This window comes from Adiantum capillus-veneris, chromosome 4 (assembly GCF_014529385.1).
Source record: "Adiantum capillus-veneris isolate H3 chromosome 4, ASM1452938v2, whole genome shotgun sequence".
Classification (NCBI taxonomy): domain Eukaryota; kingdom Viridiplantae; phylum Streptophyta; class Polypodiopsida; order Polypodiales; family Pteridaceae; genus Adiantum; species Adiantum capillus-veneris.
This window is the reverse complement of record NC_140934.1, coordinates 111,583,870-111,728,048: the sequence shown is the minus strand read 5'-3', so window position 1 is coordinate 111,728,048 and position 144,179 is coordinate 111,583,870. Positions and strand designations below refer to the sequence as shown.

The 144,179-nt window shown below is 43.5% G+C and overlaps 2 protein-coding genes across 2 annotated transcripts in view; one reads left to right on the top strand and one right to left on the bottom strand.

Annotated features, from left to right (window-relative positions):
* The first annotated feature begins 55,562 nt into the window (after window positions 1-55,562).
* LOC147459807 (uncharacterized) lies at window positions 55,563-93,870 on the top strand. The gene is made up of 5 exons (XM_086511634.1): window positions 55,563-55,567; window positions 55,662-55,851; window positions 92,563-92,694; window positions 93,348-93,417; window positions 93,551-93,870. The coding sequence occupies exons 1-5, from the start codon at window positions 55,563-55,565 to the stop codon at window positions 93,772-93,774; spliced, it is 621 nt and encodes a 206-aa protein (XP_086367760.1). The 3' UTR covers window positions 93,775-93,870.
* Window positions 93,871-142,386: 48,516 nt separating this feature from the next.
* The window catches only part of LOC147459806 (obscurin-like protein), a 9,436-nt gene continuing 7,643 nt past the window's right edge, over window positions 142,387-144,179 (bottom strand). Inside the window, exons 2-5 of the mRNA XM_086511009.1 lie at window positions 143,645-143,786; window positions 143,421-143,562; window positions 143,106-143,333; window positions 142,387-143,016 (exon numbers count right to left, since the gene is read on the bottom strand). Of these exons, the coding sequence (XP_086367135.1) occupies window positions 142,672-143,016; window positions 143,106-143,333; window positions 143,421-143,562; window positions 143,645-143,786 (857 nt within the window). The 3' untranslated portion in view covers window positions 142,387-142,671. The remainder of the gene's footprint in view (window positions 143,017-143,105; window positions 143,334-143,420; window positions 143,563-143,644; window positions 143,787-144,179) is intronic.

The following is a 144,179-nucleotide window of genomic DNA, read 5'->3' as shown; positions in this document are numbered from 1 at the left end:
GGAGGCACTAGACTCTGATGTTGCTGCTAGAGAAATGGTTGACCTGCAAATATGCCTCCATGACGATGCCATGCACGACATATTTGTAAATAACAAGTGGAACCCCAGTCATCTTTGCGAGCATCTCAATCTAAGATATACATTGTCGAAGTAATACCTGTTTGTAATCAATGACGAGGTTGTTCGGTCTAGAAAAGAGAAGAGCTTTCTTTGTGAGGACACTGCATTTTCATGATATATTTTTCTGAAAGTTTATAACTAATGCAAATTTTGCTCCCATGAATAAAAATGGTGTTTTGAATCTCATTTTGGAGAATATTTGTTAATTTTCAAGTTGTTTGGGAGCCATTTTTTGCCAAGATTTTGATCAGAACATCCAACTTCATTGATTTGGAACACCGATGCCTTCAATCTTGGTGTCTTTTGATGCTTTGCCACGTGATTTTTAAAAAAACTATAATTTTAAGTTAATTTAAGGTCAATTTTAAGTGTTTTTAGAAAGTGACCTTGGGTATATAAGTCACTTTCTAGGTTTTTAAACTTCATTTTTCATATTTACAAAACTCTAGCTCTAAGCTCCCATTTTCTTTGCGAAAGAACCCATGGCAGCAAAGGATGCACTTCTTGCACAACTGGAAAAGGTTGGAATCCTTTGACACACTTCTCACACGATTAGTCATCAGTGTGTTTGAGAAGACGATCGACATGCAATCCACTACGAACTTGCATGCAAAGGCGTTCCAAAGCTTTCTTCATTACATGGAGCACCACATGGAAGGATATGCCATAATTTTTTAGGGATCTGACGTGACGTGGTTGCTAGTGGATTTCCTTAAACACCTTTATATGACCAACAAAAACTTTGATTTTTCTTGTTAAGGTTTTTCAAGGGGCTCACAAAACAAGACTACAAGATAGAGGATGAGGATGACCTCGTAGACTTGGGCATGTGATGCAGAGGCACCCAATTCATTGCTTGGGACATGATTTTGATTTTACTTGTGCTTGAGTGCATAGAGAAGGGAACAAGAAATCCCTTGTGACCATTATGGATGAGTCAAATGAAGTTGTCAAAGAGGTTGATGAACAGAATGAAGCATATATGGCCCTCTTCCTCTTGTAAGAGCCCAACTCCACTGAGGAGAGGAATATCGGATGATAGAGGGAGATGAGGTGTTGGAGAAAGTCCTTGACCTCAAAATTCTCACTTTAAGTTGTTGAAGAGGGTGATGAACAGATTGAAGCATATATGGCCCTCATCCTCTTGTAAGAGCTCAACTCCAGTGAGGAGGAATAGTGGATGATAGAGCGAGATGAGGTGTTGGAGAAAGTCATTGACCTCCAAATTCTCACTTTACATTAAGTTTTGTTCCTTAATAACATTGCTAAAACACTAGGACTCAAAGAAAATGAGTCGGTCTCAAAGCTTGCTATCTATGTGGACATGAAGAATCCAAGTGGAAAGGCAGAGTTGGCAAAATTTCAAATTGACTTTGAAGACCAAAGTTTCTTGGCAAGCCTCTCCTTCTTATGTAATGAAAATAAGTTGGTGCAAATGGTGGCAAGTACCCTAGTGGAGATAAAATCATGTGCCTCCTTTTATAAGAGCATCCCCAAAAGCGCTTTCTATCCACAACCGATTCCTATGGATGGATATATCACTCTAGAATCAACCTTACTAGGAAATCTCTTGAAGAAATGGATGAGGAAATTGAGATAAACATTTTTAAACCTAAATGATTATCCATGTTTTCTTACAACAAGTGTTAAAGTCCTTAAAAATGTTTTGCAGGCCGCATACCATGTTGATAAGTTTGCAATGCAAACTGGAGGTTCTCGCAACCTGCCCACGGTTAGGGATAGCTTAGTTCAATGCTCCTGCTAGCCAATATGTCTCATATCACATTATAGCAGACTTCTACATGTTTTTACTTGGAGTGAAACTACGGGGTTCTTTGCCAATGCAATTGCACTTTGCCTATCACAATGGAGCACTAGAGTTTGAGTAATGTCAATATCTCCTACTAGGCAAGCTAGACACACAACTTAGTTTCTAGCATACAAAACTACCATATACTCTTCGTCTGTGGTGGAAGATGGATACAATTTTGGAGACATGCTTTTCATGATATGACTGCTCCAACAAATAGGCAAATATAGCTAGACATGGATCTTCAACTATCCACAGAACCCATATAATCCACATTCGTGTAACCCACAATGGATGTATCACTATTTCAAAAGTGCAAGCACTTATGCAAAAGAAATATCTGGTATCGTGGCTACCATGGCTTTACATAAGATTACCAATTGTTGAAAAATATGGCACCTTGGCCATTTTCACTTTCTCAGCATGAAACTTGGGAGCATCATTCTTGCTAATTTTTGCATATGTTTGCATTGGAGTACTCAATGTAGCCTTCCCTCCTGCATATTAAAATGTTGCAAGAACTTGTGGATATATGTTTCTTGAGGTAACTCCGATATCCCATGTTTTCTATCCCTCTTGATATGCATACAAAAAAATAACTTGCATCTCCCAAATCCTTCATAGAAAACTGTGTGCTAGATGAATTATTCATGACGGCAACCTCATCTTTAGATTTTCGACCAATGAGAATGTCATCGTCTCATAAAGTATCAATATGATAAGTAAACCATTGTTCAACTTTTTTATATATAAGCATTGATCATCTGGATCCTTTCATACTCCATGTATTTGTCAAATTTATGTACCAGTGCCTTGAGCCTTGTTTTATGCCACATAATGCCTTACGTAATCTACACCCTAGTTTTTTCCTTGTAGGCTTCTCATGTTTGAATTCAAAACCCTCTGATTGTTTCATCTAGACATCCTCATCAATATCCCTATGAAGTAAAGCCGTCTTCCATCCATCTAGACAAGCTCCATGTCCTTAGTGGTTACTAATCCAAGCACAAAACATAATGTGGTCATCTTGACTATTGGAGAGAAAATCTCATCACTTCTGCTTAAATCCCTTAGCAACCAATCTAGCCTTATTCTTAGGCTCGAGATCTTCTGCCATGTACTTCTTCTTATATAGCCATTTGCAAGGCAAGGCTTGTTTGGACTTTGGCAACTCTGTCAACAATCAAGTTGTACTCAACTTGCATTGCCTACTCCCACTTCATGCTATATACCATCTCAATAGACTCTTGGTAGCAAGTATGCTCTTTGTAGTCAATGAACAACAAATATTCTAATCGTGGCAAAAAATGCTCGGGGGCACAAGATACAAGTGTAGATCTCCTCACTGCTTGACTGCTAGACTCTTCTCTCTCTCTCTCTCTCTCTCTCTCTCTCTCTCTCTCTCTCTCTCTCTCTCTCGTTCTCTCGTTGTATTATTACTAGCGGTAGGTACATCACTAGTAGATTGAGCTATTTTCATAACTGGACTTGAGGCTACGTCCTCAAATCTCAATTTGTGATACTTAGCCTCTTTCACAAGCTGTCTATGTATCTTTGATTCATTACAGATCACTTGTGATCTGTAAATAAGTCTTCAAGATTCTGGGTGTTAGAGAGGATTTATAGGGACATGTGAGAATTCTTGACACCCAAAAACTTGTAATCTCTCATAATTAGGTTGATTTCCTATCCACATTTCTTACAAAATCTTGTAGTTCAATGGTGTACTAGGTGAGTTATTGATTATATGCATCGTTGTCATGACATCCTCTCCCCAAAAATCTTGATGTAAATTTTTGTTAGATAGCATGGATGTGACCCTCTCTTGAATAGTCCTATTCATCTACTCAACAACTCCATTCTGAGCAGTTGTGTACGGTATAGTGAACTACCTCCTAATGCTTTGTTTTCTACAACAGTTCTTAAACTTAGTGAAGATGTACTCTGCCTCATTTTTAGTGCACAAAGCCTTGAATTTTTACTTGATTGGTTCTCGGCCATAGCTAGAAACTTTTGGAAGACACTAAAGACTATTGGGGTATAGGCGTCTGTGCCTTGCCCGGCCGCCCAGAGTCTGGGCGCCCACTGACTTGTATACCTTATACATAGCATAAGTGTATAGGGGGCTGCTCACTCTTTTGAGTCTCCCCACCCACATCGTTTGTGTGTCTCCTTCTCTCTCTCTCACTCTCCGTCTGTGGTGCTCCCCGATCCCCTTCAATTGGTATCAGAGCGTAGGTGCGGAGGGAGCGCGTGTGTGCATAGTCACGACGACAGCGGAGAGACAGTTTCATTCCCGAAATCGCTTCCGCGCGCGCGCACTTTCAAGAGTGCAAACAGAGTTTCGACTTCGGCATCGGCAAATTCAGCTTTCCGATAGCGTTTCCATCAGGTGATCTGGCGTTTTACCCCCCTTTTGAAGCCATTCGAGCCATCAAAAACTTCCTTCGAGCTACGGTTAAGGAGCTGCATTTTTCAACCCTCTTTTGGCAGTTTATGCTGCGTTTTTGGGTCGAAACGGAGGTTTTTGGCATAGCTTTCACACCCGGACGCGGATACATGTGATCCAGAAGTCTACCTTAGGGTTTTGGCATGCTCCGGACGCGCTCGTCATATCAGAATTTTAAAATTCTAAACGCTAAATGTTCTGCAGCAGCAATTGTTTATTGTGTGTCGAGGATTCCACACATGGTTTGCTCTCAAATGTGAGAGTGATATTTGCTACAAGTTTCCTCACAGGTGGGAGGATACGATGTATGCTTTATGTGGTTTGATGCTCAGGGAGACTAATGTGATTGCATTTTGAGCTCGTCAATATACGCCTCGAGCATGTTTTTTGGCAGTCACACAGGTAGAGCAGATATTTGTGTACTAGATTTGCATGTGTTTGCAATGATGTATGCAAAGTGTGGAGATTGGTGCATGCATTTGGAGTGCGGTTTGATGCGCTTTGGTTGCTCATGGTTTTGAGCGTGCAGTCAGTTTGGTTACTGGTTTTGTGGCCATTTTACTGACAAAACTCTGGCGAAATTTTCCCAGGAGTTTTATGCGTATCATTTATGCGATCTAGGTAGAGATTGCGGGTTGCACTCAGCATTTGCGTGCGGTGTTCTCTGCAGGTGGGAGATTTGTGCATGTGTATGCATCGATACCGCACAGTGTGGGCTTGGTGATTAGCTCACGGGTTTGACAGGCGTACAATTATCTTGGCACACTCACAGGAGTGAGTATTGTGATGTATGCTTGTCTGGCTACGAGCTAGGTAGCCGGATTCGAGCACTTATGGCTTGAGGTTTTTTCAGCAGGTTTCAGCTACAGGTTTACAAGTTTACAGGCAGGTTTGAGGGTTTATTTGGGCGCTGAATTTTCAGCCATTGTTTCCTCTTTGCAGGTGTCCATGTATGACTCGGTTGTAGGCTGATCTGAGACACGTTTGTGACTTGTTTATGCAGTTGTTTAAGAGCTGAATTTTGGGGCTGTTTTGGGGCTGATTTGCAACCATATCTTACAGCCATATTTGCAGACTTTTGTTGATGGGATTCGAGCTAGTTTAGGGCTGATTTGGTTGACATTTGCTACTCATTGTTGGTTGCTCTTTTGTGAGCATTATGGCTGATTTTTCATTTGACTTCCAGCGTTATGGTCTGACACAGTTTGATGGTGCAGATTTTGTTGCTTGGAAGGAGCATATGCTTGTTGCATTGGCGGATTTGGGGCAAGATAAACCCTTGCGTGGTTTATCGGCGAAGCCCAAGTCTATGCGTGATGATGATTGGCAGGATCTTGATGAGTTGGCAATGTCTACGATTCGTTTGCATCTAGTTGAGTCTGTTGGCTGGCAGGTCTCGAGGGAGACTACAACTAATGCTTTATGGCAGAGTTTACATGCTATGTACGCGACATCCATGTCTACAGGGGAGTCTAGTCCCACTTCTATGTCCATGGGAGAGATTGATCCCACACGCAAGTCTCGACGGCATAGAGACTTGACATGTTGGCATTGTGGACATAGAGGGCACATTAGGCGTCGATGTTTCAGACGTTTGAGACAACGGAGGCGACAGATGCGTGATGCAGATTTGGGCACGACAGATGCTAGTGAGATCAGTACGGTGGTTACTGAGTATGCTTGTGACGGCGATGTCACATTTACATCTAGCTTGTCTTCAGACGATCTTATGTCTACGGAGTGCATATCGGATTGCACATTGTCTTCACATTGGTTACTAGATTCAGATGCTACTTTCCATGTCACGTCGCATCGTGAGTGGTTTAGCACATTTTCTAGTGGGAGACTTGGTTGTGTGCACATGGCTGATGGTGCTGTGTATGACATTGAGGCTACATGAGACGTATGTTTGTCCTTGCCTAGTGGTATGAGATTTACCCTGCGTCATGTGCATTATGTGCCAGATCTGAGACGGGATTTGATCTCAGTCAGACAGTTACGGGATAGTGGATGTCAGATTTCGCTACGAGAACGAGATTTTGTGATGCATTTGGGTTCTCTAGTGATTGCGAGAGGTGCCAGGAGTGGTACAGGTTACCCATTGCATGTGGATCACGAGAGAGACGGTGTTGTCTCTGTGATCATGCAGCCAGGTAGAGAGCTAGAGAGCAGGCGAGTCTCTTTTGCTCATGGGTTGCAGGATGCTTTGCATGGAGTGCAGAGTAGTGAGCACGTTGTGCACACAGTTGGGGCACGACTTGAGCAGTCACACAGAGAGGTGACAGAGTCAGACATGCATGCTTTGCTAGTGACTGAGCAAAGCAGAGAGTCAGTTGTGCAAGATACTTCTATGCAGGATAGACAGGTAGAGCGGTCTTGCTCCAGTGAGTCACGACAGGAGGACGTTGTGCAAGAGTCTATGCATACGGAGTTAGAGCATGAGAGCTCTCGTGAGTCACAGCAGATTGAGTGGTCATGTTTGCAGTGGATGATTACAGATGAGGCTGAGATGTCAGCGATTATGCAGTCATTCCTTTCTATGCTTGACAGTGAGCATGGGGATATAGTTGTGCAGGATATGTCTTCCAGCAGACACCTAGAGCAGCTGGTTTGCTCTGAGGTTGCACGACAGGTTGATGCGTCTTTTGTGGACATCAGGAGATGCATGTGGCTGACACGCCTTGTCAGTCAGAGATGCCTATTTCCAGGGATATATATGTTGATGCATGCTCTGTAGAGCTAGCATGGCCCGCTTGCATTGCATCGGCATTCGATGGTCTCATGTATGAGATGTTGATCTTGAGACCAGATATCGTAGCTGCAGTGGGAGCATTTGCAGTTGGGGTTGTCAGTCGTTTGTTGACTGATGATGGCATAGTGCACGAGGGAGATATGCAGGTATTGCGTACATACTTGCAGTACGTGTGTGGTACGTCTGGTGGTGTATGGACTTACACGAGAGCAGGACAACCGGATGCACACGATCACAGCCAGCCAGTGCGCATCGATTGAGAGCGGTTTTCTCTTGACTTTTGTAGTCTTTAGACTAGGTTCTCTTGCTTAAAGGCACAGTCGCCTTTAAGTGGGAGGTTGTTGGGGTATAGGCGTCTGTGCCTTGCCCCGGCCACCCAGAGTCTGGGCGCCCACTGACTTGTATACCTTATACATAGCATAAGTGTATAGGGGGCTGCTCACTCTTTTGAGTCTCCCCACCCACATCGTGTGTGTGTCTCCTTCTCTCTCTCTCACTCTCCGTCTGTGGTGCTCCCCGATCCCCTTCAAAGACTTTGTCTTTCCTCTTCAAGAGGTAGACCTACACCTTTGTGTAAGGTTCCAGTTTCTGAAACCTTAAAGATTGTATAAAGCTTAATCAAACTGATACGATTATTGCAAAAGCAATATAGAATTGTTCGACCATGGCAAATATTGGAATTTTTGGAATCTTAAGCACAACAAACCCCGGGCTAGAAATTTTCGGAACAAAATTCCAATAAAATCTGGAAAAGTTACGGGCTCTGAAAGACTACACTAGGAATTTAATTAGTTAGTAAAATTGGATGGTTTCAGTAATTATTATCAATAAAGACTTTTTTATCCTAAGATTCTAGAAATTACTGATATTTCCAAATTTCATCATTAAAAATCAGAGAAATTAGTAAAAATCGATTCTGTGTATCTAGGGGACTGTGTGCGGTAATGATGAACTTTCCCGGACTAGATTTAGCAGCAAGGGACGTTTTTTGACTTGCAGGGCTGCTTGAGATGCAAGTTACTGCCATTTTCCAACCTCTGAGTGCGTAGAAACCTATAAATATGACCGTTGCTTCACAATTTCGGACAGACTCGGAGCCTTGACACACTCTCTCTCATCTAGAGAGACCGCTACGCAGAAATCACTAGAGAGTAAGCTCTAGTTGATTAACTTAAACGGCTGCCGACATGGCTCCAAAGAGAACCGGGGGAAATCCTCTTACCGAGGAAGAGGATGTTAGCAACAAAAGAAATAAAATCACTAATGACCATGAGGCTGGACCTAGCCATAGGCCGACGGAGGAAATTCTACGGGCTTCCGCCCAACAGCACATGGACGAGCAGTCCCGGGTGGATTTCTATTTTGTTCACTTAAAATCTTTTAAAGTTCAATTTTAAGTTAGCATTGCATACGTAAGGTTAGGAAGGATAAACTGGCTGAAAACTGAAGGTAACTTTCAACGTGCATTTGTTTATAATGTAGGAAAGAATTGTTTGGGTTAAAACTGGTTGAATTAGGAAACATATGATTGATCATCCTTAAGACAGCTTGTCTCAACACTCGTTGCTGTTGCACGCCCCCCCCCTGCGCCATCGTTGCCCCTCACCCCCCCTCTCTCTCTCGCCCTCGCGCTGCCTCCAGCCCCCCCCCCCCCCCCCGCGCTGCCCCCCCTTGCCCTCGCGCTGCCTCCCTTGCCCCCCCCTCTCGCCCTCGCACTATCTCGTTCGCCCAGCCCAGCCGCCATTGCTGCCCGCCGCTCTCGCCCCTAGCTGCCCTTTAACCCGCCCACTGCCCCCCCATTCCCTGGCTGTTTTCTCCCCCCCCCCCGCAGCCTTTTGTTCCTTCGCTCGCCACTGTATCCTTCCCTCCATCCCCCCCCCCTGTCCGCATTGCCCTCGAAGGTTTTCTGCACCTGGCTCTGCATCGCTTTTTCTTCGGACTAGTGTTCGGCATACTCGGTTGCAGTTCTTCTTCACCATCCGCTTCTTCGACTCAGCAGTAGACACAGATGGAGGCTCCAGCTCCGCCACAGAGGGACTCGTCGCCTGAAGCCCCCTCGCCCGACCCTGCTGAGCCCACCATTCGACCTCCTCTTTCGCCGACAGAGAAAGCGAGCCTTGCCGCAGAGGTAGAGCGCTTACAGGCGACTTCTATCATCTGCAAGGTTCTCGGCACCCGTCCTAGCAGAGGAGAGCTGCAAGACCTTCTCCAGGCCCGCCTTCTCGCAGAGGTGGGCAAGATTTTGGATGTCCAGATCCTCGGACGCGGGTACTACCAAATCGAGTTCGAGACTTCCGAGATGGCCTCCAAGGTCATAGCTATGAGTCCAGTGGCCATCCGAGCATCACGCGCCCACTTTCGACAGTGGGGACATGGTTTTGACCCGACTTCGGATGTGCTAGTAGAGGAGGCAGACATCCCCATCTCAGTCTGCTTTCCGGGTTTACAGAGGGAGTACCTTCCACTTCTCTCCAGGATTGGCTCCGCCATCGGGACTGTCCTGGAGACACCTCGTACGGCAACATCAGTAGCTGCCAAGGCGGCTGGCATCCCTTCAGTTCGAGTTTTGGTCAGAGATACCCACACGCTCCCGAAGGTCATCCTTCTGCCTCGGGTGAGTGGGGGTTGGTTTAGACAGAGTGTGGAGTACTCGGGTCTCCCGAACCAGTGCTTCATTTGCAGACAAATGGGCCATCTAGCGAAGGCCTGTCCACGGAGGAGGCCAAGACCTGCACCTCAGCCTCAGCCTCAGCCTCAGCCTCAGCCTCAGCCCCAGCCCCAGCCTGCCAAGGCTGGGCCGCAGCCACAGCCAGTGGCACAGCGCACAGATTCTGAGCCACCCTCCGAGCCTGGGGCTCCAGCGGAGGAGGGATAGCAGCAGGCCCGTGGCCGTCGACGCTAGGGGCCACACCGGCAGCCTGGCACTCAGAGTGGCCCTCAGGTGCCTACTCAACAGCAGTGGGTTCCCACGGGGAACCGCTTTGGTCCTCTTGAGTAGGAGGAGCCCCCTACGCCAGCCTCCACTTCTGCTTCACCCTCGCCAGCCACCCCACCTTGAGATTTCCCCTCTTCCTCCTCATCCCCTCCCGCGCCCTCTACTCCCGCCCACTCCCCACCTCGCCCCCCTGTCTTTGTCGCCCCACGCCGCTTCTCTTCTCCTCCACCCCCCCCCCCCCCAGCGCCTTCTCCCCCTCCTCCTGCTTCAGTACCATAGTCGACTCAGGAGACTGGTCTCTCGCCGGCGGCTAGGAGATCTCTTGGCAGTGCCTTTGCCACGAGTCGCCTAGCGAGAGAGGGTCAGCCCTTCTTGCGGCCCCCTCTGCAGATTCAGACATCTTCCCTTGCAGCTATCCCTCGCGGTCTGACGAGCATTGACCTCCGACGCCGCTGGGATTTCTTTGATTACGGATTCACTTGCTTTCTCGGCGATTCTGCAGCAGACCACGAGGCAGCCTGCTTCGGGGTCCACGCTCTGTTCCTCGCCGCTAGGGGGACAGAGGCCTTGAACTCATCAGTTGGTTTCTCCTTTCCCCTCTGTGGTCGGACCGAGACAGAGTGGTCCCTAGACTCAGTGGTGGGATTGTTGCATACACAGGTTCTCGAGTTCTCTCACCAAATGGGAGAACTTGGAGTTACAGATTTGCTGCAAACTTTGTGACCACTGGCCAAGTTTGCGGTGACACCCCCAGACTCAGTAGGATGTACGCACATTGTGGTGTACTTTTTTGTTGATACGCAGTGTTTGTCTTGCTATGTATACATTCATGAGGACTCCTGGACAGAGGAGGTTGCTTTGCGCACGGCTCGCTCTGCTTGGGCTTGGGCCAGGCACTCACTACATGCTCGCCTATCTAGAGGACGCTCGGATGCGGATTACAACCCATCCAAGCCTGCCTCGAAGATGGCCCGTCTTGCTGCTGCGGCAGCATCTGTTCTCTCTCGCTCCCATGAGGATCATCTCGTGGAACGTGCAAGGATTAGGTGGGCCCCAGTTTCAGCGACAGCAGGGCCGATTGCGTCAGGAACTTCAGCGTTGCCTTGTGGGGGGAGAGATTGATCTCCTTATGCTTCAGGAGCACCATTTATCTGAGAGCCGCATTCGGCGATGTGGTCAGATTTTGCGGGGACGTTATGATACCTTTTGGTCAGCTGCTTTTGGACCTGGAGGCATCCAGGGTGGGGTATGTATGACTATTGCGAACTCATTGCAGCAGGCCATTGTGGGCAGAGGGATTATTGTGCTAGGCAGGGCTCAGTGGATTACTTTGCAGGTTCAGGGTGGCCTTGTGGGATTCCTAAACATCTCTGCGCCCAATGTGGCGAGTGCTCGTGTAGAGTTTTGGTCACAGATTGTTGAGTCTTTTCCACAGGTTCACCATTGGTGTGTAGGAGGGGACTTCAACATGTTGGAGGGACCCTCTGATAGGATCGGAAGCAACCATGCTACTGTACATGGAGTCGAGTTAGCAGCTTGGGAGAGGTTGTGTATGACTTTGAGGGTCTCGGATACATGGCAGCATTCTGGCTTTGTGAGGCCTCCAGAGAGTCTTGCCTTCTCTAGATCGGACCGCAGAGTGGGAGGAGTGAATCTATCGTGGATAGATCGCTTCTACACTAGTGACCACTTCAGTGACTTGGGGGGATCAGTGGGCATCCTGGCAGGGAAATCCTTCTCAAACCATGCTCCAGTGATCCTCACAGTGGCAGACATGCAGAGGAGTGGGAGCACGATGCTTCGCATCCCAGAGCGGGTCTTGTTGGACTCAGCACTCAGAGAGAGGGTAGAGGTTCTCTGGACAGAGGGCATGGACAGCCAGGCTCTACCTACAGATAGAGTGGCCTTAGGCCTAGCTCAGCTTAGCCACTTTTTTCTCCAGGAGTCCTTGGCTCGACGGGCTGCAGCAAGAGAGGAGGAGAAGCGTCTCAGACGAGGCATTGCTTCACTACAGAGGATGCAGGAGCAGCATCCAGACAGTCCATGGTTGGAGGAGCAGTTATAGTAGGCTCGACAGGAGCTTGCTTGCACAGAGGAGAGGCGCCATGAGTTTGCCTTTCACCGACAGGCATCTCAGTGGACTCAGGTGGGTGACAGAGTGACAGGTGCTTGTTTTGAGACAGTGGGACCTCGGCACTCGCATGCCAAGGTCAATCAACTGAGGAGACCCGATGGGTCAGTTGTTTGTGATCCTGAGGATATGCGTGCAGTTGCTACTGACTTTTACCATGAGCTATTGTCGGTTGAGCCCCAGTCAGAGAGACATGATGCATGCAGGGAGCAGGTTTGGGCGCAGATGCCTTGTCTTGTGACGGAGGAGATGCACCAGAGGCTAGAGATACCTCTTCAGCTTGAGGAGCTGCACACGGCTCTTAGGGCCCTCCCTCGTGGTAGCTGTCCAGGTGAGGATGGGCTGACTGCCAGCTTCTTCTTGGAGTACTGGGACCTGCTTGGCACAGATCTTTGTAGTGCCTTTCAGTACATTCTACACACAGGAGTGATGCCGGATAGCATGAGTGAGGGCCTGAGATACCTCATTCCGAAGGAGGGCGGCTCCTTGGATGAGATTCGACAGTGGCGCCCCATCACCATCCTCAACTCAGCCTACAAAATTCTTGCCAAGGCTCTGAGTTTGAGGATTCAGCCACTTTTGGAGAGCCTTATACATGGGACTCAGACAGGTTTTGTCAAGGAACGCAGTATCCTTGACAACATCTTCACTTTCTGGGAGGCTTCTGCCCTGGCACGTCTCCATGGGGAGGACCTTGTGATTCTTCTTCTCGATTTTGAGAAGGCATACGATAGAGTTGACTGGGACTTTCTAGAGGGCACGCTTTGCAGGATGGGCTTCTCAGATGCTTGGATCAGAGGGGTGTCAGCTTTATACAGACAGGCTCACAGTCAGGTGCTCTTGGCAGGAGGTAGAGGTGAGCGCTTCATGCTCACACGATTGGTCAGACAGGGTTGTCCTCTTGCCCCCTTTCTCTTTCTGTTCTATGCGGAGGCGATGAGCAGATTTTTGGTGTCACAGCAGGTTGGTTTGAGGGGCTTAGCACTCCCTATGCGGGGAGATGAGCTTCTGGACGCTGAGTTTGCAGACGACTCAGCCTTGTACTTAGAGGGCCAGGAGGCCAATTTACATAGATGTGGGCAGGCTTTGGAGACCTTCTGCTGTGCATTGGGCGCACCGATCAACTGGAGAAAGACAGTGGCTTTCTCGGTTGGTAGTGCTCCTGTGCCAGATTGGATGCCAGGAGAGGGTTTCAGGTGGATTCCTCCAAGGACTGCAGTTCGGTACTTGGGTTGTCAGGTTGGTTTGGACTTGTCCCTCGAGCAGTAGATTGCTCCTCTTCTCCTGTCCATCATGAGAAAGTTGTTACATTGGAGCTCAGCACGACTTCGCTGGCTGGTAGAGTAGTAGTTGCCAACCAGGTGTTGTTGGCGACTATGTGGTACATCACTTCTTGCTGGATCTTCTCGAGTTCTTGAAACAGCCAGGTAGAGAGGCTGATCAGGAACTTCCTTTGGTCAGGTCGCGACACTCAGATTGCCCGAGCCAAGGTGGCTTGGTCGGTCATCACACTTCCTTGTTCGCACGAAGGGCTTGGGATCATTGATCCAGCACAGCACAGCAGAGCCCTTCTTGGGAAGTTCGTAGTCAGAGGACTTCTTCCAGGCGAGGAGGCTTGGAAGGAGTTCTTGCTGCAGAGGCTTCGTGCCAGGGTGCCTCGGTCAGGAGGCCCTTGGCAACCTTCGACCAGTTGGATCTTTACAGAGTTGCGCCGAGTTGGTTTGAGCAGGATACTGGAGGACCGATTCGCTGTGAGTTTGCTGCGTTCTTGGGAGCGTTTACAACGTGGCCTAGAGCAGAGACAGCCGACGTGCACGGAGGAGCGCCTACGGCAGCCCCTCGTCTGGAACCCCATGGTTAGCACTCAGAGAGGCCACTTGGTTGGGAGTAGGCCTCATGTTTCTTGGGGTCCCATGGCAACAGGTCCAGCGCGCTCTCTAGGTGACTGGCTAGAGTTCACAGGTTTGTCAGAGGAAGTGCACGTTGTCCAGCAACAGGGCATGAGAGGGATTCAGAGCATGTGTCAAGACATCTCAGAGTCAGTTCCAGCTGAGTGGCTCACACCTCTCGAGCCAGTAGCACCCCAGTGGATGGGAGCCTTCACACGACTGGAGGTTCTCATTTCAGTCAGGGCTTGCTCAGAGACTGTCCCAGCCCTGTTCTTCGAGCTTCAGGGTGGGGGACGATTACAGCGAATTGCAGTAGAGGCCCCACAGGTAGCAGAGTGCTGTTTCCAAAGGATCCGAGTTGTGGGCATCTGTGGGAGGACTTGCGTCATAGACCCTGACCCAGCAGCTCTTGAGACAGGACATTGGAGGCTATGGGCTTGGGAGTGCTGTCCACTGGCACGAGTACAGTGGGATCCTGGTGAGTGGCTTTGGAGGGACCCCTTCTCTTCTGCAGACCACCCAGGAGTCCCTTTCTTTCAGTACACTGTTCGGCTTGGACGTCATATACTTGCAGCACAGAGAGAGGCCCGCCCCGCTGCAACACGTCATTGGCAGGAGGAGGGCCTCACAGTTGAGTTCTTGGCAGCTTTTTGGCAGAGGCTATGGGACTCCAGACAGCCGAGGCGCGTCACTTTGTTCCAGTGGTTGGTTGCACATAGAGCCACAACAGTAGGGAGCTGGCTTGTGCATAGTGGTCTCTCGGCCGCATGTACAGCATGTGACCAGTTGGTGGAAAGTCAGCGACACTGTCTTTGGGACTGCCCCTCGGCCCAGCAGGTGTGGCTACGAGTTCTTCAGCTGATGCCTGCCCTCTCCACGGCTCGACAGTACACTTGGGGGGCAGCGGCTTGGTCCACCCTCATGGGCCTGGCACTTCAGTTTGAGCTATCTTCCACCAGTAGGATGATAGTGATACAGGGGGGGCGACCTACACTCCAGCCTGCTACAGACCTTACTCCACAGGAGTGGTGCAGTGAGAGAGAGGAGTGTTGGGAGCTCATCAGCGGCCTAGCTCTCTGGTTCATCTGGCGGGCCCGTTGTTTCCGCATCTTTGAGGCTCGCCCTGTGCCACCAGCAGAGACTGTTCGTGACTTTTGGCTAGAGCTGATCCATACTCTCAGAGGACAGCTTGAGGGACTACAGGGCAGCTCCGACCACATGCGGGAGCACCGCGAGGCTTTCCTTCGACTCTGGCGCCCTGGGCCTTTCTACACCATGGTCCAGGGGGTGCTGAGATGGCACTACTGTCCACCTGTGTGGCTCTTCCCTCCTCCCATCTCTTGATTTAGCCCCATTGTATATATGCTATTTTTTCATTGGGAGAGTCTCCCCATCATGCTTGTTGTAGCCCTCTCTTGCAGAGGTGGATGTAGTCCTATGGGCAATTTTCATTAACTAATAGAAGGATCTTTTTCTCGAAAAAAAAAAAAGACAGCTTGTCTCAAGACACCTCCGACTCCTTAGTATAAATTGATGATAATGATTGGCTTTCTAGCCACGTATAAGTCGGTTACCCCCATGAACGTTGAGTTTCTACTCCGTGTCATGTCTTGATGTTTCTACATAAGTTAGGATACCGTTTTTTTATCCTAGGGGAGCCGCCCGGTTGTATGGGCAATTGGTTTGGTGTATGGGCACCCGGAACCTTGGGTGGGGGTTTATCCACTCCGGATTATGAATAAGGAATGGGTGCCAATTTTTCACCCTTAGGTGGTCTTGAGACAAGACGAGTACTGGTCATGGTTATTATGAACAATGTTTTGATTGACAATACCCTGTCTTAAGTTTAAAGATGTCTGTTTGATAAAAGAACGTTTTCAATACTGTTTTCAAGGGCTGTTTTAATAAAATCATGTTATGAAAGATAAAAGGAATCATTATTTTAATTGTGATAAGAACGTGGTAGTAATTAAATAACAAAAGAATCATGTGTGAGTGCGGGGTGGTAAGTGGGGATTGACTAAGGTTGTCAATCATGGACGGGTGGACCTGATTAGTTAAGTAACTATCCATCCCTGCGCACTAAAACGTTTAAAAAAATTCTTCACTTGGAAGAGGAGTCCACCAGCGGCGGCTGTGCCCTCACATCTGTTAGGGGGAAAAAAGCGTTGGTTGAGGATACGTTAGCCCAATTGTGGCAGTTATAGGGCCGAAATAGTTTTTTGGACTTTTATTACGTTGTCCCGTTTCCGCTGTGAGACAGGACTAGGTCTTCTTCTAAGGCTATAGACCCAAGCCATTGTCAATGGTAAAGGTCTATTCCTTGAATTTTTCTTGTTTAGAGACTCTGATTTTTATCACACCTAGAGACCTGTCAAGGATCCCATCCCGATCTTGGTATTGGTGGATTGGGGACCTTACAAGTGGTACCGGAGCCTGTGTTCATTAAAGTCTTGGACCTAGGAAAAAATTTAAGGCGTTAGGTTGAAATAAGTGATCTTTGAGAAATTCAATTAAAGATGTATTTAATTAAAGAGCGGGAGTGAAAGGAAGAGAGAGAATTATCCCCATCCTTGCAGGAAAATTTCCATCAGGCCTACTTCAAATTCATGGATTTCAACATTAGGTTCATGAGGGCTTGCCTATCCCGACACTATTCAATGCAAAAAAGCGTTATGAAATGGCTAGATAAGAGATTTTCTCCTTCCACTTGGAGGATCAGTTGGTCAGGATCCGGTGGAATTTTCTTCATCGATGCGAGAGAGTTAGAAGGTTTAGAACTAAATATAAAGAGACTCAAATGGGCCGGAGATCTTCAAGTGATTGAAGTATAACTTTTTCATTGGAACGGAGAGTCCAGAGGAAACCCTTGCAATAGGTGATGTCCAAGTATCACAAAATCAGTGGGTGTTTGATCAAGTGTCTAAAATAATCTACCCAAGTAGAATTAGATCCATAGGTGTAGGCCCTAGTTTTAATGGACCAAAAGATGCTGTATATTTTGATCCTATATCTGATCCACCCAAAGTCCGCAAGATTCTAGTATAAAATTGTCGTCACCCTTGTACATAGTAGGACCTTCATGGATGGTATTAACTCTTGTACATATTATGGTTCTCACGGGTATTCTATAATCAGTTTTGTTTATGGCTTGGTGATTGTCTTCATCCTGTGTGCAAAAGTTTTGAGTATGAGATAGGTTAAAAGCATAAGTAAGAGAGACTTCATCAAGTACTAAATTCCACTAATTCAATCTCAGAGAAATACTCGTGTAAATAGCCTTTATACAGTTTCTCAAGAGAAAAAATTACTACTAAAGCAAGTTCAACTCCCACTTTCAAAGGCGAGGGACCCAATTTAGAGCGAGATGTCGAAGCATGGTTAGATGCTATGGACGACTATTTTTGAAAACTGCAGGAACTGCTTAGGAAAACCAAACAATGTTAGGTATGTTCCGTCTCACGGCAGAGATGCCAAACTTTGGTGGAAGCAACACTGTAGAGATAATCCCACGAGTAGTCCATCTTGGGAGAATCAACCTTACGGAACGAGGAAGATGAAAGAGCCTCTTGCTTGGCTACAGTTAGTAATCCTAGAGCTCAACAACAATAGGCAGTTTTGTAAACCACTATAAGTCGATAATGTAAAACTTTGAGTTACTTATATAAGGGTATACATTATTTTCTTTCCAAATTACTTATGGAATCTAAAGTTAAGTTAGTATTCAATCAAGAAATCAAGGGTTGATCTAGCAAATGAGACAGAGGTTCCCGATGGTATGAAAAGAATTGGAAAATGACCTAGATATGAAAGTATTAAGGTACGACACTAATATGAAGCCGAAAAGAACTCTTGGTATGATACTTCATAAAACCCTTTACATATTGTTGGTCAACCAAGTTAGAGCACAGAGGGGGTACCTCTGGTGCAATGGTGGAAGCTTGTGCTGAACGCAGACTGCTCGGAATGGAAAGAACACGCCGAGCGCGTTCAGATTGGCAAAGCTGAAATACATGATACTTGTCGAACGCTGATTGCTTTGAATGGTCAATTAGACCGAGCGCGTTCATATAGACAAGGTGGATATATGGATCTTTTATGGAATTGATTTAACCTGGTTTTTGAGATGATACAAATGGGTTGTAAAGGTTTTTAAGATGGGCTCGACACTAAGAGTTTCTTGAGGAAAAATTGGCTAGCAAGTAACTCCAACCAGAAACTAGAAAGAACTCTTAGAGTAATCACTAACATTTGGTAAAGTGGAAAGGTTATCCCTTCGAAGATGCTATTTGGAAAGATGAATTTCTCTTCTCAAAGATTTTCCCAATTTCGGTTGAGATGAGGGCATCTCAAATTCTTAAGTTGGGGTGATTGTAAGGTTTCCAGTTTCTGAAACCTTAAAGATTGTATAAAGCTTAATCAAATTGATATGATTATTGAAAAAACAATGTAGAATTGTCCGACTGTGGCAAATATTGGTATTTTTGGAATCTTAAACACAGCAAACCCCGGGCTAGAAATTTTTAGAACAAAATTTTGATAAAATCTAGAAAAGTTACGGGCTTTGAAAGATTACACTAGGAATTTAACTAGTTAAGTAAAATTGGATGGTTTCAGTAATTATTATCAATAAAGACTTTCTTATCCTAAGGTTCTAGAAATTACTGATATTTCCAATTTTCATCATTAAAAATCAGAGAAATTAGTAAAAATCGATTCTGTGTATCTAGGGGACTATGTGGGGTAATGATGAACTTTCCCGGACTAGATTTAGCAGCAGGGGACGTTTTTTGACTTGCAGGGCTGCTTGAGATGCAAGTTACGCCATTTTCCAGCCTGTGAGTGCTTAGAAATCTATAAATATGACCGTTGCTTCACAATTTCGGACAGACTCGGAGCCTTGACACACTCTCTCTCATCTAGAGAGACCGCTACGCAAAAATCACTAGAGAGTAAGCTCTAGTTGATTAACTTAAACGGCTGCCGACATGGCTCCAAAGAGAACCGGGGGAAATCCTCTTACCGAGGAAGAGGATGTTAGCAACAAAAGAAATAAAATCACTAATGAACATGAGGCTGGACCTAGCCAAAGGCCGACGGAGGAAATTCTACGGGCTTCCGTCCAACAGCACATGGACGAGCAGTCCCGGGTGGATTTCTATTTTGTTCACTTAAAATCTTTTAAAGTTCATTTTTAAGTTAGCATTGCATATGTAAAGTTAGGAAGGATAAATTGGCTGAAAACTGAAGGTAACTTCCAACGTGCATTTGTTTATAATGTAGGAAAGAATTGTTTGGGTTAAAACTGGTTGAATTAGGAAAGATATGATTGATCATCCTTAAGACAGCTTGTCTCAAGACACCTCCGACTCCTTAGTATAAATTGATGATAATGATTGGCTTTCTAGCCACGTATAAGTCGGTTACCCCCATGAACGTTGAGTTTCTACTCCGTGTCATGTCTTGATGTTTCTACATAAGTTAGGATACCGTTTTTTTATCCTAGGGGAGCCGCCCGGTTGTATGGGCAATTGGTTTGGTGTATGGGCACCCGGAACCTTGGGTGGGGGTTTATCCACTCCGGATTATGAATAAGGAATGGGTGCCAGTTTTTCACCCTTAGGTGGTCTTGAGACAAGACGAGTACTGGTCATGGTTATTATGAACAATGTTTTGATTGACAATACCCTGTCTTAAGTTTAAAGATGTCTGTTTGCTAAAAGAACGTTTTCAATACTAATTTCAAGGGCTGTTTTAATAGAATCATGTTATGAAAGATAAAAGGAATCATTATTTTAATTGTGATAAGAACGTGGTAGTAATTAAATAACAAAAGAATCATGTGTGAGTGCGGGGTGGTAAGTGGGGATTGACTAAGGTTGTCAATCATGTACGGGTGGACCTGATTAGTTAAGTAACTATCCATCCCTGCGCACTAAAACGTTTAGAAAACTTCTTCACTTGGAAGAGGAGTCCACCAGCGGCGGCTGTGCCCTCACATCTGTTAGGGGGGAAAAAGCGTTGGTTGGGGATACCTTAGCCCAATTGTGGCAGTTAGAGGGCCGAAATAGTTTTTTGGACTTTTAATATGTTCTCCCGTTTTCGCTGCGAGACAGGACTAGGTCTTCTTCTAAGGCTATAGACCCAAACCATTGTCAATGGTAAAGGTCTATTCCTTGGATTTTTCTTGTTTAGAGACTATGATTTTTATCAGATCTAGAGACCTGTCAAGGATCCCATCCCGATCTTGGTATTGGCGGGTTGGGGACCTCACATTTTGAGTCGAGTCGGCCCACAGGGATCACTATGAACCAAATTTAGAGGATTCCCTAACTTTCAACCTAATGGAAATTAGTAAGCTTAGTCTATTTCTCGCATATATAATTCTCACAAACTAAAATCAAAATCATTTGACATAGGGTTATAACCAACATGTTGTAACTCCCTCATTTCCTGTTGACTCATATGACCAAGATGGCCATGCCACAACTTAGTAGAAGGCAGCAAGAAGTGAGCTCGGCTACATAGATAGAGTTGTGTTTCACAAAAGAGACATACAAGGAATATAATAAGCCTGACTTTTGGCCTCATCATGACTAAGTTACATTTCATGATAATCGAGGAAACATTACCAAACATTGTAGTGTATACATGATCATCAACTTGTTCTGTTGAAACCAAACTCTAAGTTAGCTTTGGCACATGTGTAACACCTCGTATCATGAACTTAATACCATTTCACATACAAAACTTCACTTCTCCAATGCCACATATCTCAAGTTGATGAGAATCACCGAGCTTAACTGAACCATGTGCATAATCATAACTAAAGAACCACTCTTTATGAGCAATAACATGAAAACTAGCACCTAAGTCATTTAATCCAATTTTGCACATAGCAATTGTCAAGAGCTAACAATGCCTCCTCCTGACTCAAATCAAAAGTGAATACTAGTACGTCTGACGGCTGTAGCAAATCGAGAAGGACATCAACATGTGGAGACTCAATGACATTGAGCTCCTCTATCTTCCCACTACTCTTAGAAGGTGCAAAACTTACGACAATGGCTTTATCCTTCTCTCTTTGCAACCATACAACAATCCTTTTTAATGTGTCCTTTCTTGTGACAATGGTAGCATTCAATGTTCCTCATCATGTCACATCCGTGGATTTTTCTACGTACATTCTTTTGATCCTAAGAGCGACCACGACTGTGGATCCAATAGGAGTTTTAAGGCTTTGTCAGCTAGTAGAAATCAATGTGGATGTTGTTTGTAGTCTCTAGTGGATGTTTTTCATGATTTTTGCATGTTTCTCAGGGTCATGAAAATGTTAAGTATGGAGCTTGATTTACCCTTGTAATTTTCTGTGGTGGTAAAAGCGCACATTTGTAAGGCCCCCATTATGAGGAGAAGCCATCGTGCGTGAAGGTAAATCACTCACCGAAAACCAAAATTTTCACAATAAAAAACCAAGGGCAACTTTAGGGGTCTCAGGGGCGGAAGCCCCCGAGACTTTTTTTTTTTCCCTCGCCGGAATATTATGGCCGGACGGCTGCCGGAAAGTGGTCGGAAAACAACCGTCGGTTGGCCGGTGGCCGGTGGTTGGAAGTCAATGGCCGGTGGCCGAATTCAAAAGCGGACTTGTCTTCTCAAGGGCGGCCACACATGGGCGGATTGGAGGGTCCAATTTGGACTTATTCACACAAGGGCGGCTACACATGGCTGCATCACATAAGAGAGGGCAGCCCTTTTGGCCTATAAAAGGAGGCCATTTCTACACACATTTCATAGTGTGAAGTTGATGCAACAAGGTGAGTGTGATGTGGTGAGAGTGAAGCAAGACGGGAGCTCCATTAAGGGTATAATCCCTTTGTAAACTACTTCTTGTTTTGAAGTACTAAAGCCATTGAGTGGCTGCTTTCCCGTGGACGTAGTCCACATTGGGTGAACCACGTATATCGTGTGTACTCTCTCTCTCTCTCTCTCTCTCTCTCTCTCTCTCTCTCTCTCTCTCTCTCTCTGTACTCTATAATCTCGTGTATGTAAATCTGTCTCTCTCCATTAAGTAATCTACTCAATTATCTATTTAGCTACGTCTTATTTCCTAACAATTGGTATCAGAGCAAGGTTTGCTCGTAGCTAAATTATCTCAAGGAAAGGATTCCTTGAATTGAGTGGGAGTTATGGCGAAGGAAGGGAAGCTCAAGATTGAGAAGTTCAACGGGAAAAACTACCAACATTGGAAGATGCAGATTGAAGACTATCTCTACCAGAAGGACCTCTATTTGCCACTAGGCGGTCTTGCGAAGAAGCCCGCAACAATGGCAGATGAAGCATGGATTGTCCTTGATCGAAAGGCACTGGGAACAATCCGGTTAAGCTTGGCGTCAACGGTGGCCTTCAATGTTTCGGAGATAAAGACCATGGAGGACTTGATGAAGTCACTTGATGACTTCTACGAGAAACCATCGGCATCCAATAAGGTATTTCTTATGAAGCGCTTGTTCAATCTAAAGATGGCAGAGAATGGTTCAGTTGCAGAACACCTAAATGACTTTAACACAAACATAAGTCAACTTCGATCGGTGAAAATCAATTTCGATGACGAAGTGCGAGCTCTCCTTATACTATCATCTCTACCGGATAGTTGGGACATCCTTGTGATGGCTGTAAGTAATTCTATCTCTGGTACAAATACTCTTAAGTTTGATGATGTTGTGGGTGTTCTCCTAAGCAAGGAAATACGAAGGAGAAGCACAGGAGAATCATCAAGTGCTGCATTGTCAGTGGAAACAAGAGGAAGGCCTAAGGAGAGGTTCAAAAACCAAAAGGGTCGTGATCGCTCAAGACGGAGCAAGTCACGCACAAAGTCAGTTCTTGAATGCTGGAACTGCGGCAAGAAGGGCCACGTCAAGAAGGATTGCTGGTCCAAGAAGAAGAAGGAGGCAGAGTCTCAAGACAACAAGCCAACATCGGAGGCCAATGTGGCAGGTAAAGTAGAGCAAGATGCTCTAATTCTCTCATTAGACAATGTGTCTAATTCCTGGATAGTAGATTCCGGGGCTTCATTCCATGCGACACCACACAAGCAACATTTCCAAGACTACACCAAAGGTAATTTTGGGTATGTATACTTGGGAGATGATGAAGCTTGTGAGATTGTCGGCAAAGGTACAGTTTCTGTCAAAACTGCTAACGGAAATGAATGGAAGCTTAAAGATATTAGGCATGTTCCTTTTCTTCGCAAAAATTTGATCTCTACAGGACAATTGGACGATGAAGGTCACAACATTGCATTCGGAAATAAACGGTGGAAGATCTCAAAGGGATCTTTGGTGGTTGCCAAGGGAGAAAAAATCGGTACACTTTACTTGTGTACTGTTAGCACGCAACCTTCAGCTTGTGCAGCAACTGAAGAAGTTGACAGTGAGGTGTGGCACTACCGACTTGGGCATATGAGTGCCAAAGGAATGCAAATCCTTCAAACAAAGAAGCTTCTACCAGGTTTGAAAGAAGTGGACTTAGAGTTCTGTGAAGATTGTGTTTATGTTAAACAAAAGAGGGTAAAATTTCAAAAATCAGGAAATGAAAGAAAAATTAAAAAACTTGAGTTGGTTCATTCTGATGTTTGGGGTCCTGCAAGTACACCATCACTTGGTGACTCATTGTACTATGTAACATTCATAGATGATGCGACTAGAAAAACATGGGTTTATGTCATGAAGAATAAGTCCGATGTATTTTTCATATATCAAAGGTGGAAAGCCTTTGTGGAGAATGAAACAGGTACCAAGGTTAAATGCCTCAGATCCGACAATGGAGGCGAATATTGAAGCCAAGCTTTTGAAAGCTTTTGTGCTAGCAATGGCATTCGGAGGCAAAGGACAACCCCAAGGACACCTCAACAAAATGGGATTTCAGAAAGGATGAACAGGACAAACATGGAGTGAGCACGAAGCATGCGGCTACATGTAGGCCTACCCCTTGAGCTTTGGGCGGAAGCTGTAAGTTCGTCTGTGTACTTAATCAACCGATCACCCTCAACGGCATTGGATGGGGGAGTTCCAGAAGAGGCATGGACAGGTAAACCGGTGAATTATGCATTTCTCAAAGTGTTTGGGTGTGAGGCTTTCATGCACATAGATAGAAGCCTAAGATCAAAGCTAGATGCAAAGTCCAAAAAGTGTTTCTTCATTGGCTATGGAGAAGGTGACTTTGGGTATCGCCTATGGAATCCTGAAGATGGTAAAATCTTAAGGAGTATGGGTGTAATTTTTAACGAACAAAATATGTACAAAGATTACTTGGAAAGAAAACAAACAAAAGAAACAGGTGATGAGTACATGGAGCTTGAGGACGGTGAAGAATCAAGGACTGCAAACGGTGACAATGTGAAACAACGTCAACCAAATGAGGAGCCTCAACCTATTCCCCGAAGATCTACAAGAGCAAGTAGACCTCCAGAAAGGTTTGTTCCTTCCTTCAACCATCTCTTGATCTCAGATTCTGGAGAGCCGGAATCATACAAAGAAGTTATGCAACATGAATCCAAAGAAGAATGGACGAAGAGCATGCAAGTGGAGATGGACTCACTACATCGCAACCAAACATGGGAGTTGGTTGAGTTGCCTAAAGGTAAGCAGGCACTTCAAAACAAATGGGTGTACAAGGTGAAGGAAGAAGAAGGTGGGAAGAAAAGGTACAAGTCTAAGCTTGTGGTAAAAGGGTTTTCTCAAAAGAAAGGTATTGACTTCAATGAAATATTTTCTCATGTTGTAAAAATGAACTCAATTAGGCTTGTCTTAAGCCTTGTGGGTGCTCATGATCTAAATCTCGAGCAAATGGATGTAAATACGGCATTCCCTCATGGTGACTTAGAGGAGGAAATCTACATGCTTCAACCAAAGGGGTATGAAGTAAAAGATAACGAGAAAATGGTTTGCAGATTAAAGAAGAGCTTGTATGGTTTAAAACAAGCATCAAGACAATGGTACTTGAAGTTTGATCGATGGATGTTGGATCATGGATTCACAAGATGCAACTTGGATCACTGCGTCTACACGAAGAATTTGGGAGATGGGAAATTCATCATCCTAATGTTGTATGTTGATGACATGTTGATTGCAAGTGCTAACATGCAGGACATCAAAGACCTAAAAGAGGAGCTGTCTAAATCTTTTTCAATGAAAGATTTAGGTGCTGCAAAGAGGATACTTGGTATGAAAATATCAAGGGACGGGACGAAGAAGACAATAAAGCTATCTCAAGCAAATTACATCAAGAAGGGACTAGAAAGGTTTGCAATGCAAAATGCAAAACCAGTTTCTACACCTTTGGCTGGTCATTTTAAACTAACGAAGGATATGTGTCCAAAGACACAAGAGGAGATAGCCTATATGTCTAAAGTTCCATATGCTGCAGCGGTCGGTTCTCTAATGTATGCTATGGTCTGGACAAGGCCAGACATTGCACATGCAATGGGAGTTGTGAGTAGGTTCATGGACAACCCAGGTAAAGAGCATTGGCAAGCTGTGAAGTGGATACTTAGGTATCTAAAAGGGACAACAACAAATGCTTTGTATTTTGGAGGAATTGATATTTTTCTAGAAGGGTATGCTGATGCAGATATGGCAGGTGACAAAGATACTCGAAGGAGCACTATTGGCTATGTGTTCATGGTTGGAGGCATAGCAGTAAGCTGGGCTTCAAAGCTGCAGAAAGTGGTTTCACTTTCTACCACGGAAGCAGAGTATGTAGCAATGATAGAGGCAAGCAAAGAAATTCTGTGGCTTCACAGATTCTTAGAAGAGCTTGGATTCAAACAAGACAATTGTGTCTTGTACAGTGATAGCCAAAGAGCTATCCATCTTGCGAAGAACTCAGCCTTTCATTTAAGGACAAAGCACATTGAGGTGAGATATCACTTCATACGCACTCTTTTGGAAGAGGGACAGCTAAAGCTAGGAAAGGTGCATACAAGTGAAAATCCTGCAGACATGTTTACAAAGGTGGTCAACAAGGAGAAGTTGAGCTTTTGCTCATCTTCAATCGGCATTCAAGGATAAGAAGCCAGGATGGAAAGCAGCCACAGGTTTGGTTTGGAGATCAGTCTCCAAGTGGGAGATTGTTAAGTATGGAGCCTGATTTACCCTTGTAATTTTCTGTGGTGGTAAAAGCGCACATTTGTAAGGCCCCCATTATGAGGAGAAGCCATCGTGCGCGAAGGTAAATCACTCACCGAAAACCAAAATTTTCACAGTAAAAAACCAGGGGCAACTTTAGGGGCCTCGGGGGCGGAAGACCCCGAGACTTTTTTTTTCCCCTCGTCGAAATATTTCTTTTCGCCGAACGGCGGCCGGAAAGTGGTCGGAAAACAACCGTCGCTTGGCCGGTGGCCGGTAGTCAATGGCCGGTGGCTGGTGGTTGGAAGTCAATGGCCGGTGGTCGGTGGCCGAATTTAATGGCCGGTGGCCGAATTCAAAAGCGGACTTGTCTTCTCAAGGGCGGCCACACATGGGCGGATTGGAGGGTCCGATTTGGACTTATTCACACAAGGGCGGCTACACATGGCTGCCTCTCATAAGAGAGGGCAGCCCTTTTGGCCTATAAAAGTAGGCCATTTCTACACACATTTCATAGTGTGAAGTTGATGCAACAAGGTGAGTGTGATGTGGTGAGAGTGAAGCAAGACGGGAGCTCCATTAAGGGTATAATCCCTTTGTAAACTACTTCTTGTTTTGAAGTACTAAAGCCATTGAGTGGCTGCTTTCCCGTGGACGTAGCCCACATTGGGTGAACCACGTATATCGTGTGTACTCTCTCTCTCTCTCTACTCTATAATCTCGTGTATGTAAATCTGTCTCTCTCCATTAAGTAATCTACTCAATTATCTATTTAGCTACGTCTTATTTTCTAACACAAAACTGAATAGAAGCAACCTATTTTTGGGGTGCAAAAAATAACTCATCTACTAGGTGAAAGTATGACCAGGGTAGTAGATAGAAATACTTCACACGAATACAGGTAAGTAGAAGCAAACTATTTTTGGGGTCCAAAAAATAACTCATCTACTAGGGGAAAGTATGTCTAGTACTTCACACGAATACAATAGAAGCAACCTATTTTTGGGGTCCAAAAATAACTCATCTACTAGGGGAAAGTATGACCAATACATTAGATAGAAATACTTCACACAAATACAAAGTCACAAAGTATAGTAGACAAGTAAAATAAAGCGGTCGCATACGAGTCAAGTCTATCGACTATCATGATTGTGTATTAGATCCCCTCCTATTACAAACTAGAAACACTATAGCTACGGGCTCATACTAGGCAAGTATTGGAGAGTGGTTTGAGGCTAAGTAACTTAATCCACCACTCGTGCTAAGTGTGTGTGTTCAAGCTACCTATATAAACAATATCACAAATGAACATTACATGTTCAAAGACCAAAAAACACTAGTAAAGTGCATGGGTCATGTATAAATATCACTTGTTTTTTAAATAATATTGTACAACAAATCTTAGTCAAAGTAGGTTTTAGTGACCCACCCTTTGACAAACAATGCTGACCTTGCAACAAATCATTTGAACAATAACAATCCATTTAAACAGGTTATAGTGACCTGCCCTTTGACAACCAATGGCAAACCACCCTTTGACAACCAATGACAACCTTGCATCAAACCATTTGAACAACAACAATCCATTTCAACATACATCAAGGAAGGTAGCCCTCACCTACACCCATAGCCACAAGAAAACAATTTGTTAGCAAGTGACTATATGAAGGTGATGCTGGGCATCCCAGTTGCTTGCTATCCATATCACATAAATGCATCAAAAAATGAATTGAGTACAGTTATTGTTATAGTTGTTTACAAAGCCACCCACAAATGTGATAGGATGTCTTCCAATCATTACATCATCATGACCTAAGTAAGTCAAAGTATAAATTTTCAAGCATACGAGGATTCAAAATTTAACCCCTGCAACCAATACTAATCCATATCATAAATCATCTTGCAAACCTCTTTTGTACCCTCTGCAGTTTACTTACTCAAGCGATGATTTTTTAGCCCGACCAGTAGAGCATAAGTCAAAGCTAAATCCTCTATTGTTAGCAAAGTAAATACTTGAATAACCAATATATATGTTAAGGATTTAAGGCCATGAGGAGTCACCTACATCAAACAATGGTAGATCCACATCTAAGAATAGTGAATCTTTAGCCATGAATAACCCATGTAGACATCATTCTCCATGCAAATCAAGTAGGTATAGGGCCATATATTATATCCTCAAGCAGTACCAATCCCATAATATACTCAAATATTGAAAAATCTCAGAGTCACCACTTGGACCGGTATAGATTCATTGAGCAGTTAAGCACACATACCCTATTACAGGTTAGTCCATGCAATCTTAAGAGAACATTCAAGTGCACAAAAATCATACATATCAAATGAGCAGTTAAGCACACACAACTAGTGAGGGGATAGGACATGTAATCTCAAGAGAACTTGAAAGTGTGCAGAAGTCATACATATGTGAGTGTACCCTTCACTCACAATCACCTCATGTTGTGTGTGAGCAATGAAGCCTTAATATCATCAGCCCTCCTAGCCCGGCAATCAGCCCTTAATCTGTTAGGTAAACCTCATCTGTTTGGAACTTAACAAAGCCAAAAAATATATGTATATCATATGCTTTGCACCAACAGTAGGAAAATTTTCATCCCCAGAATGACAAAAACACCTCATTTATCAAACCCTCATATTCTAGACAGATAAATGTTAATCGACATCACCACAATTGGTGTACATGTTTCTCACACTCATATACCTGTTGAGAAGTCATAGAAGCATGTTCTACCACAACCAACTAGTCCTTTCCTTTTGACATAGCCCCTACTCAAATAAAACCAATACGCATGACACACATGAAGTGAAAAGTACAACAGTAACAGGCTAAGTGAGTCTCTTCAAGAGGACTCAGAGTGTCTTCAAGAGGACTCACTTGTTTAAATGGATTTCATTGGACATTTATATTTGTTATCCAAATTTGTTGCATGTGGTCCCATCTCATAGCCTGGTCCAATGACTCCCCCAATTAGTTACGGTGACAAAGAACACAAAAACTCACTCCCCTTGAACTTCACAATATGAGAAGTATCACACCTAAGTTGGGACGCAATAACCCACCACCATATTCACAATCACATAACCCCCTTGCACACAATTTCATGTGCCATGTTCAATGCATAGCGTGTGCATCTCCAACGTAAACATGCAAGTCCAATTTAATTCAATCGGATGAAATTTTCCAATCCCTATTAGTTTTGAACTTGCCGTGAACAAAACCAAGAAATTTACACAAGTATTAGTTTGAATATCGGCAAAATATTCACATTTTGTCCAACAATTGAGAGCATTTTTAAGTTTAGAGAAATGTTATATTAACGTCTTCAAAAGGCCAAAATGACCTATGAGACCAAAAAGTTACTCTTTGATGAATTTGATACAATGTCTAAGTACCCAAAAAATATTAAAAAGTATTGAAAAAAGATACTATAGAATCCTAAACTACTAAGCAGCTAGCTGGAACTGTGTAGGAAATGAGTAGGGCTTTGAAAGTAGTGAATGAGTGCCAATACAACACAATGTGGGTGTTTGTGTGGGGGGAGATAATGACAAAGAAGAGAGAGCAACCTAGTTCAACTACTATCATGTTAAGTCACCCTTTAGGCCTACCTATCTCCAATTAGGGTCGGCCTAGTAGCCAGTCCCTCAAACTCTAGTTGTTATCTCAATTGCCAAAGGAACCATTTGAAAGTCCCTCATGGGTCCGCATAGTGCTCAGTTATCTATATGCATGCATTCATAGATGTATCATGAGGTTAGAATCTGACATTGTGTGTGTGTGTGTGTGTGTGTGTGTGTGTGTGTGTGTGTGTGTGTGTGTGTGTGTGTGTGTGTGTGTGTGTGTGTGTGTGTGTGTGTGTGTGTGAGGATATTGACGTAGTGCATATTGTTGCAAAAAATGTGATCAAAATTGGGTCAAATGGACACCATTATTGTGTGCAAACGTGCAAAAACCCCCAAAATGACTCTTGGAGGATTGTGCAAATCTGAGTCCGTATGAGAAAATTATAGCCAAAAATACATTATAGATTTGTTTATGCTAATCTGCCACATTGTGGGTTGAATAATCACAAAAAAATGGTCCCAAATCTCAGCAAAATCAACTCCTAAATGAGCTAAACAAAATTGAAGATCTCAATTCCACAATCCCATACATGGATGCAAATTTCTTGCTCCAAATCATGTTGTAAGAACACATCAATGTACTCCAATGTGTGTGCAATTAAAGGACAACACTCTAGCTGAATACTCTCTTCTATAAGCACTCAAGAATGGCTACAAATCAGCTTTGAATAATGCACAACAATGAAGCTCTCTTTCCAAAAACCAATCGGCTCTCATACCACTTGTGACGAGTGCGTTACCATATGCATGCATGCTTGACATGTTGTGCAAGGAAGGAGAACGTAGAGATTTTTGGGTGCATCTCTCCGTGAGAATTCAAATGCCTCACTACTCCTTATTGATCTATATTACCAATTAATAAAGACAAGGTTTGTACGATCAGGAAGATGTGTGTCTAGCTATTTGGCCCAAACCCTAACATGTACAAATAAAATGAACAATAGTCATATGAAAAGTGAGAGCAAAATTTTCTCCATAATCAATGTCCTTTTGATGAGCATAACCTTTTGTAGCAATCATTACCTTGTAGCAATCAATACTGCCATCCACCTTACGTTGCAACTTATAAACCCACTTTGTACTGATGGCCTTGCCAAGAGGAAAATCACACAAATACCAAGTGTTGTTCTTCACTAGTGCATCATATTCATCTTGCATAGCAACCATCCAATTTTTTGCATTTTGTGCTTCATCAAATTAAGGGATGGTTCATCCTTGTCACACATACTTGACACAACCAAAGCATTATAGTTTGATGCACAAAAAGCATGATGAGAATTTGAAAAATTATAAATAGACAAAGGTGCATCCAATTTATTATGATGCAAAGTATGCACCAACCATTTTGGCATACCTCTAGCTTCCTTAGTTTTTAGTCCATATCCGCATTAAGTGCATCATTTATGTTGGCATAAAAATAGAATGATATGTGGCATCACATGAAACCTACGTAGGCCAAATATTTGCCCCACATAGACTTTTTTTACATTTATACTGCCACCATTGCAAAGAGGCAATAAGGTATCAAAAATGTCAAGAGAGATTACACCTATTAAGTATGTAGGTAGCACACATGATAGCCTCTAGCCAAAAATCATGTGGCAAAGGTTGAATTTTGACCATACATCATGCCATCTTTGTACGTGACATGTTTTCATTTTAGTAACACCATTTTGGTCCGGTATATAGGCATTGTACATTGGTGTTTAATTCCATGATGAGCCAGAGATGCATCAAAAATCTTATGACATATACTCCCTACCAGAACAAAGCGTACCCACAACACAACTAGATACATTTTCAATTAGCAACAAGAACTATTTGAAGCACATAAACACTTTGTACTTTGCCTTAAGTGGATAGCTGCATGTATGATGTGAGTAATTGTCAATGAATTTCACGGGCAACAAAAATCACTAAGAACAAGCTGCAACCTGCATATATGATGTGAGCAATCATCAACGGAAGTCACAGGCCACAAACATCACTATTTGAAGCACATAAAAACTTTTGACTTAGACTTAAGTGGATATATGCATGTATGATGTGAGTAATCATCAATGAAAGTCACGGGCCACAAGCATAACTGAGAGCAAGCTATAGCATGCAGCAAGTAGCCCGCACTAAACCATATTTTGAAAACCTAGAATGCTACATTTTCTCTTAATGCATCCTTCACAAACATGCTTAGATGGTGCTTTCAAAGGGTGAAATGGGGCAACAATATCAATTTTTTGTAAATGCATCAAGCTAGCAAGATTTAGATACCCAAAACGTGCATGCCATAGTTTAGCATTTGAAGCAACTTTAGGATCTATAATTACATTTGCAAATTTTTCCACACCCTTGTCATAATATTGAGCTTGTACAACCTCTAAGACAAAATCCTTGATGCCACAATAGTATTCCTTGAAGTAAGATTGTAAACATTGTATTTGTCATCCATAAAGTCTACAAGATCAAGTCTTGCCAACACAAATATACTATAGATTATCCTTGATCCTAGGCACAAAAAGTGCATCAAAAAGTGTGAATGAACTACCACTAGCTATAGTGAGTACAATGTTTCCAACTCCTTGAACTGGATAAGAGGCATTGTTGGCACAAGTGATAGTATTTCTATTGGGGACAACATCAAGAGAAGTGAGCACGTCACAATCAAATGTAAAGTGGTTTGTAGCACCACTATCAAAATACCACACATGTCAATCTAAAGTGATTCAATCATGCATGCATCATGGACAGAAGGGTCATACTGACACTGCACACTAAAGCCCATTGTGTATCAACGATGGAATTTGCAAATTCTACAATGGCTACATTCAAAGAAGATTCACTTTCTTTCTTAAGTCTCTCTTTAGCCTTTAGCTTAGAACATTGCTTTATTAGATGATTAGCAGCTCTACAATAGCTGCAACACAACTTTTTATTTCTCTTTCAACAAATTTACTTGATGCATTGCTATTATGGGAGGCATTTATCACAAAATCTTTGCTACTTGAAGAAGCAACGTTGGAAGTAGCCTCGTTTTATTATTGCTACCTTTTCTTTGTGCAATAATAAAAACATGATAAAAAACATGTTGCTTAGTCCTATTTTTTATTGACATAGCCTCTTGTAACAACAAAGTGGGCATACATATCTGGTAATGTGGTCTTCTTACATGCACTTATGGGTGATTCACTGCATGGGACATGTATGGGAGGAATGCTTCTTGAGCGTTTCAAGCAAAAGCAAAAGATTGGTAAGGGTGACTCTTTCCCTCAAGAGTATGTTGTAATGTATCAAGCAAAAGCAAGAGATTGGTAAGGGTGACTCTTTCCCTCAAGAGTATGTTGGAATGTTGACTTTTATAGAGCTCATAATTTTCCATTTTGACAATCATCTTAGCTGATTCTGGGCGTTTTAGCCATTCTAGATTGATCAAGCAACGTACAACCAAATTGGCAATGGAAAAAGCAATTTTTGAAAGATTTGAGGCTAATCTCAACTCTCTTCAAGTGATAGAGGAAGGCAATCTACTGCTCAAAGTCCTTAACATGTCTTTTGCTTTAGAGTGATATCATGTGAGCTTGCAATCAAACTACAACAATTGTGCCGATTGGGGATCATAATGCAACTATGGAGCTCACCTCATAGTTGAAAAGCACTTTCCTCGTCTTCAAGTAGTTTTTCGTGTCCTATATAGCATTCAAGCTTTGTATCATGTTGACCAAGAGACTAGGATACAAAGTGTGGGTATGAAACTATACATGTAGCTGAGGAAGTTCTCAGCAACATAGATGATCAGATTGATAGCTGCATTTATGGCATGAGAGGATTTTACAAAGTCTTGAGAAGAAGCTAGGGCAATGTGATATCAAGCTAAAGCCAAACATATTGACACAAATAACTCTTCACGAGATGGTCTTTTTCCTTTGGTTATCCCAAAGGAGATCCAACTACTAGGAAAGGGCTCAATCAAACAAGTCCAAGCTCATGTTACATTGACCCAACTTGGTCATGGTTTGTCTATTGAAGTGATCAGCTCCACCAAGGAGCATAATGTAGTGTTTGACCTTTTGCCCCCACCAAAAGCTCCATATACAAGTGTTTTATGATGCAAGCTTCAACATGGAGGGAATCCAGTCCGCTTTCAAAGGAAGATCAAATTCATTGTCTGCATTGTTGCAAAAAAACTCTCCTACTTGATCCAATGGAGAGAGTTTCATGCCATGCTTGCTGCCCAAACATGTCCCAAAATAGAGCAGAATCAAGCTTGCTTAATTATTGTGTCACCCTCTTCAATGAGAGCATCCAAATAGGGGTGCTTGTCTGGTGCAAAAACTACAACCTTCAAACACAAGAGAGAAGATTTATTGTTAATTTATTGGATGGAATAGTACTTGAGGATGTCCTTGTGTCCCAACAACGAACGGTTCTCTCTTAATGAGAGCTCTATAGCTTTTTTTATGCTTATGTGGAAAGATCTGAGAGTATGCCCAGATGAGATGAGATACTATTGAATACTTCTAAAATTGTAAGCAAGCATGTTCAAATTTCTAATGATCAGTGTATTTGCATTCTTCTATTATTTGTGTTGCCACACATAACCATTATTTTAGAATCTTGCTTGTTGGGTTTGTAGCCGATAGATCAACCCTAATTAATGACATGGAAGTCAAAATCTAAATAGGCTAGCCAAAACCCTAATTTCTAGTAAACCCTAACTGGAATTTCACACATGTCAAACCATACTTGACCATAACATTGTTGTGTAAGGACCATTAGATGAGGAATCATACATGACCATAACCTAAGTTGTATGACAATAACTAGCATCATACGATGGAGGCTCATAGCAAACAAGGAAAACCATAAGAGGACAACGAGTAAGTGAGATAAGATGATGATGAACCATAAGGCAACAAAAAAATATGGCCAGTAAATTGAACACACTTGATCCAAACCATGACCCAAATTGACCATAACCATAGGTTGATAAACCTCAAGCAAGAATTAATAAGACCATGACAATGAACCGTACTTGACCATAATCCATGTCATACCGCAATGACCAACATGCAACGGATGCACCACAGATAAGACAAACGATAAGAGGACAATGGAAAACCATTGAGAGGATGATGACGAACCATAAGAGAAACGTGTCAACTTGAGTATACTTGATCCAACCAACGAGTCAAATTGATTGTAACCATAGGTCAATTAAACCCCAAGCTAGGCTTAAGACCACAAGACAACGAACCTACTTGACCATATGGAACCATTGTTGTGAACGGGCCACGAGGGTCAACCATCCTTGACCATAATCCAATTCCTAATGCAATAACCAACATGCAACATATCCACCACAAATGAGACAAATGATACCAAGAAAATGACAAGCCATTGAGTAGACAATGGCAAACCATAAGAGGATGAAAATAGCTATCAAAATTGAGTATCCTTGATCCAACTAACGATTCAAATTGACTATGACCATAGATCAATTAAACACCAAGAAAGGCTCAATAAGAACACAAGACAATGAGACTACTTGACCATATGGAACCATTGTTGTGAATGGGACATGGGATGGCAAACCATACTTCACCATTACCCAAGTCATACCGCAATAACCATCATGCAACGGATGCACCACAAATGAGACAAACGATAAGAGGAAAATGACAAACCATTGAGTGGATGATTACAAACCATAAAACAAATACAAACAATGGCCAACACATTGGTTTACTTGATCCAAACCACGACTCAAATTGACCATAACCATAGATCAACAAAACTCTACTATGATAAACAATGGCATGTTTAAGTAGATAGTGAAAATCATATTTTAAGAGTCAATGATGATAATATTAACCTTAAATTCAGTGGATGTGGATGGCTTTAATGTAGACTCAAGTTTTGTGTGGGTAGAGACAAGGACAGGATGCAATAGGCTTTAATGTAGACTTAAGTTTTGTGTGGGTAGACACTAGGACATGATGCAATAGGCTTTAATGTAGACACAGGAAAGGACAGGCTGTAATAGGCATGAATGTAGACTCAAGTTTTGTGGGTAGACACGAGCGAGGACTGGCTGCAATAGGCGAAGACAACCAACTTCGAGTAAACAATGCATAACCTTGGGCTCAGTGTGAATGGGCATGAGTTTTAGTAAACTCAAGTTATATACGGGTAGACATGGATGAGGATAGTATGCAATAGAAGAAGGCTACTAAATTTGAGTGAACAATAGAATAATATTACAAGTAGACAAGCGAAACCACCAAATCATGGGTCAGGAATCATGTGTTTGGCAACCTCAAGAAGTAAATAGATCATTATGCCAAATAAAGAACAAGGACCTTGTGAAACTTGGGATCAGGAAATGTAAGCAAAGCAATCAATGATGGACTTTACACCCCACTATTTAAGTAAATAGATCTTTATCCCAAACAAAAAACAAGGACCTTGTGAAACTTGGAATCTGGAAACGTAAGCAAAGCAATCAATGATGGACTTTACACCCCACTCATTAAATAAAAGTAAACAATGACTACTTCACAACAACTCTTTAAGTAAAAGCAAACATTGACTACTTCATAGCTTTACTTTAAGTAACTACATCATATAGAAGGGGTTGTGCTACATTGCACTCAATATAACTAGGGTGTGTAGTAGGCAAAATGGAGTCATATATGACACAAGCCGTCCAAAATGTGTAGTAGGCAAGTGGAGTCATATAAATTCACGCAAATATATGTTGCATACATAATACACCGAGAATGAGAAGACATTGTGCTCACATGTCCAATAGTCTAAAAACCACAAAATTTGATTGCACTGTTATACCCAAAGCCAAAGAAGCCAAAATCTTATATCATTGTGTCGAGTCTAATACACTAGCATGTAGACTATGTAGTAGATGCGACTGACCTTCAAGCTTTATCCAAAAAACATGGCACAACATACATCGACCAAACCAACCAAGATGGATCTCTACACCTTTGTCAGACTGCATGCACCAATCATGCAAAACTGCCTCTTGATATCGAAAACATCATCGTGCTTGAACTAATTTCTGCTTTGTAGCCCTATGAGACCTCCTAAAATCAGCTCACTACAAAAAAAGAAGTTTTAATTAGATTGTACCGCGTGAAGTCAAATGACAAGAAGGCCCGGATCTAGCATGCACGATGTTTGAATGTATTGACAAACTTCATCACCCGTTGAGTTTCCCGAAAGAGCACATGTATATGTACATTCATTACAAAAAAAAATTCTCACCTTTTCACTTGCATATTCAAGTGAAACACAATGTTAATATCCATCACGCCTGGACTATGGGTGTTTCAATGCTTGAGCTCAAGGTTGTCGATGCTTGACAATAATAGAATGGCACCAATTGCCTTGGACTCTTGTTTATGTGGAGGGCAAACAAGGACCAATGAAGCCTACAACAAGCTAGAATGGTTGGTTGCACTATTTTACAATTGGAAAAATATGTAGAAAGCACATGCTAGAGCACACACATACATGCACATAACTGGCCAAAAGCAGAAGACCAAGTCACTCATGTCAAAACCCATAAGCTGTCGCGAGAAAAATTGACTGAGAACATTAGTGTCCATGGCATATCATAGTGAATCAATGATATGGACCTTGTTTAGGATGTGTGATGGTAATCTATGCTCAACCCACCTGCAAGCAAGCATGCATACACACACCAAGTTAACACCACAATATTTGCAATTAGACTCAACACTTTCACGCAAGACATTGTCCATATTGTGCAAACTTTTAGGTTTCAGGCCCCATGGCTGGGCGCCCGTCCACTTACTCTATTCTTTGGTTATAATGACAATAAGGAGACAGAGATTTTTTTCTCTCTAATGCTCCACCAAAACTTTTTGTGTCTTCCTCATCTGCTTCCCCTTCTCTCCTTCCCTCTCTTGCACCCACACGGTAGTTCCATCAAGTGGTGAGCTCAGGTAGCCCCGGTATCTCCGCTCCCCTACCCGTGTGCACAACGACCCAAAATTGAGCAAGGGAGTGAGGTCGAAAGCTCTGCACAGAGTCGAAGTAGGTGCAGTAATTGAGAATCGGGCTTGCAACAAGGGTGAGAACCCGAGTGTGTACAAGGCTTGGGAGCAAGGGAAATTTAAGTTAGAAGCATTCAGGGAATTGAACTCATGGGCAAAAGAGTGAGAGCAAAACCATACAATGGGTAGCGAGCAAGAAAATTGAAGCCTTAAGAGCTTGTAAGCATCTTTAGCATGCATTTGAGAAAGTTGGACTGTAGCCACTGGTGAAATTGAGCAGGTCGGCTGGGCAAAGTTGAAAGCAAGGCTTGGTTGCAAGCAAGAGCCAATTGAGGGGAATTGGATGCAAGCAAACTCATGAGCAAGCAATAGGCAAATCGCGCAACAGTGCTGGCACATTTGGGGGCATAATCTAACTCGTAAGCAAGACATGAACTCGTTGAGCAAGCTTGGGGAGCAGTAGGGGCACTGCAGGAGGGCAAACCAAACACCCACACACACTCATGGTTCCGTTGCCGGTCAAATTGGTATGACTATTTGACATTGCAGCAAAGAAGTGATTAAAAAGAAAAAAAAGACTTTGCCTACACACCTCATGTGTACAAGGGTTCACTCACATGAGCAATCTTGACACCCCGTTTACTAGCCCTGCTCACACACACCCAAAGAGGTAGTGAGAGAGATGTGTGAGAGAGATATTGAGAGATAGAGTAAGAGATCTTGAAAGAGAGAGAGAGAGAGAGAGAGAGAGAGAGAGAAGAGAGAAAGAGAGAGCAAGGATTTACGATTTTGACTTCGGCGATTCATCACCGACATTGGCGAGTGATTCCGTCCGACGGCGGAAGGCGACATTGGTTTCACTTTCTGGCATCGACTTAGATTCTCAGCGAGCTCGACATATCGGCGCCTCTCATTACATGATGGATTTCCAGCATCCAACCTTGACGTCGTTTTTTCCACCGATGATAGTTTTTCATGGACGACAGTGCTTGCCACGCGCATGGGTGAGGTGCCTCTACCATAGAGGAGTGACACCTGACATCGGTACCAAGCGCATCGATTTTGTTGTTTTTGGCTACGACTCTCTTGGCAGCTACTTGACTAGTGCATTCCATCCAACGATGAAAATTGGCACCGACATTCCCATACCAACATCGACACGCAGGTTATAGGGGGCTTTTGATCCCGTTTACACATAGATTCTCCTAGTTTCTAGACACATACAGACACAACGCTTTTTAGGAAATTCTGGCAATCATTTTGACAGTAATTTCTCTGTAGACAGATGCGTTGACAGATGCATGTTTGCTTTAACACACCATAGTTCCATTGAGCTCTTTTGAGAGCAGATATCCTCACAGGGATCACTTTTACTACATGTAGCAGTTCTTGGCGCCTATTTGAACGCAGTCACCCATGTATGTTGAGTTGCAGACACTACCTATTGTACTATGTTTGGATCCGTTTTTTGACAATTTAGCAGTTTTTCCAACCGTTTCTAAAACTCGGATTGGAAGAGCCCTTTCTGAGACTGTGGCTAGTCGTTTTGTGTCTGCTTTAGCCTTTGGAGATTCATTGCCTGAGGTTTTCTTTGAGCTGGGGTATTCTTGAATGTTGAGATACCTTTGGTGTTACATATAGCTAGAGTTCCCCTCTTACGGGACCCTTGCCATAGGATATGTATCTGGGCGGGTTCTTGTGCTTTTGACGCCAAGTTGGCGATCACACAAGAGTGGTTTTGAGCAGTTTATGCGCTTACTTTTGGTATGTCAAGTTTGAGAGTTTTCTCCTCGTACAGACTTTGTCGTATTTTTCTTGCGAGTCCATCTTATGCGTTGTTGGCACTTCTAGTTGTTCTTACACAATGATTTTACTACTTTTGATTTGAGTCTTCACTCTTGATCTAGGGGAAACTCTGCCAATATTATCCCAAACAATTCGCCATAAAGTTTTTGGCTACATTCTCTTGAGTCATGGCTATGAGTAGTGCTTCCAAAAGAGAAGAGTACTACATCAAAAAGTTTGATGGCACAAACTTTGCTATTTGGCGGCAACGTATGCAAGATGTTTTGATCAACAAAGGCTTGATAGCATCCTTGCATGAAAGAAGAGAGAATGCGTACACAGATGCGAGTAGTGCTTCTGAAAGAGAAGAGTACTACATCAAAAAGTTTGATGGCACAAACTTTGCTATTTGGCAACAACGTATGCAAGATGTTTTGATCAACAAAGGCTTGATAGCACCCTTGCGTGAAAGAAGAGAGAATGCGTACAACTGATGGACAATGGGAAGAATTTAATGAGCATGCTATGGCGACCATTTTCCTACACCTTGGTGAATCCATTTAGTTTACCATAATGGATAAGACCAATGCCAAAGATTTATGAGATGCTCTATGTGTAGCATGGGATGGCAACAATCCTTGAACGAGGTTTTCTTGATGAAGAAGCTTATGTGCATGAATATGAAAGAGGGCATAAATGTTAATTCTCACTTGAATTTTTTTCGATGTTGTTGAACGAGTTCAACAACATCTTTTCACATATTACTTCCAAAGGCCTCAATTTTGGTAATGAAATGAAGGCTATTTTCTTGCTATGTTTTCTATCATCGTAATGGGATACCTTCAACACAGCCACCATAAGCAATTCTACACCTAATGGCAAGCTAGCTTTCAACGATGTTGCTAATGCGTTTCTCATTGAGGAGATTTGATGTCAATCTCTTGATGCAAGTGAGTATGGTGATGCGTATGTGGCTAGGGGCAATCGTGACAAGCAAAGGTAGTGTGGTCGTAGCCACGGTTGTTCTCAAGATTGTAGGCAAGGTCATAGCAAGAGTCACGGCAAAGACATGAGAAATGTTGAGTGTTACTACTTCCATAAAAAGGGATACTTGAAGAAATACTTTTGCACAATGGAGTGTGATAAGGGCAAAGAGAAAGCGAAGTTCGACAAACCTAAAAGCAGCGTGAAAATTGAAGAGATTAATGTGGTTGAATATCCAACCATTGAGACAATTTTTGATGTGCCAAATGATGTGTTTATTTTCACATCAAACGAGTGTTATGCATAGAATTGGAATGTGGACTCAGGTGCTAGCTTTCACGTGACTCCTCACAAGGAGTGATTTTCTACATACACTATGACACATTGCACGGTGAAGCTAAGCAATTATTATGAGCTTGATATATGCGGTGTGGGAAGCATCAAGTTTTCTATGCGTAATGGCACTGAGTTTATGTTGCACAATGTCACACATGTACCCATATTGACAAAGAGTTTGATGTCAGTTGGACAGTGGGATAATTTGGGTTACACTACCATATTTGCTCATGGTTCTTGGATTATCAAGAAGGAAAATATGTTCATGCTTAAAAGCCAAAAATCTGGCTCATTGTACTCACTTTATGTCTCTTATGTGAAAGAGAATCCTATTTGTGTAGGCGAGCTCTGCCATCTACATAGTTGTGGCATATCCGGCTGAGACATATGAGTCAAAAGGGAATGAAAGTCTCGCAGCGTTTTGGTTATATCCTTGTGTTAGACTACTCTAACTTCTCTTTATGTGAGCATTGTATCTATGGCAAACAGACTAGGTTGACATCAGTGCTTCTGGACAAGGAGTTAGGGAGTCCTCTAGATCTCGTTCATAGCGACTTGTGCAGACCTATGCCAGTCAAGTATCTAGGGGGAGCGTTTTACTTCCTGACATTCATAGATAACTCTACTAGAAAGGTGTGGGTTTATCTCTTGAAGCAGAACAGCGACGTCTTTAGTGTCTTTCAGAATTTCTTAGCATTGGTAGAGAACTAATCGGGTAGAAAGCTTAAAGCTTTGTGCAGTGACAATGGAGGCGAGTACATCTCCTTTGAGTTCAAGGACTTTTGCAATAAAAGAAGCATTAGAAGATAGTTTACCACGTCTTACACACCCGCCCAAAATGGTGTGGCTGAGAGAATGAATAGAACCATTCAAGAACGGATCATTTCTATGTTGTCTACGACCAACTTACCTCAAGAATTTTGGCAAGAAGTTGTTACGATGGTTGCTTACTTGATCAATCAATCACCTAGTACACCACTAAAGTACAAGGTTTTGTAGGATATGTGGACGGACAAGGAGCCCAATTAAGATAGATTATGTGTATTTGGGTGTGAGACATTCTCACATGTGTCCAAAGAGTTTAGACAAAAGCTAGACCCCAAATCACACAAGTGCATCTTCATTGGATATGGTGTGGACGGAGAGATGGGATATCGTCTCTAGCACCCGGAATTTAAGAAGGTTATACGCAGCTCAAAGGTGATATTTAACGAGTCTAAGATGCATAGAAAGCCAGTGAAAGACATTGAGTATCGCAAAGTACGGTTTGAGGATGTTGCCTCACCACCAGTTACACAGAATGTTGGACGTGCTAGTGATGCACCTTCCACTAGTACACACACACATGTTGCTCTAGAGAGAGAAAAATCTAGCAGTCAAGCACTTCAGAGATCTACTCGTACATCTCGTGCACCTGAGTGTTTTGAGCCAGGTTTGGACTATTTGCTAGTCACTGACTGCAGTGAACCCACTTGCTACAAAGAGGCCATTCAAATGGACAATAGCATAAAGTGGGAAGAGGCTATGTAATCTAAGTATAACTCAATCTTAGCAAATGAAACTTGGGAATTGACAAAGTTACCAGGGGGTAAACAGGCATTGCCATGCAAATGGGTGTACAAGAAGAAGTATATCACAGATGATCCCAAGCCTAAGTATAAGGTTAGATTGGTTGCTAAAGGGTTCAAGCAAACGAAAGGCGTGGATTTTGATGAAATCTTTTCTCTAGTGGTCAAGATGACTACATTGTGTCTTGTGCTTGGTCTAGTATCCATCGAGAACATGGATCTGGTCAAAATGGATGTGAAGATAACGTTTCTTCATGGGGATATTGAAGAGGATGTCTACATGAAACAACCAAAAGGTTTTGCGATAAATCCTGAGAAGCCAACACGGGTAGAACTGGTGTGTAGACTCAAGAAAGATTTGTATGGGTTAAAGCAAAGCTCAAGGCAATGGTACATTAAGTTCATTAAGTACATTCAGTCCGAGGGTTATGTATGGAGCCAAGAAGATCACTGATTGTACACAAAGAGGTTGAACATCATCATTCGGATTTTGTATGTGGATGATATGCTCATAGCCGGGAAGTCAAAAGATGAGATTGCACTTCTCAAGGATGCCTTAAGCAACCAGTTTGCTATGAAAGTTTGGGCGATGCACATCACTTTCTTGGTATGCATATCAAGATAGATCGCAAATGTGGTATACTTGAACTTTCACAGGAAGAGTATGTTCACAAGGTCTTGCAACGTTTTAATATGCAAGGGGGGAAAGCATTGAGTACCCCAATGGATGCATACAAAATACTTAGCAAGCATGATTATCCCAAATTTGATGTTGAAAAGGCAGAGATCGAAAAGGTGCCGTATTCCTTGGCAGTTTGCAGTCTAATATTTTCCATGGTTAGCACATGACCAGAAATTGAATATGTAGTGGGAGTGGTCAGCACCTTTATGGAAAATCCAAGCAGAAAGCATTGGGAAGCAGTGAAGCACATCTTGAGATACATCAAGGACTCAACTAGCAAGTGCTTATGCTTTGGGAACAGTGATGCATCCATAGTTGGAAACATTGATTCGGATTATGTGGGTTGTGTGGATACTATGATATTCACATATGGCTACGTTTTCTTGTTTGCTAGAGCGGAAGTTTATTGGAGATCATGTCTCCAAAATTGCACTTTGTCTTCCACCACTGAGGTAGAGTATGTTGCAGTTTCTAGTTCCAGTAAGGAAGCTGTGTGGTTATCTCGTCTAGTGGGAGACCTTGGTATACACCAGACTCTAGTGCTACATTGCGATAGTCAGAGTGCGATTGCATTAGCAAAGAACCCTTGTGTTTCACTCTAAGTGAAAACACATAGAGGTCAAAGTATCATGTGGTACGGGATATTTTGTCCAGCAAACACATTGATTTAGTCAAAGTTCACACGGATGAAAACCCAGTGAATGCCATAATGAAGAGCTTAGCCTCAAACACATTGCATAGAGTTGATGGACGTAGGGTGAAGCTTCAGTCATGCTTCACGTTTGTACAGCTATACATAATAGCCCCTACATGTTGGCCTTCAAGTGGGAGATCGTTAGGTTTCATGCCCCGTGGTCAGGGGCACCTGCCCACTTACTCTATTCTTTGGTTATAATGACAATAAGAAGATAGAGAGTTTTTTCTCTCTAATGCTCCACCAAAACTCTGGAGGGAGCGATAGAGAGAAATGAGAGAGAGAGAGAGAGAGAGAGAGTGTGTGTGTGTGTGTGTGTGTGTGTGTGTGTGTGGAAGTGTGTGGAAGTGTGTGGAAGTGTGAAGGAAGGTGAGAGAAGACTAGGGTGACTTGTAAGAAAAGGTGGACAGACTGGGGTCCACCAAAAAAATCATATCTCATCGGTAGCAGCTCCAAAAATTATGAAAAACTTTGAGGTGATTATTCAGCTTGTGAGATAAACGTTTCATTTTGATCATCTCCTCAAATTCAAAGTGGAGGTGGACGCCAAAAATCTTACCAAAATGCCTATTTTTTCTCTTGTAAAGGTCTTCAGTGGCCCCCCTTTTGTTGAATTTGCATAATCTTCTAGGAGTGAGCCCCTCCTTGCATGAGAGAATGACCTAATAGATTCTTGAGGGTTTGAAAATATACATGGATTATGATTATTCATATGGATATGATGGGAAAAATCAAGTTAGTATATAAACAATTCATGGAATCTGGAATAGTGTCAATTGTATATAAATATAAAATAGAAAAATATACATGAAAATATAGGGAATCAAATGAGGGGACCCTCATTTGTTTTTATTGATTTACGACTATTTACAAGAAGTAAGGAAGAATGCATGTAGAAAAATGATAATTTAGTAAAAGTGAATGACTGGGTGAAATGTATTTTTTTGTGATTTTTTTTCGGAGTGGGTTCACATCAAGATTTGGAGAGGTTTTGATGAAAAGATATATTAATATAATAAAGAGTATTCACAATGTAAAAAAACTTATGGTAAGGATGAGTCAATGTACTTAGCATACTTAGACAAATAACGCACACCTAAGTAAAAATATTTGAATAAATACCAATATAATTACAATAAAAACTCCCTATATTTAGGTCCTATATACAATGAAATATTTACACACAAATGAGCCATAATATATTTTATTTTTTTACTTTTATTAAAATTTTTGGCTCAACTAGCCCAATGACTAGTTAGTAGAGGGTTTTTAAGGAGATATGGGAAAATTTCCCTAACTCACACACGCCTATGTACAATGAAAAGTTAGGGATAGCCACAATGTTTGGGTGATTTTGGTAAGGTGAAGTAGCTCACTACGGCAATTTTGGATAGCCAAAAAATGTCTATCATTAGCCCTCCCCCAGGATGATGGTATATTCATGTACCATCATAAGGCATCTTTTCAAAGAGAGTGGTTCTGAGTCCTCTGTGATTCTTGGTATCTTGACAAGATTTTCATTGTGTAGCTCCTTGTCACTTTGGCTTGAGTTACACACATGCATTATGCAGCAAAACTTACACGAGATAGTAGCTCTTTGATAGTTCTTGGTAGATCCTTTGGTAGAAGGCGACTCAAGTAGGGCTTTAACCCGATACCCATTTACCTTCCTGGAGTGCTCTTTACCATTCAAGTCCATGAGCTAGTAATAACTTGAATTGAAAGCCTTCTCAGAAATGTGTGGTCCCTGCCATGTAGTCTCAAAGTTGGCATCAAAACAATTATCAAGTCGATTGTCATACCTTAGCACAAAATCTCCTTCCTTGATGCCTTTATCCTTCAGTTTCTTATCGAGCTTCTCTTTTGCTTGTGTAGATTTTTTCTTGTAGCACTCATAAGTCGCTTCTCTATTCCACGCAAGCTCTACCAATGTTAGAAGGCAATCTACCCATGCATCTTGATCTCCCCCCGTCCCTCTGGTGTGGAGCCACATTGTTGGAATGTTGAACTCGATAGGTTGCAAAGCCTCTTGACCATAGACCAAGTGAAATGGCGTGAACTCTATGGCTTCCCTATATGTGGTTCGATACGCCCACAAGCCACTATTTGAGAAGTCATCCCACAACTTTGTCTTGTTTTGCACCATCTTTCTAATGATGCCTACCATGACACCATTAGCCTTCTCCACCAAACCATTTGATTGTGGGTAGTAGGGTGTACTATGATGATATAGAATGTGAAGCTCTTCACAAACTCTCGTGAGTAAACCCTTCTTGAACTGGACCATTATCAAAAACAATCTCCAAAGGAGTGCCAAATTTGTGAAAAATATTAGTGTAGACAAACCTGCTCATTGTTTTCCCATTTACTCTTGCCACAGTTTGAGCCTCTACCCACCTAGTCATGTAATCTACACCCACTAGAATGTAGATTTTACCATTTTTTGTTCTAAGCAGTGGACCCATAACATCAATGCCCCAATTTTTAAAGGGTCCATTTGCAAGCACGATTTGCCTTGGACCATGGACCAATCTTTCATTTCCATTTACCTAAGAGTTGTGAAAAATTTTACACCAATGTTGGACATCCACATGCAGGTTTGTTGGCCAAACATACCCCGCAAGCAAAATCTTCTTCACAGTTACATCTTGGGAAAAATGACCCCCACATGCCTCTTCATGAAATCCTTTTAGAATGGTTGGAATTTCCTCGATAGTTGGTACTATTTTGCACACTTGATCCTTCCCTCTTTGATAGAGAGAGTCTTCTAGGAAGAGATAAACGCTTGCCTTCTTTATGAGCCTCTTCTTCTGAGCCTTTGTGAAAACTTGTGGAAACTCGCCCTCCAAAATGTAGCCCATAATGGGAGCCAATGACTCCATTCCCTGGTATCTCGCTGCTAATAGCTGCTGCCACCATGATGACTTACACTTATTTCTCAACGCATGTAACTGCTTGTTGTGCAAGTAAATCAACATTTTCATTTTGTTTCCTAGGAATATGATACAATTGCACTTCTTCAAATTGATTAAACAACCTACGGATGACATGAACTTTTGTCCTTAGGCTTTCATTCTTGCATGCCCAAATGCCTAAGATTTGCTTCACAATGAGAAGTGCATCTCCCTTTACCATGAGTCGTTGTACATGTTGACTAATGTACATCTTCAAACCATGTAGTAAAATGTCATACTTTGCTTCATTGTTGCTTGCTGAACTTGGTAGATTGACCTTCTCCTTTATGACTACCTCTCCACTTGGGTTGAGTGTCACTAGCCCTCCCCTTGATTTTCTTGTGGCTCTTTGAAAATCTCCATCAAAGAACAAGGTAAAAGCATTAGGAATATTTTTTGGTGGTGGCAATGGTAGGGTCTTTACTTCAGGCACCTTATTCTCCTTTTCATGTACCCTATACGTGAGAATCCCTGTCAATTGTGTACGCACACTACCTTCTACCTTGAAAGAGTATTGGAACTCTTGCAAATCCATAGTCCACTTTGAGATCCTAGTACTAAGATTCATTTGAGATGACACCCAAGGGAACAAATTTTTTGCAGTGATAATTACAAAAGGTTCTGGTAGCAAGTAGGATCTAAACTTTCTCACCACAAACATGAGAGCAAGCATCATGAGTTTTGCTTCTGTGTAGCCTCTCTCCAAAGCATTCATGACCCTACTAGCAAAGTAGATGGGTCACATCCTGGTACTGTGGGAATCTTGTTGTAGCAAAACAACGTCAATTGTTTCTTTTTCAACACTAGAGCTAGCAAATAATGTGTACTCCCAACAAGGAGGCATGAGTGTTGGTAGTTATGATACTTCGGGACGACAGAGGAAGCTATTGCAGAATATGATTCTTCCAGCTCATCAGACCAAACAAACTCAACTTGTTGTGTTACCTTTTGCAAAGGGTGAAGTAACTTTGATGCTAAATGAATGAAGCGGGACATATACTTCACCTTTTGAATGAATGAGATGACCTCTTTGAGATTCTTGGGTGATGGTAACTCAATAAGAGCCTTTGCCTTTGAAGGATCCACCTTGATGCCTTTGCAAGAAACTTTGTGACAAAGCAAGATCACTTCATCCTCACCTATGTGGCACTTGTCGGGGTTGAGTTGACCTCCCATGTCATAGAGCTTCTTCAATCCTTCTTCTACCCTCTGTAGATGCAACAATTTTGAGCTATAAATGCAAAAATCATCAATGAATACCCTAATTGATTTTCCAAAGAATGCTTGAAGCACCTTATTCATGAAGCATTGGAAAGTTGCAAGAACATTAAAAGAATAACAACCCCAAGGAGTGATGAAGGTTGTTTTAATTGATCTTCCAATGCAATCCCTATTTGAAAGTAACCTGAGTAGCCATCACACATAGTATACTTCTCATGACCGGCTACCTCACTCATCCTGAAATGGGAGGGGAAAGTGATCTCTTTTTGTCGCATCATTAAGTGGATAGTAATCCACACAAACCCTCCACTTGCCATTCTTCTTGGGAGTGACAACAACATGAGAGACCCACTCTTAGTTCTCCACTGGATAAATGAAACCTGCTGCTAAAAGCTTCCTTATCTCCTTGAGTAGATCCTGCTCCTTGATGACTCCTAGCCTTCATAGCTTCTGAGCCTTAGGTGTGGCCTCTAGCTTTAACTCAATCTTGTGTTGAACAACATCTACTCCACGCACATCTGCAAAGAAGAGGCAACAAGCTTGTACAGGACTGTACGAGCTTGATGGGATTCTCGTAAAGTGCCCGATTGTAACTTGTCGCAAATAAATTGTTGGCTAAGTTGGTGGCATGTAAGATACCCTCGCCGGAGAAAACACTTTGTCGAGGTAAATATTGCCAAATAATTTTTAAAGGGATTCATATATTTCACTGTGGAAATGCAATCCCTAAATATAGAAAAAATTTGCAGGAGGTGGATGATTTGTCGTTCATTCCAACTACAAAGCTTGCAGAAACAAAGCTGGCTTGCCAACGAGGGAAATAAAGAAATGCTGAGCTTGTACTATGCAAGCGTGTTTGATCTATCAAACGCTTTGTTGCAAAGTGTCAAGATGCTAGCTTTTGTCAAGGGTAGATATCACAGAGTTGGGCATTCTACAAAAAAACTTACACGTCGGGCTCAACAAGACCGAGCACCAGGCCTAGTTGCTATTGCTAGAGAGATTGAGGAAGGGCTTGGAGGTACACCACTCTATAGGCAGCCATTAATGGATGGAGATAATATTATAGTAGCCAAAAAGTGAAAACAGGTTGCAACAGTTAGTTGTGAGGAGGAGAATCCTTCGCATCTATGTGAGTATCTCATACAAAACATCCCGCGAAATTGAAGAGGCCTCCAAGCAAGAATTGGAGAGAATGGTCAGGCTGTCGAGGAACAAGAGAGTGGCCTGATGGTTGTGGAGACTAACATTCATAAGACAATGTGGACAATTTGCCGAATACTAAAGGGAAGCATAGTTCAATGTCAAGGGTGGTTAGGATCTAGAGCGGGTAAGTATAAAAAAATATAAGGAACAAGGAAGCAAGTGTTGTTGCACCATCCTTTTGGGGAATTCGAACAGGGGATAGAGGGGATAGCAGTGGTCATGGCAACGAATCAAAGGCATAATTCATGTGGTTCTGCAATGATAATGTCGATCAAACGTGGCAAATATGTAACACTATCACTCCATGCCCTGCAAGAATCAAAGGCATAATTCATGTGGTTCTGCAATGATAATTTCGATCAAATGTGGCAAATATGTAACACTATCGCTCAATGCTATGCTTCAGAGTTACTAGAAATGGAGACAGGAGGCTTCAGAATAGAGAAGATTGTCGTTAAGGATACAAACAATGTGCGTTATCGGCAGGGTTCTCTCTTCAAGCCTCCAAGAGAATTTAGTCGGCAGTAAGCATGGAAGCCCGTATTGTGTAGCACATTATCGTGAAGGCTAACGTACACGGAAAATTCATGGTGGAGACATCTTCTTCACAAGCTTGAGGTGAGAGATATGAAGTACATATTGCAAGTAGCCCGATGTGTACATGTGGAGACTTTGCAGAACGAGTGGCACAAAGAAAACCATATATCGCCTGCAAGCATCTTTACTACATCTTCCTCCGCTATTTTGGCTTGGATTTGAACTACAATATGTTTATCCATCAAAGAAAGCTAGAAAATGAGGATCTTCTTTGTGTCTTCAACTCTTGTCGTGTATCATAAAATAGAATTGTAATTAAATATTGTACATCACATCCCCTAGTGCTAGAATGCAATTGTGGCACGAATTGTAACTACTACTTTGATATTTTAAGTCTTTTTGTGGGACTTCAAGTTATGACATGGTGGCTTGTGTATTTATGTTCTTTTACTATGTGCGAAGCATATTTTTGGGCTACTACAAGTTTAAATTTCATCACCTGATAAATTTGCATGCATCTTCTAGAGCTTCCATTAAGTTCAAAAAATAAGTTTTTTCTGATTGAAAATGTTGTTTGGAACGTTCAATTGAATTGCATAAAACCAAAACAAGCTCTTTCCGTCGTAGGTGTAGAAAGCATTTTCATTGTGAAATTGATTCACGTAAATGTTTGGGTGAAAGCTTTCTCGTAGGCTCCTCAAAAAGCTCTCTCCGTTCCCTTCCCCTTAGTTAAGGATAAGTCTGATACCATAACTAGGATTTTATGGATGGTGGATATGCCTCTTAAACATGGAAAAAAAGACGTATATTATAGATCCTAAGTATGTTGAGATTTTAATTCAATGAAATAGGATCTAGCTCTCATAACCTTTGAGTTATCTTCCTGGCTTATGGTATGAGACCCTTATATCCATGATCGTGAAGGATATAGGCCTCCCTCACTTCTATTGCTCATATCCTTCCTTCCCTAAATTGAAGTAAGGTGTCATCACTGGAACTTAAGAATTAAAGAAGGAAAATCATCAGGTCACCATAATCTTTGGGTTGGGGACCTTACATACAGATTCTTCTTACTTGGTAAGCCTAATGTGGTTTTTAACTTCCTTGATGCTCGAGCTCGCCGCTTGGTATGATCTAGGCCGTTGATCTTGACACACATCCCATGGCAAGGATTAATGACCTTATGCATTCTTTTAATGTTAATATCACCAAAAGAATCTCGTGCCTTCTTTTTTCCATGCAAAAGGGTGACAATTGGCTAAAAGCTTCAGAGGAATTGTTCCTCAATTGGAATGTCTACATAGATTAATTGGAAGCCAACATCGGTTGTCCTGGCAAGGTGTTAGCAAGCTCATCATTGACCTCACCCATAAGACTAAGAAGCAGGAAACACTTGTTGAAAGCTTGAAAGAGAATGACATTGAGCTTCCTGAGTACTTCGTCTCAATAGTTTGCTCACCAGTATTTATGCTAAAAATTCCCTCCTCAAATAAGCATTATTCAGCCTTCTGTAGGCTTTCTGTCTTGCAAGAGGAGCTTGAGCATGAGGCTAAGTTGAAAGACGAGGAACAACATAGAAGCAATGGTGATGGTAGACATGGTAGTAGAAATGAACGTGAAAGCTGACATGAGGGTAGAAGACATAAAAGAGAAGATGATCATAGATCTCTCTCTCTCTCTCTCTCTCTCTCTCTCTCTCTCTCTCTCTCTCTCTCTCTCTCTCTCTCTCTCTCTCTCTCTCTCTCTCTCTCTCTCTCTCTCAATCTCTTAATAGAAGCCTGTAGCGTTCATCATGATCACCTCACGAATTTAAAGATGGGCGCCTATCTCCCAGCCATGGTCTACTGCTAGCTACCCATGCTACTTGTCCCTCCTTGTGGGATATTCATGCGTAATCATCACCAAGAATCATGCCAATTTGAAGGTGAAAATCCTTGATAGGTTGTGGCCTAATCGTCCCATGCTCCATGCTTTTTTAATCGCAAGTGTTCATTGTCAAGTGCATCAAAAATTTTAAAAGCTGATCTTGCAGAAATGAACGTGGAATTTGACACAATGATAGAAGTCACAGAGCAGATGATGTTGGAGATCATAGTGGACATGATCGACATGACGATGGAGATTTCAGAAGACATCATCGACATGAGAAAATATATGAAAGATGAAGAGACCATAATAGAGAGAAAGAATATAGAGGGGATCATAGCCACAAGGATGGTGATCCAAGGACTCATAGAGAGCAAGATGATCGTTGGGATAGATACAATGGATATGATGATAAAGACGATCATTATGAATGCAGAGATGAGATCATGTGGGATTGAGATAATAGAAAACCCTAGCTCTTCGAAAGGACATCAACCATAAGAACTTGATTTGTTCAACATTTATCGAGGTAGGGTTTCACTCACCATGGATCATGGTTACTTTATGCAGCTTGCCGTTTCGTGACCGAAAGGGAGGGATTGTGCATGTGTCCCAAATTGCTACACATATGATATTTAATGCAAAAGATTTTGGGAAGAGAGACCAAGAGGTATGGATTAAGATTGTAACTTGTTTCCATGATTGAGAATTAAATCAGGCTTTCCATGAGGGATGTGGACCAAATGACAGGGCAAGATCTCCTATTGATAAAAAGTAGATCTTTTGGATGAGGAATCTAATCCCTCAAGTATGAATCAACCTTCAATAGGCTGTTGCAAAGGGCTTTCTGTGATTATCATCATAGAGAAGGATGAAAATGGCTCTTCTAAGCGATCAACTGAAGAGAATGAGTTCACCTAAGAGATGTTAAGCTAAGCAGCTAGTAGCATCACAAGTATTGGATGTGAGGGATGATCCCAATTATGATGCTGATGGATCTCAGCTCTTGTCTAAAGATGAAAGAGGGGATGAGAATCTTCTAATTGAGTTCAATGAGGATGAACCGGCCTTCTTAAGAGAAAAACTAAGATACTCCATTGATGTGTCATTTGTGGAATTTTTATGAAAAGAATATCCATTGACCGATTTACATGCACTAAACACCTCCTCTCACTTGCCAAAAGCCAAAGTACGAGTGGATGCATTAAAGAGGAAATCAATCATTGAGACTAAGTGCTCCTGTTAAGATGCAAATTGAGGCGAACCAAGGCACACTAACATTACTTCACAACAAAAGTAGCCTATATCACGATCTACATACAATTCTCAAAATGGACGATTTATAATTCTTACAATGTGTGCGATAGGAAGCATATGTATTTACAATAGTTGGTGTTTTAAACAGACAAGCATGATTCCACCTTGGAAAAACTTCAAGGATCGTAATCTACATCCAAACCTCCATGTGTAAGCGTTTGCTTGGACAACACATAAAGACTCTGGGATAGGGCAGGAATTTCGTTCCTTTATTTTCTAGGGAGACACAGTGCCAACTCTCCACCATACTTTCACATGGCACTTTTTTGTGGCGTGCACTATATGTTCTCTGTTTTCACTTTATGTCTCATTCATGATGATATGTTTAACTATCCAATATTGTTTTCATGTAACTTAACACAAACAACATCCTCCATCTTGGACAATCGAACGACACTCGTATATGATTATCAAGTCAGTAGTGTACTTCAATTTTCAGAGTTTGTCAATACTTTCTGTATTTCACTTCGCTAAGGCTTCCTGTATTTTAGTTTAGCGACATCTTATGTATTACATTAGCCACATGCTTACTTGTTTACTTTAGTACTAAATGCTTGATGTCAATCTATATATCTCATGTTATTGTATGTGTTGGGTATATAATTTTGAAATTGTTTGTTGGTCGTTATAATGTCTTCATTTTCATGTCTATTAATTTTTTTTGTTATAGTGTCAATCTCTCTACATTATAGTCCATTATTGGTAAACATAACTTTCTCGACAACATTCTATAACAATGTTTACAGAGTTTTTAATAGCACAATTTAACATCTGTCTCCCCCTCCCTCTCATCTCCCCAATGCTCGAAAAAACTTTTTTCCAAAAACTTGGCAAACCTACATATGAGAAATAATAGAGGAAATTGACTAAATATGGAGGTTTTGTCATGCAGTTACACTAATTTTTTAAAAGAATTGTAGGTTTTCTCACCTTCAAATACAAAATTTAGAGGTAAATCTCAAAATTTGTAGGTGGGTTAAACTAAACCTCCCTCCTCCACAAGAACACTAAGTTTAACATATTTCAAAACTACCATTTTGCTGGCGAGGTGACCCTGAGGCTGGCGTAACTGCTTTGTTGCAGAGCCTTCGCAGAGTTCAGATTTAGCAGCTGCGGAGGTGATCTTCTACGCCCCTCGCGTAACTGTTTCTTGTAGAGCCTTGGCAAAGCCTCAGACTTAGAGGTTCTCTCTCTCTCTCTCTCTCTCTCTCTCTCTCTCTCTCTCTCTCTCTCTCTCTGTGGCCGACATGTCCCTGATTTTGGCTTGGAATTCCTTGCATGTTTCTGTCTCAGTCGCTTTCCTTAGTTATGACAATGGCCAGCTCTGCCATGCTCAGCACACTAATGTTGTCCATGCTGGGTATGTCCTTCAGTGACTCATGCATTGGCTACTTGATTGGACCATTTGCGCACATGAGTGTCTGTTCGGACCAGCATATGAGGGGCTTATGGCTTCCTGGGTTAATGGTGGTGTGCACAGTTCCTCAAATTTCCAACAAGGATACCATGTAGTGACTTCAGCGAACCATGTTGTAACTAGCAGAAGGGTTGAGATAGATATTAGACAGCTTGCAGATGTGGCAGTCTGGTTCCACCCGGTCACCTAGTTTCAGTATTGATTAAACATCAAAATGATTGAATGAATCAAAAGGTTAATCATGCGTGCAGCAGTGCTCAAGATTACTTGTGACTTGCACGGTGGGAGAATTGTGCACCAACCAGTTCGCCTATGCGCAATGCTTGACCATGCAATGCTTGACCATGCAATGCTTGGACATGCTCTGTGTTTAAACATTTTTGTGCACAAACAAAAAGATAACGTGTGTGAGCATGTGCGTGATCGGCTGGGCCAGTCAATGCCACTGTCATGTTGCTAGCCAATCATAGCCCTAGAGTGATAAACGTATGGGAGGGAAAAAATGGCCCGGCGGTCCATAGTGTGTTCACACACATCACTACCACATGTATATGGTAACAAATCTCCCCTAGGAGTGATGGACGTATGTATAATGCACGGGGGAAAAACCTCCTAGTGAGGGAAAAAATGCCCCGGCGGTCCCTACCACATGTATATGGTAACAAATCCCCCCTAGGAGTGATGCGATGAACGAGAGTTGGCACATAGAGTATAGGGAAGTGCCATGCCCTGAGGACATGATCAGTCCACAAAGGGGAGTAAGCCCAAAGCTTTGAGGAAAGCTTCAAACTTCTCACGAAACAATGCTTGTGTGAAGCCTTTCTCTCTCAAGCCCTCTCTCAAGCTATCTCTCTCTCTCAAACCCTCAAAGATCAAGCTCTCTCTCTCTCTTTCACGGATAATCCATGGCTTCTTCTTCTCGTATAACCCCCTCCGTTCATGCAGGCAATACTTTAAGGCGAAGGAATGGTCGTGGTGGGATGAAGTGACCTCGGAGGGCACGTTGTTGGCGGCGGGAGGTTCTCGTGCATGGGCATGCAAGCTATGCTCTTACAGGCGGAAAGGGGGGCATGACAAAGTGAGGGTACACTTTCTTCGAGAGCTGGGACATGAGGTGAGATTTTGCACCAACGTAACCATTGAGAAGAGGAACGAGCTCAAGGAAAAGGATCGGCAATTCAACCATAAAGGCAAGCCCGTACGCAAAGGTATCGACCCGAAGACCCTCATTTTCCCTTCTTCCTCTCTACCCGGTTTAGGTGCCGGTGGATCTTCATCGGATCCGATTCGTCGCCAAAGGACCCTTGCCATCTCTCGAGACCCAAAGAAGAAGGAAGAGGTGGATGCGGCCGTGGCCCGATTCTTCTATCACGACCATCTCCCATTTGTCGAGGTGAGGTATGTTTTATGATTTATCAATCTTCTCTCTCATTTCTTCCGATATCGTCGTTTCTGCCCTTTTGATACTAACCTCTTCTATGTTTGATCGAAATAGGTCGGAGTATTGGAAAGTCATGGTGCAACGGATAGGAGAGTATGGCATTGGCTATGTGCCACCATCTTCAGAGGCTCTCTGAATTACTTTGCTCGATCGAGAGAAGGCTATCGTGGAGCAAGCAACCCTCAATATTCAGCGTCTTTGGACAAAACATGGCGTTTCCCTCATTGCCGACGGGTGAAGCGATACAAGGAAGAGATCTATTCATGGTCTCATCGCATACTCGAGTGGAGAGATGTACTTTGTGCACTCATGATGCCATCGAGAGTGGCAAGTCCGCCGATGTTCTCTCTGCAGAGTTGATAGCGGCCATAGAAACGATCGTGAGCAACACGTGGTGGCCTTTGTCATAGATGGGGAGGCATCAAACAGGGCAGCTGTAACAAACTGTTGACGTGTCAAAGCCTAAAGAATGGAGCCAACTTACAGATGTGGCCGAGGGGCCCAAACTGTCACAAAGTGATGACGTGGCTGCTCGAGAGCAGAAACCCTAACTCTAATTTTTGCCAGAAATCCTAATTGTTGAAACCCTAATTTTGGAAACCCTAACCCTAAAACCTGTAAACCTTAATTTTGGAAACCCTAACCCTAAAAACCTGCAAACCCTAATTTTAGAAATCCTAACCCTAAAACTTGCAAACCCTAATTTTGGAAACCCTAACCCTAAAACTACAAAAACCCTAACCCTAACCTTAAGGACAGCAGGGAGATTTTCGAAAATTGCGTTGGCTGACACGTGGCCTGCTGTACGGACACCAACGCGATTACGAAAAGCTGGCAGCTTTTGGCATTGCTTTTTGGACCAAGAGCTTTTGAGTTTTGAAGGCTTTTCACTGTAATTGCTTTTTAGGCCAAGGGCCTTTAAATATGAGGTTAGGGCTCATTCTCTGGAATGCTTCTTGGAGAAGGTGCAGTGTCTGGAGTACCGGCTTGTATTGTGTTGATGTAATATAAAGAAATACCGAAAGGGACGCCAAGGTTTGGGGCCAATACTCTTGGGGTGGAATTCCGCCACTCCGTGTCGCGTGTCGTCTCTCTCTTGCAGTTCAACTGCTATTGAAGTGCTAAAAGTCTATTCAGTCTGTTCTTTTCTATTGGTACGTGGTGCTCGCCTTGTGACAGTGGTATCAGAGCATCAGGCATGCGCTTTTCTGAAAGCATACCGGTCCTTCAAAAGAGCAGACAGAGCTATTGGAAATTTATTCGAGGCATCTTCGCCCTCCAACCCGGACTTAATAGCCATTGCCACCCTTACTTCATCGCGCGTCGGGCGCGCTCCCGTCTTCACCGCTCATGTCTTACAGGGCATAAGCCATTAAGGTCACTTGCAAAGAAGGATCCGATATTTGTTTCGAGTCACGCTTTTTCTCAAAAGCGATGCCATGCAGATGTTAATGTCTATAGCTACCAAGCCGCAGACTCCAAGTACTTGGCAAGCTTTCAAGAAAAAAAAAATTGTCCGAATTATGGCTTCTGACATCTTCCTTCGGAGTGCAACTTTTGGCAGAGTGGGGTATCCTGAAATGCTTGCCATGGAAACCCTAGCAGATTATAACTTGAAATTTCTCAACATCTCTCAGTAGATGTTTCTTCACGAGCAGATGACCTTGGAGGTTCGGTGTGATTGCTATCTCTTGGGACTCCATCGCCGCCAAAGAAACACTATCTGTCTAAGAGCTGATGGACCATGTTGTGCTCAGCTACGATCTCATGGAAGGAACCTAACCCTAATTTTTGGTGCAGGTTTCAAGATGGAAAGTTAGTCGACTTTTCAAGCTTGACTGATGTCGAGATTGCTTTTTAAGTTTGAGTTCTGTTTGATCTTACTTGGTGATCCTGTTTGGAATTTGTTTGAAATGGATGGTATCTGTTTTGAACCTGTTTTGGTGCCGATTTGAATTGTTTGACTCTGGTTTGATACTGGTTTCAATGATTGGTGATTTTACTCCCGGGTAGAGAAGTGAGAAATATTATTTTGGTATTGTTTGAACCTCGGAACGACACAGACCGATACGTGGGGAGCGTTTCGTTATATCTAGTTTTGTTTCGTAGCAAACAAAGTGATTTAGTTTGTTTTGTTTGTTTGTTTTTGTTTTTCTTTTCTTTTCTTGGTCCCTTGCTTTTATAGTTTTATGAGTGCTTTATTTCCTCTTATAATTCGTGAGTTCAGACTATTCTGAACTTATGAAGGTATATATAGCGTTTCGTTGTATGTTTGAAAACCTCGGAATGACGCAGGCCGATGCTTGGGGAGCGTTTCGTTGTATGCTAGAAAATTTCCGAACGACAAAGGCCAATGCCTGGGGAGCGTTTGGTTGTATGCTTGAACCTCCAAGCGACGCAGATTGCGGTCTGGGGAGCGTTTGGTTGGACAGTCCTCTGAGCTCATGGCTCGGACGAGGTAGTCGTTGAGTAGCTTCATACCGCAGACCGTTTGTCTCGGCGGAGTGCTCAACGATGCTGTTTGTTGTGTCTTGTAACATGCATATGTAAGCATTTGTGTTGCATTGTGATGTGTCAATTACTGAATATTCCTAATTGGATGAGATTGCATGGGTATGTAATTTTAGTGCATCAAGACACCCGTGAAAGATCAATATGGTCTGGGTGTGATGGCTAATTTTACTACGCCGGAATATCAAGAGTTCCGATGTGGACGAAAGGAGAAGCTAACTCCTTGATCAAAAGAGCAGAAAGGAGAAGCTAACTCCTTGATCAAAACAGCCGAAAGGAGAAGCTAACTCCTTAATAAAAAGAGCAAACTTATTGTCCCTCGGACATTTTTTGAGTTAACTTGAGTTGTTTTGCAGATATGCTGTAATCACGGACGATTACTCTGTTTCAAGAAGGGGAGATGCAACAAACTGTTGACGTATCAAAGCCTAAAGAATCGAGCCAACTTACAAATGTAGCCGAGGGGCCTAAACTGTCACAAAGTGATGACGTGGTTGTCGAGAGCAGAAACCCTAACCCTAATTTTTGCCAAAAACCCTAATTGTTGAAACCCTAATTTTGGGAACTCTAACCCTAAAACTTGCAAACCCTAATTCTAAAAACCCTAACCCTAAAAACCTGCAAACCCTAATTTTAAAAACCCTAACCCTAAAAGCTGCAAACCCTAATTTTGGAAACCCTAACCCTAAAATTGCAGAAACCTTAACCCTAACCCTCAGGGCAACTGGGAGATTTTCGAAAATTGCATTGGCTGACACATGACCTGCTATACGAGTACCAGCGCGATTTACGAAAAGCTGGTAGCTTTTGGCATTGTTTTTTGGACCAGGAGCTTTTGAGTTTTGAAGGCTTTTCACTGTAATTGCTTTTTAGGCCAAGTGCCTTTAAATATGAGGTTAGGGCTCATTCTCTGGCATCCACCAACACCAGGTACTTCATCCGTGGTTGAGATCGAGCCGGACCTAGAGCTCGATGATGAGGAATGGGAGGATGTGCATGATTTACAACCGGCTACTACGAATTGGGAGGCCTCTCAGGCTAGTGGCTCTTGAGTCTTGAGTCTTGAGGCTCAAGAGTGGCGACTTTAGGACTTCCATTATCCTTACCTTTTTGTATGGCTGCTTGAGCCTTGCTCTCTTTGACATTTGTAGCTACTAGCATCTTTATGGTATTTGTCACCCTCAGTGCGGAACGCGCAACAAAGTTGGAGAGAGAGAGAGAGAGAGAGAGAGAGAGAGAGAGGGAGGTGGCAGTTTGGGGGAGATTTCAATTTTGAAACCTCTCAAGACTCGCACAAGGAGGACCGGGGGGGGTGGGGTTCCTCAAAAGCTATCAATATGGCTCAAGCGGAACAGGCAGCGATCAATATGGCTCAAGTCTCAAGCGCCATCGATATGGCACAACTTACAAGCTTCATTGGGGGGGAAGGTGGGTATCCTTGCCATCCTCTCCTAGATAATCCAAACCTTCAAGCTCTCAAGAGTAAAAAACAAGCCCCCCCATGGCATATTTTAGGTTCATTGTTCCAACCCCCGTTCCTGTTTCGTTGTTCCGGGGGTCCCCCGTTTCGGGAACGTTCCGAAGGCCCCCATTCCCGTTCCCCGTTCTCGTTCCGTGTAACTATGCCAGATGGTGTCCTCTCAGTAGGTAGGGTAATCCAAGATGAGGGGAAAGCCAGACTCAACTGTCTGCGCTGTGAAGAGTCTCTGAGAAGAGGTGTGGTGAGACCAAGCTGTGGGAAGCCAGATTGAGCAGTCTGCACTATGAAGATCCTCTGAGAAGAGGAAAGGCCAGACCAATTTGTCTGCACCGTCTTGCCTGTATCTCCTGCCTTCAATCCTCCGGTGTCAACCAAAACAAAATCCGTGCCAACGACGCCACCAAACCGCAACTCAGTGTGGCTCTCATGTGAATGGGTTGGGAGTGGCCTACTACCCAGATCGGGGGATAAGTCTGTTGTAAGGTTACCGAGGGCGAGTGTAAGCAACTCTGAAGGTAGCAATCTAAATGATTAGGAGTATAGAAGAGCAACTGCACTACCATCCAAGCCAAGCTCTGGGTGACTCCGGATGTAGTCGCGAAATGATGCGTGATCTCCCGCATCTCGTGGGTAAACTCTCCAAGAGAGTCCAAAGAACTGAAGTCCCACTCCAATATGTAGATCCAAGCAATGAACTTGTCGAAGAAGAGATCCATGATCCTCTCCCTAAGTCCATGTAGATGCTCCTGTGTAACCAAGTGATCTGACGTGTCGAGGTCAAGTGGTAAGTGTCTGTCCACCCAAGATGGCGGTGTCTTCTAAGAGTTTACACTCTTTTTTTAAAAGAAATGTGGGTGGCCCTTTACTTAAAGATGTTGGCTGCACACTCAAGTGGGAAGGGGTTAAAACAAACCCTTAATGCTAAAATGTTACGGGCCACACCTACGAGCCGTTTTTGCAAACCGACTGTGTGCGATGCTGCCCTTGTTCACCGACGTGCTGACTCAACTAGAGCCACCCTGGGCACCGACCACTGTACCGCGGCCCTAGTCCGCCGGCTTCCTGCACGCCTGTTGTGGCATCGACTCGCTGAGCAACACCACTTTTCAGCTAGCTGTCCACACAACATTGCCCTTGCATTGCTGCTACATCGTCGCCCTTGTAGCGTTGCCACAACAGTTGTTGTACACGTTGCTGCAATCACCCTGGAGGGTGCTCCCCTACTCTTGAATTGCATCAAGCGCTATTTCTCGACAGCTTCTTCAAAACAACCGCCAAAAAATCCATGGAGTACGGCCATAATGGCACTCTGCTAGACAAAATTTCATACCTCCTCCATCTCCAGAAAGTAAACTCCATCTCTATTACTTGCAAAATGTACTCGAAAAAGAAAGACACTTGTCGTAATGTGCCTACGGAGGGTGCTGCCATGTCCCCAAAGTGGCAGCTCTCAAGGACACCCTCTGTCACAAACTGATGACGTGGCATGACCATCTGACCGGACAGAAGTGATGACGTGGTTGACTGTACGGACAGTTCCGTGAAACGTGCTGATAGCTGTTGATGTGGCAGAATTGTACGGATTTTCGTGAACTGGCTGGTTGTTTTTTGGTAGTTTTTGGAGCCAGTTGCTTTTGGGGATTATTGCTTTAAGCTTGAAGCTTTTGGAAGACCAATTGCTTTTGGGAACTTTGCTTTTAATTTTAAAAGATTTTTGGGGCTTTGCTTTTGGGCATCCCTTGTACCAATAAATAAGTTGGTTGGGTCTCATTACTCAGAGCATCTGGACGCAGAGTCTGAGAGCGAGCGCCTGTCGACTCTCTTTGTACTTTGAACACAGATTAATATAAAAAGAAATACCGAAAGGGGCGCCAGTCTTTGGGGCCAATACCTATGGGCACGAAACTACGTCGGGCTGTGTCGTCTTTGTGAACTGTTTTGAAGTGAATCTTTGTGGTGTTGCAGTAGAATCTTGATTTGGGGTGTCCTAGTTTGTTACAGTGGTATCAGAGCATGGCCGATTTCTCTTCTACCGGGAAATCCGATCCTTTTCTCGCGACACTTATGGATTCCAACAAGAATCAGTCGACTTCTTTCGCATCTGGAAATGCGGGAGGATATCACGAAGAAGATTTTTATGATCAAACAGAGGAAGAGTACGGGCCACCTCGGCCTACTCAGTACAAACTTGAAGAGATGGAACGTCGACAGCATGTGACGAAGGATCCGCAATTAAGAAACCTCCTCCGAGGATGTTTACAGAGCAAGAATTACAAGAGGTGGTTCAGCAGATTACGCAGCTTTTGGACGCAAACAACAAATCCAAAAAGCAAGAGAAAAAGCACAAGGGGACTGACTTCCCGGGTTATTTGGGTCGTCAATCTTCCTTTGCATTGGCAAGAAAGCAGAAGAAGCGTGTACGATTTGAAGGACTACCCAATTCTTCTTCTTCTTCTTCTGCCAGTTCTTCTAGCTCTTCTGACTCTAGCGAGGAAGACAGAAAAGGTAAAAAGCGAAGCAAAAAGCAAAGCTTCGGAAAGGGCAAGAAAAAGGCAAAGAAGCCGAGATTTCGCCCAGTTTTTGACAGTTCTACAGAGGAGTCATCCTCTGACAGTTCGAACTCCGACGATCACATGTTTTATGCAAAGAAGAAGCATTTTCACAGAGCCAACCAATATGACTTCTTTGAAGATAAAAGCTACAAAGTAAAAGAATTCAAAGAAGGTGGACAGAATCCTTTTCTGGGTTTCGAGATGCTCCGAGGGCTTTGGCCTTCATTCAATAGTTTGACATAGCTTTCTCTGGAGGGCATTACTCAGAGCACTCCAAGATTAGGAGGGCTACATCTTTCTTCAAGGGAAATGCTCGAACATGGTGGTCCACTCTTCTTCTGAGGAAGGAAGCTCCAGTTAAATGGTTGAAATTCAAAAGGCTCTCTATTTCTTCGTGGCTGACTCGAGAGTACGAACGAGATATACGAACTGCTTGGAATCGTTTCGGATGACAAGGGAGATTCTTTGGACGCTTATTGCAAGAAATTTTGGAACTCTTTTCTACCAACCTCTTCATTTAAGAAGGTCTCGTTTAAGGAACATATTGAGCGGTTTTGTTGCGGACTCCCTACAGAGATCTGAGACTATTGCCTAGAACAAAAGTCTAATTCTATTCAAGAATTGATGGGTCATGCGAAATGGGGTTTTGCGATACATTCGGGAAATTTGACCTATCCCACTGATGAGATCTTGACTCAGAGAACCAAACAGACCTCTCACAATGAAAGTAGAAAGAAAGAGAGTTTCCAAGAAAAGAAAGACAAGGATACACGACCCCGGCTCACTCTTTGAGAGAGGGCCAATTACATCAAAGAATGGAAGTGTTTTGGATGCGGGGAACATGCGCACGTCTCCGCGAAGTGCCCCAAAAAGGCTCAGCAAGAACAACATGAAGACATGCCAGAGAGTTCGAGAGCAGCTGAGGAACGTAGCAGAAAAGGCAAGATGAAAGCAGGACTGGTTCCAGATTGTATGGATATTGACCCAAGCATGATTGATGAAAGTACAAAACTTTGTTGAGCTTGGGGAATATTGAAAGATCAAGAAGCCCTGATTTTCTTTGATGGAGGAGCCAAGGCCAACTTCATTTCTCCTGAATTGACGGCGCGACTTGAGATTACACCCTATTGGATGGGACCACCAACAAAGGCAGTTCCAGCGGCCCTCGGACGGGACATAGCCATTTCACCTGTCATTGGCAAACTTTGGTTGCATTGTCAGAGGTATTTGGGGCACGAGGACTTTTACATAATGCCCTTGGAAGGTTGTGACGACCTCCTAGGAGTCCCTTGGTACCATAAGAACAACGTTGTGGTCGATTATCGGGCGAAGAAAGCGACTTTGACAAATGAAAAGGGCCGAAAAATTGTACTTGATGTAAAATCGAAGGGCGAGTTTGTCCCTATTGTATCGGCTTCGGCCGTTTCCAAATTAAGGAAATCCAATCTGTTTGTTTACTCGATCTACTTGAAAGAGTTAAATGATGAACACAGAACGAATATGTCTGAACTTGATAAAGAACGCCAAGATTTCCTCCACACTCATGCCGATTGCTTTTCTGAGGGCTTGCCAGGCGAGTTGCCACTATCTCGTGCTGAGGATCACACTATTGATGTGAGACCTAGAAGCACACCACCGAATCGGCCACCTTACCGTGTTAGCCAAGCCCAGAATGAAGAGATTATGAACCAAGTGAAAGACCTGTTGGAAAAGGATCTTATCTAGCTAAGTACTTCACCGTACTGCTCTTCGATGTTGTTGGCTTTAAAGAAAGACGGATCTTGGAGAATGTGCATTGATTACATAGCTCTCAATAAAATCACCATCAAGAACAGATTTCCGATTCCAAGGATCGATGATGTTCTTGACCAACTACAGGGATGCTCCTGTTTCAGAAGGATTGTTTTGAAAAGCGAATATCATCAGATCAGAATCGCTGCAGGAGATGTCTACAAGACAGTCTTTCGGACGAGCTTTAGTTTATATGAATTTTTGGTGATGCCTTTTGGCCTTACCAATGCTCCAGCGACTTTCAACCGAATGATGGATAGGATTTTTAGAGAGTGCAGATCTTTTGTCGGCACTTTCTTTGATTACATTATAGTCTTCTCCAAGGATGAGGTAGAACATAGACACCATCTGCTACAGGTCTTTCAGGCATTGCGAGATCACAAGCTAGTTATCAATGCCAAGAAGAGTGAATTTTTCTTGCGGGAGATGCACTTTTTGGGACATATTGTCTCAGCAGCAGGAGTACAGATGGACCTGGCCAAGATTGACACTATATGTGATTGGCCCGGTTTGAAGAATGTTCATGAAGTTAGAAGCTTATGTTCTTACTTCGGACGGTTCATTCGAAAGTTTGCAAAGGTCGCTTCCCTTTGCAATTCTGACACAGAAAGGAGTCCCTTTCGTGTGGGGACCCACAGAGGTGACTGCCTTTCAGACTTTGAAAGAGAAATTGACTACGGGACCAGTATTAACTTTGCCGGATTTGCAAAAGTCATTCGATGTATTGTGATGCTTGTGGTGGTAGTCTGGGTGCGGTCTTAATGCAAGAAGGCCATGTCATTGCCTATGAGAGCCGATTGTTCTCGAGGCCGGAATTGACAGCACAGATTTATGAGAAAGAGCTTTTGGCGGTTATGCATGTTTTTACTTAGTGGCGACATTACCTACTCGGAGCCGATTTTACGGTCTCCACTAACCATTAGAGTTTACGCTACTTCTTGTCATAGAAGTAGCTTTTGGAAAAGCAGATGCGGTGGGTAACATCTTGTCACAGTTTCACTTCCAGATTGTCCATGTACAGGGACAGAAGAACTTGGTGGCAGATGCTTTGTCCCGGAAGCCGTTAGTCTTGGCTATTTCCGCGATTCATCATAGAAGCTTCGAGGACATGGTCGATCAGTACGCCACAGATCCAGATTTTTCTGATGTATTCACTCGAATACAGAATGGGAGATAGTAGCGGGATATTCCATACATGATGGCTACTTGATGAAGAAAACGATGGTGTGTTACACAGCCGTTGAGGGAAAAGGTTCTAATTGAATGGCATTGTCCGCCATTTACAGGTCACCGCGGCATTGACACCACCTTGAAAGGTGTGGAGCGTTACTTCTTTTGGCCGAGACTCAAGAAGGATGTGGAGGACTTTGTACACAGTTGCTTGGATTTGAAATTGAAGGAAGACGATTGGGTGCTCTTACGTTTTGAGAAGGCACGCCTGAAAAAGAAAAAGGGAAAGGAGCGGCCTTTTTCAAAGCTTAGCATGAGATACTATGGACCTTTCCAGATAAAAGAAAAGAGCCTTTAGACTGAAGCAGCCCGATACTTGGAGGATTCACAATACTTTTCATGCGAGTCTCTTGAAGGCTTTTAAAGGCGATGTGCCCGATAATGGGGAGCCAGATGAGCAACCTGAAGTGGAGGAAAGCGAGGAGATACTCTTTCCGGAACAGATATTGGCACACAAGGATAGAAAGGTTAAAGGTAAAGTGATTAGGCGGTTCTTGGTTAAATTCAAGAACTATCCTGCATTGGATACGAAGTAGATGGAGGAGGAGGACCTAGCCGATACTCCTCAGATTTTGGAACTTTACCTTGAAGCATTCGGTTTAGCATAGTCTACTCCGATAGAACCCTGATTTTAGCATGGGTGAATCTAGTACAATGGGCTTGCACAAGAGGAGAGTCACTCCGCTCCTTTGTCAACGGATTACCCCGATTTTGATATAGAGTCACTGATGTCGCATTGGGTTTCAGGGATATTGCTGGGCTAACAGTATTCTGCTATATGACTTTATGAATTGGAATTCTTGAAAATGATATTGATTGATTTATACTTGACTTGTTTGAGTGAAGGAATTGAAAGACGAAATGACTGCAGCATTTCGGTCTCATAAATCTCTATAGACATGATTGCAATAAGGATTAGTTAATCGGGCATTTGTGAGGTCTCGACTGGATCTAGATGCGATTACTAGATACGTTGCCGATAAATCATGGTCTGAGATTTGGAATGAATTTGAATGTGATTTGTCATGTGATGTCCTGTGATGTCGGGTGATGTGACTGTTGATTTGTACAAGTGCTAGATGTGTTGTCTCTAGTGCATTGGTACTAACAGTCAGTGTCTCCTAGATAGTTTATGGCCTCTGTATGTTTTGCAGGCGTAATCGAGGGTGATTACAATTCTATCAAGAGGGGGGTATGTCACAAACTGATGACGTGGCATGACCATCTGTGGCCGGATAGAAGTGATGACGTGGCTGACTGTACGGACAGTTCTGTGAAACGCGTTGATAGGCTGATTGTACGAACAGCTCCGTGAAACGTGCTTATAGTTGTTGACATCGCAGAATTGTACGGATTTTCGTGAACTGCGTTGGTTGCTTTTTGGCAGTTTTTGGAGCCAGTTGCTTTTGGGGATTATTGCTTTTAATGTTAGGTGCAGCGGAATGATTGTTTGTGCTTTGCTCAAGATGAGTGCTCCGAACTGTGCTCAAGGTTCCTTTTAGTTCTTATGGAAGGGAGAGCCTTCCGTTCTTAATGGAAAGTGCTATGATCACAACAAAGTGAATGGACACTGTGCGTGCAAGTCAATGAGAACTGAGAGATAGAGAGAGAAGAGAGATACGACACCAGAGACGTTGTAAAACCCTCCTCCGAAGGCCCCACTCTCGTCGGTGAGAGTGGTCTACTTATTGCTTGCACAAAGAGGTATAATGACGTTGCAATGGACTGATGCAACCTGGGACTATGTCGGTGATGGTGACGGGGATGGCGACGACGACTTAAGGGTTGAAATTTGTGGACTTCTATCTGCTGAAAAACTGCTTATCTTTGGGCTGTCTTGGGTGGCTGAAAATGATTGTTTTGGCTGCGTTTTTGAGGGCTGAAAATGGCTTTCTTCTGCAACCAACTAGGGCTGAATCTGCTGTTGTGTGGAATACTGAAAACGTTGCTCTCAATGCTTCAATTCAGGCTGAAAATGAAAATGCTGGCAGAATGGCTGAAAATAGAAAACGCCAGGCTGATCTGGTATCGTTAGCAAAAACGCTAGGCTGTCTGGAAATCTGGCGATGATTGCAATTGGGAAACGCCAGGGATCATGGGGAGGTGCTGGCGATATGCACAAACGCTAGGGCTGAGTGTAGGCGATGATGAAGACCAAAACGCCAAGGCAATGGGAGAGGAAATCGCCAAGCTTGGGAGGTACTGCGGGTTCTTGCTGAGAAGACGCCTGTTGAGAGGGGAGCTCCTGCTGCCTCTTCTGCCATTTAGTGATAACTTGGGTTTGCTTATATACAAACTTAGCAAAATTGACCTACCTACTTTTGTTGGGAAGTCACTTAAATTAATAAGTGAAAAATGTCAAAAATAGGGAAAATAGGCTAAATGCACTGGAAAAATCCCCTAACTGATTCTAATGGATTCTGATGGGAATACTGATGATCATGCTGTGTGCAACCAGAGGATATGCATCTACACTAAGTGATTGGGCATGCACGGTCTACGAATAGATTCACAAAAGTGCCAGATCACTTCTAATCTAGACTAACTGGACTGATTGAACCCTGATCATGCTGTAGCTTGTCCATGGACACATAGGGTTGTATGTGTCGCGTGACATCCCCTCCTTTTCAAAGTGAGGTACTGGTACCGAATTGTATGGCGTTGAGGGAGATCGCCAATAGCATCCTGAATCCTGGAAGGGACTCTTCGTCGGCCCACTCGGATGTGTGGGTCGTGCGGTACTTGAACTTCATAAAGGTCTGCAATGCTTGCTTCTTTGTGCCGCGCCGAAAGCGACACAAGTCTTCTGTGGCTCCTTCGATGCTTCAACTTCGTCTAGAGTCCTTCTTCTTTCTTCTTCAAGAATCTCCACGGTTGAAAATTCCTGAAACCACTTCCAACACAAAAACATGAACATACCCATTCCATGTACAGTGAGTGGAAAAAATCTCGTCTTCCTTAAAGGCTGTGCATGCAATGTGGATGAACAAAGAGACGGAGTGCTAACCCGTTCACCATACACACGCAAACAATGAGATCGAATCTTTCTCTTATGATCTAAATCAATCCATTGTGGCAATTCACAACGGAAATGCCCATGCTTGGTGCTCATACTTTCATGTGCTCGTTCGGAAACTGTGTCATGCCAAGGAAGAGACATGGAATGTGACTTCCTGACATACATACTTTTCAGCTTTTCACGAAAAATTCGCATACATTCGTGCTCATCCATGAAAGAAACGTGCTCAACATACAATATGTCATGCCTAGGAAAAGGGATCACATAAAGATGTTGACTAAAATACAGGAAATGGTCACGAATGAAACATTCGAACAATGCGTGCGTATCAATCATGTGAACACATAATACTTCCCGTGAGGGTTCTTTGGACCTAGGCTCGAGAGCCAAGATCGCTTCTTCTTGAATGATCGAATCGTCCTGTGGGGGTTCTTTGGACCTCGACTCGAAAGCCAAGATCGGTTCTTCGTGATTGATTGAATCTACAACGAGGTTAGCTTCGCTAGAAAAAGCATCCACTAACACATCATCCTTGTGAACAATCACATCATCTTCATGCAACGCATCATGCTTGTGAGAAATCACATCTTGATCATGCAAATCATCATGCTTGTGAGAAATCACATCTTGATCATGCAAATCATCATGCTCATCATTGTCAACCAAATCATCATGCAAATCATTGTCATTCAAATCATCATCATGCTTCACACAATCATGCAAATCCTGTGTATCATGCTTTGGAGAAGAAGAGACTGAGAGGGTCTCCTTTCCCCAAATCTCTTGCATCTGTGCCTGAACTTGAGTCGCCAGAACTCTTTGTTGTGTTGGTCGCTCTTTTCTTTGAGGGCTTTGTTCTCGCGATCAAATTCTGCTTGTCTTGCTTTGTTCTCTCGATCAAATTCTGCTTCTCTTGCTTTGGCTTCCAAGCGTGCTTGCTCGCTCTCACGTGTTATGGCTGCCATTCTTTCTTGGTACTTACGCTCGATGGCTGCGATTCTTTCTTCGCTTTCTAACTTCCTGTCCATCATCCTCTTGTCGAAAGCCTCCATAGGAGTTAGTGCAATCCTTGTCGTAGATGGGAAAGGGGGAGGGTCGAAAAAACCTCTTGGTGGGGAAAATTCTTCTTCGCCTCTCTCATGCTCATCACCCCCAAGCGAAGTATCCATTCCGCTTCGAGTGATGACCATTCTGAAGTCGTGGGTTCTTGTGGTCTTGGGTTCTTAAGTTCACGAGGAACTTGGGTTCTTGCGGGTCTTGGGTTCTTGGGTTCTTGAGGTTCTTGCGGGTCTTGCGGGTCTTGAGGTGCTTCTTTCGCTTGCAAACCGTGTTTGAGAAGGATCTTTTCTTCACCCGAGTTCTACTCCTTTCCGCGGGCGCACCCCTTGGCAGCCTTGCGCTCACACCAAGGTTGCTTTTTTCCACCTCACGTCGATTGGCCGGCCGCTAAGTGCACAGTCCGCTCTCAATGAGTGAAAAGAGACACAAGGGGAGGTTGGACAAGCTCTTCTTTCTTGGGATTCCTGTCACTCTTCAAAAAACACGATTAGGAATCGACACGCCCAAGCGAACTTGGGTTCGTGCGACCGCAACAAGCAAAAAAAATTCTTGTGATTCTTGTGGTTCTTTCCGTGAGTTATACAGAACACTGCCAAAGCTCTGATACCAATGTTAGGTGCTGCGGAATGATTGTTTGCGCTTTGCTCAAGATGAGTGTTCCGAAGTGTGCTCAAGGTTCCTTTTAGTTCTTATGGAAGGGAGAGCCTTCCGTTCTTAATGGAAAGTGCTATGATCACAACAAAGTGAATGGACACTGTGCGTGCAAGTGAATGAGACTGAGAGAGAGAAGAGAGATACAACACCGGAGACGTAAAACCCTCCTCCGAAGGCCCCACTTTTGTCGGCGAGAGTGGTCTACTTATTGATTGCACAAAGAGGTACAATGACGATGCAATGGACTGATGCAGCCTGGGACTATGTCGGTGATGACGACGGGGATGGCGACGACGACTTAAGGGCTGAAATCTGTGGACTTCTATCTGCTGAAAAACTGCTAATCTTTGGGCTGTCTTGGGTGGCTGAAAATGACTGTTTTGGCTGCGTTTTCGAGGGCTGAAAATGTCTATCTTCTGCAACCAACTAGGGCTGAATCTGTTGCTGTGTGGAATGCTGAAAACGCTGCTCCCAATGCTTCAATTCAGGCTGAAAATGAAAACGCTGGCAGAATGGCTGAAAATAGAAAACGCCAAGCTGATCTGGTATCGCTAGCAAAAACGCTAGGCTGTCTGGAAATCTGGCGATGACTGCAATTGGGAAACGCCAGGGATCATGGGGAGGTGCTGGCGATATGCACAAACGCTAGGGCTGAGTGTAGGCGATGATGAAGACCAAAACGCCAAGGCAATGGGAGAGGAAATCGCCAAGCTTGGGAGGTACTGCGGGTTCTTGCTGAGAAGATGCCTGTTGAGCGGGGAGCTCCTGTTGCCTCTTCTGCCATTTAGTGCTAACTTGGGTTTGCTTATATACAAACTTAGCAAAATTGACCTACCTACTTTTGTTGGAAAGTCACTTAAATTAATAAGTGAAAAATGTCAAAAATAGGGAAAATAGGCTAAATGCACTGGAAAAATCCCCTAACTGATTCTAATGGATTCTGATGGGAATACTGATGATCATGTTGTGTGCAACCAGAGGATATGCATCTACACTAAGTGACTAGGCATGCACGGTCTACAAATAGACTCACAAAAGTGCCAGATCACTTCTAATCTATACTGACTGGACTGACTGAACCCTGATCATGCTGTAGCTTGTCCACGGACACATAGGGTTGGATGTGTCACGTGACATTTAAGCTTGAAGCTTTTGGAAGACCAATTGCTTTTGGAAACTTTGCTTTTAATTTTAAAAGATTTTTGGGGCTCTGCTTTTGGGCATCCCTTGTACCAATAAATAAGTTGGTTGGGCCTCATTACTCAGAGCATCTGGTCGCAGAGTCTGAGAGTGAGTGCTTGCCGACTCTCTTGTACTTTAGACACATATTAACATTAAAAGAAATATCGAAAGGGGCGCCAGTCTTTGGGGCCAAAACCTCTGGGCATGGCACTACGTCGTCGTGTCGTCTTTGTGAACTGTTTTGAAGTGAATCTCTTTGGTGTAGCGGTAGAATCTTGACTTGAGGTGTCCAAGTTTGTTACACCCTCAAACGCACACAACCTTCGAAGAGGCCAAAATGACTCATCAAGCATCCATGTGATTGTCTCTCCTCTCTTGCTAGTAGCGTTCCATACCACTGCCATGCTGTGCGTACGAGCAGGAAGAAGGCTTTGATACCAATGTTAGTCCCTTGCCGCATCCATCCTTAACACATGACATGACCCAAGGCAAACTCACACCTACACACATAGTGAGCGGACATCAGGCTCACCTCCTAGCCATAGAGCCAATACGGGCTCACCGTCGAGCTTGGGAGAATGCGGGCTAGCCTCTTCCACAAGGACCGGTGTCCCATACTGTCACAGATTTGGACACCCCCAGTCGGGAATATGGCCCGACATAGAAGAGAATGACTTAAAATACTTCACAACTTTAAAACTTGAGTCGACACGGCCCGGCGTAGTTCCGTGCCGAGAGGTATTGGCCCCAAAAACCTGGCGTCCCTTTCGGTATTTTTTAATTATACTAGAGATTGAGCAAAGTAGAACTCCGGAAGGGGTCTTCTGCTCACAGACTCTGCGTACAAATGCTCTGAAGAGTGAGGCCCTTAAGGGTCTTTTTATTCTTACAAGGGATGCCAAAAGCAGAGCCCCAAAAGCTTGTAAACTCAAAAGGAAACAGTCCCAAAAGCAACTAATCAAAAAGCTGGCAGAAAAAAAGCATCAACGCAATTTGCGAAAATCCGTACACGCTGCCACCTCATCACCTGTCAATGGAGAGCCGTATTGTTGCCACCTGGCACTGCTTCCGTACAGTCTGCCATGTCAGCACATCTGTTGTGCGTGTGTGTCCGGGCAATGTTGCCACATCATCATTTTGTGACATACCCCCCTCTTGAAAGAATTGTAATCGCCCTCGATTACGCTTGCAATATCAGACATAAGCCATAAACCAATTCAGTAGACACTAACTCTAAGTATCGACGCACTAGACGACACAAATCAAGCACTTGTTTAGAGATGACAGTCACGTCATATCACATCACATCACATCACATATCAAATCAATCACAGAAAAATTCATTCCAAATCTTAGACCATGACTGCCAACAACATATTTAGTAATCGCATCTAGATCCATCCGGAACCTCACTGATGTCAAATTAACTAATCCTTATTGCGATCATGTCTATAGAGATTTTCCACTCAAGCACTGTCGTGTGCGAGTAATCATTCGCGTCGAGCATTGTCATGTGCAAGTAATCATTTTCAGGGATCCCAATCCATCACTAGGTTCATATTGAACAGAGTGGTCCAATCATTCAAATCTAGCTGTGTGGCCATCTCATCCCGCGGAGCTCTTGATGCGCTCACGACAGTTCCATTGAATCAGTCGTGATTCAATATTCATGATTCGGTATCAGGTTCATTCGGGAGCTGTCACTGCTCCAAAATCATTATCGTCTCATTCTTAATCCTGTTACCTGCTCACAAATTGCAGGTTCTTCCATTAGTTTCATTCAAAATTCATGATACTTATTAGGTTCATTTTGGATTTGTCATTGCTCTGAATTCATCATCCATTATCATCGATTTCACCTGTTATCTGCACACATCTAGCAAGTTCTTCCAGAGAATATTAATCTCATACATTAATTAAGTTCATCTTTGGAAATTCCTATTTCAAAGTTCTTCATTCACACACTTATTTCATACTGAACATTGTTTCAATCATCTAGTCATCTCATCCATCTAGAAGTCTTGATGCACCTAGATCCCTGTGTAGCCTCTCATCCCGCAGGAACCCTTGATGTGCTCACCACAGTATCCAGTCATCTCATTCATATGGGAATCTTGATGCGCTAGAATCATTCAACATGCGTCATCATCCATTCATTCAAATTTATCATTCTTATCTTGAATCGACGAATCCATTCTTGAGCTTCCGTCGCTCCCGATCTCACCATCTCATCCTTGATTTCACCTGCAAAACACGCAAGGAGATTGCTCACCTCAATGCAAAAGAGTGGATGTCTAGCTCCATGCTTCCCACTCTATATAGATGTGAGTTCCTTGCTCCTATCTCCGGTTTTCTGTCACAAACAACCAGATTGTCAGTACAACAATATCCCTTTCAGTGTCCTTTCCAGTATCTTGTTTATCTTCTAGAACAGACTGAACAGACTTTTAGCACGTCAAATAACAATTGAACGGAAAGAGATAGACGACACGGGGAGTGGCGAAGTTCCACCCAGAGAGCATTGGCCCCAAACCTTGGTGCCCCTTTTTGGTATTTCTTTATATTACTTGAACTCAGTACAATGCCGATACTCCACCTTCTGCACCTTTGTACTGAAGCATGCCAGAGAATGAGCCCTTGGCTCATATTTAAAGACCCTTGGTCATAAAAAGCAGTTACATGAAAATCTTTCAAACTCAAAAGCAATTGCCCAAAAGCAAGTGCTCAAAAAGCTGCCAACGCAGTCAGCAAGCCATCGTAAAACGCGGAAATCCGTACAATTTGCCATGTCAGTAGCCAACGTAAAATCCAAAATTCGTACAATCTGCCACATCATCAAGCCAACGCAAATGCGGAATTCTGTGCAGGATGCCACGTCATCAGCTTCTACGTTTTTTTATTGGACGCTTTCTTTTAGGCCACATCGTATAGGAACCTTAAGTTGGTTGGATCTTCTTTTGCTGCTTCTGTTGTTTCTCTTAGGGTTTAGGCCCCTCGACCGGGATCTGCAAGTCGGCTCCGTTCTTCAGTGGCTTGACACGTCAGCAATTTGTGACAGAGAAACAATCAGAATTAAACTTCAACAAACTCAAGTTTTCCTCTTTAACTCCGACAAGTAAAAGTTGGCCTCAAATTGCTGCGTTTCATGACAAAATTCATGCAGAAATATGTGTTCTCATTAATTTGGAAACTGTGGAGGCAGATACAAGAGGAACTAAATCCCCTTAGTTTTGCATCACGAAAGTGGTTCCTGCCCGGAGCTGCTTCCTAGTCCGGGACTTTGAGTGTCAATCATGGCATATTCTAGTGCCATGGCATTCCCCAAAGGACATCATACACGTCAAGAGGCAAAGTGCTCCCGTCCGGCATACCCTCGGCTCTCGTCTTCAAGGAGACAATAACGCCCATAAATCTCCCAAATTTCTTGAATATCTTGTCCATCATCTTGTTGAAAGTTATAGGGAGCATTGGTAAGACCAAAAAGTATTACCAACGCTCATACAAAGTAAAGGTAGTCTTGAAGGCTATCTTGTGGACGTCTCAAAGTGCCTTTTCAATCTAGCAAGAACCACTTTTGAGATCAATCCATTTGGAACAAATGGATCCACCAATTTGGAATGTACGGAGGCAGATACAAGGGGACTGACTCCCCTTAAGTTTTACATCAAGAAATTGGTGCTCGCCCTTAAGCTTCATATTCTTCCTAATACAGGACTTACAGTGTCAATCATGGCATTGCCCAAAGGATGTTACCTCCTCAAGAGGCATGATATGAAGTCCTCCTGCCCGACATACCGCTTGACATGCAAACCGAGTTTGCCTATCAAAAGATTCACTACCACCTCACGCCCTGGCATTGCCAAAGCCGCAACCATATGTTGTCCCATCTCCTCAGGCTTCATTCCAAGGTGTATTGCAACCTCTGATGAGATGAAGGTTGCCCTTGGCTCCGATGTCAAAGAAGAAAAGTCTCCTGGTTTCTAACTTCTCCGCATGCTCTGCAAAGCTTAGAAGACTCATCCCCCAAGAATAACTGAAACAAGCGCAGCATTGGTTTCTGGTTTCCTTCCCTTCCTCTTCTCTGCAGCTTTAGAAGTCTCTGCCTTGTCCTCTTTCTTGGTAGGGCAGTGAGCAGATTTGTGTCATAGAAACAGGGAGTGCTTGTTCTGGGCCCTTCTGCTTTCTTAGTGAGTTTCTATGCCTTGTTGCTCTTCTTACTCTTCTTGCAGCTTGTGATGACTTTTTACTTCCCTCAATATCCTAAGCATTATTTTGTTTCTTGAGCTTTGTTCGAGCTCTTGTCACATCATTCATGAGCACTATTGGTTCACCCTCATATGAGGTTGACAGTATTGATTCTACCAAGTTCAATGCCAGTTTGTTATGGTTGTTTGGGCTCCACAATTATGATAACTTTCTACCCTTTGTTCTAGTTGAGGTGCAGCTACACCCAAGTAGATTCAATTCACTTTGATAGGCATATGATTTGTTGGTTCTACCCTAGGTGGTGGCATATACCTATCTTCATTAAGTGTCATGGCATAATAACTTGCTCCATGACGCATTTTGACATATTCCGGCCAGGAAATGCCATTCCAGCCCTGTTCCATTTCAGTTCTCCTGGTCCTCTCTCTTTGTAGGAGAGAGAGCAGAACAAGGCACGCATTTCAGCCCCGTTTGGAAATAAGTTACAATATCGTTCTTTCCAGTTTGTTGAAGGATTAAAGGGTGGCTAGCAAAGAGTTTTCTAAGGGGTTTATGGGTAATGCTCACCCCTTTTTGGGCATTTCTGGGGCCTTGTGGTCATTAAAGCCAAGCTTCTTAAATCTCCCAAAGGGCTATCTATCTCTCTACCTCCCCTCCTGTCTCACGAGGACGTGGAAACTGCTATTTACTGTCACGAGGATGTGGCAACTGCTAACCTTAGTTGTTTGGTTTCTTTCCGATGATTTTTATTTAATTTTTGGGACCCTCTTTTTGAAGTTACAAATGGCTAGACATTGTGTGGCCAGTGTGAAATGGCCGATGGCTGAGAGTTTCACCCACAGTTGGGAAGGGCAGGTCGCCATGAGATGGTCGGGCCAGTCAGCAGTGGAATCCGAGCAGTAAAAGGGTGTCTAGGCTCAGTTCAAATTCATTTAGGCCCCCTCGCTACAGTTATAAGTCGGTACTCTAAAGAGTCAAATTGGACACATGGCGGCTCTAGAGCGATTTGCCAGAAGCATCAGCAAGAGGGGCCGCCCAAATTGAGAGGAGGCAGATTTCCAACTCACTGTGACTTACAATGTGTGGGTGAGTAGTGGGTGCACGTGATCACAGCTTTAATGGAAAGCTTGCCTTCTCCCTTGTCTCATGCAACGCGATGACTTGCTCTCATGTATCTCTCTCTCCCCTTTGGCACATATGGTAATGCCCCACTAGATGGGTTACTCAATTGACCATGTAGAGTTCTGAGGGTTTATGCGCGTTTGCCAAGGCAAGAGCCTTCTGAACAGGAACCGGATTAGCTAATTGCTAATCCCCCACAAGTACGCACATTTCCATCGCTAAGGATTGCGAAAACGGAGAGTTTTCTCGCGTGAAAACTCGTCCGTTTCAAAGGGAAACTGTTCCATTGTGTACGGTAGCACTTGAGACACTCGTAGGCGTGCTCGCTCCGATCAAAACGATCCAAAACAGAGAATTACAGCCTGCTGTGTTTTTCTGCAGGTTTAGGGTTTCGCACCTAAACTGCAGGGAATCGCTAGGGGAGCCTCGGAAAGGCCTTGGGATGCGTGTATAGGGCTGTAGGCACCTAACAACAGAAAAACAGAAATTTACAGCACGCTGAAATTGACTTGCAGCTCACCGTAAAGCTTGCAGAATGCGGGGAAAGGTGTCCTAGGCGTGTACTTTGACCTACAGGGATTTTGCGTCGTTATGTTGGCGAAATTGGGTCAGAAACCTGCGATTATAGCCATGGACAGGTCCCGACACCTTGGTGGGAATTAGTGAAAGTGATCGGATCGTTTCTTTGCACTAAGAATAGAGAAATACAGATAGAGGCGCCAGTCTTTGGGGCCAACAGGTGTCGGCGTCTGCTTGGTAGCGCTTTAGCTTCCAAGCCGTGTATGTTTGAAGTGTCAATTCCCGTTACAGGTTTTATTTGCAAAGTTTCTCTGTGTCCTAAAGTCTAAAGTAAGGTTTCGGGTGAAAGCCGCTGCAGTAGGAGGAGTCTCTCTCCGAGCTGTCAGTATGTGCCGACCCAGCCGAGCTGTGTACTGAAAGAAGGTAGTCCTTCGGTGGCCAGCTGAGCAGAGGGGTCTTGCCAGAACCACTCCCTTGGGTCCCACCACACGACCCAACGTCTGGCTCTTTCATGCCGAAAGATGCCAGTGGTCAATCTCAAGGGTAGTTGGGTCAGGATCAATGACACAGGTCCTCCCACAAATGCCCACAACTCGGATCCTCTGAAAGCAACACTCGGCCACTTTGAGGCCTCGAAGGAGATGCTGTGTAATCGACCCCTCCTCTCTACCTCGAAAAACTACAAGACCCTGTGGCTGTACAGGCCCTGACTGAGATGGGAACCTCTAGTTTCGTGAAGGCCTTAATCCAGCATGGAGCTGTCGGCTCCAAAAAGGTTTGCCACTCTGCAAGGATAGCCTCTGTAATGTCCCGACACATGCTCTGCGCTCCCCTCATGCCCGACAGCTGCATGCCTTGAAGCTCCTTGGTCAGAACTGAGAACTGTAGCCAATCGCCAAAGGTGCGGGCTGGACCCTTTGCCATGGACCCCCAAGAGACGTGAGGCTTGCTACCCACTAGGTGAGCCCGCTCTGTACTGACCAAGGGGTTCCACACAAGTGGCTGTCGCAACTGCTGCTCAATGCAAGTGGGCTCGTGCTGCTCAAGGCCCCCTTGCAGCTGCTCCCAAGAATGAAGTAGGCTCAACACAAAACGATCCTCCCACCTCCTGCTCAGGCCTACTCTACGCATCTCTGTGAAAATCCAAGGGGTGGAGGGCCTCCAAGGGCCGCTTGTCTATGGGACTCGGGCCTGAATCTTGTGTAGCAACAACTCCTTCCAAGGCTCTGTCCCTAGAAGAAGACCTGTGACCACTAGCTTCCCAAGGAGGGCTCTACTCTGCCGTGCACGGTCTATGATTCCCAATCCTCCCTGAGAGCATGGTAAAGTGATGACCTGCCAAGAGACCTTGGCCCGAGCTGTCTGCGTGTCCTGTCCTGTCCACAAGAAATTCTTGATTAGCCGCCTAGCTGGCTGATGCAAGCACTCGAGAAAATCCAGCAAGACGTGATGTAGCACATTGTAGCCAACACCTGCTGGTTGACCACTACAACCCTGCCTGTAAGAGAGAGCCGTGCGACTCCAATGTAGAAGCTTCCTCCCGATGGAGAGGAGGAGCTATTTGCTGCTTTGGTGAGAGATCCAACCCAACATGGTAGCCCAAGTAGGGTACAACTGTACCTAGAGAGATCCACCTAAAGCCCTCGTCAGGCGACCACTCAGGTATCAGTGAACTACATGATGAGCGCGCGGCGGTGTGTGCAAGTGAAAGAGCACGCGAGGAAGTGCAATGTGTGTGCAGAGAGGGGTGGCGAAAGCCAGCAGGAGAGGAAGCGCTAGCAGAACGATGAGGGAGAGAGAGAGAGATCACGTTTTTGGGGAAAACTCAATAATTGAGTTTTGGGTTTTCCCACTTTTATTATAAGTGACCTTTAAAAAATGTGTCCAGGTTCATATTAAAAATGTACAAAAAGGGGTTATTTAGGCCTTTAACCCAACAACCTCCCACTTAAAGGCATAAATGACGTCTTTAAGTTAACCAACTCCCACCAGCTGTATGCAATGCTCATGTTGAGCCTTAGCAAGACTCTTGGTGAGAACATCTGCAGGGTTATCCTGTGTATGGATCTTAGTCAAGCTGACTAGACCATCCTCCAATACCTGTCGTATGAAGTGGTACCGCACATCTATGTGTTTGGTACGTGCATGAAACATGGCATTTTTGGCTAAATAGACAGCACTCTGGCTATCACAACCCAACACGGGTGTATGAGCAGGCATGCCAAGTTCTTTTGCAAGTCTGCCCAACCAAATGGCCTCTTTTGAAGCCTCTGTGGCTGAAATATATTCAGCCTCAGTAGTACTCAATGCCACAATTTTTTGTAACCTAGAACACCAAGAGACTGCACCACCAGCAATGGAAAATACATATCTATTGGTAGATTTCCTAGTATCCATGTCACCTGCCATGTCTGCATCACAATATCCCTGCAACTTTAAGTCACTTTTGCCATAACAGATACACTTTGATTGTGTACCTTTCAAATATCTCAGAATGCATTTGACAGCTTCCCAATGCGCTTTGCCAGGATTCGACATGTATCGACTAACAACTCCCACTGCATAAGCAATGTCGGGACGAGTGGCAACCATAGCATACATAAGAGAACCACAAGCTGATGCATAAGGGATTCCCTTCATTGCTTTCAATGTTACCTCATCCTTTGGGCAATCTGCTTTGCTAAGCTTAGTGTATGGAGGTAAAGGTACTCCAAGAGGCTTAGCATCAGCCATATTAAACCTATCAAGTACTTTTGCAATGTACCTTTCTTGAGATAAAAACCGCAATTTCAGTTTTCTCTCTCTTTTAATACGCATGCCCCAAAATATGCTCTGCATCACCCAAATCCTTCATAGCAAATGTTGAATTTAGCTTACGTTTCAGAGCATCAAGACTAGTCTTATGTTTCTCGGTAAGTAGCATGTCATCAACATAAAGAACAAGTATGATGGGACTACCATCTTCATCCCTTTTCGTATACAAACAATGACATGCATGGCTGCGTTTAAAGCCTTGAGACAGCATAAAAGTGTCAAACTTCTTATACCACTGCCGTGATGATTTTCTCAAACCATACAAAGCCCTTTTCAGTTTGTATACAAGTTCCTCACGTGTAGGAACTACAAAACCTTCAGGTTGTTTCATGTATATGTCCTCTTCAATGTCACCGTGCAAAAACGCTGTCTTTACATCCATTTGATTCAATTCCAAATCAAGCACCGCAACGAGAGCAAAAAGGACACGTAAAGTTGTAAGCTTTACAACGGGAGAAAAGATTTCTTGAAAATCAATTCCTTCTTTTTGTGCATATCCTTTTGCAACCAATCTTGCCTTGTACTTGGGTTTTTCATCCACAATCTTAATCTTGTATACCCATTTGTTAGGAAGAGCCTTTCTCCCTTTAGGCAATGGCACAAGATCCCAAGTATCATTTGCATACAAGGATTTCATTTCCTCTTGCATTGCAAGCTCCCACTTACTGCTTGACTCACATGTCTTTGCCTCTTTATACGTAAGAGGCTCTCCCTCATCTGTCAACATAACATGATGCAAAGAGGGCTCAAAGCGCTGTATCAACCTTCTGACACGAGTAGACTTGCGTACCCAATGATCTACATTCTCAGGCACAGGTTCTACATCAGGAGGCAACTCATTTTCAACATGCTCATGCTGTTGAAAATCATTTTCAGCCATGACAGGTGGCTGTCCATCTTCATTTGGAGCATCTAAATCATGTCCTACCTCTTCTGGCTCAAGGTTAACCGGCTGATTATCAATTTCAGCTTGCGGTAATGCATCTTGAGGCTCTTTTTCAACATCAATAGGTGGCAAGAGAGGTTGAAATTTGACCGATTTCTTATCAATTTCAGAAGATGTAGCATTTTTTAGCAATTTAGCCTCATTGAACACTACATCTCGGTTGCGTACTACCCTCTTAAACTGAGGCAACCATATCCTGTAGCCCATTTCACCCTCTTCCCCATAACCTAGGAAGAGTCCTTGGATGGACTTGGCATCTAGCTTTGTCCTCAAGTCATTACCAACATGGACAAAAGCCTCGCAACCAAACACTCTCAAATGATCATAAGAGGTAGGTCTGCCAGACCAAACCTCCTCTGGAATGTCATTTTTCAGCGTACTGGTAGGAGAGCGATTGCATACATGAACTGCAGTTTTCAAAGCCTCTCCCCAAAACCCATGAGGGAGATTAGCCGTGGACAACATGCAACTCACTCTCTCACATAAAGTACGGTTATACCTCTCATCCACACCATTAGAAGATGGATTATACTGTTATACCTCTCATCCACACCATTAGAAGATGGATTATAAGGGGCTGTCAACTCCCTTTTAATCCCATATTCTTCGCAATAACGTTGAAATTTAGCAGATGTGTACTCCCCCCCATTGTCAGATCTCAGGCATTTAAGCTTACTACCCTTTTGCGTGGTCTTCAATGTCACAAGCATGGTTATCCCCAAGGTAAACCTTGCCATACTTGCCTGCATGATAAGAAGCAAAACACTCCACAGATGGAGTCACATGAAATGAGGCACCCGAATCTACTATCCAAGACTGTGTAAGGCCATCATTTGCACTTAGCAATGCATCAATGACATCTCTACGTGAGATAAGCATGTCTTCTGCATTTGCTACAACAAAATCTGAGGGGCATGAAGCTGCAACCAAGATCTCCTCACTGTCGGATAACTCTGTGATAACCACACTAGAGGATACATTGACAGTCTCCGAATCCTTGGAGGAGCAAGGATTCGGTACCTGCTGATTTTTCCCCTTTCTTATCCTCTGTCTTCTTCTTCTCCTGTGATTCCTTCTTTCTTTCCTGCTCTTTCTTGAAATACCTGCAATCTGGCTTCTTATGGCCTTTTCTGCCACACTGGTAACAAGTCACATCCTTATCCCTAGACTTGCTTTTGCTCCTGTTTTGAGTCTTGGTACCTGTATTTTGCTTCTAATTTCTGCCTCTCGCATTGTAAGCAGAATTGCCACCTTCCCCACCACTAGACTTACGTCTAATTTCCTCATTTAAGATGGAGCCTCGCACTCCATCATATGTGAGGTTGGGGCTATTACTCAAAGAAACCACAAGCGTTTCCCAAGAGTCTGGCAAAGTCATCAACAAAAATATGGCTTTCAACTTGTCATCAAAAGGTTGAAGCCCAATATCCTGTAGCTGACTCATAACACTGGTGAAAGCACTTAAGTGCTCAGAAGCCGACTTGGCTTCGTCAAGCATCATGTTCACGAGTTTGCGCATCAAATGCACCTGATTCACAGGGGTGGCATTCTCATAAGTGGCCTTCAACTTATGCCAAATTGCATGTGCACTGTCCAAGCCCTTTATCTCCACCAGAATGTCATCGGTCACAGCCATTTTGATGTAGACCTTTGCCCTCTTGTTGAGCTTGGCCCAATCCTCATCCGGCATATCCTCGGGCTTTACAGCCAAAAGGGCGTCCTTACAATCCTTGAGAAACAAAATCCCTTGCATCCTGTCCTGCCATAGGTCGAAACCTGTACCGTCATCCGGCATATCCTCGGGCTTTACAGCCAAAAGGGCGTCCTTACAATCCTTGAGGAACAAAATCCCTTGCATCCTGTCCTGCCATAGGTCGAAACCTGTACCGTCAAATTGCTTCATTTCCATCAAGCTCTTGGCATCAGACGATGAGGAAGTAGAGGCCATTTGGATGGATAAAAATGCAGCAGAAAGTGTCTACACAAAATCTGAAAATTTCAGTGATCACAATGTACCGCACGTTGCATACAATGTGCTGAAAATTTCAGCAATTGACAAGTATCCCCAATGCGTACTTGCATAAACCCACAAAAGGCGTACATAAACCTCAATTTGTGTACATAAAAACAGTCCAATGCTGAATTTTCTGCAAATTTACTGTTTTGGCGCATCAATTTGCATCAAATAGACCTGTTTTGAGTGGGAAAAGCAAGGGGCATTCACGGGAATCGAGTTAGAACACCTGCGTTTTGCTGTTTTGACCTGTAATTTTCTGGTTTTTACCTGTTTTGACCTAATTTCAGCCTGTTTTAGGTTGTTTTGGGAACCCTAATCACCCTAGGTGTCACCGGAAGCAAGGGGCTTTGCGATGAAAGCGGAAATTTGACGCGAGCTGTCCGGTCACCTGCGCAAAGCTTCTGAAACCCTAATCTGGCTCTGATACCAATTGATGAGCGCGCGGCGGTGTGTGCAAGTGAAAGAGCACGCGAGAAAGTGCAGTGTGTGTGCAGAGAGGGGTGGCGAAAGCCAGCAGAAGAGGAAGCGCTAGCAGAACGATGAGGGAGAGAGAGAGATCACGTTTTTGGGAAAAACTCAATAATTGAATTTTGGGTTTTCCCACTTTTATTATAAGTGACCTTTAAAAAATGTGTCCAGGTTCATATTTGTCCAGGTTCATATTGAACCTGGACAAAGTAAAAAAATGTACAAAAAGGGGTTATTTAGGCCTTTAACCCAACACTAGCAATCTAGAAAGCCACTGTCTTCCTCCAGTTAATCAATGCTCCTGAAGCACAACAAAACACCTCAAGAGTTTGCTCATACGTGTGCAAGTTGGCCTTTTGGCCCTCCAGAAACAAACGTGAGTCATTAGCAAACTCAGCATCCAGGAGCTCCTCGGCCCTAATAGGCAGCTGCAGTCCACGCAAACCAACCTCCTGCGATGCCAAAAACCAGCTCATCGCCTCAGCATAGAAGAGAAACATGAAGGGGGCCAAAGGGCAGCCCTGACGAACCAAGCGTGAAAGCAAAAAACGCTCCCCTCTTCCCCTTGCCAAGAGAACTTGTATGCCCGCCTGCAGAGAGCTGACACTCCCCTGATCCATGCATCTAAGAACCCCATCCGCCGCAAAGTACCCTGAAGGAAGTCCCAGTCCACTCTGTCGTAAGCCTTCTCAAAGTTGAGAAGGAGTATCACAAGATCCTCGCTGCGGAGACGAGCTAATGCCGACACCTCCCAGAAGGTGAAAATGTGGAGGATGTTGCGCTCCCTGACAAACCAGTCTGTGGCTCATGGATAAGGCTCTACAAAAGCGGTTGAATTCTCAAACTCAGAGCCTTGGCTAGGATTTTGTAGGCTGAGTTGAGAATGGTGATGGGTCGCCCCTTTAAGATCTCATCCAAAGAGCCACCCTCCTTGGGGATAAGATAAATCAATCCCTCACTCATGCTGTCAGGCATCTCGCGAGTGTGCAGAATGTACTGGTATGCACTGCAAAGATCTGAGCCAACCACATCCCAATACTCTAGAAAGAAGCTGGGAGTCAAACCATCCTCCCCTGGGCAGCTACCCCTGGGAAGGGCCCTGAGGGCATCCTGCAGCTCCTCTGGCTGTAGTGGCTGCTCGAGCCGCTGGCGCATCTGCTCTGTGACTAGACAGGGCATTTGTGCCGACACCTGCTCGCTACATGCCTCTTGATGCTCTGATTGTGGCTCGGCTGAGAGCAACTCTCGGTAGAAGTTAGTAGCAACTGCACGCATATTCTTGGGCTCAATCGCAATTGTCCCATCAGGCCTCCTCAACTGCCTAACATTGGTGTGTGCGTGCCGAGGACTCACAATCTAAAAAAACTCTCTAGTGACTCTATCCCCAACTTGTGTCCATTGGGATGCTTGCCGATGAAAGGCAAATTCGTGACGACGCTCCTCTAAGGTGATCAGCTCTTGCCGAGCCTGTTGTAACTGTCCCTCCATCCAAGGGCTATTTGGGTGACGCTCATACATCCGTTGTAAGGACGCAATGCCCCGTTAGAGTCGCTTCTCATCCTCCCGGTCACAACCAATCGGATTGCAGACTCTTGGATTATATCATTTTTCTGTTGGGTCGTGGAGATTTTTATCAGGCCTTGCCCTACCTCCCCTTGGGCACCTATTTATAGGGCCAGGGGGGTACCCACTTCCACATCTCATATCTCACAGAGATCATACTGATTGTATTGAGGGTCTTCTGCTCATGGTAGTCATGTGGGGCTGATCGCCCCCTCTTCACCATATCTTGCGTTTGTGCTCTCTCTCTCTCTCTCTCTCTCTCTCTCTCTCTCTCTCTCGCTTCCCTGCATGCGCACTCTCACATGGTATCAGAGCTCAAGCATCACGATTCACATGGTATCAGTTGCCAGGGCACATGGTATCAGCATCGTAGGGCCAGGGGGGTACCCACTTCCACATCTCACATCTCACAGAGATCATACTGATTGTATTGAGGGTCTTCTGCTCATGGTAGTCATCGGGGGCTGATCACCCCCTCTTCACCATATCTTGCGTTTGTGGTCTACTCTCTCTCTCTCTCTCTCTCTCTCTCTCTCTCACGCTTCCGTACATGCGCACTCACACTAACTAGTCCACCCTCCATCCACCCGAGGCAAAAGAACCTCCTTCGGGAGGGGGTGTGTGTCACGAACAAGAATCCGTACAATGGGTAATCCAGCGGCCTTGGCTGTGCAGCTGAAGTTGAGGTGCACGGGTTCCAAGACTGCCCCAAACATGGAGCCAATCCTAGAAAGCAAGGGAAGATATTCTCGCCTCAGTCCAGACTCCAAGGAAACAGATTGAGATGGAGATATCTGTCTCCTCCTCGAGAATATTTGTAGCTGGGTCGAAGCCGTGATGCCACTGTCAGAAGAATGCTCGAGCCGCCTGAATGCCAAGCGGGCTCATTGAAACCACTTTGGCAGCCATCTTTGGAGACGCGAACTCGATCTGATAATATCCTCTCCCGAGAAACTGCACATCAGTGATCCTGCCCAGTTCGAAGAGGAGTCGGGCCTGGAGAAGGTCCCTAACCTCGCCTTGGCTGGGCCGAGTGCCAACTATCTTGCAAATGACGGAGGTGGCTTGAAGTCGTTCCACCTCAGCCATTAAGCTTGCTTGCTTGTCTGGCGAAAGAGCAAGTTGAAGGGTCGACTTCGCGGTGTCGGTCGAGGGTCTTCTGTAGAGTCCCTCTGCAGTGGAGCAGGAGCCGCCATTCTTTGTCTGCTGCTGAAGAAAAGAAGAGGCAGACGGTGTCGGTGAAGAAAAGCACCACAGGCCAAACCCAGCAAAGCCAAGTAGGACCGAAGCTGCCTATCGACAAGGGCGAGGGGGAAAACAGGCGGGCTGATTGGAGGCGTAGGGCAGGGCTGAAAGGGCGGGCTGGGGGGCAGCGGGCTGAGGGCACATGCGCAGGGCAGGGGGGTGGACAGGCAGGGGTGCTGCACACAACAGGGCAGCGAAATGGGGGGGGGGGGGAGAGGACAGCAGCAGCGAGCCCGTAATCATCTGAAGGCACGGTCCTTAGTCTTTTGTTGGTCCTTTATTTGAGGCTACTCCTGAAGACTAGTCTTCTTTGTCTCCAGCTTTTCAGTGAGTAAAACATGCCCATGCGCCATCATGAGTAAAGCATGCCCAAGTGCCATCATCCCTTGTATGATAAAGGCCTTCTGCTTAAGGCAATATTGCATCAACTCAAGAGACAACGGTAAGGTGCAGCGGATGTGAATGTTGAACTTTGCTCAAGCTTTTTACTTACGGAAGGGAGAGCCTTTTGTTCCTTTAGTGAGAGAGTGCAAATGATCACAAACAAAGTGGTAAACACTGCGAATGAAGGTGCCGAGATTGAGAAATAGAGAGAGAAAAATACGACACTAGAATGTTGTCAAATCCTCATCTGAAGGCCCCACTCTCTATGGCGAGAGCGGTCTACTATTGATTGCACAAATCTCTACAATGCAATGGACTTGCCGACGATGAGGACGACGACGAGACGGGCTGAAATTTGAAAACGCTAATGGCTGAAATCTGCAAATCTTTATTTGCTGAATTTTGACTCTATGTCGGTGACGATGACAATGATGACGATGCAACGATGACGAGCTGAAAACGCAAATGCTGAAATCTGTGTTTTCCAGGCTGAAACTATGAACGCTCACTGATTTGACCGTACAGCGAGGATCTTCTGCTGCGGGAAGGTGAGGTCTGCGAGGTTCGGGACTTGTTCTGCGGTGTCTTGATGATGAAAACTGAAAACACTGATGCTAATGGTGATCTTGTCGCGATGAATCTGCAAAACGCTAGGGGTCTGTGCTGATCCAAAAACGCTAGGGCTGATTTGGGGTACTGCTGCAAAAACGCTAGTGATCTTGATCTGTCTGTTGTCGCCAGGTTGCTGCAAGTGCAAAACTCTAGGGTTTCTTATATACTTGCTTGACGAATTGCCCTACCCAATTTCCCAACAAAAGTCACTTAAAAATAATAAGTGAAAATTGACTCAAATAGGGAAAATAGGTCTATGCACTGTGAAAATGCTCCTGATGGAAACTGATGGTAACCTGATGATCATGTTGTGTGCAACCAGAGGATACGTATCTACTCTTAAGTGTTTGGACATGCACGGTTTGCGAACAGACTCACAAAGGTGCCAGAACACTTCCTAATCTAGGCTAACGGAATTGAATTGAACCCATGTCATGAAGTAGCTTTCCACGTACACATAGGGTTAGATGTGCACGTGACATCCCCTCCTTTTCAAAGTGAGGTACCGAACGATCGCCAACAACGTCTGGAATCCTAGAAAGGATTCTTCGCCGGCCCACTCTGATGCGTGGGTCATGCGATACTTGAACTTCAGAAAGGTCTGCAACGCTTGCTTCTCTGGGCCGCGCCGAAAGCGACACAAAGTCATCTGTGGCTCCTTCAATGCTTCAACTTCGTCTAGAGTCATGCGTCTACCTTCTTCAAGAATCTCCGAGGATGAAAATTCCTGAAACCACTTCCAACACAAAAATATGAACATACCCATTCCATATAAAGTGACTGGAAAAATTCTAGTCTTCTTTAAAGACTGTGCATGCAATGTAGATGAACATATAGACGGATTGTCAAACCGTTCATCAAACACACGCAAACAATGATATCGAAACGTGTCTTTCTGATCTAAATCAATCAATTGTGGCAAATCACAATGGAAATGCCGATGCTTGATGCTCAATCCTTCTTGTGCTCTTTCGGATACTGTGTCATGCCAAGGAAGAGACATGCAATGTGAATTCCTTGAATGCAAACATTTCAGCTTTTCATGATTAATCCGCATATATCCGTGCTCATTCATGAGTGAATCGTGCTTAACTTACAATATGGCATGCATGTGAAAAGGGATCACATAAGGACGGTGACTAAAATACGGGAAAGCATCACGAATGAAACACTCGAACAATGCGTGCTGACTAATCATTCGAACATATAATACTTCTTGAGGGGGTTCTTTGGACCTCGACTCGAGAGCCAAGATCGGGTCTTCGTGATTGATCGAATCTGCAATGAGGTTAGCTTCATTAGACAAAGTATCAACTAAACCATCATCCTTGTGAGCAATCACAGTTTCATCCTGCAAATCATCATGCTCGTGAATAATCACATCTTGATCATGCTAATCATCATGCTCGTGAATAATTACATCTTGTAATCTTGACCATGCAAATCGTCATGCTTATCATTATCATGCAAATCATGTGTATCGTGCTTTGGAAAAGAAGAGTCTGAGAGAGTCTCCTTCTCCGGATTCTTTTCAATCTTCGCTTGCATATTAGAAATGAGAGATGAAGAACGAACAACTTGCTCTCACGAATGACAATGGGAGAGTCACTTTTGACATTGAAAGTGAACGTATTTTCCGCCCAATCAATGAGAGGGTTATGCTCACGAAACCATCGAATGCCCAAAAGCATATCACATCCTGAAAGAGGAGAGACTACAAATTTTATGCGGAAGGACGCTTGTTGAACAGTGAACAAAACATCAAGGCACTCGTGCGTGATGAGAGAGTCCATACCGGGAGAGAGGCCTGACACCTTGAAAGGAGATGTCTTGCTAACTTTCAAGCGGGCTCTTTCGACAAGAGTCACTAATCAAATCATGCATACTGCGTGGGTCAAACAATATGACAAAACGCTGATCCTTCACATGACCATAACACTTAATGAGAGACTCATCAATGGGAGGATCATAAGAGACTTGGGTCACACTCGTGTTCTCATTTATGGCATTGACAGAAGAAGTGGGTTTTGTGGGTTCTTTAGATTCATTAGAGTGAAGCTTAGGACATGTTCTTTTTATGTGACCCTTATGTGACAATGAAAACAACGACCTTCCTTAGAATAAATGCTTTGCTCTTCCGACGTGATGTATCCTCCTAAAATTCCTTGTTCTGTCTTTCATATGGAGTGAGCTTAGGTTTAGCAATTGTGTTAGCTTTACCCTTAGGTTCATTTGGAGAGTTCTTTCCTGAGAGACTATTGGAAGATTGGTTAGAAGAGTTATCGTTCTTAGCATTCTTACCGTTCTTACCGTTCTGAGGAGTTTGAGTGGTACTTGTAGAAGTCTTGTTTTCCTTAGGCTTTTCCTTGTTGTGCTTCATCTCTTGTGCGAGAGCAATCGCTACCGCCTTGTTGCGATCAATTGGGTCGAGGACTTCGATATCAAATCTGATATAGTCGTCCAACCCGAAAATGAAAGCCTCCTTGCGCTCATCATCCGATTTGCGTAATTGGGTGCCGAGCTGCAAACACGATTAGAGAAAAACATAACTGGCATACCATTTTGCTTGAGACTGCGCCAATAGTCTTTCAACCGTGCGAGGTACTGTGGTGGCATAAACCGCGCCTTGAGCTTGTCTTGAAAGTCGGCCCAATTGAAAGAAAGGGGCTGCCTTCCTCGGCTTCCTCTAGGTGTGCGGTCAACTGTGCCTCTTGCCATGCATGGTACCAATTAATGGCATCACCGGCAAGGTACATAGCTGACGTCAAAACCTTGCTATTTCCTGTCTTCTTAGTTGTTGCAAAATAAGCATTAAATTGATGCAACCAAGAATGAATAATCGTAGCATCCATCTTACCATTATACTTACTGAATGTGATCTTCTCTGTGATGGGGTTGTTGGAGTCCGAATCTCGGCTTGCTCCCCTTGATGAACTACCAACATCTTTGGCCGGCTCGGGTTTCGAGGTGAGAACCTGTCGGACCAACTCTTGCATTCGTAGGTCTCTCTGCACCTCATGCTCTGTCTCCAAGGACGCTTGTTTCTCTTCGGCCGTGACGGGCGCTTGCTCACGCTCACGCTCAATAGCTGCGTGTCTGTCTTCGGCCGCCAAGCGCGCTTGCTCACGCTCACGCTCAATAGTTGCCTTTCGTTCAGCTTTTCTTTCTTTTCGTTCCTTGGCTACCAAGCGCGCTTCGCGATCCAAGGATGCTTGTCTATCTTGGCGTTCACGCTCCACGGCAACGCGATTCGCTTCTTGTTGTGTCTCATGTCCATCATCGACTTGACCAAAGCCTCTATAGGATTTGGTGCAAGCCGTGGCGTAGATAGGGAAAAGAGAGGGTGAGAAAAACCTCTTGGTGGGGAAAATTCTTTGTTGCCACTGCAATGCTCATCACCTCCATGTGAAGTATCCATTTTGCTTCGGGTAATGACCATACACTGAAGTCTTGGGTTCTTAAGTTCACGAGGAACTTGGGTTCTTGTGGTTCTTGGGTTCTTGATGGTCTTGAGTTCTTGAGGTTCTTGAGATTCTTCTTTAGCTTACAATCTATGTTAGGGGCCTTGCGCTCACACCAAGATTGCTTTTTCCCACCTCACGTCGGTTGGCCGGCTGCTAAGTGCACCGTCAGCTCTCAATGAGTGAAAAGAGAAACAAGGGGAGGCTGGACAAGCCCTTCTTTCTTGGGATTCCTGTCACTCTTCAAAAACACGATTAGTAATCGTCACGCCCAAGAGGACATGGGTTACGTGCGACCGCAACAAGCAAAAAAAATTCTTGTGGTTATTTCCTTGCGTGATACAGAACATTGCCAAAGCTCTGATACCAATGTAAGGTGTAGCGGATGTGAATGTTGAACTTTGCTCAAGATGAGTGCTCCGAACTATGCTCAAGCTTTTTACTTACGGAAGGGAGAGCCTTCCGTTCCTTTAGTGAGAGAGTGCAAATGATCACAAACAAAGTGGTAAACACTGTGAATGAAGGTGCTGAGATTGAGAGATAGAGAGAGAAAAATACGGCACCAGAATGTTGTCAAACCCTCCTCCGAAGGCCCCACTCTCTATGGCGAGAGCAGTCTACTATTGATTGCACAAATCTCTACAATGCAATGGACTTGCCGACGATGTCGACGACGACGAGATGGGCTGAAATCTGAAAACGCTAATGGCTGAAATATGCAAATCTTTATCTGCTAAATTTTGATTCTATGTCGGTGACGATGACGATGATGACGATGCAACAACGACGCGTTGAAAACGCAGATGCTGAAATTTGCGTTTTTCGGGCTGAAACTGCAAACGCTCGTTGATCTGACCGTGCGGCGAGGATCTGCTGCAGGAAGGTGAGATCTGGGAGGTTCGGGACTTGTTTTGCGGTGTCTTGATGCTAAAAACTGAAAACATTGATGCTAATGGTGATCTTGTCGCAATGAATTTGCAAAACGCTAGGGGGCTGTGCTGATCCAAAAACTCTAGGGCTGATTTGGGGTAGTGCTGCAAAAACGCTAGTGTTCTTGATCTGTTTGCTGTCGCCACGCTGCTGCAAATGCAAAATGCTAGGGTTTCTTATATACTTGCTTGACTAAATTGCCCTACCCAGTTTCCCAACGAAAGTCACTTAAAAATAATAAGTGAAAATTGGCTATAATAGGAAAAATAGGTCTATGCAATGTAAAAATGCTCATGATGGAATCTGATGGTAACCTGATGATCATGCTGTGTGCAACCAGAGGATATGCATCTAGTGTCTGGACATGCACGGTCTGCGAACAGACTCACAAAAGTGCCAAAACACTTTCTAATCTAGGCTAACTAATTGAATTGAACCCATGTCATGAAGTAGCTTGTCCACGTACACATAGGGTTAAATATGCACGTGACAACAACTCAGAACAATCTTTCTCCATATGTTCATCTAAAGTTGCGTAGTTACAGGGAATGGCTATTTTCAGGCTTCCGTTCCGCATTCCTATTCCAACGTCCCGTTCCGAATCCCCATTCCGTGTTCTAGACGCGAGTATCCGTAACAGAGAATGGCTATTTTCAGGCTTCCGTTCCGCTTTCCTATTCCAATGTCCCGTTCCGAATCCCCATTCCGTGTTCTAGACGCGAGTATCCGTAACAGGGAATGGCTCGTGGTCATATGGGTAAGGTTCCAAGCAAAGTACCCTAGGCCTGATTATGAGGCAATATGCACTTTTAACACATGGCACTGATTGACTCTGCTTTATATACTCTGTTTTGAAGTGTGATATTAAAAGGCTCCCATTGATAATCAGCTTGGTAATTGCAGCCTGCGAGAGCCATTCGCATTGCCGCCGTGGGTGATGAAAAGGGTTACCTCGCATCTGTTGCACTTGCTTCCAACAACATGGGAGCTCTGACACCCATGTTAACCCTCTTATGGCCATCACAAGGGCGCCAGGTACTCTCTCTCTCTCTCTCTCTCACACACACACACACACACACACACACACACACACATGCACGCTCATTTTTTTTTTGTAAATCATGTTGATAGAATTTACACGTGGGAAACCTCAAAGCGAGGAAGACCCATGAAAAACAAGAGATACAAAAAGCAGAGCACGATGAGGCTCCGACGGCTAGAAACAATCAAAGTAAATCCTGTAGGCATCAAGAGTGATGTTCCCAGCATCATGAGCGAAATGCAGCGCTTGACCAAGCGACAATTTGAAATAGGGAAAGGAGTCAACATCAGTGCCTTGAAACATTAATGAGTTCCTATGGTGCCAAATAGCCCACAGAATCCAAAATTTGACCCAAGTAAAGAACACCGTACACTGAGATTGCGGAGACACACACACGCACACACTGCATTGAAAGCTCACAGGAAAAAACAGATTTCTACATAAATGAGCTTCTCTCATTTTACACACAGCCACACATGTATGGAGAGTGCACACAAACAAGCTTACAAGAAACATCAATGCATCATACATCCACAGGAATGGGAGAGAGCACCTGACATATGAGGACGACGTCACATGCATTCACATTGTGTGCGTGTGAGTGGATGTGCAAGAGGTACTATACTAAGCAAATTATGGTCTGCAGGCTCTTCTTCCACAGGGACTAAAATGCAGATTAGAAGCAGAGGGATGTGAAGGAAAGCAACGACATCATTGTAGTCTTAGAAAGAGCAATGCTGACATTATCTGCAGAGAAGCCATTCGATTATGGCCTATTCATTGCAATGTCAGTGTTGTTGTGTGTGTTTGTGTTGGTGTGTTGCGGCTACATGTGCTGGTGCTGTGCAGATTTCTGGGCAGATCCTGTACACTTCTATAGGCACTCATTTCTGGCCGCTCGCCTCTCCTTCATGCTCTCGCGCTCCTCCTCAACACGATCTGACACGATGACTCAACGCCAACAGGAAGAGCTAGCAGACTCTCCATCTGCTCCCCTACCCCTGCCATCTCTTGCACCCGGGCTTGGCAATGAACCCCCCTCCTCCCTCGTCACAAATTGGTCTACGTGTTAACTCACAAACACTCGACACAAGGGCTTGAGTATCGATATTAAGTGAGAGATTTGTTTCTTTCTTTACTAATAAAGAAATTGGTAATTGCACATTGCTTGCTGTTTGTACCTTGAAGGAAAGGTTTTGTAGCATGTTCTTCTGGTCCTTCAAAACCTTTGGGCCAAAATCCATTGGCTTCATAGTGGAGAGTTGCGGCAGTGGTGGTCATCCTCGTGTCAAGTCACGCATTGAGAGATTGCATCTGTGTATAGCCACTCAATTGTGTTTGCTTGTGAGGTTCAGTAAACGTGTTTGTTTTGTGAAGCTCATTGGAGGCCATCATGATTCCTTCTTGTTGAGAGACAAAAAATTGGCATGTTACTAGTTGATTTGGGCTCTTAGTTATGCCAACAACCTTGTGATTATGCTTGCAATGTATGTTGAATCCCATCATGAGGTAGTTCATAGTGTATTTGATGATAATGCTCAACTCTAATTAGAAGGATTTTACTCAAATGGTTGCAAGCATCTCTCTCTCTCTCTCTCTCTCTCTCTCTCTCTCTCTCTCTCTCCCGACATAAAATCTTTCTCATGGGTGCGTTTGTGCATGTGCATGTGCATGTGTGTGTGAATAAGAAGAGGAAATTGAAATAGCTTTCTATCACCCAAGTGAAGTAGATTGGTTATCTCAGTTGCCTAAATGGGGTATCAAGTCTTGAGTTCAAGACTAGTTAGGTATAAGTTTGAGGTCTCTTGGGGTTACTACAACGTAGAAATCTCTCTCTCTCTCTCTCTCTCTCTCTCTCTCTCTCTCTCTCTCTCTCTCGGCCGAGTGCAATCGGTTTTACAAATTATTATGCCACGAATTATTATGCCACGAACCATAGAGATTTGGCTATGCCATGTAAATCCTTTCTGTGTGCGTATGTGTGAAATTCACCTCAACATTAACAAGAGCATGGCTTGGAATGATAGTAGAGGAGCCATAGCATAGAGATTTCGTTGATATGGAAATGAATGGGAAATGTAGGTGGTCCTTAACATGTGAACCCATAGCAAGGATGCATACATGCACATGGAGGGAAAGGGGCCATGGGCAAGGCCTTCCTTACCCGACATTCTACCAACGCAACACATGCCACCACATGTTAATATTTGGTGGGATACCCACATACACATGCCCAAACTTGCACATCTACTCTCATCGCACATCCATCACATGTGGCTCCATAGGATCCTTTTGATGATTTTTTGGAAAATTTGTATGGAAGTGCATTCTTGATTTGATTTAGTCTATAAAGAGCTATCTAAAGGTTAGGAGTTGTTAAGTAGCCTTGTCTTTCTTTTTAAGATAGTGTGAGGTAATTACCATTACCATTAGGAATAGCATTAAATAATGAGTCTTCCCTTTTTAAATAGCCAGTAGTGACTTTATTATCAAGAGATGATTCTTATTAGTAGCAATCACTACTTTGGTATGAAGATTATTAGATAATGAAATGTTCCTATTGGCACTCAAGTAAGGATAATTTCATTTCACACCCGTGACAAGGCCAATCGAGATTAAAAATGACTAATACTCTTTTATCGAGAACATTTTGAAAATGTAAAAAAAAAAGGAAAAATTCCCAAAATACCCTTGTATCAATTTTGGATGTATTGCTCCAATTTTTTCATAGTTTAGTCTTTTTATTGTTATAAATTTCCATCAATGAGCTCACAAATAAAGGTATCCTACTAATAGTAAGCCATTTCAGCTTGAGAGCCCACAATTCCATCCAAAATCCTAGTTCTATCATCATAGGTTGAGAACTCACCTACCGATGAAGAGTTGCAAAAAGGAAAGTGTTTGGAGACGTTTGCGAGAATAACAAGGGGTATTTTGGGAACTTAGGAGCTAGATGACTTTTTGCTTTCATCCAATAGCTCATCTTGGGTGTTGAGTATTCAAGGTTGATTGTCGCTTTTTGACTCATGTTCATATGGGGGAAGTTTGTTGTGTGTTCCTCCCTTCTTCCCTCAACACACACACACACACACACACACACACACACACACACACGCATGCTATCAATTTCATACATACATCACGTGTATGCGCATTATCTCAACATGGATATGTTTGCTTTCATTTTTAGTATTGTACATACTTTGCTACTACCCTAAAAGTTATCTAATGTCCTGTTGGACAATACCTTCCCAATAAGAGTGTATTTCTCGTTATTGTTACCATATACATGTGATAGTGATGTGTGTGAATACACTTAGGACCGTCGGGGCATTTTTTCTCTCTTTAGGAGTTTTTTCCCCGTGCATTGTATATACGCCCATTCATTCTAGGGCTATCTATCCTTTCATTGCACACCAAGTAATACACTCTTTGTTGTGTGCCTTGAGCTTCCTTTGTCTTCTCCAAGCTGTGTGCGTTTCCCTGCAACCCTAATTCCAACAATTGGTATTAGAGCAGGTTGCTCCTCCCGAGCTTAGTCGCCAGCAGCTCCAGCATATGCATGCTCATTTTCTTCGATTTCAGTGAGATTTGGCGAACATTTGTAGGTCGACAAAAATTTTGGGGGAGCTCGTAGAGCATAGTTTGCTCAGATTTCAGATTCGCGCTCATTTCGGCCTCCTTTTCCACTACAGGCAGTGATGCATAGGCTATTTCGTCATTTTGTGCAAAATTTCTGTTAGTGCCGTTTTTTGCATAACAGGTCCCTTACAGTCTTCTATGGTTTGTGCTATATAGCACGTGTTGTTCTCGCTTCGTTTCTCCTCTTTCGGACAGTTTTCACATCAAGTGCAGGCATTCGCAATGGCCGACAACAAGACCGACGTGTTATGGATGTTTCATGCTGAGGACAGATTGGATGGGGACAATTACCCTATGTGAGCTTATATGATGCAACATGTTCTTGTGTCAAAGGGCTTCTAGAATATTGTGCAGGGCATTGATGTACGTCCTGGTTCTGAGGATGTAGGCGATGTTGAGGATGTTGCAGGCCTTTTTGCAAGGATTGCTGCTATTAGAGTTGTTTTGCCTATGACAAAACAAGCTCGTTAGGATGTAAAGGATGTGCAGACTCATGCGTTGATTGCATTGTCTGTGAAGCGCATCATTACTCCTCACATTGGTTCAACAAAATTTGCAAAACAGGCTTGGGATATTTTGGCTGGGGGTCTTTATGCAAGCCGCAATGAGGCAAAAATTACATTGCTGCGTAAAGAGCTGGAGTCGAAGATTATGCATGAGAAAGATGATATGGACACTTTCCTTGCTAGTGTCAAGGATATCAATGAGCAACTTATTTCTGCAGGTGAAGTAATTTCAGACAGTTCCCTTGTGCAGACTGTTCTTGATGCCTTACAAGATTCTTACCAGACTTTTTCTAGTACTTGGAGACTTATGACCCAAGGAAATCCTGAAGTTGTCAAGTTTAATGCATTATGCGCATTGCTATTGCAAGAGTCACTTTCCAGAAAGAACAGAACTAGACAGCGTGCAATTGAACAGGCTATTATTGCTGCTCAAAGAAAGGATGGTAACAACAATGCAACCACTTCTTATGGTTATGCTACGAGTGGAAAATCACATGTTCCTAATGCTTCTGCTGGCAGCAATTCGTCTAGAAATTCTGGTGATAAGGGCAAAATGAAGATGCTTTTGCTATTATTGTAAAGCTAACGATCACTTGATCAAGTAGTGTCCTAAGTTGAAGGCCAAAGAGGCTAAGAAGAATGAGGGTGGTTCCACTACAAATGCTGGTTCCACTACAAATGCAACCATTGTTGAGTCTTATATGAAAGGAGACTGTGATGTTGACGTTGATGCAGAATGGGCTTTTAGTGCAGAGTGCACTTACAATCCTGATGTCCATGATGCATGCATGTCAGTTCCTGCAGATTCACATGTGTGGTATTTTAACAGTGGTGCTACAAAGCATTACCTCACATCGTGAATTGTTTACCTCTCTTGAGTCTGTCCCTCATGGGAATTCAGTCACTTGTGCCAACAATGCCTCTTATCCAGTTTAGGGAGTTGGAAAGATTGTGCTTACTGCTACAAATGGCAGTTCTTCCACACTTGTTGCTGCACTTTATGTACCTAGGATCAAGAAGAATCTTTTGTCTGTATCTGTACTTGCTAGACTTGGACTTGTAGTCAAGTTTGTGGATGACAGATGTACAGTCCATCATCTCAGTTTTGGTGATGAAATCGTTGCATCTGGCATATTATGTCGTGGGCTGTATAAGCTCATGTTGGACGGATACGCCGCGACGGACGTCAGCATAGCGAGAACTCACCTAACATATAATTGTCAACTGAGGACGGAGCTCGACTCGCAGGCATGTGGAAACAACCAAAGGGTGTCAACCTCTACTCGACCGACTAATGAGTACTTCTAGAGAGATATCAAATCTACATGCCATCGGTTCTGTGAATGTGAGAGTCTCCTATGATGCTACCGCAAGCCAAAAGCCCATTAGATGTTCTCGAAACGTTACGAAACTTGAGGGATATCCTATCAACACCAATAGGCCACTCTCCCTAAGGTCCGTGACCCAAAAAACCTACCCAATACCCTCCGTGCAGAAAACGCGTAGGATGTCTGGCCGATTTTTGCAGGTCAACTTTTTCAAAAACTAAAGTGCCTAATGTGTAGCTCTACTCGCTCTGATAGCGTGGATATGCTGAAATGCAAAAACGGACAACAATTACTCACAGAAACTCCAAAAGTAGCTCGCGGGTGAATCTGCCAAAACACAAACGAACGCGCGTGATGTAAGCATCAACGCGTAGCTCTTCTCGTGGGCAACACACTGCTGCTCTCCGTTTGCGATTCCGACCACCGTAGCTCCTGTAGCACACACACACACTCTCTCTCACTCTCTTGCAGTCTCCCAACGACGCAGAAGATTAGATTATTAGAAGTCTCCTTACAAAGCTTTAGGTTTTGGCTTATATACTAAGCCTTAGAAAACCTAATGTCCGACCAAAATGACCTGATTTGTCCCTAGGCTTCTATAGAGCTTAATTACAACACTGTGAGCTGGCTTCGCTCATCCAACAAGCATCTGTGGCCAAAATACAATTGCCGACTTAAAATATGAAGTTCCCGTAAACATTACAAAAGAGGCCGTAATGGCTCAAAATGATAATAACGGGATATTTGATGATGTCCATGAGCTTGTATCTTCACATTACAGCATCCATCTTCGTTTTCATCACTTCATCAGCATCTTTATTTGGAATCTTTAGAGAATCTTTGAGGAATCTTCATGGAATCTTCGTGGAAGCATTGTTGAAAGGTTGACCTGTCAACACTCTCCCCCTCCGAAGACTTGTCGTCCCCATCAAGACCCTATGTCTGCAGTGGCCTTGACGAGTGCTTCATGTTTTGGTGTTGATTGAAGCTTTTTTTGTTGCAGTTACTTCTACCAGATGCTTTGTATGTTGTGGAGGTACCTTTTTCTTGTACATGTAGTGTAGTTGAAGCCATAGCTCTCCCCCTCCAATTGGTTGTTGTAGCGTGAATAAGTCGAGTGAGGTTTGTTGTTGCAGCAAGTCTTTATCTTGGCAGCTCTGTATTGTTTGTTCTTTGGGTGTCATCCTGCACGTGTACCTGTAAATTTGAAGCCTTTTTGAAATTTTTCTAGGCCGCTCCCCTTTGATTTTCTAGCGTATGAGCATGTAGTTGTTTGGGGATGTCGTTGGTCTGCTTTTTTGTGTTTTTATAAGAAAAATAGTAAAAATAAAATGTGACGTATATTATAAAATGAAGGTCTTGGATACCTGGATAGGACTAAAGGGAAAAACCTAGTGGGAAAAAAATACCTTTAGTCACCATTAAATGTGAGGCTATGTGTACTTATGTTTGATGTAACCGTGTTTTGTTGAGTTAAAGTACTTATGGCCATATGGTTACTATTATTGACTTGATATACATTGGATAAGTGTTAGTAGCTTGAAGTCAGAGTTGTTGTTGTTGAGCAAATGCTTATGAAACCTATTACCGCTTCGTCATCATCATTTTGTTGTGTAAGGCATGGGTGGAACACAAATTGTGTCAAATGCAAACGTCCAATGATGGGACAAGATATATGCTTGCACAGATAGATGCATGGGAAACAATATGCAGTGCGAGAGGAGTTTGAATAGGTGCTTCCAGGAGTGAAGGTAGCTAGAGAAGAAAAAATATATTTGACTTCAAGAGTTGTCGTTACTCACAAGAAGGGTTTTTGTCGACGAGGTTTTTTCCACTCTCCTCACTGTGTTCATGTGCGTGAGTGTTTTCTGGACTACTCTGCCACTCCACCATTTAAAATAGTAGACTTCGACTCTTATGCTCACCTATCCAGAATGAGCGACCCCATTTTACAATATGCTCAACTCTTCCAGCCTGAGCTATAGTCTAAATATCTAGACTCATAGACCACAAAAAATATTAAGACATGAAGCTTGGGTCTGACACTTTGCTCATTTAGTGGCTCAGCTGCCCGACTCTAGACTCTTATGCCATGTATTTTTATGGCGACTTGACTTACTCTCGGGAGCTTTCGACCAAGAATAGGTTTTGAAATTCAAAACTCCCATCCTCGAAGAGAGGATTTGTAAAGGACCATACTGGCAATATTGGTTTCTTTTGCCATACCTGGGTGACCTTGGTTGTCAAAATTTCTTTTTGTTGTTGTTGGTCCCTTGGTTGAGAAGATTGGCTCGCTCCATTCTCCGTAACACTTTGTCTATCATGTCTTGACATTTCTTGAGAGCTAAAGCTGACTTTAATCTTCTTCGTTATGTGTTGTTCTTTTGGCACCCATTTGTCTCTGCATTGTGTGAGTTAGCGTGTCTTTGCAGATATCCTTTGCCTGGACTGTGACATTGTCCTTGATTTTTCCTTCCGTGAAATTGCGACTATTTTCAAGTTGAAGTCATTTGCTTGAAGAATGTTTACCTAGCATCTTTGGTAGCCAGATTCTCCGATTTCCTTGATAGTAACCTTGTGCTTGAAGAATTGTAGATGGCATTTCCCATGATGTTTTTGATGTCGTATTGAGATGTACAAGAGTGCCATTTTTGGGATTATTTATCGATGAAGTCCTATGTTGGTATGAAGGCCAGTTGGATTTGAAATTTCCTGCATCCCTTTGGCGAGCCTTGTTGGTTGGTCTCCTTTGGCGATATAAATATGAGCTTTGTTGCTTTTGGGGACGCTTTTTGAAACCTTTATCCACCACATAAGCCGAGGTCTGTGGTTTTGGTAACCAAAGTTTCTTTTGACCCTCATAATAGCCTTGCTCTGCTAAGCTGTAGTGGGAGGCTATCCATCCCATGTGTTTACCTTTCGTCAATTGGCTAGGCTCATTTACCCATATTGGGTCCTTGACCTTTATTTCTTCAGTTTTAATGTAGACCATTGAAAACCTTTGGCGACGGTGATCTCGTAGTGTAGGATATTTTGGTTGAAAGACTTTCTTTGGAGTCTGCCTTTCATGTGGAAGCATGTGGTCAGTTGATGTAGAAGCCATGTCTTGAACTTTTCTGGGTTGGATTGAAGACTCTGATTTAAGGGGCTGCTTCTGTTGGTAGGACATTTTTGGGCACATTTTGGCTTTGCCTTTGTCGGCAGCCGATAATCTTGGAGCGGTAGTAGGCTGGATTTCTTGAGAGCTAGTCGTGATGACCATTGTTGAAAATTCAGGTTCTTCTGCCAATGTTTTTGCCCAGTGCTTGGACAAAATCAAATGTGTACTCATTTTGGAGGAATCCACCACTAGGAATTTGTCTTTGATTACCTTTGACCGTAGTTTAAGGGTAGCTTCTGCAATCCCTAAACTTGTGACAGCTATTCCATGTGATATAGGAACCTATACCTGAATTTCATATAGTTCTGGCTTACCTAGAAGTAACCACAGCCCATAAGACATGACATTAGTCGGGGCAGTGCAATCTATCTCTGCTGTAAAGTTGAATTTCGGTTTCTCATACACATCCAACGAGAATTTAATCTTCTTGTTGGTGCCAAGTAGCTGTTGTCCTCGTTGCTTTCGGTACCTTTCTTGGACTTTCGTGCCTTGAAGGCTTTGTCATCCTCTTGTATGTTGAACTTCTTTGTCATTTGGCTGGTTGTAGCATGTCCCAAGTGCTTACTATCTTCTGTTGTAGATGCTTGTTGGTGTTCATTGCTAGTTTTTGACTATGGCGCCTTGATTCTTGATTTCAGAAGCTCTGTCAATATTTACTTCTTCTAGCACTTGAAGGTCATTCAATGGTGACTTTTCTTCTTGGAAATGTTTTGAAACTTGTGTAGCAGGATGTTGAGGTTGACTCTCTTCTTCTGATGCAATGGTCGCTGTGGCCTTTGGTTTCCATTGTTCCATGGGTTTTTGTAGAGTCTCTTCTTGAAAATATTCATTCATATCCTGTATTGCTTGTCCTTGGTAGTCAATCTTGGACTCAGTCATTTCCTATTCTTCTGTGCATTCTATGTCTTCAGTTACATCTTCTTTTAGCTTCTCATACTCTTTGATTTTTTCAATCACCAATGAAGAGTCCACAATAGAAAATTTATTTGGTAGACTTTCAGCTTCATCCATTGACTCTATTTGCATGTCTTCCACTTGTGACGTGGCACTAAGAATTTTTGTTACCTCTGCCACCTCTTCTTGTGTTGGCTCACTATGGTCAGAATCTTGGCTTCTTTTGCTCTCGACCCTTGAACTGCGAGCTTCATCTTCATCACCTTGTGGATGCTTTGACTTGTCCTCATTGAGGTTCTTTAAGCGATCTTGAATCAACTGATTCAATTGATCTTTTTTGAAAGCCTGATTCTCTATGATAATGTCGTTGATACCCTTGACTTCAAGCAACTGTGTCTTGAGCCTATCTTTTGTGCTCTGCGATAAGATATGCTTCTTTTCTGGAGATCTTGTTGGAGATTCTTTCTTCCGTTCCCTTGTTGTCACTGTCTGAACTTTGCTTTTGGCTTGTTGGTTCTTCTTTTCCATGTAGAGCTTTGATGGGCAGTCCTTCACTAAATGACCAATGGCACATTGGTCGCAATATGTTGTTATCTCAACATGTGCACCCTTTGGACGAGGCATCTCTCCATAATACTGTTGATAATGGTTTCCTGTGGTATCTAGATACAGATATGACCTCTTCTTTGCATGCCTGAACCTGTAGATTACGACTGACTTAGGTGTATCCATTGGCTTCGTCTCTTTATCCTTCATCGTCTTGTCCTTGAGAAGCTGAAAATAGCTTCCATTATTGCTTGCATACAAGATCAAATCACTATCCATGCTTTCTAGCAGTCGTAATGCTAATTCTTCCATCAGCATATGGTCTTTGACTTGGGGCTTTTGCATAGCCTTAGGGCTATGTTTTCGAGTTGATTTTGGCGAGGTTTGCACCAAGGGTGAAGATCTAACCGAATCTTTGTTTTCCGTTTCCTTCGATGGTGCTTTTGGACGGGGTCCAAGTATGTGACTTACAGGCTGCCCACAATTGATAAACTCACCCATATTTTTCACATCGGCTATTTCATAGTGCCTATCGTATTTGTCGACCACAATGACATCTTGACCTGACCTTCTACATTGGGCATTGTGAATTTCCTGTGGTCTCGCCTCCGGCTCGGCATCTTCTAATGCTTCTTGAAATTCCACTTGGGCTCTTGAAAAGGACACTGCTTCTTGTAAAGCTGGACTTCTTAATCTCACTCTTGAAGATATAGGGTCTCTTTGTTGAGTTTGAACTCCCCCCATCCGAGAGGGTTTCATATTTGATGTTGGCATCTGTTTAATGCCTGATGATATGACTTCTTGTGCTTTGTTAAGTAGCTCTTGAGACCGAGCTAGTTCTTTTTGAAGTTGTGCTATCTTCATAGGGGGTACTTTCGACGTATTCCCTGTTTCTGCAATTTGGTGTGCTTGTGCTTTGTCTTGTGCTGGTGTGGTGCACGAGACTTGTACCGTGCCGTTCCATGTTGTGCCTTGTGTTGTGCCTTGTTGTGTGTCATGTGGTGTGTCACTCATTTGTGTAATGACAGCTGTAGGTGTCAATTCTTCCAGGTGCGTAGTTAGAGGTAAACCCATGACGAGATGGTATACATTACTACCTTTAGACATGGAGTCTTCTCCTCTTGAGCCAAACGCTTCTGCTGCAAAATAATGATTGTTTTCTACAGGAACTTCATGACTTGTGACAACCCTGTAGTATCGACCGTCTTCGTCTCCATAGAGGGTACCAATTTTCCGTTTTCCATCTTGTGCTTTGTACAGAAAACTACTTGGAGGATATGTGTAGATATCTGTAAGTTGATCTTTGTACAACATTTCTATCTCATTGTCGATGTATTTTCTGGACCTAAAAATGGCCTTGTGACATCCTACGCGTAGGATGTCTTTTTGCTCAGAATGACTTGAAGTTTTCACCCCAACTTCCCCTTGATGTGTTGATCACAGTGGTGTGCTCATAAGTTGGTTTGGAGTCCTAAATCAAGCTGGAGACATACTATGCGTAGGATGTCTAAGTGCTCATATTTTGTCCAAACGTGATCCCAAGATTCTCCTAGGGCTCAACAACCCAATGGTATGCTTAGATTTGAATTTGGATGCCAATAGGTCAAGATTTGGGCTGCATAAGCTTCTAGTGCACTCCAAGAATAGGATGTCTAACAATTCTTATCTTTGCTTGGTAAATAGGCCAAACAAGGTCCAAATTCACTTTTGAAAAAAGTTCTAGAATCCTTGAGACACTTAGAACCTCCCTATATGGCTACAATAGAATTTTGACCACTTTATGACCCTGGAGACATCCTACATGTAGGATGTCTTTCTGCTCTGTTTCAGCTCAAACTTGCACTATAGCTTCCCCTTGATGTGCTAAACTCACAGCTATTTTGACTTTTTGATTCTGACACCTATAGGTTGGTCAAATGATCAAGAATCTGTTCCAAAAGCCTGATTGATGAATTCCCAAGTCAAATCAACTCCAAATTGGACCAAATTTTCCTAAGAGGCTTATCTAAGGCTATATGACAGCATGGTATGGTCACAGTAGAATTTTGGTTTTAGAATTATGCAGTAGACACCTACGCGTAGGATGTCTTTTTGATCAGAATGAACCCAAACTTGGACCAAAGATTCCCCTAGTCTTCAGCAACCCACTGGTATGCTTAGATTTGAGTTTGGATGTCAAAAGACCCCAAAACTAGCTATTCTTGCCTTTTGTCCGTCCAAAAACACTAAAGTCTGTTCAATCTTCACTTTCACTGACCCAAATGAGATGAAATTTATCACACGCTCTCTATACAACATTTAGAACATGCCTATGGACTCATCCTATAGTTTGGTCTCAAAATTAGGCTTTGGACACAATTTGGGCAGGATGTCTGGCAATTCTCGTCTTTTGGCTTAAATCTGTCAAAATTTGGTCAAATTTCCACTTTCCAGGTGCAAATAGGGTAGAACCTACCTTCTAAACACACTGGTAACCTTAGATTTTCAAAAAAGTGCCCAGATCACCCTGTAGACATCCTACACGTAGGATGTCTACTGCTTATTTTTTCAGACTGAAGTGTCCCTGATGCTTCCTTATGCTCTCAGCAAGTGCAAGTATGCTTCACAATTGCAAAAACATGCAAAAATCACTCAATTTAAGCCTTTTCTGAAATTTTACGTTTTTTGACTCCGCCTTTTGGCTTTTGGTCAACAAAAATAGGGAAAAACACTCAAGTCAATATGTTACTAGGGTAAAACCTACCCTCTGAACCCATTGGTAACCTCAGTTTCCCCAAATTCCCTGCCAAAGTACCCTGGAGACATCCTACGCGTAGGATGTCTACTGTCTTAAACTGCAATTTTTTTCTGGCAGTAGTATTTCCTATGCTCTACAGAGCTCTCAGCAATAATCACAGAAACTTTCGGACTTCAAATCAGCTTCCAAACACAATTTACCGTCTTTCCAACTTAGCGTTTTCCACTTCTCTGATGAGCCTAACAGCAAATAAGACATGCATAAAGTACTCTAGATCAGCAATCAAGATATCCTACTTACCCTACTCCTACTCATCATGTGAGATGGTGATTTTGATGTCTTGGTCGCTTCCTGGCCTCACACGGACTCTCAAGTCAACCTACCACCACAGCTACCACTCCAACTCCTACTCTCTACACCACAACCTACTACTACCTAATACTACCTAAGACGAAGGATCTAGGCCAGACACACGCTCCCTAGACTCCCTCTAAGACCAAAAGAGTCCACCATTCTCCGATCCTATATAAATGTAAAATAGTACTCTGGCGACCTCTATCCTCAAGGAGTAGTCTCGGTCACCTACTTAGGGCCCTCGTCCCTGGTAGCGGCGCCAATGTTGGACGGATACGCCGCGACGGACGTCAACATAGCAAGAACTCAGCTAACATATAATTGTCAACTGAGGACGGAGCTCGACCCACAGGCGCGTGGAAACAAGCAAAGGGTGTCAACCTCTACTCGACCGACTAATGAGTACTTCTACAGAGATATCAAATCTACATGTCATCGGTTCTGTGAATGTGAGAGTCTCCTATGATGCTACCGCAAGCCAAAAGCCCATTAGACGTTCTCGAAAAGTTCCGAAACTTGAGGGATATCCTATCACCACCAATAGGCCACTCTCCCTAAGGTTCGTGACCAAAAAAACCTACCCAATACCCTCCGTGCAGAAAACGCGTAGGATGTCTGGCTGATTTTTGCAGGTCGACATTTCCAAAAACTAAAGTGCCTAATGTGTAGCTCTACTCACTCTGATCACGTGGATATGCTGAAATGCAAAAACGCACAACAGTTACTCACCAAAACTCCAAAAGTAGCTCGCGGGTGAATCTGCCAAAACACAAACGAACGCGCGTGATGTAAGCATCAACGCGTAGCTCTCCTCGTGGGCAACACACTGCTGCTCTCCATTTGCGATTCCGACCACCGTAGCTCCTGTAGCACACACACACACACACACACACACACACACACACACTCTGTCACTCTCTTGCAGTCTCCCAACGACACAGAAGATCAGATTATTAGAAGTCTCCTTACAAAGCTTTAGGTTTTGGCTTATATACTAAGCCTTAGAAAACCTAATGTCCGACCAAAATGACTTGATTTGTCCCTAGGATTCTATAGAGCTTAATTACAACACTGTGAGCTGGCTTCGCTCATCCAACAAGCATCTGTGGCCAAAATACAATTGCCGACTTAAAATATGAAGTTCCCGTAAACATTACAAAAGTGGCCGTAATGGCTCAAAATGATAATAACGGGATATTTGATGATGTCCATGAGCTTGTATCTTCACATTACAACATCCATCTTCGTCTTCATCACTTCATCAGCATCTTTATTTGGAATCTTTAGAGAATCTTTGAGGAATCTTCATGGAATCTTTGTGGAAGCATTGTTGAAAGGTTGACCTGTCAACAACTCACTTTGTATGACAAGTGTGGACAAACATTTGCAAATGCAGTTGCAGATTCAAGAGCTGTTTCAGATGCAAAATTGTGGTATGCACGTTTTGGGCATCTGAATTTTGCTAGTTTGCTACGTTTACAGAAATCTGATATGGTTGCTTCTTTGCCGCCTCTTGAAGCACCTGTCAAACATGTTTGTGAAGGCTGTATTTTGGGTAAAATGCAGCGTTCTAAGTTTCCAAAGGATGGTTCAGTTAGGGTCACATGCAGGTTGCAGCTTGTGCATAGTGATGTTTGTGGGCCCATGCAAACTCCGTCCTTAAGAAATTACCTTTAATTCCCGACTTTCATTGATGATTACTATAGGCGTACATGGGTATTTCCGCTTAAAGTGAAGTCTAAAGTTTTTATGTGCTTCAAACAATTTCTGGCTATGGCTAAAAATGTCTCGAAATGTACTATGGACACCCTTCGTTCCGATCGAGGGGGGGAGTATATGTCTCATGAATTTAATGCAGTTCTGGCTAGTCGTGGGATAAAACACCAACGTACGGTTCCGTATAAAATAGGTCTCTTACGAAAATCGCAAGATGTATGGTCAAGAGTCAAGCTTTACCACATTCGTTTCGGCTCGAGGTTGTCATGTGTACCACTTATGTACTCAACAGGTGTCCTACAAAAGCGCTACAGTCTATGACTCCATATGAAGCATGGCATGATAGAAAGCCATCTATTGAGCACATGCATGTTTTTGGTCGTTTGGCTTATGGTTTAGTGCCACAAGCGCAACGCATAAAATTGGATAATAAGGCTATATTTTTGTTGATTATAGTGCTGAAAGCAAAGGTTACAGGTTGTACCATCCACAAACAAAGCGTATTTTGATCTCACGTGATGTTGTGTTTGTGGAAGATTCTATTTTGCCTTTGCTAGCATGTACTAGAGACAATAATGTAAGCTCAAAGGACATTTATTACACTTTGTTGCCTCTTTTCATTGGTGGAAGTACAAATGTAAATTCCAATGAGGTAACTGTACAACCTATGGGGATTTTTGAAAACGTTACAGATCAGCCTATTACTGATGCATATGTACATGATGTACTTGATGAGGAAAGGGTTGAAAATGAGCAGGCTAGAGGTATGCCAAAATGGGTGGTGCACACTTTGCGTGACAGTAAATTGGATGCACCTTTGTCTAGTCGTACTCGTTTAGGTTCTTGCCATGCCTCTTATGCATCAGATTGTTATGCTTTGGCTGTGTCTAGCTTACATGATGTTGAGGAACCTCTGTCTTTTGATGAAGTACATAATTCTGATTTTTATGCTTTGGCTGTGTCTAGCTTGTGAGGTTGAGTACAGGGCAATCTTCACAGCTACGGTTGAGTGTGTATGACTCAAACGCCTTATGGCTGATTTGGGTGTTGGACAGGACACTGCCAACACTATCTACACTGACAGTCAGAGCACATTGGCAGTTGCGAGGAACCCAGTTTTTCATGCTCTCACAAAGCACATTGAGGTGCATTACCAATATGTAAGGGAGAGGCTCTTAGCAGGAGAGATCAACTTGGATTATGTGCCAACACAGGACAACCTTGCAGATCTTTTCACAAAGGCATTGTCTCGTGAGAAGTTCGAAGCTTCCCACAAAGCTTTGGGCCTACTCCCCTTTGTGGACTGATCATGTCCTCAGGGCATGGCACTTCCCTTTACTCATGTGCCAGCTCTCGTTCACCGCATCACTCTAGGGGTTATTTGTTACCATATACATGTGGTAGTGATGTGTGTGAACACACTTAGGACCGCCGTATTTTCTCTCTCTCTCTAGAAGTCTTTTCCCCCCGTGCAGTGTATATACGCCCATTCATTCTAGGGCTATCTATCTTTCCATTGTACACCAAGTAATACACTCTCCGTTGTGTGCCTTGAGCTTCCTTCGTCTTCTCCAAGCTGTGTGCGTTTCCCTGCAACCCTAATTCCAACATTTATGAATAAAAGAAGTGCCCAAGATTTTCTTACATGAAATTTGGTCTTATTTGGGAGTTCCTTTTTGGTACAAAACCAATATCAGGAATGGTGTAGCATCAATATCTCTCTAGTGATTGAGTGTCTATACTTTCCAAGAGATATCATTGTTGTGCGGTGCTTGACAATAACCAAGTAGGAAGCTCTCTTCCTAATTTAAACGTGCAGTCTTTACCTTATTTCTTTGTTTTTTGTGATGTTAATAACTTCAGCCATTTGTCTTGAAACATTTTGAGTATTGTATAGTGCTCTTGTAATTTCCAAAGAAATCCCACTTAAGTGCAAGTTCGAGGTGTATGTCATTTCATTCGATATTCATGATTGTATTGGCATAAGTGGAACTTGAATCCAATGTTTCTTACTTGGCGATCCTTAGCACTAAAGGGCACGGGTCTTCAATGAAGCCTTGATGATGGGTTCAAGGGATGGGAAGATGGACATGTTTTCCAAGGCGATCTCCTTCGTCCACACAAGCAAAAAAAGTCACATGGACTTAAAAAGTAACATGAATGCAGGGCCTGCGTGGAGCTCTTGAGTGGCCACGTTGGCAAGAAAAAGCTTATGTAGTGGGGATCTCCATGTTGGAGGATTTTCGTATGTTGCATGAGGATTGCAGAGAGTGGGTTGCATGCATAAGATGTTTGGAATTTTGGAGGTTTGCATGCATAGGAGGGTCAGAATATCTGTGGGAGAGGGAGGTGAGAGCCTCTATCTACTTGCATTGCTACGCAGGGCAAGGGAGCACGGTGGTGGTCAAGGATGCAAGCCTTGCGAAGGTGGGCCTCCTTTCGCAGATAGTGAGGCGGTCGGAGGCGGGCAACAAGAGAGGTGACCTCTAAACACCCCTCAAGGCTCCCATGCTGCTCAATTGGGGCTGGGGCAACCACAAGCAAGAAAACAATAACAACAAACCCACATCCAAACAAGTGAAGGGGCACCACCTAGTTATGATATACGAACTAGGACGCAAAAGAGATTTTTTCATGACCAAGAAGATGCGCAACAAAACACACACAAGCAATCTCACACCAGGACACACACCAAATGGTGCAAGAGAGAGCTAGAGTGAAGAAAAGAGAGAGAGAAATGGAAACTTGCGTAATACATCGTTTGTGAATTGAAAAAAATGGTCCATTACAATGCTACCCTAAAGCTTGTACAAAACCTAACCCAAGGCATAGTAAATGCTAAATATTTCCAACAAACACACATTGTCTTAGGGTGTGGGAGACCTCTCTCCATAATACCCTCTTACAATGCACACAAATTTGGCAATGAAAACACACTAAGCACTTTTTTAAACAAGCTCAAATGATAGAACTTAAAAGATACGTCACCTTGCCTTTGGCAAAGAACTTTACACAAGTGGAAGGACAAAGATCCTGAAGCCAAGCACGCCTTTGAATCACCAAAACCTCAATTGTTGATAGTGGAAGAGCATGTACAATAGTGGTTTGAGATAGGGCACTCACACTCTCTCACTTTGCAACATGGAGCATCAAAGCTTCTCTCACACCAAGTGTACAGCTCACAAGGTGATGACTACACCTAAATCTCTCCTTGTGTATAGAGTGTTGGGGTGCTTTGTGAGATGTTGGAGATCATTTCAGCATGATTGTCGATCCTCTTCTTCTTCTCTTCTTACGTTGTCATCGTCGTCAAGGCTGAATCACCATGATAAAAATGCCGATATTGGTTGATGAGAATTCCCAGTTAGTAGAGATTAAGCATGATTTTACATGCTGAAATTTATGCATATAGAGAAGAGGTAAAATGAATTGTAATTTAGAGGTAATACGACGAGGCATAGAGATGGCATATGTACATGTAGAGTTCATATGAGAGCTATGGAAGTGAGAGGGAAGTTCCTCATCTCCTTACCTCTCTTGCACCCGCACAATAGTCCCATCACAAACAGGTTCAAAGTCTAAGATGATTCTTCCCCATGCAATATACTCGATAGCATTGCTAGATAAACATCAATCATGATCTTTAATCTCATCTAATTGAAAACAATAGATGTCGTTGATGCTAGCCTAGCAATGAACAATGAGGACTTAGCACAAAAAATAACGATGCTCAAACACAAATGATGAAAAAATCGGCAATGTTTACTTGGGATACACACCTGGCAATGGTAGTGTTTCACGGCATGGTAGTAACCCTCCACCCCTGCCCTCTGCAACATTCACACTACCGTTTTGAATTAACTAGATTGGATGGCTAGCTTTTTTGGTGACTTGGTTAAACCACCTACATTAAAGCAATATCAACCAATCATCACATAGAGCCAAGTTGGAAACTCCTTGACATGCATCTACATTCAACCCACAAAGGAAATAATTATTGGTAATGAGTGCATTAAAATCATATAACCTAGAACAATGCTACATCAACCAAAATAGTTGTTATTGCAAGCTTTGTCTTGAGCATGACAAAAATTGATCAACAAAAAAACTAAAAAATCAAACAACTAGTTTCCATTGAACAACTAGCTGGCAGCAAAAGCTCAAAGTTTTGACAAATTTCATTAGAAATTATTGTTAATTAGTGCATTCACATACTTAACACAATGAAACACGATAGATGCATGTAGATGAACGTGCATACTAGAAGACAACTACTTTGAACAAACAGAGATAGAACATGGGAAAACACGGCTTCCTAGTGCAGATAAAGACAAGGACAACAAGGACAAGCGGATGCAAGGAAACTAAGAAGACATAGATGATCAGGAGAGCGTAGGTAGCGATGGTGGACAAGGCATTCAAATAGACACAACTATTGCACAGCCGTGAGAGGACAACTCTGGATGAACAAGTGTTGGAAAATGAAGGTAGCCATGGAGCATTACGCGGCCTTGAGGATGGATTTGAATAAACAAAGATGGAGGGACGTAGGCATTTAAGTAGACATAGACATGCACATAAGCATGGGCATACCCTAAACAACTTTGGATAAATAAGGCATTGATGCTAAGCAGACACAGATTAGGAGGGGAGTGTGGGTAGTCATGACAAGTAGACATGGACCATTCCAAGGAAATAGACAAGGAGAGTCAAATGCGGGTGTTCAAGTAGACACGAACCACTATGCAGCCTCCTCAACGGCTCTGGATGAATGTGTGAAAGCAAGCCATGGACCATTGTGTGGCCTTGAGGTGTTGGGGTATAGGCGCATGTGAAAAGACCGTTGTCTCTCATGAATCATCACTGTTACACATGGGCATATTAGGCACCGTTGTTTCAAACGTATAAGACAACATCAAAAATCTATGTGTGGTGCAGATGAGGTTTTGAGATATGCTAGAGTGGTGGCTTCATATGCCAGTGATGTTGATGTCATGTTTCTCTCTAGTGTTCCTCCTGTTACATGTCTTTGAGTGGTGACACTTCTCCACTTTGGTTGCTATATGAGGATGTAGCTTTCCATGTAATATTGCATTGTGACTGGTTTAGCACCTTCTTTAGTGGGAGCTTTGGCTGTGTGCACTTGGCCGATAGTTCGGAGTTGGCATAGAGGGTGCAGGAGATGTTTGTTTTTCTTTGCCCAGTGGTGCATCATACATGCTACAACATGTGCACTATGTTCCTCAGCTGAGATAGAACTTGATCTCAATGAGATTTTGGTTGTCAGATACTGCTTAAAGATCAGTCTTTCCGGATGCATTGTGGTTCATTAGTTATTGCCAGAGGAGCCCGTAGTGGCTTGGTATATCCTATGCATGTGTCTAAAGTTCGAGAAGGCATAGTCTCGATTTTGTTGCTAGCATACTTTGCGTGAGAGACGAGACATGTCTCCTTCACGGGTGAGCTCCACCATGCTCACAAGATAGAGTATTTAACTGTGCAGGATGTGCTAGTAGACTCTGTAGAGACAGAGGTAGGGCAGCAATACTCTAGTGAGACACAAGAGGTGTTGTTAGAGTTTGTGCAGGCAGAGGTAGAGCAAGTCTGCTCCCTATAGACACAGGTAGATATGACAAATATGAAGTTTTTTTATATGCTCATGCTAGCGACTGATGAGGTGATATCAAGAAACACGCATCAAGTCCCTATGGATGAGGGGGAGGTGGTCCTCCAAGAGTCAGAGTCGACACATTCATTTGTGACAGCTAGTCTTGAGATGATGCAGAGTATGCACATGGCACAAGGAAGACGAGTACATCTAGGTTTGTGTGGATTTCGTCAGTGTTCGGGCGTTTCATATACGACATGTTAGTGTCGAGGCTTGACCTAGCAATTGCAGTGGGTGCATTTGCAGTAGGGATTGTCAGTCGTGGGATGACTGACACTAGCATGAAACATGGTGGAGTTTGGACTATTGCCAACTCTAGGTATTTAAGACCCTTTAATACTAATTCTAAGATTTCAATGGACCCCAAGTGGGTCAAGTGGTACTCCCCACTTGCATTGGGCGAGCTCTAAGCGTAGGGAGATGAGAGAGAACACACACACATACACACACTAGGGAGCTCACCTTTCACTTAAGGCATAAAGGACACATGTCAAGCTCCTAGCTATATTGCCCATAATTAAGCATGAATCCTATTAGGTAGCCAATTTTAAGGACCAATGAGAATTAAGCTTTATAAAAGAAATCTTAAACCTCATTGGATAGCCCACAAAGAGAACCAATAAGAATTGAGTCCTCCATGAGCTAGCTTAGATCCTATTGGACAGCCTACCAAGGGGACCAATGAGAATCAAGCAACCCATGAGCAAGCTTGGCTAGCCTACCTTGAGAACCAATAAGAATTTAGCTCATTTAATTACATAATTAAGATCTCTTCTCAAAAAGGGAATGAAGGACACTTGTCATAATGCCAACCCTCTTGCTTCAAATGAAGTGAGCCATTCATTGGCTAGCCCATAGGGAGGTCCAATAGTCTTCAAGCATACCGTGGGGGGGGGGGGGGGGGGGGGGGGGGGCTCGATGGGTCTCTCTCTCTCTCTCTCTCTCTCTCTCTCTCTCTCTCTCTCTCCTCAAAGAAGCTCATCGTAGCAATGTGAAGCCTCCTTCTCAAGCCTAAGAGAAGTGGAGAAGCCTACACCAACAACACTTGACCATGGAATGCAAGCAAGCGTCAAGCTCTAAGAATGCTCATCTTCTTCCCCATCTCCATTACTATGCTATGATACGCTTTATGAGTGAACTAATGTGAGAAGAATACTTCTTCCTTGTAAGAATGCTTCATCTTCTTATCCTCTTTCCTCACCTTCGCTAGCTCTGTCCACTCCTTTGAAGGTTTTTGAGGTCTTGGGATTGAAGCCAAGCCAAGTTTATTGTGTGTATGAAGCATAATTGTGGTGCATGAAGCTTTCCATCTTCATGGCACCAATTGGTCTTAAGGAACACAAAGATTGTATTGTACACAAGTCTTTCTTCATGGGAGAATCTATAATACAAAGTCCTTTTGGGGGGGGGGGGACCGGGTCCAAGTAAATCTGGTCCTCAACTATTTCAATTCCTCTCTCTCTTTCAAGTTATTGTTCATGCCAAGCTAACTAGTTATGTTGTTTCTTGTTGTAGATCCAACCAAGAACTCTCTCTTTCTTCATTAGGAATCTCCTTAATGAAATTCTCCCAATTGTCAATATAATTTCGCTATGGTTAATGATACTAGCATAATTTCATTACATGCTTCTCAAAGACTTTGTCAGTTCCCTTTTAGATGCAGGCAAGGCGTTTCTCAGCGGTAGGCTTTCATGTGCTCCTTCACAATCTTGTTGACAAATTCATCCCTAGACCTTTTTCTAAACTGAGGATTCAACTTATCCCATTTCTCATATGCTCGCAAAGAGATGGACATTCTCAGTCTTCTTCACATTCAATGAACATTTTCTTTCTTTGTTTGCAAAATGTGCATCCGTGCTCGTTTGCCATTGATGCTTATCATACCATGTTTTGGGGGCTTTGCCTCTTTAACCCATTGGCACATTCAAAGCACGACGTGCCTTTTGTAACTGGATCTCCACATCCAAGCCATGCTCTCTTTTGTGGTGCCTCTCCATCCGCCACCTACTAACAAGCTCAAAATGGAATTGATTTGGGCACTTCTTGCGGGCTTGGCATTGTCGTGCAAGCCTTCCATCTGGCAAGAAAACCTCTACATATGGAAATGGCAGTACATTTGCATGGCTAGACCAAAACCCTTTCCCAATGCCCCCTTGGTCCACAACCGAAACATCCTTTTGTGCACCTCAATTGATGGCCCCTGCAGCATGACTTTCATTGGGATTACTCTCTTTCTCTTTGGCAAAAGATGTGCTAGTAGGTTTCCTCTCCTCCCCATCATCCTTCAAGCCCTCCTTGAAAAATCCCTCTAGCTTTTTACAATGCCGGACATTGGCTGTAGACTCAGACAAATTTTTGTCACACAACCGTGGGCTGCTTTGCATGGCCGGTGGAGAGTGGGCTCCTTTGAGCTTCTTGTGGAGACATTTTTGGGAACTATTTGCCTTGTGTGACCCCCTTTTCCACTCCCCCAACGGGCCTACAAGGTGCCATCTGCAATAAACTTGGGCCTAAGTGAGGTCGATGCTAATGGCTAACTTGGACCTTACTTGGACCATGGCTAATAAAAATGAGAGCTTTGCAGGATTCGGAAAGTGGAAAGTTGATTTGTAGGAATGACAATCATAAAACGATTGTCTTCGACATGAGGGAGCAACGTCAAGAGGAGCTCCACAAGGAATCATCACAAAGTGAGACGGAGGAAGAGTGGACTGATAGCACTTTAGTAGAAGAAGGTAGCGATGGAAGAGGAGTTTTCCATTGAAGTCATGGGGGTGAGGTTTAAGCCAAACAACCAAGAGATCTAATGTCAAGGTTTGGAGGAGGTAGGTTCCCAAGAGAACCAAAATGTGCAAGATGAAGGGATGATAGAAGGTATGCTATCAACAACACTTACAAAGGAAGAAAGAGAGGAGTTAAAATGTGTGCTAAGGAAGTTTCCTAAGATTTTTGCTAAAGACTACAAGGGAGTAAGCCCAAAGCTTTGCGAAAAGCTTCAAACTTCTCACGAGACAATGCCTTTGTGAAAACATATGCAAGGTAAGCCAAGTTGATCTCTCCCGTTGAGAGCCTCTCCCTGTCATAGTGGTAATGCACCTCAATCTGCTTTGTGTGAGCATGAAAAACTAGGTTCCTTGCAATTGCCAATGCGCTCTAACTGTCAGTGTAGATAGTGTCATGCCCAACACCCAAATCAGCCATACACACTCAACTGTAGCTGTGAAGACTGCCCTGTACTCAGCCTCACAACTAGAAGTGGCCATAGTAGGCTACTTCTTGCTCAACCATGATGTACATGAACTGCCAAGCATGAAACAAAAACCACTTATGGACACTTGTGTGTCAAAAAAACTAGCCCAATATGAGTCCGAAAAAGCATGTACGTCTGGCGGCAATGATCCTACCTTGAGATAAAACAAGCCAAGATGTAAAGTTCCACTCAAGTAGCGAAAAATCCTCTTGACAGCCTGCCAATGCTTAGACCCTGGGCTATGCATGAATCTGCTGACCTGTCAGACTACAAACTATATATCCGGCCTCGTGTTGCATACATAAATTTACATCCAACGTCAGTTTGGTAAAGAGTGATATCTGCAGGATCACCAGCATCATGAAGACTCAATTTCAAACCTGTTTCCATGGGAGTGGAAATAGTTTTGCAATCCTCAAGTCCAAACTTACATAGCAATATTTCTATGTAACTTTTTTGACACAAGGCAATACCACCATGACACAACTTGAATTGTATACCCAAGTAATGATGCAACAGCCCCAAATCTTTCATCTTGAAAGTAGCATTCAAATTAGCCTTAAATTCAGCAATATGTCTCTCATTTGGTCTAGTGATCAGCAAATCATCCACATAAAAAACCACGATGAGAAGTACATCACCCTCACGCTTTACATACAATGTGCTTTCTGTTTGACTGTTACGAAAGCCTCGTTTGACCAAATGAGTGTCAACTTTCTCATACCAAGCACACGAGGAGATTACTTCAACCCATACAAAGATTTCTTACATCTGCACACTTTATTCTCTTGCCCTTTCTTGACAAAACTGCAAGGCTGTGTTACATAAACTTCCTCAAATATGTCACCATTCAAGAGAGCAGCAACAATGTCTCACTGATGTACATCCCAACCAAAATGATCTACCAATGCACATAGAAAACGCACAATAGTCATACAATAAGTGGGAGCAAAAGTCTCTTCATAATCTATGCCTTTCCGCTGTGCATAACCTTTTGCAACAAGTCGAGCCTTACAACAATCAATCTCACCATCCGGCTTGCATTTCAACTTGTAAACCCACTTTGTACCAATGGCCTTTTTTTCAGGAGGCAAATCACATAAAGTCCATGTGTCATTTTCTATAAGTGCATCATATTCTGATTGCATGGAAACCATCCAATTTTTTGAATTATGTGCTTCATCAAAAGACAAAGGTTCCTCAACATCACATAAACTAGAAACAGCCAAAGCATAACAATCTGATGCATAAGATGCATGGGCAGAACATTTCATAGGAGAAAGAATTAGTTCCTCACTTATCATCACTCTTCTTGCTAGCATACATAAACCTTGGGCCTAGTTCTCACCACAAGCTTGGCCCTTAAGCCCCTCAAGCTTGGGATGGGTCTCACCTCAAGTAAAACCCTAGCATCTCAAGCATGACAAGCACCTCAAGCATCTCAATCATCAAGCATCTCAAGCATCATGCACCTTAAGCACCTCAAGCACCTTAAGCTTGGGATGGGTTCCCACCTCAAGCTCAGCCCTAGCTTACCTAAGGTCAAAGGACTTTTACACTAATTATTGGAGGTCTTCAATGAAGCTAACCCTAAGGTCTTATGCTCCATTGGTTAGCCTTGCTCTTTGAGAGACCATCTCTCATTTGGGCCCCTTTACTATTGGCTCCGTGTTGAGATAGATCTATAAGCACATGTCTATATCTTAAACCTTGTTCCTGTTTATTCTCCCACATTAAATGATCAGTTTAATATGAAAAAATCATTTGGGTTGGTTAGATATTAGATTTTATGACAAGTATGATCTGTAACATTTTCAAAAATCCCCATAGGCTGCACATTTGCCTCATTGGAATTTTTGACTTTTTTTTAATAGAAAAAGATCCTTCTATTAGTTAACGAAAACTGCCCATAGGGCTACAACCACCTCTGCAAGAGAGGGCTACAACAAGCATGATGGGGAGACTCTCCCAATGAAAAAACAGCATATGTACAATGTGGCTAAATCAACAGATGGGAGGAGGAAAGAGCCACACAAATGGACGGTAGTGCCATCTGAGCACACCCTGGACCATTGTGAAGAAAGGCCCAGGACGCCAGAGTCGAAGGAAAGCGTCTTTGCGCTCCCGCATACCATTGGAGCTGCCCTGGAGTCAGCTGCACTATCCTTTGAGAGTATGGATAAGCTCTAGCCAAAGATTCCAAACTGTCTTTGCTGGTGGTACAGGGCGAGCCTCGAAGATGCGGAAGCAACGGGCCCGCCGGATGAACTAGAGTGTCAGGCCGTTGATGAGCTCCCAACACTTCTCTTTCTCACTGCACCACTCCTTTGGAGTAAGCTCTGTAGCAGGTTGGAGTGTAGGTCAACCCCCCTATATCACTATCATCTTGTTGGTGGAGGATAGCTCAAACTGAAGTGCCGGGCCCGTGAGGGTAGACCAAGCAGCTCCCCATGTGTACTGCTGAGTGGTGGAAAGAGCCATCATCAGTCGAAGAACACGAAGCCACACTTGTTGTGCTAAAGGACAGTCCCAAAGACAGTGACGCTGACTCTCCACAAGATGGTCACAAGCTGTACCTGCGGCCCAGAGACCACTATGTTTAAGCCAACTCCCAACATGTTGTAGCTCGGTGTGCTACCAACCACCTAAGCAAAGTGACTCGCCTCGGCTGTCTGGAGTCCCACAACCTCTCCCAAAAAACTACCAAGAACTCAGCTGTGAGACCCTCCTCCTACCAATGCGGTGTTGTAGTAGCAGGATGACAAGCCTCTCTCTGCGCTACCTGAATGTGACGTCCCAACCAAATAGTGTACTGAAAGAAAGGGACACCTGGATGGTCCGCTAAGGAGAAAGGGTCCCTCCATAGCCACTCTCGAGGATCCCATTGTACTCGTGCCAATGGACAGCTCTCCCAAGCCCACAATCTCCAGTGACCAGTCTCAAGAGCTTCTGGGTCGGGATCCATGACACAAGTCTTCCCACAGATGCCCACCACTCGGATCCTCTAAAAACAGAACTCTCCAATCTATGGAGCTTCTACTGCAACTCTGTGTAAATGTCCCTCACCCTGTAGCTTGAAAAACAGGGAGGGTATAGTCTTTGAACCTCTAGCCGCGTGAAGACTCCCATCCATCTGGGCACTGCTGACTCGAGAGGTGTGAGCCACTCAACTGGTACTGCCTCTGAGATGTCCTGACACATACTCTGCACCCCTCTCATGACGTGTAGCTGAATGCCTTGAATCTCCTCAAACAAGCCTAAAAACTATAACCAGTCACCTAAAGAGTGTGCTGGACCCTCTGCCATGGGACCCTAGGATGGCATGAGACCGACTACCAACCAAGTGGCCTCTCTGAGTGCTAACCATGGGATTCCAAACAAGGGACTGTCGCAGACGCTCCTCCATGCAAGTAGGCTGATGCTGCTCCAGGCCTCTCCACAGATGCTCCCAAGATTGGAGCAAACTCACAACAAAGCGGTCCTCTAGTCTCTTGCTTAAGCCAACTCTGCGCATCTCAGTGAAAATCCATCTAGTCGAGGGTCACCAGGGGCCTCCAGCCTGAGGCACCCTAGCACTAAGCCACTGAAGCAAGAACTCCTTCGAGGGATCCTCACCTAGAATAAGTCCTCTGACGATAAACTTCCCAAGAAGGACTTTGCTCTTCTGCGCTGGGTCTATGATCCCCAACCCTCCCTGAGAACAAGGAAGAGTGATGACTTGCCATGCCACTTTGGCCCGGGCTATCTGAGTGTCACACCCTGACCAAAGGAAGTGCATGATCAGCCTCTCAACCTGGCTGATATAAGAACTCGAGAAGATCCAACAAGAAGTGATGTACCACATAGTAGCCAACAACACCTGGTTGGCCACTACAACTCTGCCTGCTAGAGAAAGTCGTGCGGAGCTCCAATGTAGCACCTTCCTCCTGATGGACAAGAGGAGGGGAGCAATCTGCTGCTCGGGACACAAGTCCAAACCAACCTGACAGCCCAAGTATCGAACTGCAGTCCCTGGGGGAATCCACCTAAAACCCTCACCTGGCATCCAGTCAGGCGTAGGAGCACTACCAACGAGAAAGCCACTGTCTTTCTCCTGTTGATCAGTGCGCTAGATGCACAACAAAAAGTCTCAAGAGCCTGCTCACACCTGTGAAGGTTGGCCTCCTGGCCATCCAAGTACAAGGCTGAGTCGTCTGCAAACTCAGCCTCTAGTAGCTCATCTCCCCAAATATATGGAGCGCTAAGCCGCGTAAACCAACCTCCTGTGAAACAAGAAACCTGCTCATCGCCTCAGCATAGAACAAAAAGAGGAAGGGGGCAAGAGGGCAGCCCTGTCTGACCGAACGTGTGAGCATGAAATGATCACCTCTACCGCCTGACATAAGTATTTGACTATGTGCCCATCTATACAAAGTTGACACCCCTCTAATCCAAGCATTTGAGAAGCCCATCCTGCGTAGAGTGCCGTCCAAAAATTCCCAGTCAACTCTATCGTAGGTCTTCTCAAAATCGAGAAGAAGAATCACCAGATCCTCACCACGGAGCCGCGTGAGGGCAGAAGCATCCCAAAAAGTAAAGATGTTGTCAAGTATACTACGCTCCTTGAAAAAACATGTCTGAGTCCCATGTATGATGCTCTCTAGAAGTGGCTGGATCCTCAAACTCAAAGCCTTGACAAGAATTTTGTAGGCTGAGTTGAGGATGGTAATGGGGCGCCACTTCCGAATCTCATCCAAGGAGCCACCCTCAATGGGATTGAGGTAGATCAAGCCCTCACTCATGCTGTTAGGCATCTCTCCTGTGTGAAGGATGTACTAAAAAGCACTACAAAGATATGAGCCAAGCAAGTCCCAATACTCCAAGATAAAACTGGGAGTCAAGCCATCCTCACCTGATAGCTACCACGGGGGAGTGCTCTCAGAGCTGTATGTAGCTCCTCTAGCTAAAGAGGCAGCTCAAGCCTCTAGCACATCTCCTCAGTCAGAAGACAAGGCATCTGTGCCCACACCTGCTCTCTGCATGCATCCTGTCGCTCTAACTGAGGCTATGCAGAAGACAGTAAATCATGGTAGAAGTCAGTGCTAACTGCACGCATGTCCTTTGACTCTGAAGCAATTGACCCGTCGAGCCTCCTCAACTGACTGACCTTGGCATGCATATTCTAAGGTCCCACTGCCTCAAAGAAGGTGCCTATCACTCTGTCACCCACCTGGGTCCTATGAGATGCCTTTCGATGGAAAGCAAACTCATGCCGCCTCTCCTCTGTGTTGACAAGCTCCTGGCGAGCCTGTTGTAACTGCTCCTCCAACCAAGGACTGTTTGGATGCTGCTCCTGCATCCTCTGTAAGGAAGCAACGCCCCGTTGGAGACGCTCCTCCTCCTCTCTTGCTGTAGCCAGGCGAGCCGACGACTCCTGAAGAAAGAGTCGACTAAGCTGAGCTAGTCCCGAGGCCACACTGCCAGGAGAAACCTGCATGTCTACGCTCTCTGTCCAAAGAGCCTCCACTCGCTCTCTAAGTGCCAAGTCTAGCAAGACCCTCTCTGGGATGCGAAGCATCATGCTCCCACTCCTCTGCCTATCAGTCATTGTAAGGATCATTGGAGCATGGTCCGAAAAGGAAGTCCCTGCCAGAATGCCAACTACCCCACCCAAGTCACAGAAGTTGTCACTAGTGTAGAAGTGATCCATCTGAGATAGATTCACGCCCTCCACTTTGCGGTCCAAACAAGAGAAAGCCAGACTGTCTGGGGGCCTCACAAAACTAGAAAGCTACCACACATCTGAAACCCATAGAGTCAAACAAAACCTCTCCCAAGCTGCCAGCTCAATGCACAATAGTATGGCTACCCCCAATCCTGTCAGAGGGTTCCTCCAACATGTTGAGGTCACCCCCTACACGCCATTGCTCTGCCTGCGGCATGCGGCAGAGACTCAACAATCTGAGACCAAAACTCTCCACGTGCACTCTCCACATTGGGCGCATAGATGTTCACGAAGCCCACGAGACAACCCTAAACCTGATTAGTGATCCACTGAACCTTGTCTAGCACAATAATCCCTCTGCCCACAACGGCCTACTGCAAAGAATCCGCAATAGTCATACATACCCCGCCCTGGATACCTCTAGAGGTCCAAATGCAGCTGACCAAAAAGTCTCATATCGTCCAACACTGACCACAACGTCTAATGCGGCTCTCACACAAATGGTGCTACTGTAGCATAAGAAGGTCAATCTCTCCTCCCACAAGGCATCGTTGAATCTCCTGACGCAGTCGGACCCTTTGACGTTGAAACTGGGGCCCACCTAGTCCCTGTATATTCCATGAGACGATCCTCATGGGGAGCGAGAGAGAACTGATGCTGCCTGCAGCAGCTAACCGTGCTATCTTCGAGGCAGGCTTGGATGGGGAGTAATCCACATCCGAATTTCCTCAAGATAGGCGTGATTGCAGAGACTGCCTAGCCCAGGCCCAAGTAGACCCAGCCGTGCGTAAAGCTACCTCCTCTGTCCAAGAGTTCTCATGTATGTGTACATAGCATTGCGGGCTCTGCGTGTCAGCAAAAAAGTGAACCACAATGTATCTACATCCTGCTGCGTCTAGAGGTGTCACAACAAACTTGGCCAATGGCCAAAGAGTTGGAAGCAATTCTGTAACCCCTAGGTCTCCCATGTGGTGAGAAAACTCTAGGGCGTGTGTCTGAAGCCACTCTAAAATTGAGTCTATAGTTCACTCAACCTGGTCCCTGCCGTATAGACGAAAAGAGAAGCCAACCACTGAGTCCAAAGCCTCTATCCCCCTAGATGCAAGGAAAAGTACATGAACTCTGAAGCATGCAGCCTCAAGATCTGGTGAGGGATCTCCGAGAAAGCATGTAAAGTCGTAGGAAAATAAATCCCAACGGCGACAAATGTCGAAGCTTGTCAGACCTTAAGAAAGTGCTGCAAAGGAGATGTCTGCACCATAAGAGGGGGTTGCAAGAAAGGTTGTCCCTCTCTTGCTAAGCGACTCGTGGCAAAGGCGTTGCCAAGAGATCTCCTAGCAGCTGAAGAAGGAAATGCCCCCTGGGACAAGTATGGGACTGGAGCGGAAGGAGGTGGGGGAGAAGGGGGAGAGGGAGGGCGAGGGGGAACGGCAAAGGCGAGATGGAAGAGGGGGGGAACTCGCGGGGGGAGGGGGGGTTGTTTAAGGTGAGGCTGAGGTGGAGGCTAGAGCAGGGACCTTGTCCTGCTGTAGAGGGTTGACACGGTTCCCCGTGGGAACCCACTACTACTGGGCAGGAGCCTTAGGACCACTCTGAGTGCCAGGCTGGCACGATGGCCCCTGCCGAAGTCGACCACGAACCTCCTGCCAACCCTCCTCCACTTGAGCCCTAGGCTCGGAGGGTGGCTCTGCATGTGTACTGTGCGGCTTTGCCTGCTTGCTGCTGACCAGCCCTTGAAGGTTGGGGCTCGGCCTGTGAAGTAGGTCGGGGTCTCCTCCGTGGACAGGCATTCGCAAGATGGCCCATCTGTGGACAAATGAAACAATGATTCGGGAGGCCCAAATACTCCACGCTCTGTCTGAACCAACCCCCACTCACCCGAGGAAGTAGTATGACCTTCAGGAGAGTGTGAGTGTCCCTAACCAGAACTCGTACTAAGGGAATGCCAGCCGCCTTGGCAACAACTGAGGCTGTCGTGCGAGGTATCTCTAGGACAGTCCCAATCTCTGAGGCTATCCTGAACAAAAGTGGTAGGTACTCCCTCCTCTAACCAGGAAAGCAGACTGAGATGGGAAGGTCCGCCTCCTCTACCAGAACATCTGAAGCTGGGTCAAAACTGTGTCTCCACTGTCAAAAGTGGGCTCGAACTGCTCGAATGGTCAAGGGGCTCATTGCAATGACCTTGGACGCCATCTCGGAGGTCTCAAACTCTATCTGATAGTAGCCGCGTTCGAGGAACTGAACATCCAAGATCTTGCCCACATATGCAAGAAGGTGGGCCTAGAGAAGGTCACGCAGCTCTCCTCTACTGGGTTTGGTGCCAAGAATCTTTTAGATGACGGAAGTCACCTGCAGGCATTCCACCTTTGCGGCTAGCGCTCGCTTGCCGTGTCGGAGTGAGAGCAAGTCGAATGGTGGGCTCAGCAGGGTTGGGCAACGGGACTTCATCAGAGTCCCTCTGTGGCAGAGCTTGAGCCTCCATTTGTGTCTGCTACTGTGGCGGAGAACGAGCGAATAATAAATTTCCTTCAACCCCCGACTAGCACTACCAAGAAATCAGCACTGCCAGAGCCAATGGAAGGAAAAAATTCAGGTAGATTATGGCTTAGAACGAACGGAGCGGGGGGGGGACAGCCAGGGGCGAGAGCTGGAAGTGGCAAACGGTGAGGGCAGCGCAAGGTGCGTAGGAAATGGGGCGAGCGAGGGATGTGGGCGAAGGCGCAGTTGGCAAGGCTGGCGAGTAGCGGAAGGGGAAGGCAAGGGGCAGCGCGCATGCAACAGAGGGAGCTGGCAGCACTAGGGCGGGGGGGAGAGCTAGCGATGGCGAGTGGGGGGGGGCGGGCGCAGGGGGAGCGTGCGGCAGTAGCAACGAGAAATCTGCTCCTTTCTATTTACATTCTAACTTCCACCACTGATAAGAGATAACAAAGTGTCATAAATTTCCTGCGAGCTTACATTACTATCTCTAGTACATGACAGCAAGGGTTGAACAGAATCTTCCACAAATACATCCCGTGAAACCAGAATATGCTTTTTTTGTGGATGATACAACCTGTAACCTTTGCTTTCAGCACTATAACCAACAAAAATACATTTGACAGCCTTATCATCCAATTTTTTGCGCTGTGTTTGTGGCACCAAAGCATATGCCTAACAACTAAAAACACACATGTGCTCAATAGAAGGTGTTCTATCATGCCATGCTTCATATAGAGTAATAGATTGCTAAGCTTTTGTAGGACACCTTACTCCCCTTTGTGGACTAATCATGTCCTTAGGACATGGCACTTCCCTATACTCTATGTGCCAGCTCTCGTTCATTGCATCACTCCCAAGGGGGATTTGTTACCATATACATGTGGCAGTGATGCGTGTGAACACACTTAGGACCACCATGGCATTTCTTCCCTCACTAGGAGTTTTTTTCCCTCGTGCACTGTATATACTCCCATCACTCTAGGGCTATCTTATATTTCCAGTGCACACTAAGTAATACACTCTCTGTTGTCTGCCTTGAGCTTCCTTCATCTTCTCCAAGCTGTGTGTGTTTTCCTACAAGATTTTCCGCATTTGTTTTGGCTTGAATTTATCATGTGTGCCACTTGTGTACTTAATAGGTTTCCTACAAAAGCTTTGCAATCTATGACTCCATGTGAAGCATGGAATAATAGAAAGCCTTCTATTGAGCACATGCGTGTTTTTGGTTGCTTGGCATATGTTTTGGTGCCACAAACGCAGCGCAAAGAATTTGATGATATGGCTATCGAATGTATTTCTCTTGGTTATTGTTCTTAAAGAAAAGGTTACAAGCTATATCATCCGCAAACAAAGTGTATCTTAGTCTCATGTGATCTTGTGTTTTTGGAAGATTCCGTTCAATCCATGTTGTCATGTACTAGAGAAAGTAATGTAAGCTCACATGGCATCTATGACACTTTGTTGACTCTTTTCAACCATGGAGGTTCAAAATCAAATTCCAATGAGCCAATTGTACAGCCTATGGGGGTTTCTAAAAATGTTACAGATCAGCCTATTACTGATGCAGATGTACATGATGTACTTTATGTGGAAAGGGCTGAGAATGAGCATGCTAGAGATATGCATAAATGGCTCGTGCATACTTTGCATGATAGTAAATTGGATGCACCTTTGTCTAGTTGTACTAGTCCAGGTTCTTGCCATGCATCTTATGCCTGAGATTGTTATGATTCGGCTGTGTCTAGTTTATGTGATGTTGAGGAACCTCTATCTTTTGATGAAGCAGAGAATTCAAAAAATTGGATGGCTGCCATGTAATAAGAATATGATGAACTTATAGAAAATGAAACATGGACTTTATGTGATTTACCTTCTGGCAAAAAAGCCATTGGTACAAAGTGGGTGAACAAGTTGAAAGCAAGTCGGATGGTAAGATTGATTGTTGTAGGCCTCAACTTTTTTGCAAAGGGTTATGCATAACAAAAAGGCACATATTATGAAGAGACTTTTGCTCCCACTTGTTGTATGACTACTATGAATTTTCTATGTGCATTGACATTCCACTTTGGTTGGGATGTACATCAGTCAGACATTGTTATTGCTTTCTTAAATGTTGACATATTTAAGGAAGTTAATGTAATGCAACGTCGCGGTTTTGTCATTAAAGGGCAGGAAGATAAAGTATGCAAATGTAAGAAAGTTTGTATGGGTTGAAACAATCTCCTTGTGCTTGGTATGAGAAGGCTCACACTCATTTGGTCAAACGAGGCTTTCGTAACAGTCCAACAGAGAGCACATTGTATGTAAAGCGTGAGGGTGATGTACTTCTCTTTGTGGTTCTCTACGTGGATGATTTGTTGATCACTACACCAAATGTGAGACATATTGCTCAATTCAAGGATGATTTGAATGCTACTTTCAAGATGAAATATTTGGGGCTGTTTCATCATTACTTGGGCATACAGTTTAAGTAGTGTGATGGTGGTATTGCCTTGTGTCAAACAAGTTACATAGAGACATTGCTATATGTAAGTTTGGACTTAAGGATTGCAAACCTATTGCCACTCCCATGGAAACATGTTTGAAATTTAATCTTCATGATGTTGGTGATCCTTCACTCTTTTACCAAACTGTTGTTGGATGCTTCGTTTCTGTATGCAACATGAGGCCAGATATTCAATTTGCAGTCTCACAGGTCAGTAGATTTATGTGTAGCCCAAGGTCCAAGCATTGGCAAGCTATCAAGAGGAGTTTTTGCTACTTGAGTGGCACTTTTCATCTTGGCTTATTTTATCCCAAGGGAAGATCATTTCCGCTAGACTTACATGCTTTTCCAGACTAAGATGGGGCTCGATGTTTTGACATGCGAGTTTCCATGAGTGGTTTTTCTTTCATGCTTGACAGTTCATGTATCTCATGGTTGAGCAAGAAGGAACCTATTGTGGATACTTCTAGTTGTGAGGCTGAGTACAAGGCAATCTTCACAGCTACGGTTGAGTGTGTATGACTCAGACCCCTTAGGGCTAATTTGGGTGTTGGACAGGACATTACAACACTATCTACACTGACAGTCAAAGCCCATCTGCAGTTGCTAGGAACCCTGTTTTTCATGCTCGCACACAAGCACATTGAGGTGCATTACCACTATGTCAAGGAGAGACTCTCGGGCAGGAGAGATCAACTTCTCTTATGTGCCAACCTTGCAAAATTTTTCACAAAGGCAGTGTCTCCTGAAAATTTTAAAACTTTCCGCAAAGCTTTGGGCTTACTCCACTTTGTGGATTGATCATGTTGGCCTTATGGCATGGCACTTCCCTAAACTCTATGTGCCAGCTCTCCTTCACCGCATCACTCCCAGGGGGACTTGTTACCATATACATGTGGTAGTGATGCATGTGAACACACATAGGACCATCGGGGCATTTTTTCCCTCACTAGGAGGTCCCCCCCACCCCACCCCCACCCCCCTGTGCATTGTCTATATTGACATCACTCTAGTGCTATATTATATTTCCTTTGCACACTAAGTAATACACTCTCTCTTGTTAGCCTTAAGCTTCCTTCGTCTTCTCCAAGCTGTGTGTGAAGTTTCCTGCAAGCTTTGCCGCATTCGTTTTGTCTTGAGGCTATCATGTGTGCCACTTATGTACTTAACATGTGTCCTACGAAATCTTTTCAGTCTATGACTCCATATGAAGCATGGCATGATAGAAACTCTTCTATTTAGCACATGGTTGTTTTTGGTTGTTTTGCATATGCTTTGGTGCCACAAACGCAGCATAAAAAATTGGATGATAAGGTTGTCAAATGTATTTTTGTTATAGTTCTCAAAGCAAAGGTTACAGGTTATATCATCCACAAATAAAGCGTATCTTGGTCTCACATGATGTTGTGTTTGTGGAAGATTCTGTTCGGCCCTTGCTGTCATATACTAGAGACAATAATGTAAGGTCACAGGACATTTATGACACTTTGTTGCTTTTTTTTAGTGGTGGAAGTTTCAATGACGCAAATGTACAGCCTATGGGGGTTTCTGAAAATGTTGCATATCAGCCTATTACTGATGCAAATGTACATGATGAACTTGATGTGGAAAGGGTTGAGAATGAGCGGGCTAGAGGTATGCATAAATGGTTGGTGCATACTTTGCATGATAGTAAACTGGATGCACCTTTGTCTAGTCGTACTCGTCGAGGTTCTCACCATGCATCTTGTGCATCAGATTGTTATGATTCGGCTGTGTCTAGTTTATGTGATGTTGAGGAACCTCTCTCTTTTGATGAAGCAGAGAATTCAAAAAATTGGATGGATGCCATCCCATTAGAATATGATGCAGTTATAGAAAATGACACATGGACTTTATGTGATTTGCCTTCTCGCAAAATGGCCATTTGTATGAAGTGGGTTTACAAGTTGAAACGCAAGCTAGATGGTGAGATTGATCGTTGTAAGGCTCGACTTGTTGCAAAGGGTTATACACAACAAAAAGAAATAGGAGGCTTTTGTTCCCAGTTCCCACTTGTCGTATGTCTTCTATGTGAATTGGCAGTCAATTTTGGTTGGGATGTACATCAATCAGACATTGTTACTGCTTTCTTAAATGGTGACATATTTGCGGAAGTTTATGTAATCCAACCTCGCGGTTTTTTCATTAAAGGGTAGGAAGATAAAGTGTGAAAATGTAAGAAAGATTTCTATGGGCTGAAACAATCTCCTTGTGCTTGGTATGAGAAGGCTAACACTCATTTGGTCAAACGAAGCTTTTGTAACTGTCCAACAAAAGGCACATTGTATGTAAAGCGTGAGGATAATGTACTTCTCATTGTGGTTCTCTACATGGATGATTTGCTGATCACTGGACCAAATGAGAGACATATTTCTCAATTCAAGGCTGATTTGAATGCTACTTTCAAGATGAAAGATTTGTGGTTGTTGCATCATTACTTGGGCATATAGTTTAAGCAGTGTGATGGTGGTTTCGCCTTGTGTCAGACAAGTTACATAGAGACATTGCTATATGTAACTTTGGACTTGAAGATTGCAAACCTATTCCCACTCCCATGGCAAAAGGTTTGAAATTTAGTCTTCATGATGTTGGCAATCCTGCTGATGTCACTCTTTACCAAACTGCTATTGGATGCCTCATTTATGTATGCAACACGAGGCCACATATTGAGTTTGCTATCTTACAAGTCATCAAATTTATGCATAGCCCATGGTTTAAGCATTGGCAGGCTGTCAAGCGGATATTTTGCTACTTGAGTGGAACTTTACATCTTGGCTTGTTTTATCCCAAAGGGGGATCATTGTTGCCCGACTTGCATGCTTTTTTGGACTCAGATTATGTAGAGACTTTTGCTCCCACTTGTTGTATGACTACTATGCATTTTCTATGTACATTGGCAACCCATTTTGGTCGGGATGTACATCAATCAGACATTGTTACTGCTTTCTTAAATGGTAACATATTTGAGGAAGTTTATGTAATGCAACCTCGCAATTTTGTCATTAAAGGGAAGGAAGATAAAGTGTGCAAATGTAAGAAGGTTTGTATGGGTTGAAACAATCTCCTTGTGCTTTGTATGAGAAGGCTGACACTCATTTGGTCAAACGAGGCTTTTGTAACAATCCAACAGCGAGCACATTGTATGTAAAGCGTGAGGGTGATGTACTTCTCTTTGTGGTTCTCTACGTGGATGATTTGCTGCTTATTGGACCAAATGAGAGACATATTGCTCAATTCAAGGCTATTTGAATGCTATTTTCAAGATGAAAGATTTGGGGCTGTTGCATCATTACTTGGGCATACAGTTTAAGTAGTGTGATGGTGGTATTGCCTTGTGTCAGAAGGGTTACACAGAGACATTGCTATATGTAAGTTTGGACTTGAGGATTGCAAACCTATTACCACTCCCATTGAACCAGGTTTGAAATTTAGTCTTCATGATGTTGGTGATCCTGTCGATATCACTCTTTACTAAACTGCTATTGTATGCCTCATTTATGCATAGCCCACGGTTTAAGCATTGGAAGGATGTCAAGCGGATTTTTTGCTATTTGAGTGGCACTTTACATCTTGGCTTGTTTTATCCCAAAGGGGGATCATTGTTGCCCGACTTACATGCTTTTTTGGACTTAGATCGGACTGGTTGTTTTGACATGCAAGTGTCCATAAGTGGTTTTTGTTTCATGCTCGACAGTTTATGTATCTCATGGTTGAGCAAGAAGCAACCTACTATGGCCACTTCTAGTTGTGAGGCTGAGTGCAAGGCACTCTTCATAGCTTATGTTTGAGTGTGTATGGCTCATACCCCTTATGGCTGATTTGGGTATTAGACAGGACACTACCAACACTAACTACAGTGATAGTCAAAGCGCATTGGCAGTTGCGAGGAACACAATTTTTCATTCTTCCACAAAGCACATTGAGGTGCATAACCACTATGTCAGGGAGAGGCTCTCACAGTAGGAAAGAGCAGCTTGGCTTATGTGCCAACCAAGAACAACCTTACAGATCTTTTTACAAAGGCATTGTCTCATGAGAAGTTGCAAGATTTCCACAAAGCTTTGGGCTTGCTCCCCTTTGTGGACTGATCATGTCCTTAGGGCATGGCACTTCCCTATACTCTATGTGCCAGCTCTCGTTCACCGCATCACTCCCAGGGGGGATTTGTTACCATATACATGTGGCAATGATGGGTGTGAACACACTTAGGACCGTCAAGGCATTTTTTCCCTCGCTAGGTGGTTTTTCCCCCCGTGCATTGTATATACTGCCATCACTCTAGGGCTATCTTATATTTCCATTGCACACTAAGTAATACACTCTCTGTTGTGTGCCTTGAGCTTCCTTCATCTTTTCCAATCTGTGTGTGTTTTCCTACAGGCTTTGTTGCATTTGTTTTGTCTCGAGGCTATCATGTGTGCCACTTATGTACTTAATAGGTGTCCTACAAGAGCTTTGCATTCTACGACTCCATATGAAGCATGGCATGATAGAAATTCTTCTATTGAGCACATGCGTGCTTCTGGCTGTTTGGCATATGCTTTGGTGCCACAAACGCAATGAAAAAAAGTGGGCAATAAGGCTATCAAATGTATTTTTGTTGGTGATAGTTTTGAAAGCAAAAGTTACAAGTTATATCATCTACAAACAAATCATATCTTGGTCTCACGATGTTGTGTTTGTGGAAGATTTTGTTTAGCCCTTGTTGTCATGTACTAGAGACAGTAATCTAAGCTCGCAAGACATTTATGACAATTTTTTGCCTCTTTTCAAGGGTGGAAGTTCAAATGTAAATTCCAATTAGGCAAATGTACAGCCTATGGGGGTTTTAGAAAATGTTATAGATCAGCCTATTACTGATGCAGATGTACATGATGTACTTGATGTGGAAAGGGCTGAGAATGAGAAGGTTAGAGGTATGCATAAATGGCTGGTGCATACTTTGTGTGACAGTAAATTTGATGCACCTTTGTCTAGTCGTACTCGTCTAGGTTCTCGCCATGCATCTTATGCATTAGATTGTTATGAGTTGGCTATGTCTAGTTTATGTGATGTTGAGGAACCTCTATCTTTTGACGAAGCACAAAATTCATAAAATTGGATGGCAGCCATGCAATCAAAATATGATGCACTTATGGAAAATGACACATGGACTTTATGTGATTTGCCTCATGACAAAAAGGCCATTGGTACAAATTGGGTTTACAACTTGAAACGCAAGCGGGATGGTGATATTGATCGTTGTAAGGCTCAACTGTTTGCAAAGGGTTATGCACAACAAAAAGGCATAGATTATGAAGAGACTTTTTCTCCAACTTGTTGTATGACTACTGTGTGTTTCCTATGTGCATTGGCAGCCCATTTTGGTTGGGATGTACATCAGTCAGACATTGTTACTGCTTTCTTACATGGTGACATATTTGAGGATGTTTATGTAATGCAACCTCATGGTTTTGTCATTAAAGGGCAAGAAGATAAAGTGTACAAATGTAAGAAAGCTTTGTATGGGTTGAAGCAATATCCTCATGCTTGGTATGAGAAGGGTGACACTCATTTGGTCAAACGAGGCTTTTGTAACAGTTCAATAGAAAGCACATTGTATGTAAAGTGTGAGGGTGATGTACTTCTCATTGTGGTTCTCTACCTCGATGATTTACTGATCAGTGGACCAAATAAGAGACATATTTCTCAATTCAAGGCTGATTTGAATGCTACTTTTAAGATGAAAGATTTGGGGTTGTTGCATCATTACTTGAGCATACACTTTAAGCAGTGTGATGGTGGTAAAACCTTGTGTCATACAAGTTACATGGAGACATTGCTATATGTAAGTTTGGACTTGAGGATTGCAAACCTATTGCCACTCCCATGGAAATAGGTTTGAAATTTACTCTTCATGATGCTAGTGATCCTGTCAATGTCACTCTCTACCAAACTGATGTTGGATGCCTCATTTATGTATGTAACACGAGGCCAGATATTTAGTTTGTAACAAAAATGGACTATGAACATTGAGAATAGTGGAATGAAAAAAATTGTAGTGAGCATTTTTATGAGAATACTTCGAGAAGATAGAGGGTGAACTTGATTAGAGGTAGCAACATAACCATTATACTTAATTAACTTGGCATGAACAATAATTTGCAAGAGAGAGAATTAGAGAACTTGACAACAGTTGAGGACCAGGTTTATGTGGAGCCGGTCCCTCCTCCAAAAGGCTTTTGTATTATAGCTTCTCCCATAAAGAGAGACTTGGTACAATACAAGCTTTGTGTTCCTTGAGACCTTGATGGTGCAATGAATATAGAGAGCTTCATGCACCACAATTATGCTCGTAACTTAGCTAAATGAAAGCATTAACTTGTCCCCGGCCTCAATCCCAAGACCTCAAACACCTTCGAAGGTGGAGAGAGCTAGCAGGGTCTGAGGATAGGGAAGAGGAAGAAGAAGTAACTTATGAAAAAAGAAATAATCTCCCCACTTGTATTACTCTTGTAGCTTAGCATAGCATAGTAGCATAGTAATGGAGATGAAGAAGATGGCAAGCTTGCACTTTGGAGCATGGCTCTTGGTTGAATTCGCATTCCATAGCCAAGAGTTGTTGGTGTAGGCTCTCACCTTCTCAAGCTTGGAGAAGGAGATGGAGTTCTTGCTCAACACACCATGAGAATGAGTGTGTGTGTGTGAGTGTGTGAGAGAGAGTATATGGCGAAGCTACCCCCCTCCTTGCTTGGATCGACCCCTCTTCCTAGCTCAAGCTTGAAGTTGATTGGACCTTCTCTAGACTAGCCAATCACATGCATTAGACATATCAAGCAACCATGGTAGCATTTGGACAAGTGTCCTCCTTTCCCTTTTGAGAGAGAGAACTTGAAGAATGGTTAAACACGTAATGCCAATCACATGCATTAGACATATCAAGCAACCATGGTAGAATTTGGACAAGTGTCTCCTTTCCCCTTTGAGAGAGAGAACTTGAAAAATGGTGAAACACTTAATTAAATAAACTAGATTCTCATTGGACCCCTTTAGAGGTCAACCAATTGGCTTTAGGCACTACATGAGGGTATCATGTAGTTATAGGTACTTGACATGTGTCCTTTTTGCCTCTTAGGTCTTGGGCTTGCCTTGAGTGAGTGTGTCTGTGTTCTCTCTCATGCCCCTAGCTTTAGGGCTCGCCCCCCTTCTTGTAGGGATCATGCTGACTTTCGAACACCTCACTCCTTGAGTCATAAAACATGACAAGCACGACAAGCACCTCGAGCTTGGGCCGGGTTCCCACCTCAAGCTCAGCCCTAGCTTGCCTAGGGTCCTAGGTCTAAGGACTCTCAACACTAAACTTTGGAGGTCTTTAAATGAAGCTAGCCCTAAGGTCTTTCAAGCTCCATTAGCTAGCATTGGTCTTTGAAAGACCATCTCTCATTTGGACCCATTAACTTTGGTCCCGTGCTGAGATAGATCCATAAGCACATATCTATATTCTAACTCTTGTTCTCGTTTATTCTCCCACATTAAATGATCAATTTAATATGAGAAAATCATTTGGGTTAGTTAGATATTAGATTTTATGACAATTTTTAGTCTCACAAGTCAGCACATTTATGCATAGCCCTGGGTCTAAGCATTGATAGGCTGTAAAGAAGATTTTTTGCTACTTGAGTGGCACTTTACATCTTGGCTTGTTTTATCCCAAGTGGGGATCATTGCCGCCAGACTTGCATGCTTTTTAGGATCACAATTGGGATGGTTGTTTTGACATGCGAATGTCCATGAGGGGTTTTTGTTCATGCTTGACAGTTCATGTATCTCATGATTGAGCAAGAAGCAACCTATTGTGGCCACTTCCAATTGTGAGGTTGAATACAGGGCAGCCTTCACAACTACGATTCAGTGTGTATGGCTCACACCCCTTATGGATGATTTAAGTGTTGGACAAGACACTGCCATTATCTACACTGATAGTCAAAGCACATTAGCAGCTGCGAGGAACCCGATTTTTCATGCTCGCACAAAGCACATTTAGGTGAATTACCACTATGTCAAAGAGAGGCTCTCAGCACAGGAGAGATCTGCTAGGCATTGTCTCCTGAGAAGTTTGAAGCTTTTCACAAAGCTTTGGGCTTACTCCCCTTTATGGAGTGATCATGTCCTTAGGGCATGGCACTTTCCTATAATCTATGTGCCAACTCTCATTCACCGTATTACTCCCAGGGGGGATTTGTTACCATATACATGTGGTAGTGATGCATGTGAACACACTTAGGACCGTCGGGGCATTTTTTTCTCTCACTTGGAGGTTTTTCCCTTCATGCATTGTATATACTCCCATCACTCTAGGGCTATCTTATATTTCCATTGCACACTAAGTAATACACCCTCTATTGTGTGCCTTGAGCTTCCTTTGTCTTCTCCAAGTTGTGCGTGTTTCCCTACAAACTTTGCCGCATTCGTTTGGCTTGAGGCTATCATGTTTGCCACTTATGTACTTAACACATGTCCTATGAAAGCCTTTCAGTCTATGACTCCATATAAAGCATGGCATGATAGAAAGTATTCTATTAAGCACATGTGTGTTTTTGGTTGTTTGGCATATGCTTTGGTGCCTCCAATGCAGCACAAAAAATTGGATGATAAGGTTGGAAAATATGTTTTTGTCGGTTATAGTTCTGAAAGCAAAGGTTACATGTTATCATCCACAAATAAAGTGTATCTTGGTCTCACGTGATGTTGTGTTGTGGAAGATTCTGTTCATCCCTTGCTGTCATGTACTAGAGACAATAATGTAAGCTCACATGACTTTTATGACACTTTGTTGCCTCTTTTCAGTGAGGGAAGTTCAAATGTAAATACCAATGAGGAAAACGTACAGCCTTTGGGGTTTTTTGAAAATGTTGTAGATCAGCCTATACTGATGCAAATGTACATGATGTGCTTGATGTGGAAAGGGTTGAGAATGAGCAGTCTAGAAGTATGCAAAAATGGTTGGTGCATACTTTGCGTGAAAGTAAATTGGCTGCACCTTTGTCTAGTCACGGTTGTCGAGGTTCTTGCCATGTATCTTATGCATCAGATTGTTATGATTTGGCTGTGTCTAGTTTATGTGATGTTGAGGAACCTCTGTCTTTTGATGATGAAGCAGAGAATTCAAAAAATTGGATGGCTAACATGCCATCAAAATATGATGCACTTATAGAAAATGACACATGGACTTTATGTGATTTGCCTCCTCGCAAAAAGGCCATTGGTACAAAGTGGGTTTACAATTTAAAACGCAAGCCAGATGGTGAGATTGATCGTTGTAAGTCTCGACTTGTCGCAAAGGGTTATGCACAGCAAAAAGGCATAGATTATGAAGAGACTTTTGTTCCCACTTGTTGTATGTCTACTCTGCATTTTCTATGTGCATTGGCAGCCAATTTCGCTTGGGATGTACATCAATCAGAAATTGTTACTGCTTTCTTAAATGGGGACATATTTGAGAAGAAGTTTATGTAATGCAACCTCGCGGTTTTGTCATTAAAGGGCAAGAAGATAAAGTGTGCAAATGTAAGAAAGCTTTGTATGGGTTGAAGCAATCTCCTCGTGCTTGGTATGAGAAGGCTGACACTCATTTGGTCAAACGAGGCTTTTGTAACAATCCAACAGAAAGCACATTGTATGTAAAGCGTGAGGGTGATGTACTTCTCATTGTGGTTCTCTACGTGGATGATTTGCTGATCACTAGACCAAATGAGAGACATATTGCTCAATTCAAGGCTGATTTGAATAGTAGTTTCAAGATGAAAGATTTGGGACTGTTGCATCATTACTTGGGCATCAGTTTAAGCATTGTGATGGTGGTATTGCCTTGTGTCAGACAAGTTACTTAGAGACATTTCTATATGTAAGTTTGGACTTGAGGATTGCAAACTTGTTGCCACTCCCATGGAAAGAGGTTTGAAATTTAGTTTTCATGATGCTGTTGATCTTGCCGATGTCACTCTACCAAAATGATGTTGGATGCCTCATTTATGTATGCAATAGGAGGCCAGATATTCATTTTGCACCCTTACAGGTTAGCAAATTTATGCATAGCCTAGGGTCTAAGCATTGGCAGGATGTCAAGAGGATTTTTTGCTACTTGAGTGGCACTTTACATCTTGGCTTGTTTTAACCCAAGGGGGGATCATTGCCGCCAAACTTACATGCTTTTTTGAACTTAGATGGGGCTGGTTGGCTTGACATGCAAGTGTCCATGAGGGGTTTTTGTTTCATGCTCGATAGCTCATGTATCTCATTGTTGAGAAAGAAGTAACCTACTGTGGCCACTTCCAATTGTGAGGCTAAGTATAGGGTAGTCTTCACAGCTACGATTGAGTGTATATGGCTCACACCCTTATGGAAAATTTGGGTGTTGGATAGGACATTGCCAACACTATCTACACTGACAGTCGGAGCGCATTGGCAGCTGCGAGGAACCCAATTTTTTATTCTTGCACAAAGCACATTGAGGTGAATTGCCACTATGTCAGCGAGAGGCTCTCACCAAAGAGATCAGCTTAACTTTGTCTCGTGAGAAGTTTGAAGATTTTCACAAAGCTTTGGGCTTACTCCCCTTTAATGAGTGATCATGTCCTTAGGGCATGGCACTTCCCTATACTCTATGTGCCAGCTCTCATTCACCACATCACTCCGAGGGGGGATTTGTTACCATATACATGTGGTAGTGATGCATGTGAACACACTTAGGATCGTCGAGGCATTTTTCTCTCACTTGGAGGTTTTTCCCCTCGTGTATTGTATATACTCCCATCACTCTAGGGCTATCTTATGTTTCCATTGCACACTAAGTAATACACCCTCTATTGTGTGCCTTGAGCTTCCTTTGTCTTCTCAAGCTGTGTGTTTTCCTACAAGCTTTGCCGCATTCCTTTTGGCTTGAGGCTATCATGTTTGCCACTTATGTACTGAACAGGTGTCCTACAAAAGCTTTTCAGTTTATGACTCCATATGAAGCATGGCATGATAGAAAGTATTCTATTGAGCACATGTGTGTTTTTGGTTGTTTGGCATATGCTTTGGTGCCACCAACGCAACGCAAAAAAATGGATGATAATGTTGGCAAATGTATTTTTGTTGGTTATAGTTCTAAAAGCAAAGGTTACAAGTTATATCATCCGCAAACAAATCATATCTTGGTCTCACGAGATGTTGTGTTTGTGGAAGATTCTGTTCAGCCCTTGTTGTCATGTACTAGAGACAATAATGTAAGCTCATAGGACATTTATGACACTTTGTTCAACCCTTGTTGTCATGTACTAGAGACAACAATCATATCTTGGTCTCACGAGATGTTGTGTTTGTGGAAGATTCTGTTCAGCCCTTGTTGTCATGTACTAGATACAATAATGTAAGCTCATAGGACATTTATGACACTTTGTTTAGCCCTTGTTGTCATGTACTAGAGACAACAATCATATCTTGGTCTCACGAGATGTTGTGTTTGTGGAAGATTCTGTTCAGCCCTTGTTGTCATGTACTAGAGACAATAATGTAAGCTCATAGGACATTTATGACACTTTGTTCAGCCCTTGTTTTCATGTACTAGAGACAACAATGTAAGCTCACATGACATTTATGACACTTTGTTGCCTCTTTTCAGTGGTGGAAGTTCCAATGTAAATTTTAATGAGGCAAATGTACAGCCTATGGGGCATTCTGAAAATGTTGCAAATCAGCCTATTATTGATGCAGATGTACATGATGTACTTGATGTGGAAAGGGATGAGAATGAGCAACCTAGAGGTATGCATAAATGGCTGGTGCATACTTTGGGTGACAATAAATTAGATGCACCTTTGTCTAGTCGTACTCGTCGAGGTTCTCTCCATGCATCGTATGCATTAGATTGTTATGATTTGGCTGTGTCTAGTTTATATGATGTTGAGAAACCTCTGTCTTTTGACCAAGCACAGGATTCAAAAAATTGGATGGCTGCCTTGCAATCAAAATATGATGCACTTGTAGAAAATGACACATGGACTTTATGTGATTTGCCTCCTGGCAAAAAGGCCATTGGTACGAAGTGGGTTTACAAGTTGAAACACAAGCTGGATGGTGAGATTGATCGTTGTAAGGCTCAACTTGTTGCAAAGGGTTATGCACAGCAAAAAGGTGTAGATTATGAAGAGAGTTTTGTTCCCACTTGTCATATGTCTATTGTGCATTTGCTATGTGCAATTGCAGCCATTTTGGTTGGAATGTACATTAGTCACACATTGTTACTGCTTTCCTAAATGGTGACATATTTGAGGAAGTTTATGTAGTACAACCTCGTGGTTTTGTCATTAAAGGGCAAGAAGATAAAGTGTGCACATGTAAGAAAACTTTGTATGGGTTGAGACAATCTCCTTGTGCTTGGTATGAGAAGGCTGACAGTTTAAGTAGTGTGATGGTGGTATTGCCTTGTGTCAGACAAGTTACATAGAGACATTGGGTTTTAACAAACTTGCATGGAATCCATCATGGAATTTTAGATGAGCTAGCGACTTCACCATGTAACCTTGAGTACCTATGCACTTGATCACTTCATAGGGACCAATAGTAACATGGGCTAACCTTCTTATACCTCTTGAGTAATAGGCTACTTATGTTTAGTTATATTTGAGGTATACTTGAGTACTATGCACTTAATCAATTCATCGGGACCACGATAACATGGGCTAAGATTGGTATACCTCTTGAGTTATAGGCTACTTCTGTTTGAGTATGTTTGAGGTAGCCCATGTGATTGCGGATGGTAGTCATTACTAAAATTTTAACTCCGTTCCAATCACCTTGATGAGGGAGGTCTAAAACTTTGATGTGAACTTCATATCACAATCTTGTACAATCTTTTAGGCAATTCATGCAATCTAAAAATGTCTTTAACAAAGAGCCGTAAGAAGATCAACAACCACCATTAACTAAATTATATCCTACTTGGACAATAGGTAATCAAATGCCAAAGTCCATGCTTATGCATTCTCACTTTATTTGGGGAATATCAAGTGGTTGAAGTATATCAGGGACTTTATTTCTCTTTTCCTTAATTCTTTGGCATATCAAGCATCACCAAATATAGTGTCGAACATATGTTTTTTGCCCAATCCTATTGAAGGCTCGATCAAAATAGCCTTCCTTACCCGCATGTCATAGGTTTTAAACCATAACGAACGTACTTAAAGCGTGTTGCCTTTACCACCAGGCCAACTCCCTGTACCATGTCTAAAACATAAAATTGGTATAACTCCTACATACAATGTTTCATTTACAAATTGATTTTTTTTTATAAAGACCCAGACAGAGACCCAATTATTAGTATGCTTGATAATGAGATGTATGTTTGAAATGTCGTCTTCTGCAATGCATTGATTGCAAGATGTACCCAACTTGGTTCTGTTTTCATCAAATGCGAAGTGAGGGCAAATGCAATCTCGGATGCTTGCACCTTGAAAGGCGTGTGGCCTTACACGAGATCTTCACATGGGCAAGAAAAATTATGATGAGATTGCTCCTCAAAGGCTGTTGGAGAAACATGTTGAGCTTGGCAATCTATTTTCTATGTCCAGGGCTCTCATTGTGGCACATGCTTTCAAAGCGCAAATATTCGCAATTACATTTGGAAAAATGCCTCATGCTGCAATTGTTCAAATGCTCATCTTCTTAAATCACATTGCTATGATCAGTGCATTCCATGAAGAGACTTCTTGGACTACCCAATGTCGTGACAAGAGGTCCCACCCCAAGGGGAGTTGGCAAGTGCAGATGTATATTGGCATTTAGAACATTTTCAACATAGTTCAGTGCTTGCTGCATATCCTGCAATCAATGCACTACAAGAGACGAAGTTCAGAGAAGCACCCGCTGGGCCTCAAGAGTCTGCTGCACACTTGGCATACAGGTTAATGTGAGCACCAACAATGACAGCATTGCTATGCAAAAACCCCTGCCTCAAAATCTAGTCATGAATTTGCTTGCCCATGAGCACATTATCCTTTTGCAACAACCCGTCCGTCATAATCCTAGCATGAATACTTTCTCCCTTGTGAGCTGCTCTGGTCATGGCAAAAGCTTCAAGGTGCCGATGTATGTCAGAATTGAGAAGGCTTGCCTTCATGCTGCATCTCTTCGAGGCAGTTTCGTGCTTGCTCAGCTCAACTGCCTTAACCATACCCCACAATCAACCCATTCCAAGAGACAACATTGTGAGAAAGGAGTTCCTTGTTGTGCCTCAAACGCAACTCCACACTTGGCGCACATGTTATTGAGCTCAAACATTCTTTGCAACAACCCCTTCCTCACAATCTGGTCATGGAATTCCTTAGCCTAGTCAATACCTCTAATGGTGGCATAAGGTGCTGATGGAACTCACTGCATCTGGAAGGATACCCTCCTGCTGCCTCTGGTCAAGGCAATTTAAAGCACAATGGCTTTCCACAAGGAGGCTTCTTGTTTTATCATTCTCATAAGCCATATGAAAAGCCAAGCTAACAATTCCCTTTGTGCAAGTGGAACGTATGCAGGGAGACAAAATCCCTTAATATTTAGCATGCATTCCAAAGTGCTGATTATTTAATTTTGCATATGCCTCAAATGCTATCCCTTCTAAATTTGAAATACCCATTTTGTTGGTCTTACTAAATATCCTTTGCCCCACCATTCTACCTCTGCCATTTTTTGCAGAGGGAGGTGAAGCCTTCCATCTCCTCACCTCTCAATCAACCAGCTGGCTAACTCCTTCAACTTCTAACTCTACATCAGTCACAAACATGTTTTTTTATGTCTACAAGATTGTTGGTGCGCCGAGACATTAAAAAAAGCCTTGATCCACTGATTCATTTCTTTGGGGGGGAGAGACAGAGAGAGAGAGGTTCCAAAATCGTGCCATAAGTCGAATTAAAAGCTAGATCGTGAACAGGTAAACACAAATTATCCCTAAAAGAAAGGTCTACAAGATTGTTGATATGCAGAGACATCAAAAAATGCCTTCATCCAATGGCTCAAAGAGGACTGGATTCACAAAGAGAGAGAGAGAGAGAGAGAGAGAGAGGGAGAGAGGGTTTGTGTTCCAAAATCGTGCCATAAATCTGGTTAAAAGCTACATCATGGACAGGTAAACCCAAAATTCTCCCTCCACCGTTAGCCCATGCAGCTGACAAACTCTGACAAATACAAGTAATGACAACGACAACATGTATTATACCATGCCTCAACTCTTTCTCATGAGTAAGCAGCCAATGAAACACCAATGCTTTATATATGTTGCTGCACTCATTTTCTTTGAAGTTATTTACAACACTCAGAGAGCTTCTATAAACCTGTGTATGTACAGCTTGGGTTTTACCTTTAAAAAACCTCTCACCTTGGGGAAATAAGCGGTAAGAACACCACGCTTAACATTTACAGCAAGTCACTTTGAGACTCTTGGAACTGCCAAAAGTACTAAAAGTAGTGCACAAGCTCACAATCTCGATCTTGACGTTTGGGAAATATCATTGGCTCCCGACATGGTTGCACTACTTGGATTGAAGGCTACAGCACCATCTTCTTGGCCAACTTCACTGCTGAAATTGCTTCGTGAACGCCTCTTCCGCCTCTTGGAAGTAGTAGGTGAAGGCCGCCTTTGGTCATCAGAATTAGAGCACAGAAAAGACAGAGATTGCAACCACGGAACAAGGATGTGCTTGCGAGTAAGATCGTCACTGCCCGCAAGAACATCAAATGCTTCCTCAAGAGCACGAATTCTACGAGGATTTGTTTGCCCTAGAACAAGCCTCGCTACCTCTTGCAACAAGTGAGGCAACACCTGCATGACGTCCGCTTGCCTTAAGACCATAGCCAAAGCACTCCAATTTGATCATAAGGAGAACATAGGAATTGACTGTGCTAACTCACCTGAACATCCACTATCAAAATAAGATGCAGCAGAAGCGTCTGTAGCTTTTCTCCAGTTTCAAGCCTATCCTCTTCGCCTCTCCTCGCTGCAAGGCTAAAGTTCTCGCTCCCTTTTCGCGAAAGAAAGCTAATGCATTCCCTTGTGGCTGTACTCCCAGCAGGTAGGTGGCGAGCAACTGCCCCCACAACCGTCACAAAAGCATCATAATTTGACAAAGCCCAGTCATCCTGCAAATACAAAATCCCTAAGAAACTAAACAAGGAAACTCGAGCCAACAATGTGCAATAAAATAAAGAACCCGACTTCTGCCATACCTCAAAGGTCCTCCAAACAAACTGAACAGCCAGCTGCTCTTTGATCGAATCCCTGTCACCCTCGCAAGATTTCGTTGAAAAAAATGAAACTAGCAAAGAGTGTGATGATTGAACCAAAGCTTGAGTTGGATGCTTCATGTACCTTTTGCTTATTAAGGAAAGCATCTTAGGCAAACACAATAATAAAGTGACTAGCTATTTGTAAAGGCTAATCATAAGGATACAAGAACATTATTGGTGCAACCTCATTTGAAAAGCATATTGCTGTGAATGTTTGAAGACAAGTTGGCAGGACTCGGAAGCCAAATAGAACTCGTGAATCCTGAACGACATCCTTCTTCCAGCTATAGCAAGATACACCAGGCCCTATTAAAACCACACCACTAGAATTAACGTATGAAAAAAATTGTTAATTACTAAAGCTTACGGTGACAAGATGCCTCCTGTAGCAACATCCAGCGTGACAATTGTGCAGAGTTACCGCTTTGATAGCATGATAATCATTAAGGTCAGAAAGTCTAAACTTGCAAGCGTTAAGAAGGGTAAGACATTTGCACAAAAGCAAAGTGGACACACAAAACAGGAAAAAAGAAGGGATAACAAAGCAGGACTGCAATAATATTCATTTCATTTGCTTAAAACATAGCCATACAACAAAAGAGATGGGCAAAATAAATGAGACAAGCTTAAACACCTGACACATGACAAAAGAGTATAAGCTTAGGACTGGAATGAGATTCCAGAATGAAGGAATACATA

Coding starts and splice junctions, on each gene's coding strand:
- LOC147459807 (XM_086511634.1), top strand. Junction 55,852..92,562: donor CTCCCATTTGTCGAGGTGAG/GTATGTTTTATG, acceptor TGGTAATTGCAG/CCTGCGAGAGCCATTCGCAT. Junction 93,418..93,550: donor AGGAAAGCAACGACATCATT/GTAGTCTTAGAA, acceptor GGTGCTGTGCAG/ATTTCTGGGCAGATCCTGTA.